We start from the raw sequence: 144,179 nt of genomic DNA on the forward strand, positions 1-144,179 counted from the left end.
TTTGCTCTTTTGGTTTTGTTTTCTGTTTTTTTTGTTTTTGTTTTTGTTTTTTTTTTTAAGTAATCTCTGTGATCAATGTGGGACTGGAACCCATGGCCCAGAGATAAAGAGCGACAGACTCCACCCACTGAGCCAGCCAGGTGCCCCAGATTTTTTTAAAAGAAGGTTTTATTTCTTTATTTGAGAGAGAAAGAGAGAGTGCATGCAAGGGGTAGAGAGGTGGGGGCAGGGGGAGAGAGAAAGAATCCCAGGCAGACTCTATGCTGAGCGGGCAGCCCGATGCAGAGATGGATCCCACTACCCTGAGATCATGACTGAGCTAAAACCAAGAGTCAGACGCAACCAGCAGCCACCCAGGCAACCCTGGATTTTTTTTTTTTTAAAGAATTGTATCTATAATACTTAGCCTCCCATTTTAATATAACCAGGTAAATAATGTGAATCTCTCAGCATAAATTGAATGGGAACCAGAAATCCATGGGTTTTGCTGGCACAAGCCAAGACTGGGTGGGATTCTGAGATTTCCTCCTAGATAAAGTAACCTCAGGGGCTAAGATTTCTGGTGACAGTTTGAAGACACAGATAAGTATTTTGAAATTTTAAGTATAATTGTGAAGGAGATACATTTTTTTTTTTTGGAAGGAGATACATTTTAAAGAAAACCCTGGCTAGAGTGTTTTCACAGAATTCTCAGCCTTTGTTGACTCCCTCTGTGTTAGAGTACCATAGAATTTTTTTAAAGATTTTATTTATTTGACAGAGAGAGACAGGACAAGTAAGCAGAGCGGCAGGCAGAGGGAGAGGGAGAAGCAAGCCTCCTGCTGAGCAGGGAGCCCGACACCCTGCTCAGCCCCAGGACCCTGGGATCATGTCCTGAGCTGAAGGCAGCTGCTTAACAGACTGAGCCACCCAGGTGCCCCTAGAGTATTATAGAATTTTGAGGGGGAAAGAATGCTGGTAGTTGCTCCTATCCTCCAGAAACACTGGACCAACCATGACTTGAACAAGAAGCCATTCCTAACTTTGCCTGTTGATTTTATGAGGAACTATTGCATTTATGATACTTACAGAGAACAGGTATGAGCAATAACTATGCTACCTCCTTTATTGCCAAGTGGTTCCAGAATTATTAGATCATAAGTTTTCTCTGGGAGGTAACCTAGGCCAAACTTTTTTCACAAGTGAGAAAACACAGAGGCCTCTCACTGGGGTAGATCATATAATGTGTACAATGCTTGCTGCCCCTCCCTTATGAAAGAATTGTGTCCCTGTCCCATCGACAAAGCCATTGATCTTGCTCTGCCAACAGACTGAGTGGAAACGATGTGGCTACTTCTGGAGAGAAGCTTTTAGAGCCAGCATGTTATTTTCCATGTCCTCTTTTCCCTCTGTCACAAAACTGGCTGGATCCGAGATAGAAACTGCTCCATCAGCCTCCATCTGAGAGTAAAGATGATGTGGCCCAAAGCCACAACCACCAATGATGGACGTGTGATATAAAGGAAAAACAATCTTAGTTCTAAAGATTGTTTGTTGGGGTGTCTGGGTGCCTCAGTCTTTAAGTGTCTGCCTTTGGCTCAGGTCATGATCCCAGCATCCTGGGATCAAGCCCCATATTGGGCTCCCTGCTCAGTGGGGAGCCTGCTTCTCCCTCCCTAGCTCCCCAGTGCTTGTGTTCCCTCTCTTGCTATCTCTCTCTGTCATAAACAAATAAAATCTAAAAAAAAATAAAAATAAAAATAAAGATTGTTTGTTACCACCCCATAACCTAACTTAGACTGACTGATACCCTTGCCTATGGTGAAGCAGCCAGCGGTTACATGTGATAGGCAGCCCCAGTGTCCTGATGAAATCCTCAGGTTTTTACTAGAGACAAGTTATCCTTCAAGGTCACTTTCCTTACCTATTCTAATTTCTTTCTTTTTTAAGATTGTATTTATTTTATTTTAAAAATATTTTACTTATTTATTTGACAGAGAGACAAACAGCACAAGCAGAGGGAGAGGGAGAAGCAGGCTGTCCAGTGAGCAGGGAGCCCCATGTGGGGCTGGATCCCAGAACTCTGAGATTATGACCAAAGGCAGACACTTAATCAACTAACCCACCCAAGCACTGTCTAATTGCTTTCTTTCTTTTTTCTTTTTTAATAAACAGATTTATTTATTTATTTATTTGAAAGAGAGAGAGAGAATATGAGTGGGGAAGGGGCAAAGGAAGAGAATCTCAAGCAGATTCCCTGCTGTGCAGGGAGCTTGTTGTTGGGCTTGGTCTCAACCTGGGATCATGACCTGAGCTGAAATCAAGAGTCAGATGCTTAACCAGCTGAGCCACCCAGGTGCCCCATTCTCATTTCTGAAATAGCTTGAGACACCTACTTCTTATCTTGAAACTTTTTGAGATCCTGTATTTATGGCAGATACTAAGTACTAAAGCACCAGTGTCTGTAGCTACAGCAAGTATTAAGTATTATAAATATGCTCCCCGTCGGACTGGGAGTGAAAACAAGGTGACTGAGAAATTAGTAATCTAGGAAGTAGAAGAAAGATGAAAAGGAGACAAGAATTACATCATGATGGATGGATTTGTTTGGTATTTTCATTTTCCTTGTTTTGAACCGACAGAGAAGACTTTGGCGAGAAAGGTGCTTTCATCAATCTTTCTCACCTCTTTCCCCAAAATAAGGAGATAGGAAGATTTTGGTTTATGAAAGGGGGGGAACCCCAAAAAACCGACTCCTAAGATGGAATTTTTAAAGTTCAACTTTGGAATTGTATCTTTTTGTTCTTATATGCTCAGATGAATAGGCTGAGTTTGAGGGTTGAAGGGCCCTTTCTCTTATTTCTCTCTCTCCATCTTCCTCTTTCATTTTATTAAAAGAAAACCATCAGAGCCAAGCTATCATGTTAGTACCTGAGTCCATACAAGAGGGTGTGTTTTTTTTGTTTTTGTTTGTGTTTTTAAAGATTTTATTTATGTGACAGAGATCACAAGTAGGCAGAGAGGCAGGTAGAGAGAGAGAGGGGGAGACAGTCTCCCTGCTAAGCAGAGAGCCCGATGTGGGGCTCGATCCCAGGACCGTGGGATCATGACCCGAGCTGAAGGCAGAGGCTTTAACCCACTGAGCCACCCAGGCACCCCAAGAGGGTGTTTTATAAAGGCTCTTGTAGCTCAGGTAGTGAAAAGTCTTGGATAGACTACTGAATTCTGCATCCTTACGGACCCTGTAAGTGTTAAGGCCCCGGCACATTTATTCTAATATCTGTAGATCCTTCAGGAAATGAATTAAGAGTAGGAGATGATATGCTAATAAAGCAGCTGGAAGAAATCACCCCTTCCAGGAATTCTGTTCAGTGATCCCTGTTTTCATAGTCACCCGGGTCAGTGTGGTATGTTCCAGGAATGCCTTGCTTCTATTATCTATTGAAAATAGAAATTGTCTCAGCAAAAAAAATTACCACTTATATATACCAAGTGTCCATAAATGTTTATTGAATACCTACTATGTCCCAGACTTTCTAAGACTCATCCCCAAAATAAGCAATTTGGAATAATTTTAGGATTGGCACAAGATTCCAAATCATCTTGGACCCAACTCATAATTACAGAACAATAGAAGAGATGGGAATAAACCCTTGAAATACACTAATTTGGCTTGGGTCATAACATTTCAATTTAAAATGTGAACTGGGAAGTCAAGAAAGACCCACAGATAAGCATCCACAATGGAAGAGGCTCAAGCCAGGTGGTGGTATGGTGGTGTCTGGACTTTGGGGCAGCTGAGTGGCCAGAATCAGAGGGGCAAATCAGAGCTGGGCTGCTCATGAACTCACTGACTCACCCTGAGAATTTTTATTGCCAGGTAAAACCTGCGCAGCTTTTGAAGGATAATTATAATCCAGTAACTGTGATGAGCCACACTTTAATTAACTTGGAAGTTCCAAATAATACAAATAATTTGGGAACATGGAGCATATATCTTTATACCCACAACCAGCATTCTATTGCACTCTCTAGTTCTGATATAACTGTAGGAATATTCTTGATTCCATCCTGGTGTCAGTATATGTTCAGTTCCTTAAGTCACCTATAATCTGAGGACAGCAAAATATCGTTTTCCTTCCATCAGCTTTTTCTTGCTCACAGATAGATGTTTGAACAGGTATGAGAGAAATGAGTTCTGGCAAGCAATAACTTGCAACCGCAGCTGTTTGGGGGAAAAAAGAAACAAGGTGAGTTCAATCTACCACAAGTAGAAGCCCATTGGCTATTATCAGAGAAGCAGGATCAAGCACCAAAGGCTAGCTCTCCACCAACCATATTTATTGTTTTATTACTTCCCCATAGCAGCAGGGAAGGCATAGGGACCCCTTGTCTTACCTAGACATACTTGTCTGCTGAAACACTAATTGGCCAGAGTCAGTGGGGTTGGCTGGACTGTTTCTGTTTTGCTCACAAGGCAGCAAAAACAGGAAGGCATTTTTATGGTCTAGAGCCAAATCTGTTGCATTTCACATATTGCAATTAAAAAATCATTTGCTAAAGGTGTTAGGAAAAGAAAGATAAAAGAGATCATTAGTTAAACATATCAGAATAAAGCTTTGCCCTAATGCCCACTACCTCTGCCCTATTCTAAGTAAGGAATTTATTCTATAGCTTTTGGGGCAAGGTGGCAGGGCCATCCATTGATGGGATTTAAGTCGATAGTGCAGTCCTCAATAGCATTTACATTGCTGGGATTAGGGGTGAGATTATATCTAAGATAGGTTAAAAACATATGTGATTCAAGAAATGGTAATTTAAGGTTATTGATAAATGATTTAGAATTTCACTAAGAACTGGAGGAAAATGGAGATTTCGTGCTAATGAATCATAAGAAGGAGCTTTGCCACTTTCAGGTAAAGTGCTAGCACGTTTTGATTATCTAAGAATACCAGTCAGCCGTGTGTGTGTTCTCCATGTATTAGTCATCTATTACTGTGAGAAAAATGACCCCACAAGTTCAAAAGAAAACCCAGTTATGTCTTCTCTCTCACAATTTTGGAAGGTCAGGAGTTTAGGAGTGACTTAGTTGATGGTTCTGGCTCAGGATTTCGTATGAGGTTGCTGTCAAGAAGTCAGCCAGAGCTGGGGTCATCTGGAGACTCGACTGGGGCCAAACCACCTGCTTTCAAGATGGTTTGTTCCTATTGCTCTTCTTGGCTGGAAGCCTCAGTTTCTCGCCATGGGGACTGCTCCAGGGGCTGCTCAAGTGTGTTCACAACAGGGCAGCTGGCTTCCTTGAGACAGTGGCCCAAGGGTAAGGAGGAAGCCATAGTGTGTTTTGACCTACTCAGGATTCCTTTGTGGTTGCTTCTGTCACATTCTCTTTGTTAGAACCAAAGTGTAACCCACACTCAAGGGGAAGGCAGTGAGGAACCAGCTTATGAGCATAGGAGTAGCAAAGAATTGTGAGCGTGTTTTAAAACTGTCACAGTAGCAGGGGTGCCTGTCTGACTCAGTCAGTAGGGCGTGCGGCTCTTGATCTTGGGGTCATGAGTTCAAGCCCCATGCTGGGTGTGGAGATTATTTAAAAATAAAATCTTAAAAAACAAAACAAAACAAAACTGCTACAACAACGAATTACTGGAAAAAATTCTGTCATTTTTTGGCAAAGAACTTACTATTTTTAATTATCTAATACAAAAAATTGTTCATTAATTCTCCATAGTTGAGACTTAGGTCTTGCTTACAGGACAGCACTAAAGAATATCCTTTTAGGTGACAGGTGACAAGGAAAGAGTGAATCTGTCTAGAATTTTTAAAGAAAATAAAAACCTGGGCATGGACCAGTAAAAGCCATTCAGGAGCCCCAGTACACATACTGCATCAGAACCACACCAAACCCACCCCACTCTTGTCAAATTTGCTTAAATACTCTTAGCTGTTTTCATGACTGAACTTGATTATGTTTTTTTCTACCCTTGATCAATGATGGTGCCTATTTCATGTTGTGTGTGTTCTTTGTGGGACCAGAAATTGGGGAATGAGAAGACAGGACCACACATGGAGTATAATGTTTAGCTCTAAAAAAAAAAAAGAAAGAAAAAAGAAAAAAGGCAAAGGCAAGAGCATCTAATAGAACAGGATGGGGAGACCCCTAGCTCTTCTGTCTGCAGAAACCTGAAGACCCCTGGGCATTCTGATCTGGAGAATGTGCTGCCCGTATTCCCCTGGATCTTACCATGGGAGCGCAGGCTAGCTGAGTTCCAGCTGCCAGCCTGTGCATCTCTTTGAGGGCTTTCTCTGAAAGCTGGAACTCAGTCTCTCTCAAGGGCAGCTGTCAACTAATAACTGATGGGTGTTGCTATGTAAATCCCCAGCTTCCTCACCCTTTAAGTGGGATAACCCTGAGGCTGGTGTTTTACAGTGGCTTCCAAAGCTAGCGAAGGACAGAGCTCAGGTTGTCCACAGTGGTCGTTGGCTTGATCACACCCTGCTGGCTGTTTCCTTTCCCTCTCAATTCTGTGCTCCCCTAGAACTACCTCCTAGATAAACTACTAGCATTTGAATAAATCCTTATGACAGAGTCGGCCTCCTAGGGAACCCAAGCTAAGACAGAGGATGATGTGACCACAGTCTTCGAATAATGGATGACTGTGAGCGATTAGATTTACTCTTCAAAAGGGGGATGTAGATGGTGCCTGGTTGGCTCAGTCGGAAGAGCATCTGACTCTTGATCTTGGATTCATGAGTTCAAGCCCCATGTTGGACATAGAGATTATTTATAAACAAACAAACAAACTTAAAAAATAGGACAGGAGACTTAGAACCACTGGATAGTTGTTATTAGGAGGTGGGTTTTGGCTTAGCATAAGAAAGAATTCTGAAATAACTTAAGATGCCCATGAGGATTAATTTTATGTGTCAAGTTGAGTTAAAGGATGCCCAGAAAACTGGTAGAACATAATTTCTGGTTGTGTCTCTAAGGGTGTTTCTAGAAGAGATTAGCATTTGAATCAGTAGACTGAGTAAAGATCACCTTCACCAATGGGGTGAGCATCTTCTAATCTGTTGAAAGCCCAAATGGCACCAGAAGGCAGCAGTGGAAGTCACTCTGCTTGAGCTAGGCCACCCATCTTCTCCTGCTGTCAGACATGGGCGCTCCTGGTTCTCAGGCCTCCAGTCTCAGATCGCACTGAACCCCCCCACCCCCCGCCCTGGCTTTCCTGTTCTTCAGCTTGCAGACAGCAAGTCCTGGGGCTTCTCAGCCCTGATTACTGCTGAGCCAATTCCTATAATAAATTTCTTCTAATGTATATTTGTATCTATCTTATTGGTTCTGTTTCTCTGGAGAACCCCAATGAATACGATGCCTAAAAATGGAGTGGGTTGCTTTGGGATGTAACACACTCAGCATCATAGGGGGTATTTTATAGTATGTGATTGCTGTGAAACCTAAACTAAGGGCTTTGGAAGGTCAGAGGTGGGCCCCCCGTAATGATAATGAAGCTGAAACTTGTGTGTCCTGCTCTTCACAGACCCTTTCAAGGCCTAGCAATGCTCACCTGGCCATGTATGTCCATCAATGTGCAGATCTTTGTATCACTATCGATTAAGGCCACCAACTAGTTTTGGTTGTTGTTGTTCTTTCTTTCAGATTTTATTTTTAAGTGATCTCCAAACCCAACGTGGGGCTTGTACTCACAACCCCAAGATCAAGAGTCACACCCTCCATTGACTGAGCCAGTCAGGCAGGTGTCCTGACCACTGACTGTTTTGATTTTAACTTAACATTTTTTTCTAGGAATTTCTTGAAACATCTATCAGAATTCCAGGGTTTGTAGATAACACATGTGTAGCAGTGCTGGAAATGAGTACAGTTCATTGTGAAGTTGCATGTTTTTATGGATTCCAACATATCATATTTTAGAATATCTGACACGTCTTGTCCTGACAAAGCATGATGGTTCCAGATGAAATAGCATGCAAAATTGTCACCAACCCAGCAGGATAACCAAAATAAATAAGTGATTGCATTTGTGTATTCTTTGATTTTTAGATTAATTTTTAATATTTTTTCCAAAATTATTAACCAATTAAAATTTATTTTATTATTTTTTATTAAGTTTTAAAATTCCAATATAGTTAACATAATGTTGTTACATTAGTTTCAAGTGCCTGATAATAGCGATTTAATAATTCTGTTCTTTACTCAGGGCTCATCATGATAAGTGTACTCTTTAGACCCAGTCAAAATTTTAAATGTGACAGAAGGGAAGTATTTTAGTGGAAACCCAAAAGGTAATCTGAAATAAAATGGTTGTCATATCTCTCAGCTTTTTAGAGTTTATCATCTATTGAAATTCATTTTCTCATTTGAAATAAAATTCACTTTTGTATCTAATTTTGCATTCATAATATGCCCCCCTCTGTTCCTTTTATTTAAAAGACCCCACATATAATTGGGATCTAACACTGAGATACATTTTGATTCCTAGAATTCTGAGTCATGAGTCTGTGTTACCATGAGGTGAAGGATAACCATATTGTTTACTATCTGACTAGGAACATTTTGTAGTGTGGAATAATGAGATGTGTGGCCTGTTAGCTCAAAAGTACAGAGAAAATGCCTAGGAATGCTTTTATTTATTTATGTGTTTATGTATTATTATTTTAAACAATCTGTACATCCAGTGTGAGGCTCAAAGTCATAATCCTGAGATCGAGAGTCACATGACCTACTGACGGAGCCAGCTGGGCACCCCTCCCATGGTTTTAATAAAATCTTTAATATATAAAGTCAAGGCTGGCAAGACCCTCTGGTATCTATGCTGTCTTTGACCTTGTCCCTTTAGAGGGCAGTCATTTTGTTTTTGTTTTTGTTCTTTTTTTAAAGATTTTATTTGAGAGAGAGAGAGAGAGCACTAGAGAGAAAAGCACGAGTGGGGGTCCGAGGGAGAGGGAGACGCAGACTCCCCACTGAGGAGGGAGCCCAGCATGGGACTGGATCCCAGGACCCCGGGATCATGACCTGAGCTGAAGGCAGTTACTTAACCGACTGAGCCACCACCCAGGTGCCCAAAGGGCCATCATTTTGGATACCTACTCACACTTTCTACAAAGAATCACATGGACTAAAGGGACTCTATAAAAGTGTTATGGATAACAATGAAAGTGAAATGGTAAAACTATTTTTCTGAATGTTTTCCAATCTGTATAATACTGTCCCAGGGATGAAGAAAGTCTGTGCTTATACAAATATGTGTAAAAATATTAATCTGAATGATCAACATGAGGAGAAAACTGAGTAATAAGACAAAATTGGCAAGTTATAAAGTGGGTCAAACATTCCTTTTTTTTTTTTTTTTAAAGATTTTATTTATTTATTTGACAGAGAAAGACAAAGCAAGAAAGGGAACACACAAGCAGGGGGAGGGGGAGAGGGAGAAGCAGGCTTCCCACCCGCCTGATGCGAGACTAGATCCCAGGACCTGGGGTCGTGACCTGAGCGGAAGGCAGACACTTAACAACTGAGCCCCCCAGGTGTCCTGCATTAAACACTCCTTAACTGTAAAAGAATAAGTTTATGTGGCTATGGGGTGCCTGGGTGGCTCAGTGGGTTAAGCCTCTGCCTTCGGCTTAGGTCATGATCCCAGGGTCCTAGGATCTAGCCCTGCATCTGGCTCTCTGCACAGCAGGGAGTCTGCTCCCCCACTCCCCTCTTCTCCCTGCCTCTCTGCCTACTTGTGATCTCTGTTTGTTAAATAGATAGATAAAATCTTAAAAAAAAAAAAAAGAATAAGTTTATGTGGCTAGAGGAGTTAGCAAACTATTGCAATAGACCAAATCTCCTGCCTCATTTTTTAAATAAAGGTTTATTGAAACACAGCCACATTCACTTATTTACATATCGTCTATGGCTGCTTTCACACTGTAACTGCAGAATTTGTATAACAGAGACAGTAGGCCTGCAAAACTTAAAATACTGACTCATTGGTCCTTCCTAGAAAATGTCTACCAACCTCTAGTCTAGAGATAATCTTTGAGCTGGACAAAATTTGTTTGGCAATTTGTAAACATAGGTATGTATGGGGAATAGTTCTTAATTCTGTAAAAAAAAAAAATCACAGTAAAAGAGCTTAATTTTGTAATAGAAGAATTTTAAAAATTAAAAAAAAATTTGTCACTACAAATTGTGATGCTTCTCTATTCAGGTCAGGCCAGAGGGGAAAGATGAGGTGTAAACATAAGGCGTTAATGTTAATTGTCATCAGATCTTAGCTTAATGGGGAAAATGTGTAGCCTCTTTATTTAAAACTGCAGTTAAGATAAAGAAAGCTTCCTCTTTACCCTCAGTGCTGGCGGCTTCCTCCCAGGCCACCCTTCTAAGCTGCTCTGTTCCAAACAACGCGTTCTGTGTCCTTTTTTGGTCACTGCCTGAGGTCACCTGCACCCATCTACCTTTCCACCATCACCAGCCTACACTGACCCTACAGCCCCCTGCATGTTCATGTCTGTGCTTAGGAACCTGCATTAGATGAACACCCCCCCCCCCCCACACACACACACTGTGCTTTGGCTGCATGAATCTCATAACTGTACAGATTCCATAAACTTTCATGTCCCCTATGTCTTTGCTTTTGCTGTTTTCATGCCTTTCCTGTGCCTTGAAACCATGCATTTGCCCCCCAAATCTAGCTGTGAAGAACATGAAACCAAATTCATTCTCTTTTCCTTGGAGCATGCTTGGGAAATGGGCTCCTCTGTTTGAGTCTCCCATTTCTGAGCTCTCATTCCCTTGCCTTTGGGCAAGTGAGAAGAAATTCAAAGGGTCCAATCAGGGCTCTACTGCTGTGGGTCTTCTGAGCTACATTTTTAATACTTAGAGGAAAATTCTAAATTCCCAAAAGGGTTAGCATCTGCAAACCACAGGGAAGTTTTCTGACTCTCTTTCAGGCAAGAACTAGTTTTTTTCACTTCAACCACAACTTCCCGAGAAGCCCGGTCAGGGCAATGCCAATATCTCAACCTCTCAGTGGTCACTGATGCACTCAAGGGAGCGGCTGGCGCATGAAGGCAGGTAGCCCATGTTTATTGTAGGAAAGAATGAATGAACATGGAGGCACGGGTACAGAGGAATGCTTAGTAGGAAGGTGAACCATTAGAGTCAGTTGGCTATTTGACATTTTAGTGGCCTATCAAACGACTCTAGCATGTCTGGTCATTCCTCTTTGACAACTGTTCGCAGTTATTGCCATTGCATGACCCAAGGCAGGGCCTCTGTGTGACACAACTCTGGTACATTCAGTGTCCAGGCTGGCCCGCCATATGCAGCTGGTTTGAGGTAGTGCTAAGATCACGGGTTTTGAGGTATGCATGCCCAGATTTGATTCCCAACTTCAGCATTTATTAAATTATTGCCTCAACGCAAGTTCCTTACCATTCTCTGGACTTCAATTTGTTCATCTTTAAAATGGGTGAATCATCCATGATTGTGTGATTATGAGGATTAAATAAAGTAAGGTATTGCACTTCAGAAAAAGGCAAATGCTTAATAAGTGCACTTTTTGTGATACGTGTTTGTGGCCAATTGTGAATCTTCATTGGAGATTTATGTCACTGTGAACAATCTTAGTACAGGAAGGGTTTTGATGCTGTAACAAATGTGACCATATTAGTTTTGTAGGGCTGCTGTAATAAGTTATTACAACCTGGGTGGCTTTAACAACAGACATTTATTATCTCACTCTTCTGGAGGCTAGAAATCCAAGATCAAGGTGTTGGTAGGGCCAAGTTCCCTCTGAAGGCTCTGGGGGAGGATCCTTCCTTGCCTCTTCTGGCTTCTCATGGCTTCTCAGAATTCTTGGTGTTCCTTGTCTTGCAGCTACATTACTTCAACCTCTGCCTCTGTCATCACCTTCTTCCCTTCTTTCCTCTGTGCCTGTGTCCAAACTTCCCTCCTCTTATTAGGACATCATTCTTTGGATTAAGACCCACTCAAATCCAGTGGGACCTCATTTTAATGTAAATACATCTGCAAAGACCCTAATCCCAAATAAGATCATACTCGCAGTTACTGGGACTTGGAACTTGGACATATCTTTTGGAGTGGACCTGGTTCAACCCACGGTAGCAACCATGAACATAGCCTGGCAGGGAGGAGAAGGTTTTCTTCAGGAACGGGCTGTATAACCTCAGACAAGTCACTTAACATTCTTTGTGCTCAGTTTCCTTATCTGCACTATCTGTGAAATGAGGATATTGGATAACCCATTCGCTCAGATCCCTCGGTCTTAACATTTTCTGGTTTCATGAAGTCTCTCAGATTCCAAATCCATGAACCCTGAAGTCCTGAGGTTCCTCTGTAATGTTGGTCTGAGATGACTGCAGGAAGGACACTGGCCTCACAGGTGAGTCCTGTGGGGTCAGCCAGGGTGGGTTCCACTTGCGGGGTTCACTGTCTCTGCGCCTGAAAGCAGCTCCTTGGGAGCTCATTCAAAGCATGGGGGCCCATTTCCCACCAAAATTTGTTCTTATTCCTTTTTTTTTCTCCATTCTAAACCACTGATACTAAATTTCATTTTGATTTTTACAAAATGTGCCTCCATTTCAGTAGATTGCTATAGGGTCAAACTGTATTTCAATCACTACTGTTGGCAACTTTGTGAAGATTTATTTATTTATTTTAGAGAGAGAGAGACAGACAACATGTGTGAGCAGGGGGGAGGGGCAGAAGGAGAGGGAGAGAGGCAGATGCCCCGCTGAGCACTGAGCGCAGAACCCTACGTAGGTCTTGACCCCGAGATCATGATCTGATCATGAGTTAGATGGTCAAGAGTTAGATGGTCAACTGACTGAGTCACCCAGGCACTCCTTTTGGAAATTTTTGAACTTTTTTTTTCTGGGAGAGAGTGCATACATGTGCTCACAGGGGTTGAGGTAGGGAGTGGGGGTGGAAAGACAGAGAAAGAGAGAATCCTAAGCAAGGCTCCCTGCCCAGTGTAGAGTCTGACTTGGGGGACTCAATCCCCTGACCCAGAGATTATAACCTGAGCTGAAATCAAGGTCAGATGGTCAACCGACTGAGCCACCCAGGTGTCCCAACTCCTGAACACTATTAAGAGCCAGGCTAGGACACACAGACTTTTTGGGGCGGGGGGTAGCAGATAGAAAAGCCCACCTAGGGGACTTCAAATGTATTTGTGTTCATCCCATGCAGAGGAAGATGTCCCTGTGGTTCATTAGCTTAACAGTAGACCTAGAGATTCACACCTCATGTGAACCTGAGATCAGGGGGAAAAGCCCTTTTGTCCAGCAAACACTCCATAAAGAAAATTACTTGTTTCATAATATGAAGCAATTGACATATTTATAGCTTGGAAGAACACTTAGGATCTCCCTAGAGCTTTATCAGTAAATAACTTTTAAATCCCAATGCTACTGGAGTCTTAGAAGTTGCAGTTTTTATTATGAATGATGTCATTATGTAGGAAATAAGCACCTGGACCACATTCTTTGCAAGGATTCTATAGACTATAACCTCAAAATATACGTTTTTCTGTATACATGCACTAAACAATATAAACTTGCTGAACTGATAATGCAAATCTTGTAAAAAGAAACAAATATTTGTTGCATAAATATTTCTAATATCTATACTCTGTATTACATATCCTAGGAACTATATTTTGCCTTTCCATTAAATTTTGCAAGCATGGATACAAAAAATAATGAAAACAGTCAATATAGCTTTGCAGAATTTTAATTGAGAATAATATAGTGCTCTGGAACCTGATAATGAATCTAATAAATCTCACACAACTGTGCGATTAATTTCGATTTATTAGGAAGGTGTTTGCAAAGGTGAAATTCAGCCTGGTTCCTACTAAAATAGCACTGATTATGAATTAGTGGCATCTGAATTAATGAGGTCTTATTTTGAGTGAAACTTAACTTTTTAAAACAATTTGATTACATGACCCTTTTTGGTGGTTGCATCCATGATGGGGTCAGTAACTAAAAGCGCCCACTCATTGGAACCAGAGCTACCAGCCTTACTCAAGGCCACACTATCAGAGGCATCAGCTGTGAAGACGTGCCTGACTCACAGTATTAGTGATGATTACAGGTTATTTTAATTCTGAGCCGGTGGATCATGGTCTGCTTGCTCACGGTGGCCAGGAGGCAGAGAGGTGCACCTAAAGAACTCAGCCCCTGGAGTTAGACTGACCTGAGCTCAAATGGCCTTTCCACAGCTTGCTAGCAGGGGACCTCGGCCTTCCTTAACTCCTTAACCCTTGGGGTGCTCGTCTGTAAAATGGGTCCTACTGCATAGGATAGTTAACAGGATTGAATGGGATAACGCAGGGACAGCACTCTTCGGTAGTAGCCACTGGTGTGAACGAGCTCCAGGTCTTACTCTCCCTTTTTTTTTTTTTAAGATTTTTAAAAATATTTTATTTATTATGGAACAAAACTGAAATCTCTAATATATGTTGGGAATTCCTGGAGGTGAAAAGGAAATGGGCCTTATTTAACCTTACTGTGGGATAGTTGGTTTGAATTAGAGGATCTCACGCCCCTTTGAGGTTTAATGCTAGATGAGCCTATATGGTATAAGAAATACGTGTTTGACTTCTGTCCCAGGTTCCTGGCACAGAGCTCCTAAAACCCTTGGAATTTCCTGAGTTATAGGGGCGATAGGAGCATCTATTGTTATTTATAATAAACTCTCTTGAACCACTCAACCTGAGTCTCTGCTAAGGAGGTGACTTTGGGCAAAGTCCATAGATAGCTTGGTGGGGGCAGGTGGGGGGGTGGGGAGGTTTGGTGGCAGAAAGACCAAACCATGATTAGAAGGGTGGAACTTTCAGCCCCACTCCCTGATTCTGAGGAGGGAAGGGGGGCTGGAGTTTGAATTCAGTTACCAATGGCCAAGGATTTACTCAGTCATGCCGCCATGATGAAGCCTCCATACAGACTCCCACATGAGGGAGTCTAGGGATATTCCATGTCAGTGAACACCTCCATGTTCAAGGGGGACAATGCACTCCAACTCCAGGGGAACAGAACTTCCTGTGCTCAGAACTTCTCTGGACCTCGCCCTCTGTACCTCTTCATCTGGCTGTTCAGTTGCAGTCTTTATAATAAACTGTAGTAGCAAGTCCAGCATTTTCCTGGGTTCTGTGAGTTCTAGATAACCACCAAAATTGAAAGGGGGGCATGGGAACCCTAGATTTTGTAGCCAAGTCAGAGGGAAGTGTGAGCAGCCTAGGCATTCCATTCGCAGTTGGCATTGGAAGTGAGAGTGGTCTTGAACTAACTACTCCGGGCGGTTAGTGTCAGAATGGAACTCTACAGTTGGATACCCACTTAGTGCTGGTGAACCAGGGAATCTGAGAGCCTATAATGACCACTTTTTTTTTTTTTTTAAGATTTTACTTATTTATTTGACAGAGATCACAAGTAGGCAGAGAGGCAGGCAGAGAGAAGGAAGCAGGCTTCTTGCTGAGCAGAGAGCCCAATGTGGGGCTCGATTCCAGGACCCTGGAATCATGACCCGAGCTGAAGGCAGAGGCTTTAACCCACTGAGCCACCCAGGTGCCCCTATAATGACCACATCTGATAAGTTTTACAACCAAACCCACCTGTGTCTCTTGTTTTCAAACCATTAACTGGGAGGGGTAAGTAGGACAACATTTCTCATGCTTCTGGGGTGCTACAAAGGAGAAGTATATGTGTTTCTTCCAAGAGTCTCCATGGTGTGTGTGCAGTGACACTCTCCTCTGGACAGCTGTCATGAGATGGGGATCTTAGGGCAAGAAATCAATGGCTTAAATGAGCAACTAGGGGCTGGGGTCAAGAAAATAGGGAAGTGCATTACCACAGCCAAGGTCATCTTCGAACTGCTAAAGGGAAAGCTGTGTGTAAGACCCCTCCTAGGTACCATACTTAGTATGACTGCCTTACCAATATGTTCAAAACATCGCCTGACCTAGACTGGAAATTCTCCAGGATTTTCTCATTTACGACAATTCTTTTTGGAGGTGGGTAGGGTAGAACAAACATAAATAAGCACATAAATAAATATATCTCATTTTCATTATCTTGTAACATTACTAGGATGAATCTCATTTTCAGGAACTTCCATGCCCTCGGGAATCATGTGTCTACTCCTGTGGTTCATATTTTCCATTTTGAAATGCTTTTCCACAAACCATTTTCTTCTAGTTCTGGGCCTGTGAAGCAAAATTAATTTACTTGCCTCCCTTCTATGGTGTCAGCTCAGCCCTGTTAAGTTGGATGCTAGAGGACATGTGTTCTAACGCTCCATGAGAACTAAAAAATGTTTTCCAGCTTGTAAATTGCTTTTTGTTTATTTAATTTTGTCTTTCACGGACTATATATTCAGCATATGCCTCTGGGGTCTTTTATACATTAACAATTCAAAAACCACTGACCTATAATCATATTAAAACTCCCATTTTATCTCCAGTTTAACCATAATAGAATCCTCTTACAAGAGTTGGGCAGAAGCCTTGTGAACAGATAATCTCGCCTCTAAAATGCTAGGGCTTTATGGAGTAAGTAGGGATTGTAAATCCAAATTGCAAACCATTTTATTATTGCAGATTCTGTCATTATCATGCAATTACAAAGCATTCCAAATTTTATTGGTTGATTCATTTAGCTATCTCCTGATCAGTTTAGTGTTTGTTTCAGGGGGGTTTTTGTTTTGCTTTTTTTTTTTTTTTTCGATTTTTCTGTTTTTTGTTTTGGTTGGGATGATTGACCCTTCCAACAGGAGGAAAATGAAAGCAGTTCATCATGGAAGAGATTGCTTTCAGGTTCCTCCTTGCAGGTAATAGATGAGAACAGGCCATCTCAGTGATTCAAGATCAAGAGGCCGTTTACACAGTAATCTGGGCAGGCTGTTGTCACTTACGCATCTTGTCCTTCTAGAAGTAGCTTAAGCCTGGGACGCTTGCAGACTAGGCTGAAGTGTGTTTCTCCAGCTAAACTCGGTCCTTACTAATCACTGAGGTTAGTCCCTCGGCCTGTTGCTGAGTGGAAAAATGTTTGCTTAAAACAACAATTACACTGAATGGCTGCCAGGTTCTGATGATCCAGACAGTCATAATGTCATGTTAATGGCAGCTTGGCCTACATTTTATTATTCAGTTTTATTGAGAGTTCTGAGGAAAAAGGGAGAGAAGGCTAAAGCTGCACTGTCCGCGGCCATTCAGTCAGTCTTCCGTGTGGCTGTTTATTTGATTTGATTTTTGCACAATTATTTGGATTACCATGTCGTTAAGCCAACTGGGTCATGACAACTGCTAAGTCAGCTGTGTAACAGCTTATTTCTTTGTCCATGGTAGGACAAATGAGGTGACGTTTTACGGCTGCGTAACTGTGTTTGTTGCATGGAGTGATCTCAGTGGATACAAACAGGACATGGCGCTCTTTGTTTTTCCTTCCATGGCTTTGCCAGATCTCTGCTCCCTGATCCGTGATGGCACAGCGGGCCCGTCTCATTGCTAAGTGGCTTTCAGTTATAAGACTAATCTCACTTAGGTAGCTGTGATTCATTGCCAAGAGTTAAAGTGTCTCTTCTAGTCTAAATCAAAACTTTAACCTCCCGTTCAGTCCAGAGTTTCTCATTTCCCCACTTGTGGCCTCACCCTCTTGGATCAGAGACCCAGCAGGTAAGGACCAGCACCCTCATTCTTCTTTACCCTTTCTTTGCCCCCCAAATTGTCTTCTTGAAGATAGCCCCAGACTCTGTGGGGAGGGGGGCACTATCTTTCAGCCCTTCCATTTCTGGCCTGGAGTGGGAGGAAGCTTTCCCTCTCCCATTTGACAACTTTATCTGATTACTTTTTTATTTCTAGTCCTTTTAAAAAGATTTTATTTATTTGGGAGCGAGAGAGCGCACATGAGCTGTTGGGCGGGGGGAGGGCAGTGGTACAGAGGGAGAGGGAGAAGCAGACTCCCCCCCCTGTGCAAGGAGCCCAAAGATGCAGCTGGATCCCAGGACTTTGAGGTCATGACCTGAGCCCAAGGCAGACGCTTAACTGACTGAGCCACCCAAGTGCCCCTATTTCTACTTTCTTTCTTTCTTTCTTTTTTTTAAAGATTTTGTTTATTTATTTGATAGACAGAGATCACAAGTAGGCAGCGGGGGTGGGGGGTCGGGGCGGGGATCAGCTCCCTGCTGAGCGAGGAGCCTGATGTGGGGCTTGATCCCAGGACCCTGAGATATGACCTGAGCTGAAGACAGAGGCTTAACCCACTGAGCCACCCAGGCACCCTATTTCTAGTCCTTATTAAATTAGCTGCAGATGGACTTAGGACAACAAGAAAAATCCCATTAAGGATCTGTTTACAGACATTTCCACAGCACACATACGTTCCAGTGTAGAAACCTCACTTGACATGATGCGAGAGTTCTTCAAAGATCAACATAGTTCCTAGAAGCTCTTTAGTCTCTTATTAGGAAAGAAGTGACCATAGAAAGTGAGAAAAATAGCCCATATTGAGCTTTCAATGTTGGAATTTTGGCCTGTAGGGCCCGGAGAATCTGAATGTCTTCTTTGGTTATCTCCATTTTGCGCATGATAAGGTGACACTGGTGTCCAGGGTGACGTGTGTGGCTCCCATTTCTCACAGACAGAATCAGGGCCATCTGTCTCCTCTTGGTTCCACCTCTTAGGTAGTGGGTGGTCTGAATAATGTGGAGAAGAGTCCTGATCTTTGTGCTGTCTCTAATTTGTTTACATTTTCATTTAACTACTCCGCTGGGAACATTAAATCAATGTGGATGATTTTTGAAGAATGTAATCTAGAAAATTCAATTATTTAGTGCCTGGAAGGGTTTCAAAGATTAAAATGCTGTGTAAAAATGTGTAAGCATTTATTATTAAAATTAAATAAATGTTTGCTCCGTGCAATTAAATTGCATTGTCAAAATGGTGTGTTCGACTCCTCCAAACACATTTTGTGTTATTTTTGTTTGGGCTTTTTCGAATGCTCGCAGGCAGAATTAGAAACTGCTCTCCTCTGTCGCTCCCGTAGCTTTGTCTTTATACCTCTCTTTTAGCTAAATTCAATTCAATTTGATTCGATTTCATTTCAAATAACATTTATTAAGTGTAAACTAGGTACTAGTTACTGTACTGGGGTCCAAGGAACAGAAAGTTAAGTTGTACCTTCCATCAAACAGGAGTGTGTGCAAGTACACGTGTGTGTGTGTGTGTGTGTGTCTATGTGTGTGTGTGTGCATGCTTTAATTTTAATGCAGTTAGTTCCCTGGTAACAACAAAATTCAAAGAAGGCAGGGGGAAGGGAACCTGTATTAGTGTTCCAGGTGCTGACAGCTTTGAAAATGAATGATTTTGATTGCATGGAATTAAGTAAGAAAGCTTTTAGAAAAACTGGGCCCTTGCCTCTGAGAAGGATTCAAATCTTTGTGGGTTGGTAGAGAAAGGACTCCTCCCACCCATCCCCATGGAAGAGGCACAATGGAGAAGTATGGTGGTGAAATTTTCCTTCACTGGTTTTGCCCTTGAATTTGGGTGAATCCAGTTCTGCAAATTGGAAATATTTCTGAGGTTTCCAGGTTGTTCAGGTTTTCAGCAAATGTGCCAAGCATGATGGCAACCTTCTTTCTAGAGTCAAGCAGTTTTCTTCATTTGCTCGTAACTCTGACTTATTTAAAATGAAAAAAATGGGGCACCTGGGTGGCTCAGTGGTTTAAGCCTCTGCCTTCGGCTCAGGTTATGGTCTCAGGGTCCTGGGATCGAGCCCCGCATCGGGCTCTCTGCTCAGCAGGAGCCTGCTTCCCCCTCTCTCTGTCTGCCTCTCTGCCTAGCTCTGATTTCTCTCTGTCAAATAAATAAAATAAAAAAAAAAAAACACGAAAAAAATTTCCTTTTTTTTTTTTTTAAGATTTTATTTATTTGAGAGAGAGAGCATGAGCAGGGGCAGGGGGCAGAGAGAGAGGGAGAAGCAGGCCCAGGATGAGCAGGGAGCCTGACTGGGGCTGGATCCCAGGACCCTGGGATCATGACCTGAGCTGAAGGCAGACACTTAACCAACTAAGTCACCCAGGTGCCCTGGGGTGATCCTGAATATTAAACAGCTGGTGTTCGGCAGGGGGGGAAATATATATATATATATATATATGAATTGCAACATCAAGATTTTGGCCTACACCTTTGTGTATGAGCAGAGATTTTTAAGAGGGAAGGACATTAAATAAACTAAACTAAGCCAAAAAAAATTTATGTTTAAAAATTAAAATACAAAAGGACAGGATAAAAATCACAAGTGTCAGCTAGTGTTTTGTCTGTGTTAAAAAAAAAAAGCAAAAGAAAAGCAGGATAAGGTCATCCATATTATAGATATTGATTATGGAAGTTTGGATTCTGAAAAGGATGAGAAAGTCATTTTCTGGTTTACTTCTTATCTCCAAGCCTGTGTCACAGCCTATTCAAAACTCCTCAGAAGCAAAAATACTTCAGCACTTTGGTGAGGCTGCAAGTCGGATAGAATACGAGGTTAACCGAGTGTAAAAGACCAATAAAATAAATAAATAGTGAAAGATAGGGGTAAAAGAAAATGAAGGGAAGGAGCACAAAATGAATGGGGTAATTGCCATTTTTGTGTGCTCTGGAACAAATTGTGGAGGGTGTGGATCTTAATCCTTGAGAATTTGAAAGAATCTGTTAGTACATAATCTAGTCCTGGAGGCTTTGTTGGGAGGCAGTTCTTTGATAGTTATTGTTATTACTCTACTAGTGCATTGTAGTATTTCTGGTTTCAATTTTGGAAATTTATATTTTTTAAGAAAATTGCCAGATTTTGAAATTTATTAGCATAGAGTTGAATATGGTGTGAGAATTGCATATGCAAGTCTATGCTAATCTATTCAAATTCCCTTCCATATTTGTTGTTGCATACTTGGCCTGTTCTAATTTTGTATCGTTTTTATTTTTTCATTTAATTTTTCAGAGATAGGCCATTTTGGTTATTTGTTCTCACATATAAGGCTCTTGAATTTGTTGACCAATCCTTAATTTTATTATTTTGGGATTTTTTACCTCTATTATTTTCTGCCTTTTCTTTATTTTAGGTATCTTATAATAATCTTTTTCTAGCTTCCACATTCAAATGATTAAATTTGCTTTTTTCAACCTTTCTTGAATAACAGTGAAAGCTTCTAAAATGTCAGATTTGTGTCTGGGCACAATTTCAGCCAAATGCCCTAAGTTTTAATACGTTTGTTTCTATTTTTGCTTTTTCTAAATAGTTTGTGTTTTTATGATAACATAATAGGATGTGTATTAGTTATCAGATGGTGAAGCTTTTTTTGTTTAAACTTCTATACTTTTAAATTTGAATCGATTGTTAAAAAAAATGTGACCTATGTAATTTTTGCTATCTGGAACTTATTGAAATTATCTTTTTTTCTTCCTATATATTTAATTATTTGTGTATGTGTGTGTTCCATGGATACCTGTGAACTAGTATTCTGTTTTTTAAAATATTTCATTTATTGATTTTAGAAAGAGAGACAGCATGCACATGGGTGGTGGGAAGGGGCAGAGGGAGGAGGGGAGAGAGAGAGAGAGAGAAACCTTGAGTAGGCTCTGCGCTGGGCAGGGAGCCCAATGTGGGGCTCCTTTCCAGGACCTTGAGATCATGACCTGAGTCATTCTTTACAATTTGGTCCTTGGACCAAATGAATGGTGATCTCATTCATATCTAAATTTTAACCAGTTTCTACCTGGTTTGTTATAAAATCTAGCCCAGGGGCATCTGGGTGGCTCAGTCGTTAAACGTCTGTCTTTGGCTCAGGTCATGATCTTAGGGTCCTGGGATTGAGCCCCGCATTGGGCTCCCTGCTGGGCGGGAAGCCTGCTTCTCCCTCTCCCACTCCCCCTGCTTGGCTTGTGTTCTCTCTCTCACTCTGTCAAATAAATAAATAATTTTTTTTTAATTAAATAAATAAAAATCTAGCCCAGACCTAACTTCAAGTGATTCAGTCTCTCAGCTTCAAATGCTTGCTGATTTTTTCCACCTGGATATGCCACCAGCATCTCAAATACTTTGGGTTCCTAAATTCATCGTCCCCTCTAGCCATCCTCCATAACTGACTGACTTAAACTCAAGGATGGCACTGCTACTGGTTTTCCCATGGACCACTAATGGGGATCGTTGTGGGAATCCAAAAGGGGAAGTCTCTTTTGGACTATTTCTAAGGATGCAATTTAATGCATTGAATGGAAGTCTATGGGACAATCCGAAGGAAGCATTGTCCATATCATTGCCTCTAGAGTTAACCACCCTGTCTCCCCAACATTTGTCATGCACTTGCCTATTACCATCTGTGGATGACTATTTGAGATCCCATCCAAAGCAGCCATTTTCCATTTATTCTAACCCTGAATGCAACTGTTGCGGGTATGTGCATGATATTCTGTCCTGGTAAGATGAGTTTCTTAGGAAGGTTAGTCCCTCAGGCTAAAAACCTTGTTGTTACACTGGTATCTTTCGGCAGTCAGTCATTGGGTCTAATCGACTCTGCCTCCCCTTCCGCTCTCTAGAGGTTCTCAGCCTGGCTGCAAGTTAGAATCCCTGGGGAGCTCTCATGAACTCCCTAACCTATGCCTCACTGAAGACCAGTGAAATCAGAATATCTGGGTTGGAGCTTAGACATCTTACTGTCTGGAAGTTTATCTTGTGACTCTAATGTGTAGACAAGTGGTGCTGGTGAATGAGAAACAGGGCTGCCTGGGATCTGACCTGGCCTTTAATTACTTTGACCTGGGGAAAATTCACACTTTCTGAGAATCAATTTGCAATACTGTAGAAGGTGATAAAACTTTCCTAGCAGAATTATTGAAGGGGCAAATGATATAGTTGTGTGAAAAGGCCCATAACAGCTAGGTACTGTTATGATGATCACACTCCTGTTGCTGCCGGTCTGATTTCTAGCCCTACTCACCTTCACAGGCACTAGGGCTCTCTAGCTGTGACCCTTGCCTCCAGGATCTCTGCCTCCAATTCCTTCTATATACCAGGGCCACATCAGCTTTTCTAAATTACGCTTTTGCTCAAATACTATTCTGCTTTCCATTTACCACCAAACTGATGCATCCTCAAATTGAAACCCAAATTACTTTTCTAGCCTCATCTTCTCTTTCCTAAATATGGTTAATCTGCATCCAGCCATCACCTATCTAGCCAGACAGCTAACAAAGATTTTGAGTTCCTAGCATATGACAGCATTGAGCTAGAGCTTTGGGAAAATGCAAAGATGAACCAGAGGTAAGTGAAGCAAGAAGCTGACCATCTAGAAACTTGTAGAAATGATTAGTTTTAGTAAATGTAATCCCTGGAGAATAAAGAATGCCTGAAATTCAACAAAAACAAAAAGCAAACAACCTCATTCAAAATGGGCAAAGGACTTGAACAGACACTTCTCCAACAAAGAAAGTATGCAAATGGCCAATAAGCACATGAGAAATTAGTTCAATATCACTAATCATTAGAGTAATACAAATCAAAATTATAATGAGATATACTTCACACCTACTCAAATGGCTATTGTACAGAAAACAAAACAAAACCCAGAAATAGTGTTGGCAAGGATATGGAGAAATTGGAACCCTTGTGCACTGTTGGTGGGAGTGCAAAATGACATAGTTGCTGTGAAAAATAGTAAGGATATTTCTCAAAAAATTAAAAATAGAATTGACAGGTGATCCAGCAATTCCATTTCTGGGCATATATTAAAATAATGGAAAGCAGGGTCTTGTATAGATACATGAACACCCACATTTACAGTAGCATTATTCACAATAGGAAAACGTGAAAACAACCCAAATGTTTATTTGATGAATGGATAAATTAATGGTAGGTATATCCATAAATTGAATATTATTCAGTCTTGAAAAGGAAGGAAATTCTGAAACAGACTACAGTGTGGATGAACCTTGAAGACATTAGACTAGTGAAATAAGACACAAAAGAACAAATGTATGATTCCACTTATATGAGGGACCAGAGAAGTCAATTTCATAGAGACGGAAAGTGAAATGGTGGTTGTCAGGGGCTAGGAAGAGGGGGATTGGGGAATTATTGTTTCATGGATACAGAGTTTCAGTTTGGGATGACGAAAAGTTTTGGAAATGGACAGTGGTGATGGTCACACAGCAGTGTCAATGTACTTAATGCCACTGAACTGTACACTTAAAAATAGCTACAGTGGTAATTTTTTTTAAAAGAATTTATTTATTTATTTGACAGTGTGTGAGAGAGAGAGAGAGCACAAGCAGGCAGAGTGTCAGGCAGAGGGAGAGAGAGAAACAGGCTCCCCGCTGAGCAGGGAGCCGGATGTGGAACTCGATCCCAGGACACTGGGATCATGACTTGAGTTGAAGGCAGCTGCTTAACCGACTAAGCCACCTAGGTGTTCCTACAGTGGTAAATTTTATGTTATGTGTATGTTATCACAATTAAAAAAATGTTGTTTCTCTCTGTTGGGCCTTTGAAACTCTGGGTGACAGTCAACTTGGTGTTACTAGTTTCTCATAATATGCTGTAAAGACTGTTCTCACAGTAGAAAATCAAAGCATACATGTAGAAGTGGCATATTGGGATGAATTTGGCTATAGGTAGCAGAAGACAATGTGATGTGTCTTGTACAATAAGGGGATTATTTATGTAAGTTGCCCAGAATCATACTTCTCATAAGATTCAGTGTGTGGCTATAACCTGTTAGTCTGTTTTCCTCTTCTTCCATGTAGCATATCCCTTCTTTTGTTGCAACACCCACCCTACCCCACATGACTTCAACTATCCTGCCTCGTCATGTGGTCACTCACGGTACCATTTCTTTTGCCAGGAATTGGTTTAGGGATGAGTATGTGACATAGTTCTGGATTATGAATCACAAGAGGAAGTTGGCTGGAAGGCTTCTAGAAAAGAGTTCGTCACTCTGAGAAGAAGTTGTTCCCTTTTTTGCTGCTGGATGTTACCTGATCTACATATGACATCAGAATGAGGGCAACCATTTTATAACAAGGGCAGTTTCCCCAGAAAACATGCCAAAGGAGGGAGGAGAGTAACAATACTCACCTTGATTGGGTGGAGGGGAGGATTAAGTAAGATGATGTTTGCAAAGCACCTAACAGTGATTAGACCCATTATAGTATTAAACATTATTTCATTACTCACAATAATGCTTCATAAATGGTAGCCATCCTAGCTGTTCTTCTCCCAAACACGTAAATGAGCATTTGCTTGGTTATCTTTTTAGTTTTGCCAGTGTGGGTAAGTCCTTGGGAAAATACACGGCCCCTGGATATTCCACCATAGGTTGTGAGCTGGAGTCCTAAGTTGTGTTCATTTGCTAGCCCTCCCATAACAAGTTGCCACAGACTGGGTGGCTTCCGCATCAGAAATTTGGTTCACAGTTCTGGAGACTAGAAGTCTGAGATTGAGGTCTTGGCAGGGTTGGTTCCTTCTGAGGGCTGTGAAGACAGGACCTGTTCCAGGCCTCTCTCCTTGGCTTGCAGATGGCCGTCTCCTGTCTGTCTTCACATCTTTCTTCTGTACGTGTCTGTGTCCAAATTTCCCCTTCTTACAAGGACACTGGTCATATTGGATAAGGGCCCATTTCAATGTGTTTATTTCAACTTGATTACCTCTACAAAGACCCTCATATAGCCGTGTTCTGAGGTATTGGAGGTTAAGACTTCAACATACAGGTTCTGAAAAGACACATTTCAACCCATAACATAGGGTAAGAATAGCTATTGGAAAGTCCATTTTCCTTTAGAGCCCACAGAGAATTCTCATGTCACAATTCTTTATCCTATCTCTACCCAGCCCCCTCCCCATGGGGATTTGGAAATAACCCTAAATCCCACTTTGGCTGAGCTGGAGTAACTAGGTTGTGTATTCGTGAAGAAACAACTTAAAGAAGATCCCCTGAGAGGGGATGAAGGAAGCATGACTCTGAAACGAAAAGTGGAAATTTCTGACTGGTCATTAAAATGAACACTTATTAAGCACTGACTGTGTGCAGGGCAGGAGCATGCTCATCTGTATGATGCCGGGGCATGTGTTCCTGGACCTGTTAATGTGAATACACCAGAGTTCTAGTCTTTTAGGACCTGTTGAAGGGATGAATACGTGAGCGGCTGTAAGGCAGAGTCCAGTAAGTGCACAATAAAAGAATGACTTATGGGTCATAAGAGTTCACAGATGATAAAAATGAATCTGGTTGGAGAAATCGGAGTGTGCTTTGAAGGGACACGAGGCCATGGTGAGAGACAGAGAGACGGAGAAACTTTGAAAGCAACAAATCTTTGGAGATTGACTATTGTAAATGTAGGCCCCATGGCTGCATAAGGTACAAAGAAAGTGAGACGGTGAGGCTAGGGAAGAGCAGATCCTCTTGAAATCTGGGGGAGATTTGGGGCCCTGCAGTGCCGTGAGCCACAGTGTCAGCCTTGGAAGCCACTCGCTAACCCTGAGCTACAACAGTAGCGGCTGGGAAGAGGTGAGATGCATTTAAGTCAAATCAAGAGGAATTACCTGGAATTATCTGGAGAGTGTGGTCTGTGGCAGGTATTCAGGGGAAGGACTTTGGATTTGGCAGACCTGGGTCAAGGTTGGGCTCACCATTCGCTGGTCCTGTCTTCTTGGGCAAGGTGTGTAAGTGGCGTGGGCATCGGTTTCCTTGTCTGTAAGGGGGGGGCGTGGTGATCGTAGAACTTCTAAGGATCTCGCGAGCATGAATGGAAATACTCTGGTAATGGTCCGCAACACTATCTGGTACACAGGCTTCCAAGCCATTCACTAGCGAAAAAAGAAGTTGCTCTTTACTGGCTTCGGACTTGATTGATATCTCAAGGTTCTCTTACCCTGTAGCAGAATAATTTGTGGTCTTTAAATCAGATACATGAAGGGGGAGATAGGAAGCACTGAAGCAGAAAGGTTGAGGATGCAGTAGGGCATGCTTTACTTCACCCCGCTTCCCGACACCCTCCACCCACCCGGGGGCCGGGGGATGGGGGGGTGGGGGGAGTAACAGCAGAGGAAAGACGTTAAAGCAAAAAGAGGTAGGAAGTCTGTGGAGAACATCCTAGTCCACTTCCCCTGCAAGGGTCTGACCTCTGGGAGACATGGGCCAGGGGTTGCCATCCCTCCTCCTGACCACTAGAGGGTGCCCTGATTTGACCCTCTGGATCCAGAAGGGCCAGAAACAGATGCTTTGCTTCCCTTGTTTTGGGAAGATTGCGGCTCAGAATGATTGCAGCTCGGAGAAGAGACAGTGGGGAGAAGGGGTGGGTGAGGCCCGGTCTGGACCTGGATGCGGTAAAGGGGTGCTGGGCCAACCTGAGTAAGGTGCAGGCTAGGAACTGAGTCCACAAGATGGAGCCCGCTTCTTGGACCAGTAGGGCAAAGCATTAGATTCAGACTTGGGTCCGAAGAGTGGAGACGGAGCTCGCTTGTTCTTGTTTTCCTTTCCTCCTGTCTCTGAGCTGCACCTCCGTACCATCTGGCAGCTGGTTCAGAGGGTTTAGTGGCCAAGAGGAGGGGAGCCAAATGGGTTCCAGCAACCTGACGGCGGATGGAGAGGAAACAGGGAGAACAGTGACTGATGAGCATGGATGAAGGCACAGCTGGAGGGAATGAGAATAGGACAGATGATGAAGGGAGGGACAGTGAGTAAGAAAGGAGCTGCGCACTCCAGACCTTCCCTGGCTGGTCGAATGTAGTCACTCCAGCCGGTTAGGCAGTGAGACCTGTGTCTCATGTTGATTGTACGGGGCAAGGAATTGAGTTCAGTTTATAATGATTTCCCTCTACCCTACTTAGAGGAGACACTAGAAACTGGCTGGTGGATGGGAGGATCTTGCTCAACCCCAAATGGCCCAAATGTCATGAGAACACAGCAGACCCCTGCTGTTGAGGTGGGTGTCCAGAGGACTTTGGCACCATAATGCGAGGCTGACGTTCAGCCCAGACGCACCAAATGGCCATATTGTTTATGGTCATTATCCAAATGGATTGGTGGATGCCTAGGCCTACAACTGGTTAAACATGTTGACTGTTACCCCTGACTACGCTCACATAGTTCTAGACGGCTGATTCACAGTGTCTGCGGTAGGTATCAAAGATGAGCTTTAAAAAAAAAAAAAAAAAAAGTGAGATGTCTTTGTTCAATCCATCACCACTTTTAGAAAAGCAATCTAGATGTAGGTCCGATGAACATCCCCTGGGGGTTCCAGAATACTTCAGTGTTTTGTTCCAGATGAGGCTTCATTGTCCTTAGATGGATAGCACCTAGTTCTAAGTAGGAAAGAGATTAGACAATGTGTCAAATACAGTACCTTTCTCACTTAGAACATCTTATCGGAATGATTAGTCTGACGGAATTGGCTTAAGTAGGGCCCTAAAATAAAAACCAGTTTTGGAAATGTGCACTCTCTTTAGCAGTCATTATTAGTAAACTAGACTATGTCGAGTTTAAGACTTTTCTTCTAGACTTTTAAAAAGATTATATATGCCTTAAGGAGGCAAATACCACGTAAGGGAAAAGTAAGTTTGCAAATTGAGTAAGAGAAACTCACTCTTCCTCCTGGGAGTTTCTCCTTTATGTTCATATAGAACATTCCACTTCTGACCCTTCTGGTCACCAAAGGTGTGGGGTTCCTCCCCCCCACAAAAGCAATTCTCTGTGACACCAGCTGGGTGTCCCACAATTTAACTCAATCCTGACGCTACATAGAGGAGAGGAGTGGAGGATGGTCAGTCCTGCAAGACTGTGGCCCCTGCCCCCCATGTCAGTTGCAAGTCACGGAGATGACTTGTGCATCTGAGCAGCGATGGGCCATAAAGCAGAGGTTCCTATCACCTTCTGCCTAGGTTTCATGAATTTGTTAGAGTGGCTCACAGAACTCAGGAAAAGTTTACTTACTGTTTATCGGTTTATTATAAAAGGTAGGATAAAGGATACTGATGACCATCCAGGTAGAAGAGACATGTAAGACAAGATGGGAAGGAGCTGGGAGTTTCCATGTCCTCTCTGGGTGTACCTCTTCCCCCCAGACCTCCACATATTCAGCTACCCAAAAGCTTTCCAAACTCTGTACTTTGGGGACTTTTATGGAGGCTTCCTCCTATAGATGTAATACATCCTATAAATGTATTAATAACATTTTAAAAAATATTTTATTTATTTATTTGACAGACAGAGATCACATGTAGTCAGAGAGGCAGGCAGAGAGAGAGGGGGGGAGAAGCAGGCCTCCTGCCAAGCAGAGAGCCCTAATGTGGGGCTTGATCCCGGGACTCTGGGATCATGACCTGAGTTGAAGGCAGAAGCTTTAACCCACTGAGCCACCCAGGCACCCCTAGGATCATGTATTAAATCCATTTCCAGCTGCTCTCCCCTCTCTGGAGAAGGGGAGCTGGGGCTGAAAATTCCAAGCTTCTCATCATGGCTTGGTCTTTGTGCTGACCAGCACTCACCCAGGAGCCTACCAAGAGTCACCTCATTAGAACAAAAGACATTCCCATCCCCCAGGAAATTCCCAGGGGTATAGGAACTCCTGTCAGGAACTGGGGTCAAAGGCCAAATAATAGGACAAAAGATACTCCTAGTGCTCTTATCACTTAGGAAATTACAAGGGTTTCAGGAGCTCTGTGCCAGGAACTGGGAGCAGAGACCAATATATATATTTTCTGCTATTTCACACAAATCAATTTGGTTTCAACATCTATTAGGGAGGATGATAATGTGTCTGGTTGAATATGCCTCCTTGGCTTATCGTTGACAGCATGTGAAAGCTGGCTCAGCATGGGGTACTTCTTCAGCGTTTTCAAACAACTTTGCTGAGGTAGGATTTACAAGCCTTAAAATCCCCTTGTTTTTAAGTGTGCAACTATTACCATAATTCGATTTCAAGATGCAGTTTTAACGTATAAAACTCATACATGTTAAACGGAAAACTCACCCTCATTATTGGGTTGGATTAGGATCTTTAGAGGTTGCAAGCTGAGTAGGATTTGTTTTCCGTCCCAATTTCCTCTTCCTCTCCCTTCTCCTCCTCTTGTTTCTCTCCTTCCCTCCCTCCCTCTTCATGTGTTTGGTGCTCAGGGTAGAAGGTAAAAAATAATCCTGCCTTCAAAGATCGGTAAGACGTGACAAAAAGCAATGAAAGAGATCATCATGTTCTTTTTTGGGGGGTTAAGATTTATTTATTTTTTATTTGAGAGAATGAGAGAGAGAGTGTGTACCAGCTTGGGGAGGGGCAGCTGCAGAAGGAGAGGGAAGCCGAAGCAGATTCCGTGTTGAGCCCGGACCCCCCCTACACAAGCCTTGATCCCAGGACCCTGAGATCATGATCGGAGTCAAAACCAAAAGTCAAACACTTAACCAGCTGCATCACCCAGGTGCCCCTACATCACCACATTCTCTTGTGGAAGTGTCATCTCCAGCACAAGGGCTGTCCTTGGTCTTATGGGGCCACATTTATCTCAGCTTCATCCCAGGTTCTCAGAGATTTAAGGGCTCTGGCCAATAAACCATAAAGATTGTTGAGCACAATAAACCTTCTCAATGCTGTGGGTACAAAGATGAGTAAGAACTCATCCCTGTCTGGATTTAAACGACTTTAGTTCCACCTCAGGTGACTAAATGTTGGTCAATGTTGCTGGTCTCACTGACCTTGTGAACCAGTCCTAGTAGCTCCACCTTTGCCCGTGGGAAATACAGACCCATCTCTTGTACCCTGTCTGATAAGGGCGAGTCTTTCCCTGTTTCCCGCCTGCCTCGCTCCCTCTTCCAGCAGCTCGCTCCGCCTTCTCAGGGGGCCCCCTCCGGCCACTGAACTGAAATTTCAGCCTTCTCCTCACACAGAGACTTAATCACCCACTTTCCTGATCGCTTTTCTCCCCTTTTACTTTTCACCCCAACACGTAATTCATTTTACCTGTGATTATGTTGTATGTTCTCTGCTTTTTCTGTTAGAATGTGTGTTCTCTGAGGGCAGGAATTTGGGTCTGTTTTCTTCTCTGTTCTGATCCTAGAGCCGAGTTCCCGGTACACAGTCCATACTCAAGGAGTATTTGTAGAATGCCTTCATGACCATCTGATCTTTATCTTTAAGACCTGAGATGCCACCTGGACTCTGTCTTACTCCCACCATGGGCAGGGGCTTGGTCTGGAGGGGGAGGCCAGAAGCTTTGGCCATGCTGCCTGCCAGCTTGCAGCTGGGGACACTGCCTGGTCGCCGCTGCTTTGCTCCTGGGACCGCCTCGCTGAAGAATCTTGTTCAGACTTGTCATTGCCAAGGGCTGATGCTTGCCCCTGCGCGGCCCCCTACCAGTCTTAGAACTGGTCTATCCCGGTCTGCCCCAGTTAATTAACCTTTTCTACGTGACAGCTTTACAAGACTGGACAGAAGGCAGAACACCCATGATGGGTTATGAATTAAAATACCAGCCAGCGGGAATTGAATGAGTAAGAATGGAAGTTACCCCACACCAGGCTGAAATCTTGAATCCTCCCAAAGAATCGTTTTGAAAGCCGCTGAAAAAAGTGTTTCAATATTTTGGAATAATTACTGGTCCCTGAAATTAGCTTCTTAAAGGTAGTCTTTAAAGCCACTTCTTGTATAATCATAATATTTATAGGCTAAACTTTCCTAGTATAATTTTGAGGTGTGATAACTTACCATCCTATTCTAAGCTCCTGGTCAACATCAGAAGTTTTCAATACTCTCATTAGCTTCTCATTGAAAAAAAATTTTTTTTCTGCCCTGAATTGGAGGCCAAAAATAAAGACTCCTGAAGCCTTCTACCCCAAGCAGGACTGACAGCCATCAAGCTATAAAGCCATAAAGCTGTCTCTTGGTGACTGATTTCTGTATGTGCTTAGTGACAACACATTTGGAAACACTATGAACAGGTTTTAGTTGAGTACAATTTGAATTTTAGTAGGTCATTCAGAGCCCCCCCCCCTATGGTTTGGAGGGTCTCCTTTTCATTTTCTTGGCAGAAGCACTTCGGTGAGCTCTTGGGAAAGGTTAGAAAGGGAGTTCTTTTTTTGTGGACAAGACGCTGGGACGTAAAGACAGGTCCATTCCAGGAGCCAAGGAAAAAGGCTGCGTGTTTTCTGTTGTTTAACTGAGGAACCATCCAGTTAACCTGGTGCCCGCGTTCAGGCAGGTGGGTGGGCTTATCCTTCTCAGAGTCATCGAACAGACTTTTAGATCTTCATTCTGCATAGAAATTCTTGGAAAAGGCACCAAGGAGCATGCACACCATCCTCTACCAGCTACCCCCTCTCTTCCATTCCCCAGTTCTGCAGTCAACCCAAGAGGCAAGAGACCGTCTTCATATTTTCTTGGAGGAACTAGTCATGCTAAGCATGTTCCCTAAGGTAGAAGTTCGGTTTCAAGGTGGAGAATAAGGTGGGCCGCGGTGGTTTGCACCTGTCATGGAACCCTCAGCATACGCCCCCTCGCTCTTCCCAACCCCTACCTCTTCCCCTGCAACCCTCCCAAGGAGCCAGGTGGTGGGGTATCCGTTCGGGCTGCTCTGGAAGCGGCTTCCCTTCCACAAAAGCAGGATCGATCCCTGCTTGGATTACGTGAACTTTTAGCGGCAGCCAGAAGTATCTGCGGCGACGCGGATGCCAGGGCAGTTTCTGGAAACGCGACGGTATCAACTCCCCGCCTCGGTCCCCCAGTGGCGAGCCGCACGTCGGTCCCCTCCGGCCTCGGCCCCCGCCTCAGCCCCTGACCTCCTGCCTGCTGAACGCGGCCTCGTCTCACACCTGATCGCCGCTCAGGTCCCCCCCTCCCCGGCCCCCCACCGCGCGCGGCGCAGAGACAACGTGGAGGTCCCGGCCCAGGTTGGCCACTTGAGGCACGGCCTAGGGAGCGCGCGGGCCAGGGTGGGCAGCTCCTCACTCGCGCAGCGGGGGTGCGACTCCGGACCGACAGACGGACGTCCAGGACCAGCCGCCGCGGGGGGGGCGGGGGTTGGAGGAGGTGGAGCCGCCGGGGAGGGGCGGTGCCGCGGGGAGCGGAGCCCGGCCTCCCGCCCCCACCCCCCCTTCGGTGCCTGAGTCTGGGCGGTGACACAAAAAGCTCCCGCTCGGAGCCGAGCGCCTGGCGGCGGTGTCCGACCGGGAGCGCCGAGGGCAGCGGGCAGGTGGGGCGCCTCCCGAAGGGCCGAGCCGCGAGCCCAGGCTGCAGGCGCGGACGCCGCGCTCCCCTCCCGCGCCGGCCCCGCAGCCCGCCTCGCGCGTCTGGCCGAGCACGGGTGGCGGGCGCGCCGGGACCACCCCGCGATGCTCCCGCCGCCGCCGCCGCCGTAGGGAGCGCCGGAGCCCGCTGCAGAGAGAGGTCGGTGACTTTCGGTTTGTTTCTCGGCTCTGTCCCTCCCGGGTCGGGGGCAGCGAGAGGGGCGCGAAGGGATGGATGCCCTCGCCCCCACCGCGGCCGCGCCCGGAGCCAGGGAAGCGGGGAAGGGGAGCCGCCGCCTGGTGTGTTGGGGGGGCTTCTTTTGGGCAGCGGATGGGAGTGGCGGGCCGCAGGGGTCCCGGGGAGGGGAGCGCGGCGCACAGCGGGGCGGTCCCGGGGCGCCGGGGAGGGGGTCCCTGGAGTTGCGTTTCGCCGGAGCGCTGGCGGAGTTGGGCTGGCGGCTGGGGCGGGGGAGCGGCGCTGTCGGCCGCTCCTCCGAGTCCTCGGATGCCCCCTGGAGCTCCAGTCCGAGGGAGCGCGTCTCGTGCCCGCGCCGCGCGCGCCCCGGAGGGTGCACGTGCGCGCGCGCCCCAGCTGCGCCCCCACCCCGCACGCACCCCGGACGGTCCCCTAGCAAGCCCCTTGTCGAGCGAGGTCCCCACCCCCAGAAGTTGCCCTCGCGCGCCACTCCGCGGCCCCGGGACCCCTCTCGGGAGGAGAGGGAGCCGTGACGGGCCAGATGGTGGGGGTCTTTTGTGCGGACCCACGTGCCTGGGGCGCTTGCTCCTGGAAGGGCAGCGGCAGGACAAAGCAGGCTGGACGCGTGGGACGCTGCACGCGAGGCGGCGGTCCCCGATCCCGCTTAGGGTGGGGGTGGGGCGGGGGGAAGCGCTGCGCGGTTTTGGAAAGAGTAGAGAAATCGGCAAAACAGTGACAGGGACTTGATGAGGTGGCGGACGGGGGCGAGGGAAAGGATGCTCGCGAATGCAGCGCCGGTGTGTCTGTCTGGGCGGGTGACCGGGCGCCCCGCATTCCCCGAGAACCCGGCTGACTAGTATATTTTGCTCGTGTGTCTTTTGCCCCGAGATGTTATTTTACGCCTTCTCGTGTTTCTTTCTCTTTTGAGGGGTCACGGTTGCTGGTGGAAGCTCTGCCACCGGAGGAGAACTTGGGGGCGGGGGAGACTGCAGCGGAGTGGGGGGAGGGGGTATTTATCCTATAGAGACAATTAGGAAGCGTTACGCCCCCTCCGCGGCTGGCCGGCTCCCCACACCTCCGCCGCCTCTCTCCGCCTCCCAGCGCACCCACTCCGCCGCCGCCGGCCGGGGAGGGTGCTTGAATTTCTTTCTCTGCTGCGCGAGTCTAACCCTTCCTGCGCGTATTTCACTGCAGGCTGAACAAAGCTCAGGCTCAATTGTGCTTCCTGCTTGTCAGCCTCTTGCCTCCCAAACGCGTGCCATTTCCACTTGATGTCATCACGCAGAAGGGGGTGAAAGGGACTTGATGACAGATTCAGGTAACCCCCAGCAGTCTGGGTAGCCGCCTGGGTGTCTCTGGGTCATTGGGGCCAACAGTGTTTGCACGGGGCCGATTTGGGGGGTTTCTGCATCACACCATTCCTTTGCTGTCTGTGTGGCGGAGCCGTGGGGGGCTGCTGCTAACTCCTGGTTCCGAGAAAGAAATTGCAAATGACTTGAAACCTTCCTTTGCAAGAAGTCGTTGAGGGCAGGGTGCCTTTGGGGTTGAATCAGTTCCGCTGGGTTTCCATGGATGGGAATTTTGATATATTCAGTACATGGGCAATTGTATCTGAACGTGGGGTTTGGATAGATGCCTGCTTTCTTATCTGTAGTAATATATTTTGGCTTCAGTCTGTTCATGGATATCGCTGGTTGAAAAGGTATCATTGTGAGGCGGATTGTAAATTTGACCAGTGCTCAATTAGGGCATTGGTCAAACGTAGTAACCTTCTTAGGAAATAATGTCTCTCCTGCAAGCCTTCATTGTAATAGTGTTTGCAGTATCAGGAGGGACATGCCAGCAGTAAGTTCCTGGGAGATGGAACGGAGGGCAGCTGGGGGAGCAGAAAGAGAACGGAGAAAGGGCGCTTTAGTTAAGTTTCCATTTACATAGCCATGAACCATTAGGCTCTCAGTCTGCATTTTATCTTTAGGTGCTTGGTTCTTTTCCAAAAACTCAGGCCTGTTCCTTTCTTTCCAAGGATAGCTCTGTTCTGGTGTCAACCTAATGAAATCTGGGGTTATCTTGACGGGGCTCAATGAAAATGTAACCTTCAGACGCGTCAGATCACCTTGGCATTGGCATTGTCTCCTAGAGGGCAGAGTCCTGGCATCCCGCAGGAGGAGCCGAGAACGAGTGGTTATGGAGGTGGCCTCAAGGTTCATCTCGTAGGAAGAAGGCACTGCTGAGGGCCCAAGCTCTCTTGAGCTGCAGCAATACCCACACTGTCTGTGGCAGATTCCCTCATCACCTTTCCCCTCCCCTCCAAATCCCTTGAAAAATAAAATTGAAAAACTTGAAGGATTTGTCATTCACCTCTAGGGTAGTTTTGAAAGGTGACTTTAAGCAAACGTCAGTGACAACTGGCGTGTATCCTTGTACTCCGAGCGTCAGGGAATCACCAGGAGAGGTAAGGGAGGTATCTGGTCCCAGCTGGAACAAAGGCCACCGCTTTGGGAAGATCAGATTCGTAATGGTGCCAGGATAGAGGGATTTTGACAAGTAATTTTTATGTCAGCAATAACGCAGGGTGTGTGCTGTGTTTCTGCAAGAGGAGAAGCCACGTGATGGGATAATAAGGAGTGTAATAATGCAATAGAAACAAAGGGTGTGGGTTTTTTTTTTTTTTAATAGAAAAAATAAATACCTCACACACAGAATTCCACACGGGAGAACAGCTGCCTGCACATGTAAATGCACGTCCAAGAACAAAGATAGCTACAGTGCAGTGTTCGGCGTACTGTGGTTTTAAGCGCTGTGCGGTAATAAATCATAATAAAGTGCTATATTGATGCTTACTTTGCTTTCTTGAGGTGGAGGCTCCCCAGCCCCAGATGTCTGCAGTAGTGTGTTTAGCTGTGGGGTGGGGGACCCTAGAGGGTTATTAGCCCAACCTTTGCCTCCAGTGCCCAAGGCCTTTCTACAGAGTGTTCCCTCTAATTCAATTCAGTAGATGTTGATCGAGCACCTGATAAATAATAGTCTCTGTGAAAAATGCCAAGGGGGGGGTTGGTGGGGAGACTGTCTGGAGACCTAAAGATGAGCCACCTTCAGGAAGCTTATGGAAGACCTGATTTTAATTAAGTTGGATGGAAGCTAAAGAAAGAGGAACAAAGGGTGGCATTGGACTTCTGAGGGAGGAGCTTATGGCCATTGAATGCCTCTTTCATTGGGGAGATCACTACTTCACAAGTGACTGGACCTGTTGTCAGAAGGTGACCTTTTTTTCATAGGCTTTAAACTCTTGAGCTGAATTCCACAGGAATGTTTAGATCTCACCATTGTTGAAAGGTCATTCTGCTTCATTCTTTATTCCCTGCGAGTTGCTTGAACTTGTCTGTCCTGTCTGCACCCTCTACATTTGAAAGGATGACTTGAAGTTTGAAACAAACTCTGCTTTTTTGGTATTACCTGATTTAGAAAACAGATGGGGAGAGGAACTTTTGCAGGTTTCTCTCTGTTTTAAAACAGTGATAATATTGGCAAGTTAGGTTAGGTTATGCTGCAGGAAGAAATCACCTCAAACTCTCAGTGGTTAAACACAGTTTCTTTCTTTCTGGTGCAGTGTGTCCGGCGTGGTCAGCAGGCCCTGCTCGTCGTCACCTGAAGACATAAACTGATGCAGGTGTGATCTTGAGCACGCAGTGCTGGAAAGGAAACTAGAGGATCTCATTGTATTAATGACACGAACGGGCGCAGAAGTGACTCCGATCGCTTTGGCCAGAACTTGTCCTAGAACCCCATTGAAACCATAGTTCAGTATCTCTTGTCTTGAAAAAGGTGAAATTTGAAAAAGGGGTAGCGGTGAGTGATCACCAATGACTTCCACAGGTGCTGTGGCCCAGATGAGTTTGCAAAGTGTCTTTCTGTGGGGCTAGCTCATGCGTTGTAGACATTGGGTGTTACAAGAGTATCATTTGAAAGAATGAATGAAAAATATCTTAAAGAATCTGGTTCTACCCCCACATGGTATTTACTGATGTGTTGGTATTTTACTTACTGATATGATTGTACACTGACCATCAAATTAAAAGAACCATAATGTTCTCTCTTGTTGTCTGTTTTGAGTAGTTGTTCATTCTGATGTGATAGGCCAGGAGATGGTTCTAGGGCTAGTTCTAGGAGGTTCTGCGCTTAGCATTATGTAACAGAGAGCTGTTACTTACAGACGTCTCTCCCTCACCATCTGCTTCTTGTCTAAGACTTCTTGAGTTTGTTTGGAACAGCCTGGGTAGGAAAGGAGTGGCAGTGGGCCTAGAGTCACATAGGGGGTGGCCTCGCACAGCAAAGATTGCAGGGCTCCAGAGAAGACTTCGAGGGGGCAGGAATGTGTGTAGGGTGGCCTTGGGTTACCCCCTTGTTACTCTGAGGTTTAGCAAAAGCACTTTGGAAGAGCAGCGTTTTCTGGTCAGGGGACCAGCAGAACACCTAGAGAGTTCTGGGACATTCATGCTCCCATCAGCAACCATGTTGACGAAGAGGGTGGTAAGTTTTAAAGCCTGCCTTGTTGCATTGTCCCTCAAAACAGTTGGGTGCACAAGGGGCAGCAGGTTAAGTAATTGGTGGCTTGTAGAGAGATTTTGCTGTCAGAAGCGCTGGTTCCTCAAAATTTCTTTGTTCATGTTGTGATTAATGCATGCATGGATTAGAATTTTTAGGATTTGAGAAGTACCTTCGGCATACGTGTGGAATTTAACAAAATATTTTGCATTGCTTCTGGCTCAGTAATCACCTCGCTTGCTGAAGTCATTTTTTTATGAAAAGCTCTCCGTAGACAGGTGATACGGTGAAATGACAACTGGCCCCTGAGTCACAGTGACTAGGGGACATTAGTGTTAGCCTAAGAATGCAGAGGCTGCCCTTTGCTTCCCTTGAGCGACACAGTGTTGCACCCACAGGCAGGGAACGTGGGAAATGAGTGGCTGAGAAGCCTGCAGGGAGAACCAGATATAGCCCGTCCACGACCTCCAGGAACCGACCAGGGTGCGTGGGGTTGGGCTGAGGGTGAGCACAGACCCCGCAAGGGGGAAAATGAAGCCCTGAGGAACTAGTCTCGGGATATATTCGGGAACCTCCGGAAGACGTTTCTGTGTTTTGTTTGGCCTCTGAGTGCCCACCACTTAGTTAATTTCGTAATTAGTCCGCGGACCAGGTAGAGGACACTTGTGGAGTGAATGGGATGCCTGGCCTCAGGCGCCGTGGAAATGTCGAGAAAGCCGGAAGGGAGGAGGGCGTGGGTTTTCCTGCTCCTTCCCTGCCGGCTTTTTGGCTTTGTGAGCTGCCAGGAGGCTAGGAGTCTGCCTTCGTGATTGAAATCACCATTTAGATAAAAGAAGTACTCTTATGTTTAAGGATTTTTGTTTTCTGGTTGACTTACTGTCACTGGAAGACTTGAGGCCAGCAGCAAGCAGTTTGTGTGTGACTGTTTCTCCTTTGGGTGGTCCTTGAAGCCTATGGTTTTCCGGCCTAGACCCTCTATGACTGCTGAGGCCTGGAGTACATTTTTTTGTAGAATTGTGGGGGGAGCTCCTTGTGGCCTACGGGGAGCGGAGGGCGTGACTAGAGCTGGGTGTCTTATTTGCCACTGGATTTGTTCATTCCCGCTCACGGCAAACATCCTGCAGGTTAAAGCTTACTCTGGCATCACACAGGCTCCCTGGGCTACCAGACTTCATTGATCAAATGCCGTGGGGAGGGGCAGAGACCTGTTGAAGTGGGGTCTTGGGGCACCATGTTCTGTGCCCGTGCTTGCTTTCTCGTCTTTCCTGCCTACCTCCCAAGGAAATGTAACTTTCCTGCCTCGCTTTCTGTTTATAAATCCAGATAAGCACACTTAGTACACTCCTCACTGACATTCTCTGGTCACTGATGAGATTTTGGCAAAAGCTTTGACAGATACCGTGGAAATAGGGAGCGTTCTCGTGAATATTGGGATTCTATGATGAACACAGATGGACTGTCCCTCCTTAGGGACAGTTCCCCTGCCTCCCTTCGTTTCTGTCCTCACTACCGTCTCCCAGCAGAGGACTTTATTTCTCTCTGGACTGTAAGAGTGGGTACCCTTACCTCCTGGCTTTCCCACCCCAATCCATATGACAAAATGCTGGTACCCTTAGGACAGTAGGCCATTTTAAGTGTTCATTCCCTTGCTTAATACTTTTCGGTAGCTTCTGTCTTTTGGGGATGAAGTTCATATATTTCACTCTTCCCTTTAAGGCTTTCCCCACCTAGACTCAAGACTTTATGTCCATCCCTAACTTTTGCTCTGCCTGAGTTTAAGATTAGCTGGGATGGTGAACCCACTAGTCCCTGAATGTTTTGCATAGCCTGTTTAAAATTCTGGAATATTCTGTGGCCTACAGTGTCCTCTCCCTATACTCTTGTCACTCAAGGTGTGATTTGGCTCTTAACTCTTCTAAAAAATTTAACTCTGTCACTTTAGCCCATAGCAGTCCTTCCCTCCTCCAAAGTTCCCTGGCAAAATCACCTTCATCCCTCATTTCATTCAACGTTCATTCATTCTACAAAGGACACTTATCATAGATGGTCTTGTATTATCACCTAAGATGGAGGGGTCTTCTTTTCTTTTCTATTCTTTCTTTTTTTTTTTTTTATTTGAGAGGAGAGAGAGCCAGAGAGAGAGAGCACAAGTAGAGGGGAGGTGCAGAAGGAGAAGCAGACTCCTCGCTGAGCAGGGAGCCTGATGCGGGGCTCGATCCTAGGACCCTAGGTTCATGACTGGAGCCAAGGGTAGGTGCTTAACTGACTAAACCACCCAGGCACCCTAGTCTTTTTCTTTCTTTTTAATCCCAAAGAACAGAAACCCACTCGAGCTAGTTAAGATAAAGGGCGATATAGTGAAAAGATATCCCAGGATGTGAATGGGATTTTTCCAGTCATTGCTTAGCTGGGGGAGAGGGTGAGGGGTACAGTTTCCTCCAAGGGGGCCTTGGAGCTGGTGGATGTAGGGACTGAAACCAGCAACATCTCATTTCTCTTGCAAACTCCTTAGAGATGAATACTGGATGAGGTTTGAACCTATTTTATATTCCCTACCATGTTAGTGCAACATAAGGGCTCAGTACATACTCAATCATTGATGAATCTTTGACAGCCCAGAAATGATTTTGACCTACTGTGATAAAGGAATTATAGATGCTTTTGGCCTTAGACTTAAAGGAAGTTAAGAAGACAGAAACTTTTTTTTTCCTGATTGACTTTCTTTATTTGTTAGAGAGCAGAGAGCACGAGTGTGAGTGGAGGTGGGGGAGGAGCAGAGAGAGAGGGAGAAGGAGACCCCCCGCTGATCGCAGACCCCAACAGAGGACCCCAAGACCATGTCCTGAACTGAAGCCAAGAACTGGAAGCCCAGCTGACCCTGAGGGAAACTTATTTTTAAGAGCTTCCCCTACTTGCATTAATAATGATTAAGTATTGAATCAAATTAGAGTTGCCAGGCTTCATGTGCATTTCAGCGGTTGGGAAGTAAATGTTCTCATTGAGGGTTGTCACTCTAACAAAAGGAATTGTTACTGGTAATCTGTTTTTCAGCTTCTGTTTGTCCGCTTCTTCCAACACAACAAGAGTACACACAAAAACATCTTCTCGAGGGACACAGAAAACTTACATCCCATGGATCTCAAGGCTACCCCACAGTCTCAAGAAGCAGACTGTGTTGTTTGGATTTGACCATAGTGGGCAACTGTTGTCCAGTCGGCTGCCATGTCTCCCTTCGTAATTACCTTGTAGCCATAAGTGCCTTTGGGATAGACATCTGGTTTGCTCTACCTCTTTTGATTTTGGAATGAATACTCGTTCACATGATGGAAACTCTAACCCTTGGAATGCTTGATCCTTACGGATAGCATTATTATGAAAGAGGAAATGTGTTTAGCTGCGTGGAGAAAATGGCCACGGATACATTAACATCAAAATAATGTTCTCAGTTTGAGGGCTAATGAATGGAGCTGAGATCAGTGTCTCAAAAAACGAAGTATTTGGTGTGATAGTCTTTTCCAGTTGTATTGCTCTGGGGTAGGTTTGTAAATTGCTTCCTTGCAGGTTAATACGAGGTTAAAAGTGGTTGGAGAGAATGTGGATAGATCTCTGTACCTCGTTTGGAGAATTTGCCCCTTTGTTGCACGTGACATAAGGATCAACGGTCATTGTGAGTGAGTGATAGCTTATTCAACCGTACGGTAGAGAGCCATCTTTACGTGGGGCAAGCACTTGTCCATCCGGTCCTACTCCATCACATTGACGATTGAGCAACCTAACAACTGAGAAACAGAATCCATCTGTCCACCTCTGGTGATGGGTAAAATAGCATTTGAAACACTGAGAATCAATGGCGTAAACCCTGTATTAGGTATAAAATTATATTAAATTATTAAATTTATTCCAATAAGTTCCTGCCATTTGCTAGGCACAATTCTGCACAGTTCTTAGTAAAACCCTTGCCTTAGCTTAATGTACAAACTTAACTTGTAATTAATTTGTGTGTTTTTTTGTTTTTTTTTTTTGCAGTGGCGAAGCTAAAAGGGAACAGAATAAAAGAAATATTTCTGTTACTCACCCCCCTCAGTTCTTGATCCATTACCATACATACCCATCTTACCTGATCCTAAGTCAGTTGAGTGATTAAAAACATGGCATATTTGAAGCAAGATGGGTTTGGGTTCAGGTGTTGGCTCTGCCCTTAATGACCTTGAGTAAATAAGGTCTGACTGAGCTTTGGTTTCTTTGGCTGGAAAATGGAGGACAGTCAACCTCACTGAGCTATTCGAGAGTAAGTTAGTTCATTTGCATAAGGTGCTTAGAGTGTTGGCCTGTGCATGGTAAATGCTACATTAATGGCGGCTGTTAATACTGTCCCTTTTACTCGGCATCTGCCATCCACCAGTTGTGTTGAAATCTGGAAATCTCGGGGTAAACAGTTGTGCTTTACGCTGCAGAAGCTCTTGAACTAGCCACGAAGATAACCACATCCAAATACCTACGGCCTCCGGCATTTTTATGAGGATTTGCTTCGTATGTCATGGCGTTGGAGTCTTGTCATTGGAGAGTCTTTGTAGAGCTTTGCCTAAATGGCGTGGAGTTTAGGATGATCGGCCTTCTCAGGAGGAGGCTGGAGGAAGCAGAGAGGCTCTGGGACAGCCCGCGGGCAGTCGGGCCTTCCTTCCAGAGCACCAGCCTCCTTTCTCCTGTGACCTCAGTCCTCCCAGGCCAGGCAAGGAAGGGTCTGGTTTCCAGGGTCTGGTTTCTTGGGAGGTAGGATGACCCACTGATTCAGCTTGTCCAGGACTAAGAGGATACCCAGGGTGAGGGACTTTCTTCAAAACCAGAAAGGCCCCAGGAAGCCCAGCATTACTTGGTCACCCTACCGAGGGGTCCTGTCCTTGTTTGTTTTTTTGTTCTCCCTGAAGCAGGCTTTGTGGACATTTCCCACGGTTGGAGAGACTGCCATCCTCAGAAGAGAGGCAGCAGAGAGCTGGGCTGGACAAGCCTGCAGAAGGTAGTTGGCTTTGTCAGTCCTTTGCTTTCGGGAATAGGATCTTTATTATTATTGCTGTTATTTTTATTAAAGAAGAGATCTCTTTAGTACAGGCAAGAAAGGCAACTAGCCTATACGATAGAGCTATAAAGTTAACGGGATCTTTTAAAAGTGCTCTTTAAGTTGTAATATTTGTTGTGCCTGGAAGGGTTTTTGCACAGGGCTTGGTACACAGTGGCTATTTAATAAATACTTGTTGAAGGAAGGGTACAGTTTAATCTTGGGAAATGACCTTGAGAGCTGGGTTCCAGTTCAGGGCCGGGTTGCTGATCCTTGCAGGATTTCAGTCTGGGCCCTCGGATGGGTTCCTTGAAAATGCACGACCTTCTGTCTGCTCTGGGTCCCTTGTGCTGCGGCCTGGAGTGTGTCCCTGTATGAGCTATCGCTTCTCTTGACTGTTCTTCTTCTTCTTGGTGGAACCACATGACACCGGCCGATGAGTTGCCTTGTCTTTTGTTTGACGCTCGGATGCTTCTGGAACGTGCGCATGTTGTGCACATAACTGTAGTGTGATGGAGTGCCTGTGCACCCGCTGCCCTGTGCTTTCCTCGAGTTAAGGGAGCGATTTCCTGATGAGTCTGTTCATTCCAAGTGAGGGTTGGGAAGGGAAGGAGGCCTAGCTCCTGCCTCTGGAGTGGGGTATCTGGAAGCCTGGGGGCCAATTTGTCTGCGTTCTCTCTTTCTGAATCTCCATTACTAACACATGGGGTTGATGGCACCTGATAAGGCCCTTGGATTAGCCACAGATTTTTCTGATCTTTAGCCGATGCCTTCAGTGATAACCCTTTGTGTTCTGTTTCTTCTTGGGAAGTGTAACTATTTATCTGGGGATGTTAGGACCTGCAGCAAATGACCAAAACAGTAATTAGTTTGCTAGTTGTAGACCCCGGGCACAGAGCACCTGAGGGCAATTGCTAGACATTTACGTCACCCTTTCAACTCAGATTCCTGGGTAATCACCATGGCTCTGAGAAATACTCACTTTGGTTCCTGATAAGCCAGATTTCTTCAGGGCCTGTTGCTTCACCTGAGAAAAAGGTAAATGGTTTGTCTACGGAAGGGGAAACTTACAGGCAAGCAGAATGCATTTTATAAATTGCCCTTATTTCTACACGCAAATGCTAAATATTAGCTCAAAGAGTTAGTGTTTTTGTTTGCTTTCTTTTTTTTTCTTGTTTTTTGGGTTTTTGTTTTGTTTTGTTTTTTGCAGAATCACTCGTTTACTATTTTCCGACAGCAGAGTCAGAGCTATCCAAAATTAATCGTTCACACACCTTGAGTTTATGTTACAGTAATAAACGCGGTGATTGAGAATCGCATCTTAGAGCCGTCATTCTTCCCAACAAGAAGTTGTTTGATTTGCGAGAAAAAATGTCTTCACTAAGAGGTTAAAAGGAATATGCGAAGTTTTACCCCAGATTTATTAGGTCTTATTTGTGGAACCTGTCTGTGGAGGTGCCAAAGCTTCTTTTTAATGTGCTCCTTAAAATAACATTCTCAGGAATCAAGGCCAGTCTGGAATGGAAATTGAAAAAGAGATGCCATCCAGACAACTTAGAATTCCTTGTAAATTAGGAGGGCAGTGATAATCAATTTTGAAGTGTAAATGGAATTCAGCCTCGGTCAGCTGGTCGCCTTGGCTTTCATTTTGTTCCTTGTCCTTGACTTAGCGCAAAGGGCAGCGCCATTTGACTCTACGGTGCCTATGAGTAAAGGTGACTGGGGCTTCGCCTGTGTTCACCTAGGACCCCCCAGGAGTGGGGTGTTCACCGCGATTCTAGGCAGAGGCGGAGGCCGCTTGGCTCCGGCTGACGCTCCTCTGGGTTCTGGAGTTCACCTCCCTCAGCTTAACTCCTCCTTCGAGATTCTGACTTGTAAAGAAACAAATTTCTTCCTTTTATGAGGCTTTTTAGTGCTAGGTGACTGGTGTTGTTCGATATAATCTATAGTACTTAACAGCCAAATACACTTTGTTTTCCCAGAGCTGATCACAGCGAAAATGAGAAAAGGAGAGAGAGAGACACAACAGTTGGAGGGAAGAAAAGTGAGTTAAGCGAATAAGGGGGTAAATAATTATGTAGGAGTGTGGTAATTTTTAGACTCAATTTTAGCTTCAAAATGAAGAAAAACTGGTGTTTACATGGTGGTATTGACTTCGTAATTAAAAGCATCTTGCTTGAAGCAAATTGACACTGTTATTAATAATGCATGTTTTACAAAATGACATGGAACTTTATCCGTTGTTTTCTTTCCCAAACTGTGTTGGATTCCACAGTGCATTTCTCGGGGGGGGGGTTGGGGGAAATAACTCTAGTACAGAGATAGCAGATAACATGTATTCTAGGCTTCAGGCTCAGTGCTAACTACTTTAAGCGTGTTATCTGAGAGGCGGTGGATCCTGGAAAGTTAGGGGACTTGCCCAAGGTCACACGGCGAGTTTATGCCAGAGCTGGGATAAGGAGCCTGTGGGGTCTGCTCTTAACCCCCAGCATGGGAGCCACATCCACGGCTGGGATTCGGGATTGAAAAAAGCAGTTCAGTCCTTTTTAAAAAATGGGTTCAGTGTGGTATAACTCAGGAAGCGATCTGACTCCTGCACACTTCTGTCCCTGCGAACAAAGATGGATGATTTGGGTGCGCATCTCCCTGAATCAGTCTGATGGTGACTTTGGGGCCGTGTGGTTTGAAAGAGTCGGTGATGAGTTCTGCTGGGAAATTTGCAGTGTGATTTCCGACTATTCTCTGAGCTCTGCCCTGTGCTGACACGTTTCTATGCAGTTAGGTGGTGGCAATTGTTTCTTGAAGGGCTACTTGACTGAAAGCCAGTGTGCATAGCTGGGAGCTTAAGACTTTCATGAATACTCTACTAAAAAATACTGTTCAAACAAAAAAGCATTTCTCACAATGGCTGTTGGTGGGCGAGCCCTCCTCCCCTCATTACTGTTTTGCCCTACACCAAGACGGGAATAAGTCCTATCCTCTCATCTTGCCATTCCTTTGTTCATGGAGTTCCCTCTTCCTGGAATGCCTTCCCCCTTCCCACAAAAATGCCCTGTCTCCATGGAAAGCTGTAAGTATCTGCTTCCTTCAAGACTTCTTTCCCATTCCGTCTGCTTTACGGATTCTCCTCCAACCCTCTGAGGAAGAATCAGTGTTCTTTCCATTTGTTCCTTTTTAATCGTACTCACCTCTGGTTGCCTTCCTGCTCCACAGGAGAATTCTCTGACTGCAGGGACCTTGTCTTGTTTAGGAGTTCAGATGAATGGACAGAGGAACAAACAAGCCAGTGAATGAACAAACTTGAAATGTGGATTCCTTGGGATGGATGAGAGTGTATCTTAGTGACAGATGGCGGTAGACCTAAGCATTGACATGTCCTGTGATGGTGGGCGTGGCTGGATGCTTACCACAATCTCAGCATTGTTGACATTTGGGACTGGATGGTTCTTTGTTGCAGGGAGACTGACCTGTGCCCCGCGGGGTGTTCAGTAGCACCCTTGGACCCTACACACTCAGTGCCAGTTGCGTCGTTAGGACAGAGATGTTTCCAGACATTGCCAGTCTCCTGGGAGTCACAGTTGCCTCCACAGTGTTGACAACCACTGTACTAGACTACTTTCCACATGGGTGGGGGGGCAGAAGCATGTGACTGATTCTCACCCATGGGATGTATGTGGAAATGAGAGGCAGCTAAGGGGGGGGGGCTTTTCCACATTTGCTCTCTTTCTGGTCTGCTGGCCAGCTGCTGGGGGGGGGGGGGACGGGGTGGGGGAGAACTGTGAAGCCCTGGGCTGTGATGGAGCCACAAGGTGGGAGAAGCCACAGGATGGGAGAAGCCACAGGATGGGAGAAGCCTGAATGTGGACTGTGTGGAGCAGAACCTCCCTCCCCAAGCGGAAGTGGAATGCAGCGTGAAGAAGGGGTTAAACCATGTGCAGCGTTAGGTTGCTGAGATTTGGGGGTATTTATTCTGACAGTCAGTCTCCCCTGCCTCACCTTCCCTGACATTTGGATGGAGACCCCTGGGTGAAGCAGCCATGCCAGGATTCCAGGTCATAAGTAAAAACAGACCTTCCAGCCGTGGAGAAAGGAACGGTATTTTTGTTGGTTCTTGTAAGGCATCAGCCTTAGTGCTATAATTCTATTAATTTCTAGATTTTGTCAGAAACTAAGATGAGAAATGTGAGTTTGGGATCCCACTACTCTGGTAATTCTGACAGGTGAAGAACAAGCGAGTTTGAGCTATAAATAATTTTAGTAGAAAGTAATAAAACCTCCAACGTCCTGGCAGGTTTCACTTCACTGTGTGGGACTGCGGGCCTGTGGTCTGGGTTCAGGTTGTTTATTTGTGGCAATTTTTGTATAATGCATTTTCACATTTAGGGGGAGGGGGATGGCAGATGTGGATACCCTGCAGTCACAGCTGTTCCCCACACCATTAATTAATAAGTCGCCGTATGATGTGCTGGGCCTCGAAGCAGACTCATATTTGCATAGTCCAGCTGGATGCTGTGGATTCGTGTCCTTTAAAGATCTGACCCCAAAAGCTTGCTTATCAGGCCAGATTGAGGGCGTAGTTCTGGATTTCTTGTGCAGCAACTAATCGTATCTGTGGTTGTCTCTACACAGAGCCACGGACCAAAATGCATAAGTCTCATGGTTTCATTTGGCCCCCATCTGGGTGACAGCGGCTGGGTTGTTTGTGGGAGACAATGGCTGTTTGTGCGTGAGCCCCTTGACGGCTGCAGGCTTTGTGTCTGGTTCAGTGGCCGGGTGCCTGCTCTGTTTGCACAACATTCACTCTGTGGTACAGAGAGCCCCTGCCCCCCCCCCCCCCGTGAATTTCACCCCACCTGTCAAGTCAGCCAGAGACTCCCTGTCAGGAAGAGAGCCAATGTGGACTGACAATTTTAAAGAAAGAAGTCTTTCTTTCTATTAAAAATCCTGCTAGACATCTTAACTACCAAGTCTGTGATTCTTGTGGGGTTTTCTTCCCCCATATAGAACATTTGTACCATAATAAGACCAGCTAACCTGGATAGAACTAATTATATGCCAGGCTCTAAGCGTTTTTGTATAGTGCGTGCCTTATTCTCACTACAGTCTGAAGGAGAAGGTACTTTTTATCTCCATTTTAATTTGCCTCTTTACAAGAACTCGAGGCTGCATGACTTGCCAAGGTCACAAAGTGAGTGAATGGCAGAACTTGGATTAGAACTCAGCTCCACATGGCTCTGGAGTTGAGGCTGTAAGATATACCCGTGTGCTGCCTCACATTCCTCATTCTGTTCAGGAGACTCCTTTTCTCCGAGATGTTCTGTATTTTCATGAATTCAGCGAACATCTGTATATGATGGTTAAAAAGAGTTACAGATATTATCACTTTATTTTTGCATTGTTGGAGCCTAATTTCCCAGTTTAGCTGTCAACGGATGCTCTTGTGTCTTCTATAACTCTTGGCGCCATGCTTCCTCCTAAGAAAGTACTAACCTAGCGTGTTGTTTTGATTATTTTCCTACAGAGATGCTCCTTGAGGAGGTCCCCTTTGTAGGACTAAGGACACAGGCACACCAGGAACCGCATGCCAGGCGGTAGTGGATGAAATGAGTGGTACTAGAGTGTGGAGGGGAGAGATTACTTCCTGCTAAAGTATTTAAAAAGGCTTCATGCAAGAAGTAGCATTTGGCGATGCTCCTGAAGTGTAGGGAGTATTCTGGCCACTCGGGCAGTGGAGTGGCATACCAGCAGAGCAGCAAGGTGGTAGGGGAGGGGAGATCTTGTCTTCTGAACAACAAATAGTGCTTTATGACTACAGTGCTTTATGACTGTGGAGTATGTGAGCTGGACTCGGGGGGAAGGGATTAGACTAGCTGGTGGGAAGGGGGCCTTTGGGATTTATTTGCAGGAAGTCACGATGGTTTGGGGGGTTGGGAGCAGGTGGGTATGAAGCTGTGCTTTTGGGAGCTTAATCTGGCAGCAGTCGATGTGGATGGGGAAGGACAAAGGTGGGGAGACCAGTTGGGGTCCAGAGAAGATGTAACGAAGACCTGCACCGCAGGAGGCGGGCCACAGGAAGGGAAAAGATGCACGAATGCACGAGACATTTCAGGGACAAAATTAGTGGAATTTTGGAGATCAGTTGAATGAGAGGTGGGAGATAAACAGGTTTTCAAGTCTGGGTTACAGGGTGAATAACAGTAACAAATACAAAATGATGTGGAAAAGACCAAATTCAGAGAAATCACGAGTTCTCTTTGGAAATGGCATTTGGAAGAGAGGACAGAGCTGTACCTTTGAGACTCATCTACATCCAGGTGGCTGTTGTGAGTCTGAGGTTGAACCATGTTGCCAAGTGGGGGAGAGAGAGCCTCTGAGAGCTGTCCGCTAAAGGACAGAGATGGAAAGGGAGGAAGGAACAAGGGAAACACGGTTGTTTCCTGGAGCAGAGGATTATTGAAAACTAAAAGGTAATATGTGACTTCATGTTCTAGTGGAGCTAAACTGTCGTTATTCTTCCCAGATTGATTCTGATTTCTCCTTGATTTAAGACATTTGAGACATTTTGCAGACTGTGCATGGAGAGGGTTCTGTAAGGGGCCCTGCCTGGCATATTGGGAATCCGGTGGGATGATGCTCAGCTCACCCAAACTGGCCGTGTGTTTCTAACTCACCAGCCCCTGGGCGTGCTCTGGCTGGCCTGCCTTCCACCCTCCTCCCCCCCCCCCCCCCCCCCGCCCCGTGGCCTCGTTGAGGATGCTTGCCTTTTTTTTTTCTCCCTCCACCCCTCAGTTCAGATCCTAACTCTTTCTTGGGTACCCTGCCCAAGGCCCGTCTCCAAATCCCTGATGATTGCAGGAGAAAGGGACCTTAGCTGTCTCCTCCATCTTGCAGACCTAGCGCAGGACCTCTGGAGGTGGCCGGCTGCGGAGTGATGACAGATGGGCCTTGCGTGAGGGCTGTCCCTACCCTCCTAGGGACCTGGCTTATTTATTTATTTGTTTTCACCAGTAAATGTTGTCATGACCGGTCATCTTCTATCTCTAACTGGCTCTTAATCTCCTTAAAGACTGTAGTGATCTCACACTTTTTTATATCCCGCATACTCTCTTGGATGTGGTATCTTTGTGCTACTGGTGGGTTAAGGGCTGTATCATCAGGAAGTTTTCTTCAGATGGAGGGTGGGGCACTGCATCTTGGTGGCTGAGTCTTGTATTGGCAGGGAGGTATGGTGGTTCCTGCCACTGGTGTCCTTTTTATTTGGCTATTCCAAAGACATATTGACGGTCTTGATTGATTCTTCTCTCTGGTCAGTTAATGCACTGTGCAGCTAGCAGAGAGGGAATAGTATTGGGGCAAATCGCCCTGTAGTTTGGCCTTTGGGTTTCATGTAAGAAGTTGGGGGTAGGTTTTCAGGAACCAAAACATACTTGGAGCCCCAAATGGGTAAAACAGTAGTAGAGGCCTGAAATTAGTTTTTATAGGTCTAAAATTAAATTAATCAGACAGAATTCACTTAGTATGGTGTGAGGAAAGGTCACAAATAATGCAGAATAAAACTGCTCGTTTAGATAGATTAGGAAAATACTTTGAAGATGGAAAGTGGGTTTCATTTCCCTTTCGTGAAGTTTGTTTACTAATGCACTCTCTGCCCCAAGGGCCTCAAAAACTCTAGTATAATCAGCGCCGATTAATTCGAATCTGCTGATTAATTCGAATCTGCTGCCCTGCACTTTGCTCCAGCCGATTCCATTGTCTCAGAAAATGAGTCTGCTTTCTTTGGGTTGTAGGAGGGAACTTTAGTCCTTCAGAGAACGTGTCAGGTGGGCTGATGTTCATGACTGACTATTGGATAATCACTTTAGTACACTGGCAGAAAAAGAAGAAAATGGAGGTGACAACATTTTGAGTAAAATCTTATTTTATTATTATTATTTTTTAAGTAGGCTCTATGCCCAACGTGGGCTCAAGCTCATGACCCTGAGATCGAGAGTCACACACTCCACCTACTGAGCCCACCAGGCGCCCCTTGAGTAAAATTTTAAATACTGAATATCTTTGAACTGAATTTACAAGTTAAAGAATTGTTCACTATATCTGGCAGTAGCTAAATCCAGAGCATTTTGTGAAGCTCTGTAAAAGTTACCCCACCTACTTATCACAATAATTTAGGAGTAGGTGCTGTTTTAAGCCCCATATTTACGGTTGAACAAACTGAGACCCAGAGAAGTTTAGTGGCTTGGGCCAGATTATGCTCCTGAGGGTTAGAAGGAACATATGAACCCTAAATCTGGGGGCACGTGGGTGGCTCAGTAAGTTAAGCATCTGCCTTCAGCCCAGGTCATGATCCCAGGGTCCTGGGATTTAGTCCCGCTTTGGGCTCCCTGCTCAGCGGAGAGCCTGCTTCTCCCTCTGCTTGTGCTCTCTTGCTCTGCGCACGCTCTCTCTCTCTCTCCCCCCACCAACCAACCAAATAAATAAATAAATAAAATCTTTAAAAAAAAAAAAAAACCCAAACCAAAAAACAGACCCTGAATCTGGTTAGTAGTAACATTGGTACTCAGACCATCATGGTATAGCGGTCTTTCAAAACTTTGCAGTAGTAGTTATGGAAAAGTACCAATACCAAGAAAGCAGTGCTATTAGAACAAAATGTACTAACAATGAGTACCTTTATAGTAATTATTTGCTGGCTACAAAGATGAACATGATATTAAAAACGAAATACTAAAACTTTCAGAGTTTTAATTTCGGTCATTCTGTGCTGTTGTCATAATGGAGTTGTAATTAATTATTTTATTGTGGCTATTTTATTTCTACACCAGAAATTCATCTGGAAATTATGGCGCAACAAATAGCCCTGGAATCATGATGGTGGTAATTATATCCGTGACATAATTGTGCAAGTCTAGAATAATGAGGTTATTTTGAGGGAAGTCCGCTTCAGTGGAATAGTCAATGCTTTTCAAATGTAGAACAAGCCAGAAAGGAAAGAGGCCTAATAGTGGATTTGTAACCTATAATGGAAATAGGTGAGTTTTCAGGAATATTTTGGAGATTAAAAAATTAGACCGCCCAGGCTTAATTAAGAATTTTTAACCAGATATTATCAAAGTCATTAGTAATATTTTTGGCTCCAGCAGGGTTTTTTTTTGTTTTTCTGTTTTTTGTTTGTTTGTTTGTTTGTTTTAAATAAGCATTGTTCGTCTCTAGCCTGTTGTTCAGTGAAGCCTCGATTTCTCACGTTGGAAGTAACTTACATTCCCAGGTTTGCTGTCCTCCTTACTGTAGGACTTACTCCCTTTCTGGAATTTCCCTCACAGGAGGTTTTCTCTTCTGCCATGAACACCTCCAGGGGTCAGGAGCTTGCAATGCCCAAGTAAATTTTATTTTATTTTAAAGATTTTAATTTATGTATTTGACAGAGACAGACACAGCGAGAGAGGGAACACAAGCAGGGAGAGTGGGAGAAGGAGAAGTAGGCTTCCCGCGGAGCAGGGAGCCCAATGGGGGGTTCGATCCCAGGACCCTGGGATCATGACCAAGCTGAAGGCAGACACTTAACGACTGAGCCACCCAGGTGCTCCCCAAGTAAATTTTATGCCCCATTTTATCGTCAGGACAAGCTGAGCCTAAAGGAGGCAAATGGGTAGGCCAAGGTCTGTGGTTCAGAGGTGGGTCTTGAGTTAACTTTGACAGTGTACACCATGCGTTCAACTCTGGTCAAATCATCCCATGCTCACCTCAGCTGCCCAGTCTTTCCTTCTGATAGTCCACCATCAGCATACCACAGGACCCCTTCAATGGGATCTCACTGCACAGGCCCGCAGTGAGATCTAACGGTTAGAGCTTAGATCTAACGATCTTACCGTTAGAGCTTCATTCCTTGTGGCGTGTTGAAAACAGCAGGGATTGTGGTCACTTGGCAGACTGAGGGCTATATCCCTACTCTGCTAATTCATCAGCCTTGTGGTCCTGAGCAAGTCATTCTGTGTCCTCATTTAAGATGAAACCGGTAGTACTTATTTCAGAAAATCATAGTGAAGGTTAATAAAATGGATGCTTGTGGAGCCCTTGCAAGGTGTCAGGTGCTGTTTTAAGTATTATCTATATGTTAGCTTACTGAAGTGTCAGAACAGCTGTCTGAGGCAGGAGCCAGAGGCAGGCCCAGAGAAATTAAATGATGTGTCTGGGGTCTGAAGCTGGTACGTAGACGATTCATTATAAATTAGTTCCTTTCCTTTTTGGGTTTTATGTCCCTGAATCCTTTGCTAAAATGAGAGCGCCTTACGAAGGGAAACACAGTCACCTCTGTAAGGGTGTTGTGGCTAATCGCTTGGCTCAAGTGTCTGCCGGCCGTGCTGGGAAGCAGGTGCAGATGGGGTGTGAGCCGGTCGGATGGAGGGAATGTGAAGACAACGACCACAGGCTGTAACATTATCTAGACATTGGCTCCACTAAGACTTGGGGACGGGGTGGCGGGAGGACTGACTTGAGCACGAAAACCAGGGCAGGAGGCATGAAGGCACGAAGACTGGGAGGCACTCAGTTCAGACTGGATCGTTCTGCCTTGGATGGAGCTGGCCCTTACTTTGGCTTCACTTTTCTTTTTCTTGGATCTGAAGCAGTGAGGCCTACAAACATGCTGGCGGGAGAATAGGACTCTGGTCCTTTTCCCTTCTTGGTTAACCTTAAAGGAACTCTTCTTTCCACATCCTGAAAAAAAGGAAAAGGGAGAGAAGGAACAGTGACATCCCAAAGCAAAACTTCAAGGGAGTGGGGTTGGGGTTGGGGTTGCTGTTGGCCGAGACACGGACCCTGGCTGGATTCTGGAGCTGGGCAGATGGCGGGGCTGGGGAGTCTTTTCTGGAGGGGAAGTAGGTGGGCTGCGAAGAGCCAAGGGGTGAGGGGACTGACCCCGGGAACGCAAAAGGGAGCGTTGCACACTTACCGCCTTGGGTGGAAGAAAGCCCGAGCAGATGAGGTCACTTAGTAGAAAAAAGTGGTGTTGGACACGAGCGGATGGAATGTATGACATGAAGATCTTTAAAAATGCCATCCACGAGTGTATTTGCAATAATAAATCCCATCCTCAGACACTGATCCGTAAAGCCTGTTTCTCTCATAGGCCGTGTCCTGGCTGCAGGGACATTTGGCCCCGGAAGGCATCCCTTTGAGCTCTGAGCCCCACCCTGACTCCAGCCTCTTTATAATCCTAAAAGCAGGGGATTAGAATCAGACGTGGGTCCAGTAAAACTATATTTCCGCGTTTCCAAACGATTTCTTTCCCAGAAAGGGCAAGGTTTAGGAGCAGCGGAAAGATAACAACCTGACAAGGTATGTGGTGAGGCTTGCCTTAGGTTGATAGACTTGCCCACCTTTTTTTTTTTTTTTTTAAACCATGGATTAAATTCAGAGTGAGCAAGCTTCATGCAGAAGTCTCTACCAGAAAATACAAACGCTTATAGTGCATTCTGATGACACCGCGTCAACTGTCGTGGTTTCCTGTTCAAAGCACAGATGCTTACACACCTTCTCATTTCGTCTTTATGTCATCGTTGTGTCGTTAGCAGTCAAGACGTGAAGATGGAGATTTCCCACTTCTGTGGATTTCACTAATTAGAATTTTGTGGTAATTGAAATGGTGGGGGGAGATGGTGGAGACCAGGGTTTCCTTTAGCTAGTCCTACTTACAATGAAACGGAGAACTGAAGATATTCGTGGAACAAACAAGATCACCTGCAAGGTGTTAGAATGTTCTAAAAAAAATCTTTTCTAAGAATTTCAAATGCTTATGAAAGACCTATATTTTTATAAACTGTGACTACTTTTAGTTCTTCTGTTTAATCACTAAAGTGGAAACCCTGGGCGCCTGGGTGGCTCAGTGGGTTAAAGCCTCTGCCTCAGGTCATGGTCTCAGGGTCCTGGGATCGAGTCCCGCATCGGGCTCTCTGCTCAGCAGGGAACCTGCTTCCCCCTCTCTCTCTCTGCCTGCCTCTCTGCCTACTTGTGATCTCTCTCTCTCTGTGTCAAATAAATAAATAAAATCTTTAAAAAAAAAATAAAGTGGGAACCTTGAGAACTCAAGGCTGGGCAGTCCCTTTATCAACCGGCTTTAAGTCACGCGGGAAGCCTCTTATATCATTGATCTCCACCCCCCACCCCAGCTGCTTTCCTAAGGCCTACTCCCAACTTCCCTACACACTTTCCTGCTCTTCCTCTTCCCCCCACGTCACTACAGGGCATGATACCGATATATGCTTTTCATTCATTTCACGGACAACTTTGAAGTTACTTGTAAAGCCGGTGCCTGGCCTTGGGACTTGAAATGGCTTTTCTGGAGAGCCCCGCAGGCTCAGCAAACAGTGATCATCGGGGCAGTGCCCTGATCCCCCCCCATCCCGTGCTCCCTGAGCTGACACTGGGCAGGTGTGGCTGCTTTGGAGAGCTTGTATAAGCTGGGAGGAAAAGAAAATATTTTTAAAATGCCTTTCCTTGGGAGAACCCCCCGCCCCCAACACGGGGTCCGAAGCCTACAGCAACACTGGGAGCCCACCTCTGTAGTCAGCAGCTTGTTCCGAACGCCTATGCTGCCTATAAGGGAACTGGGGAGAGATCGGAAAAACCCAGCTCCACCCATTACCATGAATCTCCTTGGAAGATTTTGTGAAAGAGGCTCCGGCACTGGATCACACCCCTCACCCCCTGGGGCTCATTAAGTCCTAAGAAGGTGAGCGAAACAGATTTAATATATAGTTCGCTTTAGCGAGCATCTTAGTTTGAGGTTAATTTTACATAATGGTAGGGTTGTATTTTTATGTGCGTTTTGTGTATTTCCACAGTGCTGCGGGGTTCCTCAGAGAATTTGCGTGCACTGGACAGTTGCAACCGTTGTATGGGACTTAGGAGCATTATTTTATATTTTCGACTCTGACTGTGTGTTGCTGATCTGTGATCTTTGCTTCTCGGGCTGCATTGCTGATGGTATTGGGGTTTATCTGACGCCGAGTTCATGGTCAGGAATGGATGCCGGCCTGCTTTCCATCCGCCCCTTCACCCCGTGTGGGGACAACAGAAGAGCTGCGGGGAGCGGGTACACTCCCTCCTTAAAATCGGAAAAGAACGGCCTCCACACGCCTCTTCGCTTCCCCTCCTGCTGCTCGGAAGCAACAAGAAAACCCCGGCTGAGCTGTGGCTTCAGTTTGCCATCCCTGTTTGGTGGCGCATGGCTAACTCTTGAGTTCCCGTTCTGAAGGTGATCTCTTGCTGAGTGTAAATCCCAAATAGGCTTGCTTCCTAAAGCCACTCGCTAGCGAGCAGATCGCCGGTGTTCTTGCCTTCCCGTGGTGGCCACGTCTGCGTGCTGGATGGAAAAAATGCTCCCTGACAGAGCTTGTGCGGAGTTCACGCAAATCCCACCATCTCCTCGTCTTCACTCTTCAGGGACCAAACTGGGTCATTTGGGGACAAGCCCCTGAGTCTCTGGTTTGGTTTTCATTTTACTTCTTTCAGTGTCGTTGATGATCTGCTGTAGCGCGTTCGTTCCTTAGTTCCAGAGGTCACAGAACGTCTCCGCGGTGGGGACACAGGGCAGGTCATAGAGAAGTCGGTGCAGTGGCTGGGAGAAGGCCACACACTCGGGGGGAGACAAAGGGGCACCCCCAGTGTCCTAGGCAGTAGTGGATGGTCAACTGGAGGAATGAACTTGGGACTCCAGGAGCTTAAAGTTCCGAGGGGAAGAGACCCTAAAGGGGGACTTGGAGTCCCAGGAGGAGGGGTGGGGGGAAGAGCAGATGCACATAGGTTAGAAAAGCCAGAATGGGGGGTGGACGGAGAAGAGTATGTTTGTCAGATGAGGCTGCGAATATAACTGAATCACCAAAGGACCCATAGAGCCTGGTGGCCGTGGGGCCCTGTTCCCTTGGTAGTAAGGAGTGAGTAGAATATTCCGAGTGGTGGTGGGGCTCGATCTGCTGGTTCCACGTGTGGGCAACTGGGCAGAAAGTGTGGGTGTGAATCCTGGCTCTGCCAGTTACTTGCTCTGTTACTGGGCAACCTTTTTGAACCTCTTTGCCACCATCTCTTGCTCTGCCATGCGGGGACAAGGAGGACACCTTCCCCAAGTTGTCCCAAGGATAAAGAAGTCACCATATGTAAATCCCTGGCATGGAGTAGCGCCCCCGAGGGCTGGTGGGGATATGACCTGCCATTTAGGAGCAGCGCACGGGATGGTTGTAGTGGGACACCGCCTGGAGACGTGGGACCTGGTTTGGGGCAGTCCGCTCGCAGTTCCCAGAGAGGTGCCCTGGGGGACCCTGGTCCTCTGAGTTCCTTTGGAGGTGGGGGGTGTGCGGTCAGGAATATCCTTGCCTGCTTTTCTCTAGCCTCGCCTATGAACCCAGGAACCGACCTGGAGAAATGTCTGGAGGCAGAATAACCTGGGCCTGATGAAACTTCAAAAGCGTGATATTCTCTCATCTTTTGGATAACACGGTTACTCGGGCGCCCAGTTGTTCTAACGGGGAAACAGGTAATTGGATCTCAGCTGGCTCGGCTTCCTTTCAAAGGAAAGGAAAACTGCCATTTTTAGAGTTTTATGCAGGTTTCTTTGGGGAGATGCCGACTGATATCATGGGGATATTTGCCTTTAATTTAAAATGAGTTTCCTTGGAAATCCATTGGATTATATGTCTAAACTGTAATATCGAGAAAACTCTTTCCGAGGCGCTGAAGTGTTAGTCCATCAGGAGTCTCTGCGAGGCAGTAGGGACTTCGAGCACTGCATCCCACCACGGGGCTGGATGCTGCTAGCAGGGGATTATCTAGGACTTGGGTTTAGGCGGTTTGGAAAACAATTCAGCAAAGTATATAAAGGCAATGGGGGGAAATGGTATTGCTTTTTTTGTGTGCTGCCAACCAGGTTTGTCACACGGATTAGTAATTTAGATAGGAACAGTCATGAATCACTGCTTAGAGTTTCGCATTTAATTTTATCCTGGAAGCAATTTCCTTTCAAATTCTCGGGCTGTAGTTATCATTAATGAATTAAACATTATGAAACCCAGAGAACCGCTAATTCATTTTGAAATAAGTAGACATTTACGTCCGAAGAAGAAACCTTAAATTTTGTTCAGTGGTGTTTAATATTTTCAAGCTGACAAAATGTGGAATGGTATTTTGCAGCCGCGCGTTCCCGGAGTGGTTTAGTGGCTGGTCCCGGCGCATGTGTGTGTCCGCCTGGCATCTTGGCCACAGGTTTTAAGGGGCATGAAAGAAGAAATCCAAGTTTTCTTGGTGGCCAGCCAACTGGGTGTTTTTCAGAGGGGAAAGATTAAAATATTTGGAAAAGGCAGCTGACCAGAGTCCGAGCTCTCCACCCAAGGGCCTTATCTCCAGGGCTTTCCAGCTTAACCCTTTCCCTCCTGTCCTTTCCTGGGGCCCTGGCAGCCCATTGGGTCCATGCCTTCTCCTGCCTTCTCAAGGGCTGCTTCCGGAGAGGGCTCACTCAGGCACAGAGGTTGCTGGACGCCGTGTGTGGGAGCTCGAGCCTCTGGAACCCCGGAGTCCAGCTCAGGAGAACATGACTCGGTGCGGGTGACGGCTGGGTGGGGACACGGCGGTGCCTAGAGACTTGGGGGCACACGGGGAGCACATACGCAGACGCCTTATATTTCAAGCTAGAAAACACATGCAGTTTGTTTTGTTTTTTTTCCCCTGAGAGATACTTGAATATAAAAAGCTGGCCAGAAAATGGGCAGATCGTGTCGATAGCCACGTTTTGTGACTGTTGTTACCTTCAGAAAAAGGGAAAGGGGCTACGTGTCAAGGCCAGCAGATTTGATTTGGTTGGACATGGAAGGTGTCTAGAACTTTTGTTTAGCTTGACCCCTCTCCCCCCAAACCCCAGGCAGGATTCACCCCCATCTCACCTCTTTTGAAAGCCTTTTGCTTTGTCAACTCAAGTTCTTTTTGGAATGGTCATCTCGTCTGTGGGCAGCCTGCGACTTAGTCTGAGCCTCAGTTTCCTTGTGTGTAAAATAGGAATGATAACACCTGCCCTCTTTCTCTGTCACCCAGATGGTCGTGATGATGCGAGGAGATCACGGATATGGAAACACCTGTCTAGTACCTTTTAGAAGTATGTGAGGCAGAGAGGCGCTAGGAGGCTCAGGATGGAGAAGGCAGGACTTCCGCCTCCATTTCCCTCCCCTGCTCAGGACCTGGATTAGTCTCACTTCTCAGGGGAAGGAAGGTTCCTCTGAGGGATGCAGAGCCTTGTCTTGCTTCCCCCAGTTCATCCTGGTGTGTAGCCGTGCTGAGATGTCCCTGAGCATAGCCATATTTTTTCTTATTTGGTGCAGTTTCCAAATCAAGAGATTTTTGTGATTCCTCGGTTTTCCTTTCCACCCTATGTTAATAAAGTACAAGGAACTGGGTGGCTTGAAACAACAGAAATGTATCTTCTGACAGCTCTGGAGGCTGGAGGTCTGAATTCAAGGTGTCCGCAGGACAATGCTCCCCTGAAACCCACGGGGAGGGGAGACCCTTCCTTGCCTCTTCCAGCCCCCAGGGCTGCTGGCAACCCCTGGCTTGTGGATGCATCTGATGGCCGCCCGCGTGTCATAGGACCCTCTTTCCTCAGGTGTCTCTTCCCCTCTTGACAAGGTCACCCGGTGGTGTTGGGTTGAAGGTCCTCCTCATCTTACAGAACCACATGTGCAGTGACCCTACTGCCCAGCAAGGCCACGTTGTGAGGGACAGCGGGCTAGGACTTGAACATGAGTTTTTTGGAGACTCTGTTCCGAACCTCTTGCATGTGCGCGTGCATGCGTGCGCGAGCGCACACACACACACGTGGATTGCTGGTCATCTGCTCACACCACAGCCTCAAGCTCCTTTGCAGAGGGCAGCCCGTGCCAGCCTGGACAGGGAGGCAGCTCCTCTCTGGCCTCTCCCAGAATGGATAGCTTGTGTCTCTGCTGACAGTGCCGCGAGGCCCCTGAGAACGTGGTCTGCAAGAGTTATGCCGCCCCTCGGAAGCAACTCAGGGCTGGAATTAGCCCTGGACAGCTGTCTCCTGCTCTGCTGCGGATTTCACTGACGTCAACTAAGCCTGAAACCAAGAAGCTTTGATGGGACCGGTGGGAAGTACAGAAATCCTTCCAGTTTCTTTTGAAACAATTGTTTTTATCAGAAGTACTGAGTTGGGAATTTGAGCAAATGCGTCCTGTGGCCCCTTCCGTGAGGTGGAACATGTATGCGGTGGCTTTGGAGTCACGTGGGCAGGTGACTGGGACACCAGGGAGCCCCGGAGCTTGTCCATGGGAGGGGGTCGGCCCGCGTGGGCTGGAAAGGACCTGTTCCACCCCCTCCCGCAGGGGGTAATTGACAGAACTCAGTGCGCAAGACACATGGTTTCCCCGAAGACGGTTCGTTCTGTAAGCACGAAGCCAGGAGACTCTGAGTTACTCACGGTTTTGCCCCAGTCTTGCCAGCAGAACTGAGGCACGGTTCTTAGTAGAATGGGATCCTCGGCTTCTCCTCTCTGTGTGAAATAGTGAAAATAGTGAAATTTGCTGCATCATGATGTCTGCAGGGCAATTAATAGGTTGCTCTATGTGAGCCGCTGGCCGACCTCAAGTAAATAGTGAGGGTTGATAGTGAGGACAGCCATTCACTAGCTCTGTCTCCGCTAGTAAATGGAGTTTAGGCTCAGACAAAGGCATTTAAATAAGAAACTGGCCTGAAAGGCAGAGGGTCACTTGAAGAGCTGCTAGTCTTATTCTCAGGGCCCTCCCAGGCCCGGAAGGAGTGGGGTGCACTTGCCCTGTGGGAGTCCTGGGTGGAAGTACACCTGCACGGTAAGATAGAGGAGCTGCGGGAAGGTTGTGGGCTTGGCGCATCCCCTTGGGGTGATGAGTTGTTGATAGGAAGTTGAAGGAGGCAGGATTGGGAATATTTTCCTGGTCCTAGGGTTGAAGGGACAGCAGGTTCAAGTTCAGGTGCTTGGGGGAGGGAGAAGCAGCCAGGGGTCCAGTGGTCTCGAGACCTGAAGGTTAAGGACTCAAGAAGGAACACAGTGTAGGTCGAGGAGTTCTGGCAGGAAGTTAATGCTGAACTGGTGTTCTGGGGGACTTGGGTGGGGTGCCAGGGGGTTGCACCCAAACTCCCCAGATGTCTCCACTAAGGTTAGTGTTGGTCCTAGAAACTGGGTAGGTGGGAGGGATTCCTTCATGAGAAAAGAGGGCTGGGGCAGCCCGACTCCAGGTTGGGACAGAGCCGTCATCTTACCCTGCTTCATTTATTTGAATAGACTTGGGGACTTGGTAGCAGAGACCCCCAAATAAAGCTAAAGTCCTGTCCACCATCTGAGCATAGACGAGAGTTGTTTTAGTTGTCCTGTTCCTTAAAAGCACAGGGCAGGTGCATTATTTGGGAAAACACAGTTGAGGGTAGATGTTTATATACTTCCATGACAGATTGACCTCAGATGACTACTGATTAACAGAGCTGGGACTGAGAGGTGATGCCATCCCCAAGTAGAAGGAACAAAGGTCCACAGTCCTATTTCTGATTGCTGGCCAGGGCCTGGAAGACATGGAAATAGTGAGGAACCATTTGCTGCTTTTGTGTCCTGTACAGGCGGATCATGGCCAGGAACCATGAGGCTTGGGATTTCAAAGAAATGATTTGTACACACAATGGAATATTACTTAGTCATTAAAAAAGAATGAAATCTTGCCACTGGGGACAACTTGGATGGATCTAGAAGGATTAGGCTGAATGAAGTAAGTCAGACAGAGAAGGACAAATGCCCTGTTTCACTTACACCTGAAATCTAAAAAACATAACAATCAAAAACAGAACTAGATTTATAAAAACAACAAACGTGGTTGCCGGAAGGAGTAGGGAGAAGGAGCAAGATAGGTAAAGGGGATGAAGAGGTACAAACTTTGGTTGTAAAACAAGTAAGTCCTGGGGATGAAAAGTACAGCACCACCAGGAATGATCACGTTGTTTGGGACCACACTTAGCATGATGAGCACCGAGTGACGTCTGGAACTGTCAACTGTGTCGTACACCCGCAGCTCCTCTAACACTGCATGTCAATTACACTTCAATTAAAAAATGTAAAAAAAGGAATAGTAGGTTATGAGCAGAACTGCAGTTAATACAGCAGACCACGAGAAGCATTCTCTTGCCTGTCTCTGCTTGCAGAGAAAACCCTATCTGCGTGGCTGTTCAGAATGGGCTTCATTTTGCCAGGAGCCAAACTAGAATGTTCTGAGGCCTGAAAGGTTCAGAAGCAAGGCCCAGACAAAATAGATGACAGCTTTTGATGTGAGAATTATTTTAGTTTCATCATGAAAACAAAATCACCTAGACTGAGTTTGATGTCCTAGGGCATCAAAATAAGGAGTTTTGGTGATCAGGGTTTTTGTTGTGACTCAACTTTGGATGAATCATTTAATTTCCTTAAAGTCTCAGTTTTTCTCATCTGCAAAATAGGAAAAATTTTCTCACACTTTCTCCCTTTTCCAGTGTCGGGGGTAATCCACTGAGTAATGTACACGACCCTGGAAACTGACAAGTTATAAAACTGGTAAGTAGGGATTATCAGCACGAAGGTGAAAGTCACATTCTCCCTCATTTATGCCTGTTCCCTGGCATCTTATTTTAATTATATTCACTCCAGAGTTTTGATGGAAAAATGCTTGTTTTTCTGTGTTTTACTACTTAATTAATCTAAAATGTTACCCTGAGTAATGGCACTGTATCTAGACAAGGGCTGTTCCAAGAGGAGAAATTGTGCAGAAGGATGTTTGTAAATAATGCTTAGGTGACACGATTGTGATAATTATGGCTTTTTGAAGATGAGTTTTATAGCAAGTCTTCAATTTTCCTGTCACTTTTTTTCTGGGCTCTCCCACTTAAGCAAGCACATTTGTTTCATGGAACTAGTTGTTCCGGGATCTGAATCCTGAGTGAGCTCAACAGCTCTCTTAATCCACTTTTCATTTGCTGTGGCTAATTTTGCAGACCCTCAAGAGGACAGAGGTTGCTCTACTGTCCCCCTTCCCCACCCCAGGAAGGGACAGGAGGAAGAAGGTGTAGCAAGTCCCTAACCGCTCAGTCTCTAGCTCAAAGGAATCGCCATCTCTGCATCAGACTGTCCTTGAACGCTATGCTGGATGCTGTGTGGCGAGAAGGGCCCTAGTGATGATGCTTTGATGATGCTTCATGTGGAATTTCCATCCCAAGGATGTCCACCACCCCCCATTTCAGCCCATCCCTTCTGTGCCTGTACTTGGGAGGCTCTGAGTGCTGGAGGCAGCATGAAAACACAGGACCCTCCGGCACTTAAGTATAAGCAACCTCAGGGGTCTTTGAAATAAACTCTTGGGCCCCCCAGGTTTTGTAGCTTTCCCTAAGGGAGGACACGTCTTCTATTGCACCATGTTGTTCTCCAGCTTATGTGTCTTCTCCAGCTTTTAGTTGTTCAGTCTTGACCATCAGCTTCATTGTCTTCACTTTATTCACCAACTCAGTTGGAATCTAATTCTAGGTAGAAGTCAGCCTGTAAACTTTGTTAATGGATCTTTTGAAAGCTTCTAGAGTCAGAATTGGAGGAGCCCTTGGAGGTCATCTTGTCCAGCCCTCTCACCTTCCCAGAGAGAGCTCTGTATTTCAGAGAAGTTGAGTGATTGGTCCAGGTGAATTAATGGCAGAGGCAGGACCAGAACCCAGGGCTCTTTAACTACCTGGATGTCGGGAAACATGGAGTAAGGAATATTTAGCAGGTGTTCTGTCTTTCAGTTTAGCTGGGTTATATCTAAATGACATGGATTAGAACATCCTAATTTTAATTTTATTTTTTTATTATTTTTTAAATTTTATTTTTTTTCAGTGTTCCAAAATTCATTGTTTATGTACCACACCCAGTGCTCCATGCAATCCGTGCCTTCCTTAATACCCACCATCAGGCTCACTTCCCCCACCCCCCTCCAAATCCCTCAGTTTGTTTCTCAGAGTCCACATCTCTCATGGTTTGTCTCCCCCTTCGATTTCCCCCATCTCACTTCTCCTCTCCATCTCCCAATATCCTCCATGTTATTCCTTATGCTCCACAAGTAAGTGAAACCATATGATACTTGACTCTCTCTGTTTGACTTATTTCACTCAGCATAATCTCTTCTAGTCCTGTCCATGTTGATAAAAAAGTTGGGCATTTGTCCTTTTTGATGGAGGAATAATAATCCATTGTATATATGAACCATATCGTCTTTATTCATTCGTCCATTGAAGGGCATCTTGGTTCTTTCCACAGTTTGGTGACTGTGGCCATTGCAGCTATGAGCATTGGGGTACAGGTGGCCCTTCTTTTCACTACATCTGTATCTTTGGGGTAAATACCCAATAATGCAATTACAGGGTCATAGGGTAGCTCTATTTTTAATTCCTTAAGGAATCTCCACACTGTTTTCCAAAGTGGCTGCACCAACTTGCATTCCCACCAGCAGTGTAAGAGAGTTCCCCTTTCTCCCCATCTTCTCCAACACTTGTTTCCTGTCCTCTTACTTTTGGCCATTAACTGGTGTAAGGTGGTATCTCAATGTGGTTTTGATTTGAATCTCCCTGATGACTAATGATGATGAACATTTTTTCATGTATCTGTTAGCCATTTGTGATCACCAAGACAGCATGGTACTGGCACAAAAACAGACACATAGACCAGTGGAACAAAGTAGAGAGGCCAGATATGGACCCTCAACTCTATGGTCAAATAATCTTCGACAAAGCAGGAAAAAATATACAGTAGAAAAAAATCTCTTCAATAAATGGTGCTGGGAAAATTAGACAGCTATGTGTAGAAGGATGAAACCCGACCATTTTCTTACACCTTACACAAAGATAAACTCGAAATGGATAAAAGACCTCAATGTGAGGCAGGAATCCATCAGAATCCTAGAGGAGAACATAGGCAGTAATCTCTTTGACATCGGCCACAGCAACTTCTTTCAAGACATGTCTCCAGAGGTAAAGGAAACAAAAGTGAATATGAACTTTTGGGACTTCATCAAGATCAAAAGCTTCTGCACAGCAAAGGAAACAGTCAACAAAACAAAAGAGGCAACTCACGGAATGGGAGAAGGTATCAGCAAATGACACTACAGGCAAAGGACTGATATCCAAGATCTGTAAAGAACTCCTCAAACTCCACACACACAAAACAGAAAATCACATCAAAAAATGGGCAGAAGACATGAACAGACACTTCTCCAAAGAACATCCTAATTTTATTATGAGTTTATGGTTGACTCCCAGTAAACCGGAATTCCCATGTAATGCTACCTTGTTGAAAAGCTTTAAAAATGCATTGGTTTACTTTTCTGAATGAGTGGCCCAGACTGACTCTCAGATGTCAGGGGATCTTGCTGCCCCTAAGAGTCATTCCCTATTGGTTATAATCATATGAAATGATAGCTTCAGAGCATGGATTTGGCACGAATATCCCAGCCTTCCCCTGCTCTCCACCGCATTCGCTTATTTAAAATAAAATATTCTGGTTGTTTGAATTATTCCACATGACCTTTAAAACCCTGTTTGCCGTTACTTTATAGTTCTGGGGATGGAGTTGATGTGTTCTCTCAGTCCTGGAAAATCATGTAACTTGCTGGTGTTACACCAGTTGCATTCTGATGCGGCATTGATTTTTTTTTTTTCCTTCCCTACCATTTTCACATCAGATTGAACAGACTCAGGCCAGATATAAGCGTAGCAGTGAGATTTGCTTGTTAAATTCTCCCATTGTTAAAGTGGCTGTGATTCAGCACCAGGTTCTCCTCTCCTTGGTGTGCTTAGGAGGGAGGAGTATGTGAAATCCCAAGGTGTCAGTGGAGGCGTGACCGTCACATTAGAATGTTCTCTCTCTCTCTCTCTCTCTTTTTTTTAAGATTTTATTTATTTAGTTGACAGAGACCACGCACAGGCAGAGAGGCAGGCAGAGAGAAAGGGGGAAGCAGGCTCCCCATTGAGCAGAGAGCCCGATGCGGGGCTCAATCCCAGGACCCTGGTATCATGACCTGAACTGAAGGCAGAAGCTTTAACCCCCTGAGCCACCCAGGCGCCCCTAGAATGTTCTTTGTGTAGAAAGCCTTACCCACTACTTCCTGACGACCCCAGCTAAAATGATACCACGTTCTAGAAGACCACTATCTGGGCTTCTAAATACATACTACCTCCTCAGTTGAGAAGAAGAGAAAGTAGTTCTGAATAGGCTGTTTCAAGCAGGCAGGGTATGGACATCATGGATTACAGATTTTTCTCAAGATGGTTATGTTTATGTCTTAGTAAGTTCAGATTGCTTTGCTCTCTTAAAACCAAGAGCTCGCCTTTTCTCTCCATATACTGCCTTGTGCCTCTAACTCTGAGATAGTGTGACATTGTAGTTTGTATAATGAATTACTGCCTCAGGGGGCTTGCTGGACAGTAGGGAAGGGGTCTGGCTTAAGGCATGTTTACCAGGAGTAGTAGTGCATGGACGTTTCCACTTGGCATATATTGGCTGAGGAATAGAAATAATGATTGAGGCGGAGTGAAAACACTTCTTGTTAACAGTGTGGTGGAAACTTGGAAAAGAAAGTAATATTGTAAACATTACCTTATCGTGGGGAAGCAACACTTGGGGCAGAGAGAAAGTGGGACTGAGAGTTAGGAGGTCAGATTGAAATTCAGCCTTGTCCCAGACATGGGACCTGGTTAAGTCATGCAACCCTGACCCTCAGTTGTAATGGCAAAAAAGTATGGTGGGCAGGGGGGATGGGCATAATGGTAATAGTGGTGACAGTTGCCTTATTCTGGGGCAGGCTGAATAATGTCCCCTAGAGATGTCCTTGTCCTAATCCCTGGAATCTGTGAATGTTATCTTACAGGGCAAAAGGGACTTTGTGGAACTGATTAGGGATCTGGAAATGGAGAAATTATCCTGGATTAGCTGTGTGTGTCCAAAGTAAGCCCAAGGGTCCTTCCTTGAAAGAGAGAGGCCGCAGAGGAATATAGGGAAGGAGCTATGCGTTAAGGAATCCAGGCTGCCCCAGAGGCTGAAAAAGGCAAGGAAACAGATTTTTCCCCTCAGGGCCTCTTGAAGGAACCAGCCATGCCCACACCTTGACTTTAGCCTAGGGAGACTAATTTCAGACATCTGATCTCCACAACTGTAAGAATCAATTCATGTTGAATTTATGAATGAATATAAATAAATACATAGATGTTAGTACCTTCAAAATGCATTTTTATATTCATTTGCATTTCCAGGTGAAGGTTGTCTAGGTATATCAGGAAGACCAGAAACACAATTTCAATTATGCAGTGAGCAGATTGTGTCTGAACATTTAAACCCATATATCAAATAATCCTAAATTGTGAAATCATTCCTGGTCAGCAGATCAAAAGTCAATCACTTCTTACTTGAGCGGTCAGCTGACCAGTGTTTGGGGTGCCTGGGTGGCTCAGTCGGTTAAGTGTCTGCCTTTGGCTCAGGTCATGATCCCAGGGTCCTAGGATCGAGTCCTGCATCGGGCTCCTTGCTCAGCGGGGAGCCTGCTTCTCCCTCTGCCTGCTGCTCCCCCTGCTTGTGCTCGTGCGCTCGCTCTCTCTCTGACAAATAAATACAACCTTTTTTCTTAAGGATTTTATTTATTTGACAGGCAGAGATCACAAGTAGGTAGAGAGGCAGGCAGAGAGAGAGAAGAGGAAGCAGGTCCCCGCGGAGCAGAGAGCCTGATGCGGGACTTGATCCCAGGACCCTGGGATCATCACCTGAGCTAAGGCAGAGACTTTATCCACTGAGCCACCCATGCGCCCCGACAAATAAATACAATATTAAAAAAAAGAAAGTCCAGTGTGCAGGCCCCACCCCAGGACAATTATATCAGTACTTCTACATATGGAACCTGAACAATGGTATCTTTTTAAAGCGCTCCAAGTGACTGTAGTGTTTAGCCAAGAATGAGACCCACTGCAGAGTGGTTGTGTCTACTAAGTAAGATTTCAAATCAGTCTTCTTTAGTCTGATGATCTAGATGTTCCTTTGAGGTTTGGGGAAGATGTTCTGCTGGGAACTCTAGGTTGTATCTTTCAGTGATATTAACTTAACCAGTTTATGAGCTCTGGTTTGATTCTGGCAAGAAAGACAAAAGTAATAGTTAGCCAACAACTCTAGAGATGTTCAGCAAAAAAGATTGGTGTGCCCCGATGGCAAACACAGTTTCAATAAGCAAATACTTTTCTCCTCTATTGCCCAAAGGTTTTGAAAAGCAATAGTGAGGGAGAAAGAAGACAGACATGGGGACCTTCTCAAATGGTTGATCCCCTTGAGGATTGAGGAATATTGCTTTTACTTAAATTCTGTGTCCTTACGTCTCCAGTCTGGAGGAGAAAGTAATCATTTTGAAATTTCTTCCTTGGGAACCACCATTGGCAGTAGCCGTAGTCTTTGAAAGTTCCCTCCTTGTGTCCCTGGGTGCTTTGAGCTGAGATGTATCTCTGAGCTGCCTGTCACTAGGATTGCCCTGGTCTTTGACAGCTGATGATGTTATCTGCATTGTGTATGTCACAGGGAGTGTATTGGAGATAAAATTGTTTTTATAAATCACAAGGTGCTATGCAAATGTTGCTGTTGTATTTTCAGTGGGAATTCTGGGTTGAAGTTAGAAAGATGATAGAAAGCTTGTAGCATAAACTTATTATATTCATGTATAGGAACGATTCAGCGTCCTTATTTTCTAGGTTCTAACGTAGTGACCAAGTAGAAGCACTGGGTCTGGTTTACCTCTAGATGGCATTTGATTTTTTATTGGTCAGTTAACCAGTTGGGTTTAATTTTCTTATCTGTAAATGAAAACCTTAATGATTGGCTTTCTTCAGGCCACCTTGGGTGAATTTGGGTGTCCAGATAGTAGGGCAGTATTAGAAGATGGCTCTGGATTATATTCTTGCAGTTTAAATCTTGGCTCTGAAACACTGCCTGGGGTGCACTCAGAAAACTGTATAATCTCTCTGTACCTCAGTTTCTGCATCCCTAAAATGGGTGAATGCGATGCCTTCTCATAAGACTGTTACAAGGATGAGGGGCGCCTGGGTGGCTCAGTGGATTTAAGCCTCTGCCTTCAGCTCAGGTCATGATCTCAGGGTCCTGGGATCAAGCCCCGCATCAGGCTCTCTGCTCAGCAGGGAGCCTGCTTCCTCCTCTCTCTCTGCCTGCCTCTCTGTGTCTACTTGTGATTTCTCTCTCTGCCAAATAAATAAATAAAATCTTTAAAAAAAAAAGACTGTTACAAGGATGAGGTGAGGCCCATCGAGAACACAGGTCAGCTCTTCTCCCTCCTCACCCTTTAATCTGGGGCAGCTCAGGACCGTGGCTCAGTGTTTTGTTGTTGTTGTTGTTGTTGTTTTCCATGTTTCTTTCTTCCCTCCATCTCTCCCTTAAATACATGTTTATTGGATACATGTATTCCTAAGAACTACACTGTGGCTACAATGTTAATGTGAAGTAGACACGGTGGTCCAGACTCAAACGATTTAAAAGTTTGATTTAAAATATTGATACAAAGTGCTGATGGGGAAGGACTGGGTGAGTACAGCCTGTCTGTTTCTGTTTCTGTTAGAGCGGAAAATGTAAGACTTCATGAGGTTTATCTGTGCCAACCAGAGTCAGAGTGGAAGATGTTTTTTATAATCGTGGGTATCAGTAGGTGGTCTTAGGGACCAAGCAGGAAGGTCATTGGCATGGCTGATCCACTGAGTGGTTCCCTGGCAAGCTGACATGGTTCTCTGGTCTGATTTGCCGCAGAATCAGTCATTTATCAAAGCAAGCATGGTGGCTGGGCATTTCCGTGTGCTTGGCACTGTGCCAGCTGTCCCAGGGCCGTGGTCCCTGCTGGGTGGTCCGGTCCCTGCTAGGCAGAGCTTCCGGAGTATCAGAAGACCTTACTGTGGAGGCTGCGATACTTACATACAGAGAGTGCTGGCTGGGAGCTTCAGGACGCTGGACGTTTTCACCAGATCCCTGACCTCAAAGATGCATTTGGGGTATTTTAAGGCTCATAAAATTGTTTATTTTTTTAACCTATATTTTAGGTACCATTCATTCACAAGCAGGTTTACTTTGTTGTCCTGAATTTAAACCTTTTTCATAGAAAATAGCCCAAAGTGAAATCCTCTTTCCTCAAGATTTCCCTGGGGACACATTTCTTGTCTCTAATCAAGTCTATGTAGTTTGGCCCTGCTTTTTAGTCACTTGGGTTTTACTATCGATGAGAGCTGTCAGTCAAGTTTGGTGGTGAACATAATACCCATTAGTGTTCTGTTCTTTCTTTCTTCCTTTTAAGATTTACTTATTAGAGAGAGAGAGAGAGAGCATGCACATATGCACGCACAAGTAGGGAGAGGAGCAGAGGGAGAGAATCTTCAAGCAGACTCCCTGCTGAGCATGGGGCCTGTCTCGGGACTCCGTCTCACACCTCCTGAGATCATGACCTGAGGGGAAACCAGGAGTCTGACTCTTAACCGACTGAGCCACCCAGCAGCGCCCCCCTCCCAACCCATTTGTGTTATTTTCAGTTCTTTTTGTAAAGACTAAAAAAGAGATTTTAAGGTCATAGAATAATTCTGGAGAATGCTCGAAGAAATTTTGTACTTTTCTAGTTCTACTTAGAAGCACATATGAAAAATGATAATGAGGATTATAATGATGGTAATGATTACATTCTGCTTTCAAGTGGTTATTCTATCCCTGATACTATCCTGAGGGCTTTGCACGCATGTTCTCATTTGATCACCCAGCAACTGTGTGAGCGCACATGCTTCCTTAGTGTTCACATTTTACAGATGAAGAACACTAGGGCACAACTAAGTTGGATAAATTGTCTAAGTTCAAATGGTTCACCAGCGAAAGGTCTACCACTTGACTCCAGATGGGTCTGACGGATGTGGTTGCGAAACTACCAGATTATCGCTTTGGGCAAAGTCCACATTGAGGGTTGGGGAAGAAGAGCTTTTGGAAAAGACTTGGAAGGATATAATGAGTAATTCACGTCCATATGTCCCAGACGGGTTTGGATGAAGGGTCATTGTATTTAAAGAGCTGGGGGCACTGAGTGGCTGAGAGAGAAATCAGTAGAGCCTCTGGGCACAAAGTAAATCATTGATAGAACTTAATCCAGAAGCCAGGTGCTCTCCAAACTCATGCGGTGAAGGTTCGGCTTACACATTTGCACCGTCCACATCTATTCAAATGCATTGGTGAAGCAGAGATCCTTTTGTTATGGGTCCTCTGAAATCAGAGGTTTAATATGTGTGCTGCCAAAGCGAGCACTGAAATCAGAGGTTTAAGAAGTTTTCATTTGGATTAAATTCTAAAGCTTCTTTTTTCCATATTTTGAAAAAGTGCACAGGCTTTGGCATCTGCTCAGTGGTCAGCTCGGGCAGCTTACTTCAAGGCAGCAGTGAATGCTCCCTTTGTGTGGCTCTTGGGAGGAGTGGGTACTAATGGCACCTAGAACTTTGTAGGTATTCTGTAATTGCTCAGGGATCGGTCACTCATTGTGAAGACAGAGCAGGATCCTGAACTGTCATCATGGGCCTAGGGAGATCCTTCAGGGCTGACTTCAAGGTAGCAGAAATGGAGTTCGTCTATAAAAGAAGTTCTCTGGCCATATCACATAGCAGTTGCATCTCAGCGTTTGTGCGTGGGGTGCTAGAGACCATTTGCTTTGGACAGGGCACTTAGGACTTAGATTATGAGATGTAAACCCACCCCACAACCCCCAGCATTTCCCTGACACAGATTTGGCTCCCAGATCCTAGTGGATCCACAGTTAACAGTGAGGGGAAGTGAGGAAAGCTCCCAGCCCTTACCCAGGCTTCCCTGTTCTTCCCTGCACTGGGCAAGACTCTAGGGTCTCCGCTGGCTATCAGGGTGTGCGGGACATTCTCCATTCATCCCTCCTGTCTTCCCAGACTTCCGTGGGCTACGTCCTCCTGCCTGCCCTGCCTCCCTTGCCCTCTGGCTTCAGGTTGGGTTTGGCTGCTGGCGGGAGATGCTGTCTCCTTTCCCACATCCTTGCTCCCTCCCTGCCTGAGCCCCATTTCCCTTCCGCCTCTCTTAGCTTCTGCTAGGTAAGCCCGCTTTCCAGGTTCCAGAACTTCAACCTTCTATGAACTGTGGTGACAGCTCCCTTCCCTTGCCTTTCAGTATTGGGGTTGGTAGGGGTCTTCTACTGTTGTTAATCCCTGGCAGCCTTGAGAGGACCCTCACCCCCTCCCCGGCTGACCTGTATACAGGCCCTTCCTCATCTCTCTTCAGATACTCCTCAGGAAGATGTAGCCGTGTCCAGCTTAGGCCAAGCACAGGCCGGATCACTGCGTATGAAAATAGTAAGCATGTGAGTGTTGCTTGCTATATTCTCTTCCTGACTTCCAGCTTAATTAGAGGAAGGTGAGAGCAGAGGAGGGATAGTAATTTATTTTTATTTTTAATTTTTACGGTATCTGACGTATACCTTTCTCTTTTAGGAAATCGTTCAAATGTGGTATAATTATTAATGGTCAGAAGAATTATGGAAGCCTGATACCTCTTGTAAAAATACTGGGAAACCTAGAAAGCTTTGGTGTGGTGGGACAGAGAGAGGGAGGACAGTCAGCAAGGCCTGTTCTTCCTGCCCCGCCCCCCACAAAGCTTTAGCTGGCTGATGTGCTAGAAGCCCAGAAGCAGGTGTTTTGTTTGTTTGGTTGGTTGGTTGGTTTTTTAAAGATTTTATATATTTGACAGAGAGAGGGAACACAAGCAGGAAGAGTGGGAGAGGGAGAAGCAGGCTTCCCGCTGAGCAGGGACCCTGATGTGGGGCTCCACCCCAGGACCCTGGGATCATGACCTGAGCCAAAGGCAGACGCTTAACGACTGAGCCACCCAGGCGCCCCCCCGAGAAGCAGCTTTTCAGTGGAGCGCCTGGTGCATGCCGGGCGCAGTCCTAGATGCTGGGGATGCAGCACCGAATAAGACATGCGTGGAGCTTGTGTTCTGGGTACTTAGGGGGAGAGGCCAAGCAAAAATAAAAAGGTAAGTGACATACCTCGTTAAAAGATGACGTGTCTAGAGAAAGAGAAGGAAAGAAAGAGGAGAGGGGATGCTGGGAGGCGTTGCTATTTGTAAAAAGGCCAAAGGCCATCAAGAAAGGCCTTCTTCAGAAGGTGGTGCTTGAGCACAGACTAGAAGGAGGTGAGGAGGGAAGACGGCGTATCGCATAGAAGAAATCGCAGGCCAGGGTAAGAGTGAGCCTGGAGCAGAGGGAGCAAGGGGTGAGCCATGTGTGATGCCACACGTGGGTCATTGTGAGAGCTTTGCCTTTACTTCTCAGGGTATATGTAGCTATTGTAGACTTTGAGGGTGGGGTTCCTTGCTCTGACTTGTTGTCCTAACATCACTCTGGGTGCAGTACCCAGAGTAGACTGTAGAGGGCAGAGGAGAGGGCAGGGAGCTGGGCCACCATATTGCCAGTGCTCCTGGTGAGAGGGATGGTGGCCAGGGCCCGGTGGGAAGGGAGGAGGGAACCAAGCGAAGCTGGTAGTGTAGGTGGGATATGAGGTATGTGAGAGAGAGGAGACACGATGATGCTGAGGGCTGTCGCTTGTGCTGCTGGAAGCATAAGGTTTCCTGTAACTGAGATGAGGAGGACTGTGGGAAGAGCAGGTTTTGGGGGGAGACCAAGAATTCTATTCTGGACATGTTAACTTTGAGAAGTTTATGGGAGCCCCAGGTGGTGATCTCAGATGTGTGACTCTTGTCCATGTTTGAGTGGTAATTTTAATTTTCAAATTACCCTCCATGGCTGGCTTTCTCTGAGGTGGGTTTTAAGAAAAAGCAATGTTTATACCGTGGCTGTAGTGACTTTGAAAGTGAGCCTCAGGCCGCCTCTATCTTCCATTGATGCAAAGCCGCCTTTGCACGCTTAACAGATTCAAGGACACTTGTGGGAATTTATTCTGAGCCAAGAGACTTTTGGCACTGTTTTACCGGCTCCTGCTATAACTGCACCAAACCTTTTTTAGGGCACAGCTGCGTGCGATGGCATGACGCAGCGAGGGTCTCAAGTCAGCCCCCGAAGCAGACCTCAAGCAAATGGAAATAGCGCATTTCACAAAGCCCCTGTTTGCTCGTGTGGAAACTTCACTACCTTTTCAGAGATATTTTTTCTTTTAAATATTATTCTGCTACCTTTTCCTTGTGCTCTTCTCTCCACCTTTCATTTTATTTATTCCCGAAAGGTCTGTTTTCTTGTTGGAAATGTCACCTTTGCTCTCAAAGTGAAGTCGGACAAGTAGGGGAAAGAAGACCAGTGTTTGGGCGCCTGGGTGGCTCAGTGGGTTAAAGCCTCTGCCTTCGGCTCAGGTCATGGTCCCAGGGTCCTGGGATCGAGCCCCGCATCGGGCTCTCTGCTCGGCAGGGAGCCTGCTTCCCCCTCTTTCTCTGCCTGCCTCTCTGCCTACTTGTGATCTTTGTCTGTCAAATAAATAAATAATCTTAAAAAAAAAAAAAAACAGAGCTTACTGAACACCTATTATGTGCTGATTACTGGACTGGATACCTTACCAGTTACCCGTTGAGTCCTAAAAATAAAACTTTGAGATCGGTGTGATTGTGCTTGTCTAAGAGGTGAGGAAACTGAAACTTAGGTTAAATGATTGGCCTAAGGCCTCACCCCTAATTAGCGACGAGTTGAGATGCCGGTGGGTGACTTTCCAGGGTTCGGGGCCTCGGCTCTGCCCAAGGAAAGTTCTGTCTTCTCGCAGTCTAGTGCTTCTGGTGTTAGTGCCTTGCTTTGTCTGGCCTCCTTATGGATGAAGAAGTACTCATACTTCATGCCTGCTGCCCCTTTGGTAAGTGTTTTCTCGGGTTTTCCGAGGTGAGCTCAGTGTTGGTAGGGGGCAGCAGGTCCACGGGGCTTAGAGTTGAGCAAACCTGAAGGAAGGGGTTACACGGGAGAGGAACGGGAAGGAGGGGAGGCGGGGGAAGAGGGCTCTTGGCCACAGGCACAACAAGAACCAAGGCTGAGGCAGGGCTGAAACCGGTGGAGGAGATTGCAGAGGGGCGGTGGGGAGGGACGAGAGGAGGGTCTAGGGGAGATAGAAGCGGTGTACTCCGTGGTGCTAAGTGGTGGTTGTACCTTTGACTTTCTGTTTCATGGTATCACAGCCGCTCTTCAAGACAGTTTTTTGGGGGCCGCCTGGGTGGCTCAGTCGGCGACGCATCGGACTCTTGTTCTCAGCCCAGGTCTTGATCTCACGGTTGTGAGTTGGGCTTCATGCTTGCAGTGAGCCTACTTAAAAAAAAAATAAAAATAAAAATAAAAAGATTTTTGGGATTTTTTGAAAGGGTAGGAACAGGACAGGAGCAAGCACAAGCGTGGTTGGAGGAGTGTGCCTGGCCGCACCTCGAGCCGGCTTCTCCTCGGGTTCCCGCATGCTAGTGCGATCGATGCCGGGGAGGCCGGGTCTGAGTGGGAGGAACGTCGGCTGGGCCCCCTCTGCTTCAGGCAGCTGGTGTCTCAGAGGGGGGCGTGTGGGTGCTTTAGAGGACGCTCACAGAAACGCTGTCGTAGGGCGCCTGGGTGGCTCAGTCGGTTAAGCGTCTGCCTTCGGCTCAGCTCAGGATCCCAAGGGGCCTGGGATTGAGTCCCACATCGGGCTCTCTGCTCAGCGGGGAGTCTGCTTCTCCCTCTACCCCTCCCCGCTGCTTGTGCCCTCTCCCCATTGTTGTCTCAGATGCGTAAATACAATCTTAAAAAAAAGAAAAAGGAAAAACTCTGTTTTCAAATAGGAAACCTTTTTGACCATAAGGAAAACTCTGTTTTCAAAAAGGAAAACTCTGTTTCCAAAAAGGAAACCTTTTTGACCATAAACCTCACACTTCAGCACCTGCCTAAGCGGAAGACTGATGTTTTCTAGCACAGAGCCCTGGGATGGCTTGGTGGGCTGCGCTATAAGCCCAGCAGCCACGGGCGGCCTGCAGACTTGGCGGAGGTCTGGCGCTCCAAGCCACCTTCGTGGCTGAGGTTTTGTCTGAGATCCCCAGCATTTCCCTTCCTTTGCAGCACACTCAAACCCGTCACCTCCACAACTGAATAGGAGAGTCATTTTCACCCAGCCCTGATAAACCTAATAAAAATCTTCCCGGTGTCACCAACATTTTTCTGCCCTTGGATCCACTTATGGCCCCCAGGAGAAACAGAAGGAGTGAAGCGAATGAAGTAGCTTCTTTGTTACTTGCCCTCCATAAATTGTTCATCACCAGGGCGAGCAGGTGAATAAATGCTTTTTTGCAAGGCCACCGTGAATAACCGAGGACCATCCCAGCCTTTAAAAACGAAGGTAAAATGTATTTTGCTTTTTCCCTTGAGGAGTCAGGTCGCACTGCATCCGACTGCCCTCCTTGGAGGCCCGAGTTTTAAGCACATCTGACCTGCAGACTCACGTTATTATTACTTTTATTCTCTCATCATCTCTAGAGTTACCGTGGAGACGCGCGATGAATAACTTGGACAGTCTGTGCTAGTGATTTAGAAAGAGAATCGGACCTCCCAGGTGAAAAAAAAAAATGGAGCTGGGAGGGCCCCGCAGTCCCAGACACGTTTCTCGAACACAAATAACAACAACAACAAACCCCCCGAGAGAGAGCAGAGCCCCCGTGGCTTTATTCCACCAGATGCAGGTGATGAACGTCCTTGGCCACAGCAAGAGGCAGCGGGATAGTGTGCTGGCGGCGTCGGGTGTTGTTACCCACAGCTCTTTCCGGATGAGTCGTGTGAGACTTTATAAAAGGTGTTTGCTGGTGAATTTGAGTTGGACTTTTCATACAAAAGGATAACCTCCTTTGTGCTCTGTAGAGTTTTTATGCTTTGTGCTGTTTACACGCCTACATGCGCTAGGGTTTAAACTAGTTGGCAGTTCTGAAGAAGTTAATATCGAACTCCGTGAGGCTTAACTTGGGAAACCAGTGGAAATGGCTAGAAACACGCCATGAACCTAAGTCCTTTCTAGCGAGGAGAGCTGGCTTTTCTGTCAGGGTGCGAAAACCATCTCCTCAGTCCCCCAGAAATGGCTCCATGCCCACACAGCTCGTGCTGGGCCACTTCCTCAGAGCAAGGTTGGCAGGCCCCGGGCCAGGTGTGAACGTCAGAATGCAGGACTCTTGAAATAAGCCGAACCGAGAAAGTCAACGATCATATGGTTTAACTTACCTGTGAAGCATAAGGAAGAACATGGAGGACATTAGCAGAAGGAAAGGAAAAGTGAATTGGGGGAAATTGGAGGGGGAGACGAAGCGTGAGAGACTGTGGACTCCGAGAACCAAACTGAGGGTTTTGGAGGGGATGGGGGTGGGGGGGATGGGTGAGCCTGGTGGTGGGTATTAAGGAGGGCACGGATTGCATGGAGCACTGGGTATTATATGTAAACAAGGAATCTTGGAACACTGAAAAAATAAAATAAAATAAAAATTAAAAAAAAATGAATGCAGGACTCTTGAGAGGAAAACCCATCCAAACCCCCTCCATTCTGCGGGGCTAACAGGCTGTGGTTGAAGGGGCTTGACAGAAAGTCAGGAGATGGGAAGCGACTCAGAGCAGCGCACCCGGGAAGGCACTCAGTAGTCAAGCGTCTGCCCTTTGGCCATGAAGGCCAGGCCGGGCCAGAGAAAAGCCTTGTGTGGGTCCTGATTTTTGTGAAAACAAGTCTCTGTGCAGACAAAGCCCTTGTGACTGTTGGCCTGAGTCTGACAGCTGCCAGGCCTGTTAAAATGACAGCGGGATTCAGAAGAGAAACGGGCAGCTTGGAACACGAAGGAACGTGTTCTGCTTTTATGTCTGGCGCGTGGTCAGCTGTCAGTTAATAGAACTGGGCTGTGAGTTAGAAAAGCAGGCCACAAAGGGTCTTTCAGGAGATGTTTATGATGTGGAGTTAGTCCGACCCTCACTGTGCAGGCCGCACGATGGAACAGTGGCTTCTTCGTAACATTGTGCAGTAGGAAAAAATGTGGTGATGGGACTTGCTGGTTAAGTTTGTAACAAAGTGAATATGTGATAAACCTTTAAAAAATCAGTTTAGTTTTATAATTTGCTACTGTAGTCCTTGTGCTGGATTTAAAGTAATACGTTCCAGCATATTCCTCAGGTCAAAGCCAGCCTGCCCCCTGTTTCGGTAAATTAAGTTTTTTTTAGAACACAGGTGCATCCATTGGTTGTTGGGGTATTGTCTGTGGCCGCTTTCTGGGACAGCAGCAGAGCTGAGTTGTTGGAGCATATACCGTGTGGCCCACCAAGCCCAAAATATTTACCATCTGTTCCCGGACAGAAAACGGGTGCTGACCTCTGTTCTAGAAGGTTGCGGCTCAAAGCAGCATCGGTGATTCATTGGCACATTAACATTTGAGAAGCGCTGGCGGAGGGCAGGGGCTCTTCACCTGGGGCCCCCCTGTGATCAAGCTCCGTGAAGTTAGAGGCACACTCTGCTTGTGTACATGTGTGCTTTTCTGCACCTCTGCCCTCTCAGACACAGAGGAGTCTGTACCCTTTATCCCTTATCTCAGAATGTTCATAGCTCCTGAGAGTGAAGAATCGTTAGTCTGGAAGAGGGGGACCTTGACTCAGAACTCATGGATTCACCTGTGACATGATGATTACAAAGATCTTGCTTCTCTACGCCCAGAAAAGTCAGACCAACTCATGGTTATTTATTTATCTGTTCTTAAGTAAAGAATATAAGATTTGCAGCCCAGCCCAGCTGTGGGATTTGACATTTTGTAACTATTATTAATGGATAAGGGACTGTTTCATGGATATTGGTTCCTTGAGCCTTAATAGCTAGTGTCATATCACATTGTGGTGCTGGAGATATTTATTACATGCCTTTCCCGTTTGGAAAAATGCAAGCTCTGAGGTCCAAAATTATAGGCCTTTGTAGTAACTTTTTATGGGTACCCACTAGAAATCATTGCTAGTTAGCCTGACAATGTTATTAAACATCCATCATGTATGCAATCCTGTAGAAACTTCCAAAAAGCAGAAGATGGACTGTGCAATGGGCTGGGACTGACTTCTGATCGCCTTTCCCATGAATGGCTGTTTCAAGGACTCTGTGACAGTCTTTCTCACCCCGGATTAGGCTCCTAGAGCAGGTGGCAGGAACCAGAAGATTTATATGTCATCTCTAGGTTACCTGGATGAACACATTTCTGGGGATGGAAGCTGAGCAGAGCAGTAGGGAAGGAATAACAATGGTGCTTTTAGAAAAAAGAAATGGTGATGTCAGAGGCAGAGAAAGGGAAGAAGCTCAGAAATGTAGAACTAGCTGAGGAGCCCCGACTTTGGGGCCAAAATACCACCCCCACAGACCTAAAAAGGTACCCATCACTTGCTATACCACCTAAAAAAAATTTTTTTTTAATCTATTAGAAATTAACATAGGGAAAGACGAACTGTCACCATGAAGAATGTAATTTTTCTTTTTGGTGCTGTTTTTTAGTGGGAAAATTCTCCTCTGGGACGAACAGATTCCTGGGGTTCTGGGAGCTGGGATGGATTGTGCACAGGGCAGGGCTTTTGGGCTCCTTGGAACCTATGTTCTCTGAAAGTCCTCCTAGGAGGCCAAGAAGTTAGACGCGAACACACGGGGTAGTATGACAAGGAGAAAGACCAAGGATGACACAATCAGGTAGAACTAGAAGCTCCCAGACCAGAGTGTGAGGCTTTGAAAGAGAAGAGGGAGCTGTGAGTGACAGGATAGGACCCCAACTTTGTAAGCATAGCTCTTGGGTTGTGGGCTGTAAAGAAAAGACAGACCAGCCCAAGTTGCCGGAGCCAGTTTAACTGATACTGAGGCTTATCTGCTACATGGGAGCAAGATGCTGGCCATCTCCAGGGGAGCTCAGCTCCCAGGACCACTGACAGGTCCTGGGAGCAGTGATAAGTGACAGCCATGAGTATATCTCTGGTTTCTAAGATCCTGGTTTCTTTCTGTCTTTCTTTGTTTTTGTTTTCCTTCAAGTAATCTCTACACCCAACGTGGGGCTCAAACTCAAAACCCCAAGACCAAGAATTGCATGCTCTACTGACCAAGCCAGCCAGCCAGACGCCCCACTATGATCTTGATTTCTAGTTGCCATTCTGCAAGTGAAGGGAATGGGCTCCTGGGAGAAGTGGCTGTTTCTGGGCCTGGGACAGGGGAAGTATGAGATGAACCTAAAACATCTTTCTGTGTTACAAAGTAAGGAAGTGCTCAAAGAATGTTGGGGACATAGGAACCGTGCCTGAAGGAGCCCCCAATAGCCAAACCCAGGGTACTCATAGCATCAAAATGAATATGGCGGTAATGGGTCTTAACTCGTTGAATCGTATAAACTCAATGAGCCCATACTAGTATGAATAAAATAAATAAGGAAAAGAGGACATTCACCTAGAATATCAGCTAATTCTATCTACTTTCTATCTAGAATATCAGCTAATAAGTGTAGAAGGAAGGGTAGAATTAACAATCACCGTCTGGCAACCATCATGTTATCGTTAATTCAGGCAAGAAATTTGAAAGCTTGCTAAAGTGGGTGGCTGCAAGTTTCCGAAGGAATAAGATTTATAAAGCCTCAACGTACCTCTCTACAAAATACTTGTTAAATATAAAAGGAAGGGGATTAAAGAGTAACTTTACAGTGGAGAAATGTGGGAGATACAAGTATCAAGTTAATATCACATAACCACCTGCTAGAATTACTTCTGTAAGCTCTCTCGTCTCCCCACCAAATACAATGTGTAAACCAAGACTGTTCATGAGAAAACAACAGACAAATTCAAACTGAAGGGTATTCTACAAAGTAACCCCTGATAATCTTCAAACTGTCAAGGTTATAATAAAGTCAAGAGAAGACTGAGGAACTGTTCCAGATTGAAGAAGAGTAAAGAATCAGGACAGGTAAATACAACATGTGACCCTGGATTCTGTCCCTTTGCATTGTCAGGATATTTGGTGAAATTTTCTGATTTTAATCGTCGTACAGCTCTTACGTAGTAAATAACCTTGAGTGCACAACAGTAATGGGACCTCTGGTCTGCAACTTAAATGTTTTGGGGAAGGGGAAGTTATTTGGGTTTTTTTTGCAACAAGATGGGGTCCTGTGAGTAATCATTACATTTGGTGAAGCTGCAGAATACCATGGCAAAGGTCAGCCGGGACTGCTGATGGGTGAGGAAGGTTGAGAATAAATCTGCCGCCTGTGTTGGTGTTAGCAGAGAAGCAGGTACCAGTAGGGACAGGAAGGACGAAGGAACAGATGGGAAGTATAGGCGTTTTAGGATGAAGGAGCATTGACCTACGGAGGGCAGGTGTCCCCCAGGAGGAAGGAAGTGGGAGGCAAGGAGGTGAGTCATGGGAAAAGGATAGGTAGGACTTGGATCTGGATGGAGAGGGGGAAGCAAGGACCTTGAGTGTAGCTTTGGACAGCAGACGTGCATCTATCTATGGGCTGTCCTTTACCGGACCCTCCGCTGCCGTCCTAGGAAATGGAGGCTCTTCACCTCTCCCCAGCCATGGGAATGTTGGTGCTGTCTAGGAAGCTTGTGACCTATTTGTAGGTGCTTTGGGGCCAAGTTGGGTGGGAGGGGTGGCAGGAGAGGTGGTTGGCCAGGGACTAAAGAAGGATTTCAACAGTTTACTCTAGAAAGAGAGGTTGGTTTAAGCTCACACTGAGGTACGTTTAATTTGATCTTGGTTCTCTAAGATTCATTTCTGCTAATACTAATGAAAATGAATCTTCATTTTGGCTTCATTTGGCTTCAAGTACTGCGATGTAAGGATCATTCCTCCACCTTTGGTGATAGGGCTGAACTTTTGAATCCTTTTTGTGATTGCTTCTCTGGTCCCTCGAACATGCCAAGTGAATGAAAAGTTAGGAGTCTGAAACTGAACGTGTAAGGATGGTTCATGTTTCATGTTAATTTAATTCACCAGAAATATGAGTGCCCAGCATGTGCTTAAATGCTGTGGTTCGCAAAGAGAAAGAACACGTTATTTCCTGCTCTAGAGCAACCAGATCTGGGGGGTGGGTGGGAATTGTGAGTGAACAGGTAGTCATCTTGCGGTATGGGGTAGGGTCTCATAGGGGCAGACAAAGAGCTGAGGAACCGGGTGGAGGGAGCCGCCCACTTTGTAAGGGCTGTGGCGGGAAGCCTTGGAGTCGGGAGGGACAGTGTGTGTGTTTCTTCAAAGGCCCAGAGGCAAGGAACCAGAAGTTGGAGGGTGTCCTTGAGCATAGGGAAGGGGGTGAGGGTGGGGGATGGAGCCCCTGTGATTAACCGGGATGGGATCTAAGGACCGTGTGTGCCATTCTTGTGAAGTCTGAAGGAAAGCATTTGGGTGCTGTGAGCCAGGAACTCTGCTAGATACTTGGCCTGGCGAAGTAGCAAATGAATCAAGAAAAGCACAAGGGGCGCCTGGCTGGCTCCGTTGTGGAGCAGACAACTCTTGATCTCGGGGTTGTGTGTTCGAGTCCCACGCTGGCTGTAGAGATTACTTAACAACAAACTCTTAAAAAAAAAAAAAAAAGGGATGCCTGAGTAGCTCAGTGGGTTAAGCCACTGCCTTTGGCTTAGGTCATGGTCCTGGGGTCCTGGGATCGAGACCCGCATTGGACTCCTTGCTCAGCGGGGAGCCTGCTTCTCTCTCTGCCTCTGCCTGCCTCTCTGCCTACTTGTGATCTCTCTGACAAATAGATAAATAAAATCTTAAAAAAAAAAAAAGGAAAAGAAAAGCAGAAAATGAGTGTATTCGTTTGTTTGGGGTGCTCTAACAGAGTAGCACAGACTGGGTGGCTTAAGCAACCGAAGTTTATTTTCTCACCGTTCTGGAGTCTAGAGGCCTTAGATCTTGGTGTCAGCAGGGTTGGTTTCTTCGGAGGTCTGTGTCCTTGGCTTGTGGATGGCCACGTGCTCCCTGTGTCTTCATGTGCTCTCCGGGATACCTGTCTGTGCCCTAATTTCCCCTCCTCATAAGGACATAGTCATATTGAATTAGGGCCACGCTAGTGACCTCGTTTAACCTTAATCACCTCTTTAAAGGCCCTGTCTTCAAATATAGTCACATTCTGAGGGCCTGGGGATAGGACCTCAGTGTATGAATTACAGGGTTGTGGGGGAGCACAGTTCAGCCCCTAATAGTCAGGAAGTTTTGTTTTTGTAGACCCTCACACGTTTTTGAGGGGTGATTGGCAGCTCTTCAGGAAGTGTAAGAGGCTTGCTTTGGCTGCGTTTAGCTTTCTCTCACCTGAAGTCTCAGAAACAGAAGGAATAACTCAACAGGTGAATGGAGATGAATTTTACACTTCCCCTCGTTTGCGGGCATCATGACGCTTTACCCCCAGAATACTTCCCGCATGTATCTCCCGAGAACAGGGACATTCTCCCTCAGAATCCCATCATCACACCCAAGAAATTCACCATTAATTCAGTAATAGTATCTAATACACAGTCCATATTTTAAAATGTCTTTTATCACTGTAGAGAGCCCCTCCCACACACCCAGTCATGGATCCCAACGTGGTTGACGCATCTTCTTAGTCTTATAATCTAGGACAGTCTCCTTGCTTTTGATTTCCTCTCCATGACATTGCCAGCTTTGAGGAGCTCATAAGAGTCCTCCACATCTTGTTCCTTGTGATTAAATTCAAAATGAACCCGTTGGCAGGGTACCTCACAGGCAACATCATGTTCTTCCGTGCACCATTGCGGGAAGCACATGACATCAGCCTGTGCCATTATTGGGAGGTGCTGAGTTGGAGGTTTGGTTAAGGTGACGCCTTCCAGATCTTGCCATCGTAGAGATGATTTTTGTCTTCACCATTTAATAAGCAACCTGTGAGCTGATCTCCAAGGGGAGTAAATATGCTACGCTGCCTTCCAACCTTTCACCCAGTGATTTTGGCATTTATGGATGATCTTCAGCTAAGTCAGACACTACACTGGAGGTGGCAAAATGATGGTTTAAAAAATGTAATATCTTGTGTTTCATATATATGCTGGGAGTCATCATTAAAAAAGAACTCTGTCCCCCTCCCCCTTCCCCTCATTCTTCTTGTCTTTCTGCATCCCCACCCCCCCAGCCCCGGTTATGTTGATATGTTATGGTGGTTATGTTGTCCATCTGAGCTCAGTTCAGTTGCTTCTGTGTATATATTTAATTTTAGGATTTGATTTTGTTCATCCTTTTTGATTTAATTCAGTTTTTAAATAAATGCAATGTATGCATGACTCAAAGTCACAGCCGTCTAAAAGATGCAGTGAGAGAGCCCTCAGCCTCATCATGCCCTTCCTCTCCATTCCTACCCACTCCCTCCCTTGTGGCCATTGTGACGTGAATTGGTTTGTTCTCTCTTTTCGTAAAAATAAGCAAATTTATCTTCTTACTCCCCTTCTTTCTTCCACCTTGCACCCCCCCCCACCCCAGTACCACCAGGCTGTCATTGCAAAGCAGTTCATAGCATCTTCCTCATTCTTCTGTTTGCCACATTCCATACTACTCCGCTGGTGGCTAGAAACCAATAAGCTTCTGTGAATGGAAATTTAAATTTCTTTTTTTCCCAGCATCTGGCTGTTGCAAATAATGGTGAAATGAATTACCTTGTGAATATTTTGTTCAGTGTGCATGGGGGTATATTTTCAGAGTGAATAGTTGGAAGTGGAATTACCAGGTGGACAGGTAAATCACATGTAGGTTTATTAAATACCGACTCCTCTCCCTCCGTCTGTCGTGTTCTCCCAAGAGCAGTGTGTGAGGGAGCCTGCTGTGGGGTCGATGTTAGAGCTCATTCTGGTTAGAGTGAGGAGTTGGCAGCGGCTGGCAGACCTCACTGGACATGACAGTCATCCAGGGAGGTTTTTGCAGGTGTTTACATCGGGACCCCACTCCCAGGCACTGGCTTCAGTGGGCATGATGAGGCATGGATTCAAAGTATTTTGTAGAAATACTAGTTTAGGGGCGCCTGGGTGGCTCAGTCTGCCTTCTGCTTGGGTCGTGATCCCAGAGTCCTGGGATCAAGCCCCACATTGGGCTCCCTGCTCGGCAGGAAGCCTGCTTCTCTGTCTCCCACTCTGCTTGTGTTCTCTTTCTCGTTGTGTCTCTCTGTCAAGTAATAAATAAAATCTTAAAAAAAAAAAAAAGAAGTACTAGTTTAACATCCGAGTTTATTTTCCTACCCAGTAACTCCTTCCTTTAACGTACCATTCCAGGAAGAGGTAAATACAAGCATACGGTTAATACGTGAGTCTTACCCTGTTCATGATTTCTGAATTGCCTGCAATCCTGGTGACCTATGTCCTTAATTTTTCAGAAATGGCTCAATTTCAGTTAGTTTTCAGTCTACAGGCATTTGTGGAGCCCTTCCTGGATGGCAGTCATTAAGGAAAGAACAGAAGGCGGGCCAGATTACTGTCCTCAGTGCAGAGGCCATTCTGCGCTGTATTCATGCTTGGGGGTAGGGGGAGATGCCGGTAAACAGGAATCCATCCAACCCCTTGGTTGGTCAAACACAGGGGGTGTGTAGGTTCCTGCCCTGAGGGAACCCTTTCCAGTGGGGGAGATGCAAGTAAACAGAATATGAGAGTGTAAATGTCACCCCTTACCCAGCTAGAAGGGTAAGAGATGGTTTCTTAGAGTTGCTGCTGGACATCACGTTTCCAGACCCAAAAGGGGAACTGCATGCTAAGCCAAGAAGGATGTGTGTGTAGAAGTTTAGAGGCCTTAAGAGAGGCACGTTGCTGTTATAGAAGTGTGAGTGACCCCAAGTGGCTGGAGGGTGGAGATCAAGCCGGGGCATGACAAGTACTTGACCAAGTAACCAAGGGGTCCCATCATTTGCTCCAGTGTTTGGCGAGTGATTCACTGGAGGGCTGATGGCAGGAATGATGACTTTATTTGTGGAATAAAGAAGGTTTGCATTGGCGTCTTGGAGTTGTAATGCCTGTGTATTTGATACTTTATCTTGTGGATGAAGGTTTTTTTTTAAATGCAAATGGCAGTCCGGGTTATGAAAGTAGCCATCATGGGGAACCCTGGGTGATGTATTTGTTGCCCCATCCTGGCTTGATGGGCAGAAAGAAAAATCTCTTCGAATTGTTGTCGGGATGTTTCTGTCTCTTTATCTGCTTATTATAATCCAGCTTCAGGGATAGATGGCATTTAAAAAATGCAGAGTCCCTTCGGCCTTGAAAGCCATAGAATGCTTCCCATCAGCTAAAGAAAAACACACCAATGAAACTAACAGAGAGCCCTCGTGTTCACTGATGTTAGCTCTAGAATCACTTCCTCAGGAAATTGTGTTTGTGTGTGAGTCTGTGGTTCTGTGGTCTCATTGATATTCCATTGACGGGAACACGGAGGAATTGCCACGGTCGGAGGGAAGGACGGCAGTGAACTCAATTGTGGCTGCGGAGGGGGGTGGGGCGGGATGTGCCCTGTCCATCACCTCAGGTTGGAATTTATGTTAGGCTTTGCCACCTCTTCCCTCCTTTCAGTGTAGGTTAAGTTCGACCCTGTTTTATTTTAATTTTCTCAGTAACTAGATAGCATTAGAGAGTCATTTTCCGAAATAGACTGGTTGTCTCAATAAACCAATATAATCTGATTCCCATGATCTACATCAGCTAACAGTTTGTGTGACATTTATTTTCATTTAAATCTGTATTTGTTGTTTTACTCCTATTATTGCTGCATCTCTGCATTTTAAATTCAAAAGTAGAATTGGGTTAATACAAGAAAATATTAACTTACTGCTTTTAGATATATTTTGTGACTCTTCTGAGAAAGGGAAGTTACAAGAAATTTTTTCACAAAGGATAGGAAAGCTGAAACTCAATAAGTTAATTGAAAGATGAAATAGGCTTACTTTACAGTTTTGTTTTTTTTTTTCCCTCTAAGGGTACTTGGTGAAAGTAGGGGGAGAGCGTGATGTCCAAAACTGCTTAATTTTTTTTATTCTTGAAGCTTAAATACTTTGTGTGTGGTCTTGGATATAAAAATCAGGATAATCCATAACCTCACATTTCAGTTTGGGCCTCCGTGTGAAGTTGAATATTCTTATTATGAAAAAAATCGACAGTGAGAGGAAGACAGGCTCTCTCATCTGGGTGTTATTATAGACGAGCGTCTACTGTATACCATCTACTGGACTTGGCAGGCTTTATCAATCTGTAAAGATGTGTCTGTTTGAAGGGGGGGGGAGTTGAATGAGCCACAAAGGGAGAGGTGGTGAATCTGAGCATTTCCTCCCATTTAGTTGGTAATCAGAGCCAGGATTTGGAGAGAGGAATTTACATGGCAAAAGATAGCTTTGAGCCTTATTAGACAATGGGATGTCCTAATAAACAGCTCTAGCCTGACACCACAGAACCTCTTACAAATATTTTACACTGTGCTTTTTTAGAGATGAGAAGAATTTGAACACTGCTAAGGTTTAATCTCTGTGAACTTAGACATGTGTGGTTCATTGTCTCTTCTCTTCCTTTTTTTTTTTTCTTCCTGGAGGACCCAGTAATGAAAATATCCATTTCTTTGTTGTCTAATAATTGACTTGGTGAAATACAATGTCATATAAATAAAATTATTTGGTAATGCTAGTTCCGCAGTGGTTATCTAAGTTTCGCGTGGAAGTCAGAACTTGAGCAGTTAGAAAACTTAAAGATTCAGAGCATATTGGCCATCTCCATAACCTTCAGACACCGTTCTGCTTTTGATAAGCAGCCTTCCTCAGAAATCCGACCTCCATCCGGTTGTCTGGACCAGAACCATGGGGGTCTTTTCCTCCCCCGTCACATTACCAAACAATCTGTTACAGTCCCTAACCCGGGAGCCGCACGCAAGAGCCTGGGCACTATAGTGGCCAACTGCTCCATCCTGGGGAACCCAAGTGGGCCGGACCAATCAAAAGCATAGCTTCTGGCTGGGTTGGCCAACACTGTTGCCAAACAAACTTGGATAACCTTGTAAGAGAAGCTGGTAACTCAAGAGACGAGAGTTGGAAAAGAGAAAGGGAGAAATTTATTTTGGGTGCCGGAAGCTGGGGAAGTTGACAGGCTTGAGCCTTAACACCTGATCTCTGTGCACTCAAGATGGACACTAGAGTTTTATTTATTTTTTTAAAAGATTTTTATTTATCTGAGAGAGAGAACATGCACATATGCAAGCAAGTGTGAGTTGGGGGGGGTGGGGAGCAGATTCCCCGCTGAGCAGGGAGCCCCGTGGGGACACAAAAGGACAAATATGTGGTTCCACTTATATGAGGCACCTAGAATAGGCAAATTCCTTGAGAAACAAAAGCAGAAGAGAGGTTACTAGGGACTGTGGGGAGTTACGTATTTGAGGAGAACCTAGTGTAAGGGAGGAAGCAATTCCTCTGCCCTTCAAGGTCCTTCTGGCTGGCCTGAGTTTCATACATACAGGGAATCCACACAGACATGAAACCCCAAAGACAGTGAGGCACCATGGGGCTTCTGCGAGCTAAGGGGAGGGGTAGGGTCTGCTGACCCAAAGGGGAGAAAGCCCATTAGTGGGGAGGTGAGAGGAGATGTCTATAAAACAAAGGTGGCCCTGTTACGCAGATACATTTCGTAGGTAAAGAGAAATCCCCGTGAATACCTCTTTTCCTGGTACAGGCAGGCAGTGGAAGGGGAGGTGAAGAGCTTTTCCTTTATCTGCTGGGTTTGGATTGCTTTTAACCCAAAACAATCTTCATGTCAGAGTGGCCGACCTTGGGGCAGCCCACCCTTGGCCCTACGAGAGTTCCTGTTTGGTATGACGTTGTTTCTGGAAGTAGTGATAATGTTTACCCGACATTATGAGTGTGCTTCATGCCACTGAATTGTGGACTTGAAAATGGTTAAAAGGGAAAAAAAAGATCATGCAGTTATGATTGTGATACTGCTCCCCAGTGAAGTCTTCACCAGCCCTGCCATGCACAGGATACAATCCAAACCCTGAGAACTGGGGCAGGGGCCTGCCCGTCCGTTCCTGAGCTTCCCACAAAATCAAAACTGCCGCTTCTGCCTGCTGCTGGGGGCTGGGCCTTCCTCAGTGCCCCTCGCTGAGGAGTTGCAAGGAGGAGGGGGCGGGCTCTGCTCTGTCTCGCTTTCTTTCCTCCCCCTCCCCTCTTCCCTCCTCCCTCTTTCCTTCCTCATTCTCTTCTCCTTCCTTCCTCACTCGCTGACTTATTTGCCCTCCGTGGGGGGGTGGGGGGAGGCATGGTTTTTTGGCCCCTGCTCCTACTGCCACCTAGTGACCTGACCTTTCCCAGCTGGCGGGGACAGCTGTTGGGTTCCTTGGAACCTCAGTGCGAGGACCAGGGAAGTGCCATTTTGGCTTTGGGGACTTCCTCCTGTCTTGCTTTAGAGCCCTGGAGCCAAGGCTACGTTGGAACCCCCACCTGTTTTTTTGTCTGCCTTTCGCCTGAGCTCAGAGCAGGGAGGGAAGTTCCTGTGCTTAATGGATGCATTCGTTAATGCTCAGACCCCACTGCCTTCCGCCATCTGTCAGGCTCCGGCAGCCCTTCGCTTTCCTTCCTCATCAGGTAGTGATAATACCAGGAAGAGCCGGCCGGGGCTCAGGCACCGTTCTGAGAGTTTGACGTGTGTTCTAATCCATTTAAGTCTGCGCAGCCTTTGAGGTAGGTGCTGACAGACATACGTGAGTACTGCTGGAGGCCATGGGTTCAGAGCCCTGCCCGTAACCACTGGTACTGCACAATCTGGGGCTCTGTGCCTTTACTGATGCTGTGGCCTCATCCTTGAGGTTATAGTGCCACGTTTTCCTGAAAAGTCTTGCCGGGCTTCCCTAGGCAGACCAGGTGCCTCTTCTTCTGTTGCTGTCTGATAGCCTGCATTAAGCCCAGACCACATCACGTGGTTATCTTTGCAAGGAGGGGCCCATCTTTTTCTCTTTGGACCCCCCAAACCCAGGATAGTGCCTTGTACTCTGTCCGTATATGAATGAATGCATTCAGAGTACTCGTTGTTACTCCGTGGTCTTCTCTGGGAATATGAATGTGAAAGTTCCCTTATTCCCCAGAAGATGGTCCTAGGTCATCTGAAAGTACACTCAGAATATTGCCACTTGCCCTAAACCTATACCTACAGACAAGCTACAGATTCAAAGCTAGATTGGACCTGGGGACAGAGAGGGAAGATAGACTGGATGTGGCAGAAAGGGACCTTGTAGGGTGATGGAAATAGCTTGATTGGCATAGTGGTTACACAGCTGTGTGTATTTGTCAAAACTCATTGAACTCTATGTTTAAAGTATGTGTACTTTATTGTCAAATATTACTTCTGAGTTGACTTAAAAACAAACATAAGAAAGCAAAGGAGAAGTCTTTCGGATTTCTTGTGAGGTCAGGAAAGATGGATTCGTGGTTGATGGCTTTTGGTTGTACCACCGTTCCATCTCCAGGTTGGGGGGGGGGCTGCTTTTTTTCTTCTTGCCCTGCCTAAATGGAAAGTCAGGTCTCGTTGAGTTACTGCAGCTGGATGTCAGAAAAAGCAGAAGTGTAACAAGCAGACTGACAGCTGACTCCCTGCACACCCCCCGCCCCACGGCGCTTCCTGGGTTTAGTTTAGTACTGGTGCCTTTAGGGAGCTCAGCAACTTCAGTTTGAGACTTAACTTATGCCATGAATCATCGAAATTGATGCTAGGTAGAGAGATTGCAGCAATAAATACTCCCTGCTCAAAGAAAATAATCTTATGACTGGCTTCCGAAGAGATTTATTTAAAGAGATAGCCATAAAACCCACCAGGTTTTTAATGTGCTGTTCTTTTCAGATGTTTAATTTAGAATGTTTTCCGGGTAATCTGAGGAAATCTTAAGAAATATATGTGTTTTTTGAATGTGTAAAAGTAGGTGAGTCTTAATATTTAGATTTTTTTTTTTTCAACTGAGCCAAGGGGAGCCAGGGTGGCTCAGTCGGTTAAGCATTGCCGCTCAGATCGTGATCTCAGGGTCATGAGATCGAGCCCCGTGTTGGGCTTGTGCTCAGTGCAGAGGTTGAGGTTCTCTTTCTCCCTCTACCCACCCCCTAACCCCCTGCTCTCTCGCTCGCTCTCTCTCTCTCAAATAAATAAATGAATCTTAAAAAAATAAATAAAGTTGAGCTAAGACTTTCCTATCCTGCCCCTCCTTCTAGCCTCAGGGTGTCTCAGATTAATGGCGTTCTCATCTTCATCCGTGTCCTGTGGCACTTTGAAGGACTTCTCCACGTTTTGGGAAATGTACCCAGTGTCCCTTCTTGATAAAGGTGAAGCACCATGAGATAGCAACATATAGCGCCTGGGTGGCTCAGTGGGTTAAAGCCTCTGCCTTCGGCTCAGGTCATGGTCCCAGGGTCCTGGGATCAAGTCCCGCATCAGGCTCTCTGCTCGGCAGGGAGTCTGCTTCCTCCTCTCTCTCTCTGCCTGCCTCTCTGCCTGTTTGTGATCTCTGTCTGTCAAATAAATAAATAAGGTCTTTAAAACTGAGATGAACCTGGCCAGATCTAAATTGCTTCAGCTACTTCTCAGCTTGTCATAATTGTGGAGATGAACACAGGATTGTAATCCAAAGTTCGGGCAGTCAGGTGGCATTACCACTGTGTCCCTGTGACGTCCCATCAAATTAGGGGTTGTCTTTAATCTGGAGTGGTCATGATAAATTCTAGAGTTATTGCCATTGGGTCCAAGTAATAGATCCATATTTCTAAGTGGAAAGAAGTTTGGAACCCTACCTCTGCGTTCTCGCGAATGGTCTTGCAGTTAGTGGGTCAGTTAGTGGGTATGATGGTCATTGTCAACGTCTTTGCTCACCTCTCTTCCTGTTTTCTGAAAACAGTCATTTAAAAAGGTGTTGCATCTATAAAGCTGATACTCTTGTATCTCCCCAAGTAACTGTGAAAGTATTTTGCCTTCTGGAGCTTGACAGAAAGATACCAGGTGAGATAACTGATGTCAGAGCAAGAAGCGGATGTGGGGATGGGTGTCTCCAGCGTAATGCATTGAATTTAGGGGATTAAGGGCAGGGCTGAGGGGAAGTGGTGGCCATCTGGGGTCAGCACATGATAGCCTGTTGGGCAACTCCAGCCTAGGCCTGTTTTTGTGAAGACACTGTTCTTTGTCTGTTGTCTGTGACTCCTTTCACACTTTGCAGAGTTTGTGAACGAGCCTGTTTGACCCGCAGAGCCTAAAATCCGTATCTGCCTCTTTATGGAAGAAAGTCGAGGGTCTCTGATACAGACAAAACACAATGGGAAAAAATTAAAAAACAAATTGCTTGAAGGTTTCTGTTTGTGCTGGGGTTGGTGGAGAAGGCACCCGTGTGGTTCATATTCTGGAAATGTATACAGAGCAAGTCTGTCTGGGGCCTTCAGCGTCCCCCTGTACCCCACACGTGAAGAGCAGGGGCAGTGGGGACCCATGGCAGGGGTGGGGCCTTTGCCCTCCCGGGGACTCGCTTACTTAGAGCCTCGGGGTCCTTAATGCACGACTCCAGGCCCTCAGACCCTTCTCCCCAGTGATGACCTAAGGTGCTTCGCTGGCACTGGGCTGTGTTTAGACGACCTTGAGATCCCCCCTCAAACTCAAACTCCTGCTTCTCTTGAACAGGCTTATAGCCCTTAGAGCTCAGAGCCCACCTTGCTGTCTGGGGTGACGCCCACATGGGTCTAACGCGCTGCTTAATCATAAAAGGAAACGTCAGTGTCCTTCCCTCTGACTTTTCCTGTTCCCCAGTGTCGTCGGAGCAGAAAGAACGGTGAGCTAGCTGGCCACTGGCTCTAACCTTTCTGGTTCTAACAGGCAGTGATAGTTCTTTGCTTGGTAGTTCTGTTTGAGGCCTCTGCATGATCGATTGAAGAAGTACCTCCTCTCAGTGCTCTGACTGGCCGCCCCCCCCACCCCGCCCCTTGGTTCTCTTCCCATAGCTCCTCCCTCAAGTGCATGTCTAGGCTCCTTGTGGGCAAAGGCGCCAGTTGGCGGAAGTGTCTCAGTGTCTTGGATAATGCTTGGCACATGATGGGTTCCCAATAAATACTTGTTTACCTACCGAATGTTTTGCCTTAGTAGATGTCCAGCCATTGGGAAGGCTTAGGGTTTTTGTTTGTTTTTCGTTTCTTTGGCTCTACTTACATGTCTGACTTGTCATTTCCTTCGGCTGTACTCAGAATTCTAGGATTTGGGGTAATCGATCATTTTCCCTTTGTTCTACCTCTCTGTCTGTCTGATGGCGTCTCTTATTATCCCTCCTCTCCAGGGAGCCTGGGGATCCCCTGACAGTCCTTTATATCTCTTCCCTACTTTTACCAGCATCTGCAACTTTTTCTTCACCATTACTGGTGATCAGAACAAGTGAAGGTGAAACAAAGTATCTGATTTATGCCAGTACTAACCTCTGTGTGAGGTGGGCGGCTGTGCAGGTGACTTTTCAAGGGAAAGTTGGGACCACCTTCACATGGTCACGAGTTTGAGTAATAGCAGTATCTTCCTGGATCTAAGAAGGTTATTGATTAGACATAAGATAGTTATTCTTTGGATTGTTGCTGCAAATCAGAGTTGTGGCTGTTTCTGTTAGCCCTTTAGCTCTACCTAAATTCATTTGTTGAACCAGAGGCACAAAGGAAGAAATTTCTAATGTAAGTTGCCTCCCATTTATTTAACTGCCCGCTCTCTCACGTAGATGTACATTCTTGTGAGATCATTAACATGATACTTATGGATTATCTGGCAGATATCATAAGCACAGAACAAATAGCCTTGCGGCTCTGTCACTGAAAGCCAGTACTTTGTTCACGTAGTAGAACTATGTTTGCTAGAAGGTACTTTAGGGGATCATCTAGTCCAGTGTCCTCATAGGTGAGGACCCCACAGCTCGCAGGGAGGTGACTTGCTAAAGGTCACTCATTTGATTAGGGGATTAGGGCAGAATTAGAGCTAAGATCCTCCTTTCCTGACCCCTAAGAGTAGTGACGGTTTGATAGCTATTAGAAGAAGCAAACCCACAAAAACCGGTGGTTGTTGTCAGTCATGGCTATTCTGAAATTCGGCTTTAATTCCTAAAAATGTCTTGATTCCAATATACTTGGATTTTCAATATGCATTGCCAATCTATGGGGGCATCAAATTTGTTTATCTTTTTTGTAACTCGACTTAAATGCTTCTGAGTAAATGAAATGCTCCTGAATAAATAACATCTCTGAAGGCCGTGGTTCAGCTTCCCCTGCTCGGTTAGTTGAATTTTCAGAGTAACAGAGTTGGCCCCCGTCCTGTGGCCCAGTCCTTCGGGACTGTGGTTGTCCCAATGGGCAGTGCTGGCATGGCCAGTCCTCTGGTCGTGTGCAGGTCCTTGGGGCTGATCATGGCCTTCCGGCTGGTCTGCTGCCCTCTGCCTGTTTAGCCACGATCTCTCTGTCTCCCTGGGTCTGCCCCTGCCACCAAGGCCACTCTGCCTCTAGACCGGGTCACCATTCCCTGCTGCATCCTCAGGTCATCCAAGACAATGGATGAGAGCTTTCACTTTCTAGAGTCTTGACATCGTTAAATACAGCAAACCACAGATGCTCATAGGAGGAAACAATGTAAATATTAGAGTTTGGGCCGATGGAATTCTCATTTAACATTTGTCAGAGTCCTAGAATCCACGGCCTTCTCCATTAAATCAGAGCGAGTGTAGTTAGACCAGTCGGACTCTGCGTGTATCAGGCAATTGGTCCTGAAAGAATTGCTCTCTGCTACCAGAGGACCGGAAGTCAGCGACACGTCAGTCACTGCCAAGCCATTCCCATTCTTGCCACTTATCAGAGTGTTTGCTGAGATCCAGTATAACCAAGTGGTCTTGCCAGCTGAAATACCACATTACTTGGAATTGTAATTATTTCATTTAATCCCGTTTCAAATATTTACTTTTTCTTGAAGAATGAAGTAATAAATGGCCGGCATCAGAAGGAGGAGCTATTTCCAGAGAGGAAGAAAAGCAGTACAGTGTCCAGTTTAATCTCTGACTTGAGATTATTCTCACCAGGACCATTGAATTGAAGGTCCTGATGGAGACCATCGGGTGGAATAATAGTTCAAGGTCAGCCGGATGCAGTCACTCTCGGTCCACGCCAGTTCTGAGGGGAGGCTTCCCAATGAAGGTCACAGCCACAGATCCAAATCAGGATGTATGGAGGGTCGCGAGAGTCTAAGCAGAGTACAACGTTCTGGATTATTTATTTCCTCCGCTTTTTTATCCTCAGATGCCTCGACTTCTAAAAGCAACTGGGACTGTGCAGACTCAGTATTGGAGGCCTGTGCTATTTTACCACTACTAAATTCATGCTTTCCTGTAGTTACACAAATCTCAATCCATTTTTTAAAAAATATTTTATTTATTTATTTGAGAGACAGTGAGAGAGAGAGAGAGAGGGCACGTAAGCAAGGGGCCAAAGGAAAAGGGGTGGGGGGAGAAAATCTCAAGCAGACTCACAGCCTGAGCCGAAACCAAGAAAAGCATTTTAGGGGTGCCTGGGTGCCACCGTCGGTTGAGTGCCTGATGCCTGGTCTCCACTCGGGGGTTTTTTGTTTGTTCGTTTTTGTTTGGTTGGTTTTTTGTTTGTTTGTTTGTTTTTTAAAGATTTTATTTATTTATTTGACAGACAGAAATTACAAGTAGGCAGAGAGGCAGGCAGAGAGAGAGAGGAGGAAGCAGGCTCCCTGCCGAGCAGAGAGCACAATGCCAGGACCCCAGGATCATGACCTGAGCCGAAGGCAGAGGCTTTAACCCACTGAGCCACCTAGGCGCCCCGTACACTCAGGTTATGATCTCAGGGTTGTGAGGTCGAGCCCTGCATTGGGCTCCACGCTCAGTGGGGAGTCTGCTTCTATCCCTCTCTCTCTTTGCTCTACCCCCCACTACCCCCCGCCCCACTTGCTCACTTGCTGTCAAATAAATATTTTTTTTAAGAAAAGCATTTTAAACCAGAGCATGCGTTAGTACTGTGTTCAGTGATTATTCAAGGCCTTTTATCTGTATGCTGTACTGTTGACATCATTTATGAAACTAAGTACTGTCTTAGGAAAATATGTTTGAAAATTAGTTCTCTTATTATAAGCCATAATTATTTTGAGAATGTCCTCCTTTAGGGGCTCTTCCTCTTCTTGTGATCTGGTTTTTGATCTTCAGATTCTTTCAAAAATAAATTGTCCCGTTATGTTTTAGAATACACTTATTTGTATGGGTTCCAAGTGCCCTTTCCTCCTAAATGTAATGAGTGTCTGACTTGACTGCCTCATCTTGCTCTGGTAAGGAAAGAACCTCAGACTGGTTCCTGAGGCTCTCACCTGTGTGTGCTTCATGTATGATGCATTAGACCAGGCACTCGAGTTTATTTCCCAGCTTACATGGGCTTTGTTTGCATTCCCTTTCTTCTGTGGTTGACACACACCTTTCCAGGTTCCGAAGGAAGGGAAAAGGGATGATTCATCATTAGCTTTGGTCCATAGGCTCATAAATTTTCTTCTCTTTACCTAACTGATCATCATCATTACTAATTATGCTGCAGAAAATAAGCTGGAATGCAGTACAGGCTGGCGTCACACAGAGCACGTCCACAGATAGATGAGACATGCTGCCACCAGGATGCCTTGAGTGGCTGAGCACGGAGGATAGGAACTGTTTCCCCATTCTGTTTTGGTGGTCAGCCTCTACCCTAGGGCCTAGGCTTACTTGGATAGAGTTGGAAATTGAGTAGTATAATCCATTTAAGGGAGCGCAACGCCAATTAAATGAGCATTACTTGGAACATAAATTCATGAATAAAATTGCATGTTGGTTTTGTTGAAAAATGATGGTCGTGGCAGGTCTTGGGGCAGGGCCAAGGAGAACCCTTGCATTCTTCCTTCCAAGCTGTTCAAAATGGCAGTTCTTTGAGAGCCAGGAAGAGCCTTCTGGGCAGATGGCACACAGCACTGGAAGGCGTCTGGAGTCAGGAGGGAGGAGAGGGATGCGCCAGTGCTCCTTGAGCCTTTTACCTGATTCAGCTACAGCTCTATCCGGTGAAGAATCAGGCTTCCAGAGGTTCAATGACTCGCTCTAGTGTCACAGCTGGTGGTGCTAGAGCAAGGACTGGACCCAAGGTTCATTGAGGCCAAAGCCCTTGTTCTTCCTCCTCCACTAAACTGATCCCACATTTTTTATATGAAAGTAAGGTAAAGGATATGGCAGGCAGGAAGGGTTTTTTTTCTGTTTTGTTTTGTTAGGAAGGAAGATTGATAATTTGGTGGTCACTGTTTCCGTATTGGTGTCAAGAAACAGGTTTTTTTGGTCCCAGCTCCATGTATCTTGAAGGTGGTGGTCCCGAGTGCCGCTGTTAAGGAAAGCTGTCTCCAAATTCGTAAAATTGCAGGAATCTGTGCTTTTTCTTGTACCCCTCCCCAATTTTGTCATTTCTGCCACCGTAGCTCCAAGCAGTCAATCCTTCCCACCCAAGCACATTCACATCTCCCTGTGGTGTGTCACCCTGGCCTTATCTCTGTCCCTGGGCTTTAATGCTAAGGACGGAGAGGAGCATTTGCCAAGATTCGCCAGCAAACCCTGTGTTTTCTTTGGTATTTTAGGAAAGAATAAATTCCGTACCTGGGGTCTGAAATGAGCAGGTTCTGCCCTAACTGCTGGCTCACGGGGGATTTCCGTTCGGCTTTGCCCACTGCAGACGTCCGGCAGCTTTCCCCTGTCTGAGCTCACGTATCCCTTCGCCTGCACCTGTCGCGGGCGGTCACGGCGTTGGGCAGCACCGCACAGACCCTGTGGCTTGGAGCACGCCTGCCTCCTCTGCTTCTCTTCGCTCAGATTTCTCTGTTCTCAAAACAAAGGGATTCTTCGCCCTCTCAGCTACTGGCCTGCCCCTTTGCCTCACGCTACCTCAAAAGGGACTCCGGTGCTCCCGTTCCAGCATCCCCGCCGACTACGTCATCCCCCTGATACTCCGCTGAAGACACTCTTAAAAATACCGAGGACCTCCTGGTCACCAGAGCCCAAGGTTCTCTCTCCATACCCTCATGCTGCTCAGGCCTTTTTTTTGGGGGCCAGGGATGCGCGCTGGGAGATGAGGGCTTTCCTTCCACCTCTGTCCCGCTCTTCCTTTCCATCTGCGGAGCTGTGTGTTCCCCGAGGGCGTCTCTCTGTTCTTCTGTCTCTGGCTGATAGCACTTCTCTGTGGCCGTCACCTGAGTCTCCAGGTCCATGCCTGACTCTTCTCTACACTATCATCCCCACATTTTTAGCTTTTTCCCGACTCTTTCCTGTCTCCCTGAATAACTTGTTTCGTATCTCTTCCCAGCACCTCAACTGGAAGGTGGCCCAAGCGGAACTCCCTGTCGTTCTCTCGGGATCCCTATTTCTCTTAATGATGCCACCCTCCTCTCCAGACTTCACCTGTGCCTTCTCCGTGCCATACGGCCACATTGTAATTCACTGCCCGATCCCTCTCGACTTCTCTACTACCGACTTCTCTACTACCGCTTGGCACCTCTCATCTCTTCAGCCTAATTGCCCATCGTTCCTTTAACGACTCGTTACCTCTTGTCTAATATTATAATAGCTTCCCAGCAGGTCTTTCCAATCTATCCCGAGTATGACTACCTAATGAATCATTCTTATACTCTTTTTTTTAAAGATTTTATTTATTTATTAGAGAGAACGAGTGGGGGATGAAGATGGGAAGGAGCAGTAGGAGAGGGAGAAACGGACTCCACACTGAGCAGAGAGCCCCACATGGGGCTCAATCCCAGGTCCCCCGGATCATGACCTGAGCTGAGGGCAGATGCTTGACCCACTGAGCCACCCAGGTGCCCCCTCATTCTCATACTCTTAACCTCTCTGGTGTTTTTCCATCGCCCACTAGAAAGCAACACATCCTTGGCACTCAAGTCTGTCCACAGTGTGTGGTCTGTGCCTGGCCACACTTCCCTCTCCCCTCCCTGCAGGAATGCGCGCTCCCGGGCTGGGCCAGCGGGAGGCTGCTTGCAAGTTCTCCAAGAATCTCATTTCTGTAAAAGGCATCTGGGGGCACCTTGGCTGCCTCAGTTGGTAGAGCCTGAGACTCTTGATCTCGGGGTTGTTAAGTTTGAGCCCCACGTTGGTTGCAGACATTACTGAGAAATAAAATTAGAAAAAATTAAAAGGCATCTGTTTCAAAGACCTAAACATCAAAGCTAAAACTATAAAATTCTTAGAGGGGGTATTTTTAAGTTACTCTCGTATTAGGAAAAAAAAAAAAAAATCCTCCAACTAGTGCCACAGGTAAGAGCCTAGAAATAATTCTGCAGCTGCTCACGCTCTTTCCTTGGCTCCCACAGATTTCTGAACCTGAAAATGATCTGCCCCCTGCTTTTATATGTCCAAATTCTCTCCATAATCCAGATGTTCTGTTGAGCCTTCCCTGATTCCTCCTGCCCCTGTCCGGCATGTTTCCCTCTGTGTTTGTATTACAGCTGTTTACATGCATAACTGGTTACTGCTAGGCTGGGAGTTTCTTACGGGCAGTGACAAGGTCTTGGTTACAAGGGACAAAAACAAATACCATAATGCTTAACACGTGGCAGATGGTCAGTAAGAATCTGAATGAATAAATGAATGGGAAGAGAAAATCTATTTATGTTTTCTTTCTTACCTAACCAAATTGCTTAAGAGTCGGATTTGGATCGGTTTCATCTATATGCCCAGTAGTAGCTAGCATTGTGCTTTGTGCCTGATAGATGCTCCACAGATAGCTTTAATTTTTACTTTTTTCAGTTTTATTGAGGTATAACTGACGAAACTGTAAGACATTGAAGGTATGCATGGTGGTGATTCGCTATATGGACATTGTGAAAGGACCCCCTGCCCCCCCCCAGCTAATTAACACTTCTATCACCTGATAATCTATTTTTTCATTTAGAATATTTGAGTTTTACCCTTAGCAGATTTCAGTTATTCAATAAACATCTCTTGAATTAGTGGATAGATAAGCAGTTGATTATGATATGAACTTTCTGAATGCTCTATTATTCTGTTTTAATTTTAGTAATTTAATCGAGGCGCTCTTACTACATCTAAAATGTTTCACAGTATGTTGCTGGTTTTGGTTATTGTTGTTATTTTCACCAGTGATTATTTTTTGCTTTAAACTTTTTCTTCCATTTCTAATTCTGATTTCTAACAAATCATATCATTGGCAAGGAATACATTCTTAATTTCACAAGGGAAGTTAGAAAAAGGAGGTTTGCTTTTTAAGAAACGTTTGCTGGAACTTTTCCCTGTTATTAGCTCCTGGCCCTGGGAGTGGTGGGGTTCAAGGACTGGTGATTTTTTCTACAATAGTGGTTGGGTAGTTCTTTCCAGAGCCATTGTGACTCCATCCAGAGACGGGTAATTTGGACACTTTCAATAGGAAACAGAATTAGCAGCCTTCACTGCAACACTGGAGCCCTAGGGGTTTCCTCAGACCCCAGTTAAGTTGAACTAAGTCACTCTGCTTCCTCTCAGTACCAGGAGGCTTACACTGTTTTCATTTTATGGTGGGGGCTGCGGGCCAATCTTCTTTGGCAACCTCTTGCTAGACAATACTTGGTGATGACTGGCGAGTTAATAGTACTTGCTTGCGGTCTGGTTCCTGGGTGCGAGCCTAAATAGTATTGCAATTAAAAGAACGGATGAAAAATACTGGGGGTCCTTGTGTGCTGTTGTGACCCCTGCTGCCTGAAGGTTCATTGCTGCGGCTGGCCATTGTTGCTGTTGTTCTGAGTTTTTGTCTCTTTCGAAACCAAATGACAAGCATTACTTTATTTCAATGATTTGGTGGGGGAGGAACCCCAGATATTTGGCAGCACCGTTTTAATTTCCTTTGAGAGAGGAATTGAGCAAGTAAGTTACATGGACTCCCTAGATTTGGGAAGTTGCCTGAATCTGGCAATGAACGCTTGCAGGAGGGTAAGTCAAGTCAGGAGAAGACGACCAGTGGGTTGAAGGAAAGAAATTGACTTAGGAGATGATACAAAGTTATTGGAAGCAAGAGAACTTCTCTGGTGTATTTTAGAAGAACAAGCCAGGGTCCACCGAGATATACAAAACATAATCAAGACTCCCTCTTTATGAAATATGGGGCATGTGTACCCCCTTGAAGGCGTTCCCTTTAGAAATGAGCAAGGGGTTTACCAGAAGAAGCCGCCTGAGACGACTCCTTTACCTTCCACTGGGCATTACAAGTGGGACTCCTGTAATTTCTCCCGAGTGGGAAATTTTTATGTTTTTGACCCAGTGTCAAGCCTTTCTGAACCCCGGCTGATGTGCTGACATCTCAGCTTGTTTGAAATAATTAACTTTTCTGCATTTTTTTTGTCTTCCTCAGAAATGAACACACTCGAGTATGCTCGGTGCCTCTGAGCTCCCTGATCCCCTCACGACTTTGGAAAGCCAAGAAGGAAGGCGTGGGAGTGCCTGTCCCTGAGAACGAGCTCCTTCCCCTGGGCCTTGGCCTTCCTGCTTCCCAGAGGCGCGATGGAGACGCTCTCCCAGGATTCCTTGCTGGAATGTCAGATCTGTTTCAATTACTACAGCCCCCGGCGAAGGCCCAAGTTGCTGGATTGCAAACACACCTGCTGCTCGGTGTGCCTCCAGCAGATGAGGACGAGCCAGAAGGACGTGAGGTGCCCCTGGTGCCGGGGCGTCACCAAGCTGCCCCCGGGCTTCTCCGTGTCGCAGCTCCCCGACGACCCCGAGGTCCTGGCGGTCATCGCCATCCCGCACGCGTCCGAGCACACCCCGGTGTTCATCAAACTTCCCAGCAATGGGTGCTACATGCTGCCCCTGCCCATCTCCAAGGAGCGAGCGCTGCTGCCGGGAGACATGGGCTGCCGCCTGCTGCCCGGGAGCCAGCAGAAGCCCGTCACCGTGGTGACCATCCCCGCCGAACAGCAGCCTCTGCAGGGCGGGGCGCCCCAGGAGGCGGTGGAGGAGGAGCCCGACCGGCGGGGCGTGGCCAAAAGCTCCACCTGGTCCGGGGTGTGCACTGTGATCCTGGTGGCCTGCGTCCTCGTCTTCCTGCTGGGCATCGTGCTGCACAACATGTCTTGCATTTCGAAGCGCTTCACTGTGATCTCCTGTGGCTGAACAGCGCGGCTGGGGAGTCTCTCGTGGGTGCCAACTCGGGGTTGAGCAGGTGTTGGTGATGGGATCGCAGCGAGAAGATGGGGGGCGACGCTGATCATTTGGTGCCAGCGCTGGCCTCGGGGCTGCCACTTGATTAACCGGAGACAGACGCGAAGGGCAGACGCGAGGTCTCAGCGAGATACCGGGCAAATCATTGAGCGTTGGTGGCAACAGCTTCGAAGATGATTGCATGCATCCTCATAATCATTTATTAAATGGACTGTGATTTATGATTTGTCAAAATCCTGTTACGAGATAGACGTATTCTACTTAGACGTTAAACTGTGCAAGTGCGTACAATGTGATCTTCTCTAAATGTGGTAGATTAAAACAAAGATGCTTATGTATACAAATAGAATTAAACCTGAGAATCCCCGTAAAAATTCAGCCACGACATGCAGTGCTGGTTCCTTTCCCCTTTTTAATGGAAATCCAGTCTTCGTTTAGTTGCTAAGGCTTTTTATACTTTTTGAATGGCACCCGAATTAAAATAAGTGAAGTGGATGGTCATTTTTTTTTTTTTTTGAAGAAAGTGTCGGAACAAGTGTTTCCAGTGTGTTGTGTTTTGTTCTGTACCTCCATTTTTCTTCCCTTGTAATTAGAGCTCGCTCCGTGTTTATTAAACTGAAAGCCCAACAGGAGAGCAATAAACTGAGTAATAATGAGAAATGCCTAATCCCACAGGAACCCTATATGCCAATTTTTCTCAAGCCATCTCACAGAAGTAAGAATTTTAAATGTAAATATTGTGTTACTTGTGTGTGCGTGTGTGTGTGTCATTTGATTTACCTCAGGTTTTGAATCTTTTCAGAAGAATCCCAGGAGTAAGACTTTGTGGGCCTGAATGAGTCCAGGGTCTGACTCGGTGGCCACCTCTCGAGCGCCGGGACCCAGGACCCTCCCCGGGAAGTGTCACGCACACTTCACTTCCAACATTTGCTCCTCCTCTGTATATCCAAGTCCTGTATTCTGTGAGGCACAGATGGAAAATGACAGAAGACACTGTCTTGGCTTGGGGTTTGGAGGTATCATGATAGATACGAGTGTTGTTCATCGATGACAAACCCGGACTGACATTTTAATAGACAGTCCATGATTGCTTTTTGAAAGATGTCGTTCTGTGAGAGTTTAAACCATTTAGGATTCCAATTTCCTCTTGTTGGTACAAGTGAGAAAATCTCTTGTATTTCAAAATGTGTTTTTATTGAGAAAAGTGACAAGGTAAACTAATGACTCACATTCCCAATCTAAAGTGGATCAGTTCATCATAAATTCTCGAATATTCTTAAAACTATAGTGATCTGCGAACGCTGGTGAAGAAAGATCTGCTGGTGTTGAAGTGGTAATTTCCTGTGTCTGGATGTGTGTGCATTCAGAAATAGCCATCAGCTTTATGGTTCTCTTCTAATTTCTTTTATGGATTTCATGGAGCAAGTGTTTTTGAAAGCTCAAAGTAGAAATTAGGTTAAAATGCCATTTTATTGTCTAAGCTATTGGGTATTATACGACAAATAATCTAGGATTTATTTGGTATTAATAATTTAGATATCCTGTTAACTGAATACTATCCTCTATTACGTAACATAATATACTGTTGGGTTAGTGTCCATTTCTCAAACTCTGCCAGGCTGCCATGATGCATGTCTGACCTAATTTCTATACCTCTTGGAGGAAAGGAAAAAAAAAAAAAAAAAACCACGGAAAATGTTGCATTAAGAATGCTACATTTCAAACGGACTTGACCCTTGCAGTTTTCAGCCAGGCCATATTTGAGTTGCTTTTGTGAATGATATCTACGTCTGTCTATGTTCAGTATGAAATGACTGGCCCTGTAGTGTAGTATGAACTAGAGTCCTGCGTGTTAAGTAGGTTTTATATAGACACTAATGTGTGTGGTGGTAGAGCGCCCTGTGTTTCTTAGTGCAAAGCCGTAGAGTAAAAATGTCCACGTAACTTAAAAACAGTCCCACGCTAGAGCTGCAGTGAAGCAGTGCCAAATTAATCAGCCCTGTGATAGATTATTGACTTTACAATTTAAGGTAACAATAACACCCAAATCAGAATTCTGTGTGTGCGTCTTCCTGACCTAAGAAATACTGTTTCAACGGATTCTGCCTGCAGTTACTTGTGTATTGCCTGTCAAAGTGTGCAGTTGTGCACACGTGTGTGCGCGTGTTTCCGTGCGTCATAGCTCAGCCTGCAGATAGAATTTTTGTACACTTGATGTTTTCATGTTAGTTGGCATCCCTTCGCGCCGGCCTCTTCTGGCATTTCCCCACGACACTAACAACTCATCTACCCCGTGTGACAAAAGTCCAGGGACACAATCAACCGGAATTCACAGTTGCACATCAGTGAAAAAAAATCACAACTGAAAGCACAGAAAGTCAGAGCTGAGAGCAGCCTCTGGTGGCTTCCTTTTGTGCATGAGTCCATGGAGGCCCACAGAGGTGTGTGGCCCCTTGTAATTCTGCAGCAAAAGGGAGACAAGAACTGCATTATTCTCTTTCCGAGGCCTGTTGATGTCTCTGTCGGGCTCTGATCTTTTGGAGGGTGAATAAATACCCTTTACTCACTCAACAGTGCTTTAGTTTGTTGTTGTTGTTGTTGTTTTAAATATATATATATATATCCGTTTTAGTTAGCATCTACCTCTCTGGGAAACGAAAGGACGATTGAGTTAAGGATGAGTATAGACATTTAATAAAAAATGATGTGATTTGAATTTTTAAAATTGCCAACCATTGGTTCCCCCCACCCTTATGTAAAGGACAATGAGTGTTGTGTAAATAGTAAACTTTAAGAAGCATGAATTTTCATCTTTATTAATGATCTTGACATAAGCAAGAGAATACTTCATATGTTAAGTAGAACCAACCAAGAATGCTATCAAAAAGCATTGTCTTTGGGAAATTTTTGTACAATGACCTGGGGCACAAGTTGTGATTGAAAAGGCCAATTGGTTCTCAGTTTCAGTCATACTTTATGATTAGAAAGCTTAAAAGGTATTTTCTTTAAGAATACAATTAAGTTCAGTCTTGAGCATGACCTAAAAGTAGGTCCCATGAAGGTTAACCCATGTGCTGGTGCAGCTTAGAGTTATTCTGTTCAATAGATCTCTCTCCAACGACGGAAGTGTTCTATGGCCTATGCGGTCCAATATAGTGGCCACTGGCCGCATCGGCTAGTGGGCAGTTGAAGTGGGGTTAGTATGACTGAGGAATGTATTTTGTACTTGATTTAAGTTATCTAAACATAGTCACTCACCTATGGCTGGTTGCTACCATATTGGACCGTGTAATTCTGGAGGGTTGCATAGTGGGATCTAGCATGAGAGTGTTGACAGAGTACAGAGTAGGGCTAAGAGAACAGTTTGTGGTTTAGTAACATGCAGTTGCTAAAAAAAAAATCCTTTCTGGGCTTAAAGGATATATGATCTCAAGTATGATGATTCAAATTCATTGATTGCCCTTTGGGGTTATTACTTACATACTTTGGGCCATAGAATGGTCAGTGAGGCATAAAGAGTGCTTTATGAAGCCCCTCGTCTGGGATCATTAGCTGCATGTGAATCTGTTGTCCAAAAATAATAGTTAGACAGTAGCTGTAAAAACGTTTGACTTGCAAGCTATGCATGACCTATACTGTAAACTGTGTTTAGGATCTTAGGGCCAAAAAGTAAATGTTACAGAAAAACAGAAAAAAAAAGAAGTCTAATGAAATTCCTCTTCACTTCAAGCATCTTACCCAGACTTCATCACTGCATGAGTAAGGTGTGAAATGTAAGAGCAATCATGTTTCGCGGTGTTTGTAGAGGGGTTTTGTTTGCCCTTGAAGTCTGCTGGCTTGTCATTGTGTTTGGTATGAGGATCCATTTTCAGATGCCGGACTACAGCATAGGTACTGTTCTTAGAGTGAGATTTGACATGTGCAGTCTTGTTTGGTTTTTCCTTTTATCTCTTATCACTGAGCAAACTGCAAATTTGCAGCCTTGCACAAAGGCTTTTTTTTTTTTTTTACGTTAAAAAACATTGTCCAGGAATTTAAAGGGTTATTAAAGTGTCATTAAAGTTACGAAAATTGCTTTTTAAGTGAGTAAAGGAAAGCAGAAAATTGAGCTTGAGATACATTTTCATAGAAAGATGAGACTCTTCCTGATAGTATGATATTTATTCTAGTCTAGATTTTGATTTGAAGAGTTCGCATTGCTTTATTTGAAATCCTGTGCGGTGTCAGAATTGGCTAGTCTACTTGTCATTGTTTCTGAGTGTAATGTGAACATTGCATTTGTCTCAATTTAGCAAAATTTTTAAAAAATTTAGCAAAATAGAATTTTTTTTGAGAACTCGTCAGTGGGCATGACCTTTTTAGCTTATCTTTTAAAATTATTTAATTTTTTTCTTTTGCCAAAATGATAGTTTGTCTTCAGACTTAAGAGGAATTTAGAAGTCCAGAGGTTATTGGTATGAGAGGAGTGATACCGAAAAGGTCTGAATTTCTGTCTTCTCCTAAAAGAATGATACTGTCAGTCAGTCTGCGTTTTGTTCCCACACAAAACGTGTCACCAGTCAGTTGATCGGTCATCCTTGACCGTTTCCGTCATTCCCAGGAAAACATCACATACAAAGTAACCCTTAACCAAAACAGAAGCTCCAGGAAAGAATGAAGTCATCAAGAAAATCCAGTAAGTGTGTTGAAAGTATTAGTCTATCTCAAAAGCAGTGAATTTTAGTTAAATTTTAGTTAAATTCAGTTAAATTTTATTAAGCATGAAATATTTCTAAAAAATAAGTGGAAATTGAAGCCATTGATTTTTTTTTCCTGACACAATTCACCATATATATATATATATATACACACACACACATATATATATATATTTATATCTGCACATACAGGTATAGACATACATGTAGATACACACACACATGACTTAGCTGTAACAGGAGTTTAAAAAATCAAGTTAAAAAATGTTGTTAGTCATGTTTTCCAATTTGTGGGTTGTATAATGTTGAACTTAGATGTTAATTTCTTAACAAATGCTTTGGGCTGCATACATTATATCAAACCAACCACCTTTGGGAATGTCTAGATGAGTAAACCCTTGAGACTTGAAACCTATGAAGAGGTGGGTTCTCCTCTATACATTTATTGGAAAGCCATTGAAGATTGAAGAATGCAAGCAGGAGGGGTATTTAATTTCTGTCTTTCAAATGGCTTTTTTTTTTTGGCTCAGGGGTGGAGTACCATTATTCCTGAACTCATGCAACGTGGCTCCAATTTTTCTGCACAAGTTTCCTTGCACAGTTGGGCCAATGGATTTTTTTTTTTTTTCAGGACTCACTGCCTGGGGTACCCCACTATGTATATCTCCCTTACGATGTAGTGGTGCTTGAAAACACTCATCTTGTTAGCTGGACTTTATTATTCTAGTCTAAGATTTTTGATACTCTTCATATTATGATCTTTTATAGGGACAATCAGTAATATATGGGGCAAAGTACAGAGAAGTCTCTTAAAGTCTGCATCAGCATGCATTGTCTTTTGTTTTTTTCTGGGGGTGCTCTCTTATAGTTGTCCCTGTTCTTCTAGAACACTGCTCTAAATTCATCAACGCAGGGTGCAGGGCTAGTAGCCTGTGTGAAGGTTTTCTGTATTCTCCCTGTGAGTTACTGGTTTATTCTAATTAGTTTTCCAAAGGGATGTTCCATTTTTAATTTGACATTTGCTTTTTGAGAATCTGGAAGTAGATGATTGACTGTGAGGATGGTAAAGGAACATGGGGTGTAAGAAAGAGGAAAAAGAGGAGGAAGATGTCCCCTTGACCTCAGTCTGTGTCATCTCTGTTTAGATGGGAGGACAGAGTAGGTGCTGTTGTACACTGTGCTTTAGGAAGCTCCTGGCCTGATTTTTCTGGCTGAGAGACAGATCCCGTGTGGGAGCAGTGGAGACGTGGCCTTGGGTCTATAGCAATAGGTAGATGTGCTTAAGACAGAAAATACTTGCATAAACGGAGAGAAATCTGTAGTGGGATCATGGGTGGAGAACAAAATATGTGGGAGCTGAAGGTCAGTCGTGGTAGAAACCAGCTGAAGAAAGAAACACAAGGACTACTAGGAATAACTTAGACAAGCACAATTTGTCATTCTAGGATGGCCTACCAAATTCAGTTCCAGATGTCTAAGTTGAAGATAGAGAGAGTGGGCTCGGCCAATGAGAGGATCCAAGCTGCCCCATCCCCACCCCTGGGTTGTCCACACACTAGACAGTCTCCGAGGCTGTTCTAGAATTGGCTGCTAGGTCATTACCCACGAACTCTAATAATACCCTCTTAGCAGTGGAATGCATTGTCCGGGTCTGTGGTTGACTTGAGTAGGTTGATCTATTGGGAAGACTCATCCAAGAGTATTTTGATTTTCAATCCTGGTGGTTGTCATTATACTTTCTTTATTCCACCACCTGGTCCTGTTTGCCTCAATGGACGATTGCAAGTGGGGAGGCTGCTTTCAGCTTGGGGCGGGTCCCGACTCACCCATCATAAGCCACGCAGCCGCTCTGCACTGTTCCCGCCGGTCTTCCAGCCCCACTGGTGGGCTCCCTGGCCCTCTCGAGAGCTAATACTCCAGTATTAGGTGGCTAGATTAATGCTGCTGAGAGGCTAACTCAAGTCCTTGACATGTTTCGTTCACAATTATGCAGATTATTTATTTTAGAAGCTTTTGTTTTAAAGGGCCAAATTGCCCTACGGATAAATGAGCTGCTGGGCTGTGTAGAAAATATTGTTCAAATGTTGCCAAATAATTGACTTTGGAAGTGGGATATCAAGCTGCTGTTTATAAATCTGAATGTCTTAAAAGCATTCTTGCTTGCTTTCTCTGGTGTAGATGGTGTCTTAGCAAGTCTTGAGTTCTTCCAATGAACCCAATTTTAATATATGGTATTTTTGTATGCCAAACTGGTGTCTTGTCCTTTGTATATGTGGTAATGTTGATTTTATGACTACTGTTAAAACACATTTGCTATGATTAAAATTCATAAAACGATTTCAAATAGACTCACGCGCTGGTTTGTGTGTGTGTGTGTGTGTGTGTGTTTTCTTCCCACTCTATGAAGAAAAAAAAATGCGCTGGAATTTTCATCATCAGCTACTCTAAGAATTTTAATAGACTAGAGTAATAAAGCAACAAGGAGCTCCTGAGCCAAGAATTTTAAGTGGAGGTGACCTTCAAGCGGCTTCTCCGAGAAGCCGAAGAATGCATTTGTAATGAGTAAGACCGAGGATGGTATTGCAACTTGGGTTTTCATGACTTCCCCGTGGCCCAGACTTTCTCCTTCTACTGTCTAGAAATGGCATTGCGTGTGTCGGGCCCCAGGTGGACCATCTTATTTTACTGTGTGTAGAACAGCTTCACCCAGGCCCCCCATGTAGTAAGAAGAAGGCCCCCGTGTCATCTTCCTCTTGGCTCTGAATCTGGAAAGGCATCCTTCAATGCACGTTCTCATCAGTGGGACAGAGTTTTCAGGAGAGCCTTTTTTCATAAAAGCATTCTGTCATTCAATAACTCTGGATCACATCAAAGAATTCCATCCTTTTTAAGGGGTTATCAATGATCTGATCATGCATGCATGCTAGTATAAGCACGACCTGGCTCTCTCTGGGCAATTAAAAAATAATCCCCATAGGATTTGGAGGGGTTTTTTTGTTTGTTTGCTTTTAAGGTTTTATTTATTTGAGAGTGGCAGAGCATGAGCAGGGGAAGTGGGAGAAGGAGAGGCAGATTCCCCGCTGAGCAGGGAGCCGGATGTGGGGCCTGATCCTGGGATGACCTGAGCGGAAGGCAGCTGCTTAACAGACTGAGCCACCCAAGTGTCCCTCCCCCTAGTTTTAAAAGTGTGAGATACCCTTTTGTTGTACCAAAAAGCAAGCTTTGTGCTAGGGAGTCCAAACTTTTGGAAATGTGAAATTTATTTAGCATATTTTAGAATTTCTTTTGTGCCTTTCCTTGGTCTCAGAGTGAGTGGGCATGTGTGTGTTTTGGAGCGAGTAAGGATTCCCTTACTGTAACTGCTTCCTCATACTTGTGCGTTTCTTTCAGCTAGAGAAGGAGTTAACTCAAAAGGGGCAAAAAGGCATTTAAGACCCTCATTAAATACCTTAGCTTTTCCAGGTCTTAGCTCCTCCAAGCCCAGGACTGGATTGTACCTAGAGCCTTATCTAGAGACTTCTCTGTAGACTTGGTGGGACCTGGAGTGAATGAAAGGGGAGCACAGGCGCAATTTGCCTGGGGAGCCCCACGTTGGCAACCTCTGCAGATGAGGCTCTATTCAGATAGCTAGTGCAAGGTTTCTGCCTCTGGGTGTAGGGTTGGAAGAAGTGAGGGAACCTGTGTCCACTCCAAGGTCTTTGCCATTCTGGCCCCTCCTGCAAAGGGGTACTGCGTTTGAGTACCCCCAAAGGTCTGGAGGGGATGGGGGCGGGGCACAGGGAGTGACTGGAGCCAGGACTGGCATCCACTGTGTGTCACCCCCACCCTCAGTCCTGACAGATGTGTCCCCTCCAAATATTCGGCCAAGTTCCCTGAAATGAGAGCCTATTTCCCTGCCAATGCGTTATTTTTCTCAATGCTTTTGTTTCCAGCAATGACTCTTGAAGAAAAATGCACGTTCGGTGTACGTAGTGTAGCACTGGGCTGGGGAAATGGCAGCTGGGGAGTGGGGTGGGGGGGGAGGAACGGATCCTCGACCCAGACTGAGCCTCTCCTTTTCTTTTTTTAGGTTTGAAAACTTGTGCACAATTCTATTTGACCCAGAAAAGGACAAAGCTGTAATTGGATTCAGTCTCCTTCCTCCTCCTGTTCCTTGCTTTACCATCTCTTCACACTATTTTGCTGGTAAATGAACGTATAGATTATTATTTGCAAGAGTCAGCGATGTAGAAATGTGCATGCGTGTGCGCACATGCATGTGTGTTGTGCACGTGTGCATACACATACGTGTGAACATCTTGTGGACTCTTGGCACACATTTTCTCCCAAAGTTGAAAGAGTGAAGATCTTTAGAGACAGGTGAAAGGAGAGAAGACTACACCAGTTGGGCGACCAAGGAAGGATAACTGATATGGCGAACCCCCTTGGGAGCGAAGAGGAGTAGGATCTCCTCGGGTCGCTTGTTCCTTCCTGTGCCATTCCCGCTGCTCGACAGACACGAGATGGACGTGGCCACTGGCCTCTTGGCCCTCACAGTCCTGGAGGGAAGACCGACATTAATAAACAAACACTGTTTATGTCCAGGGCAGGGGTACATGGTGTTTGAACGTACCTGACAGGGGGGAGGGCAGGCTGATCTGGTGGGTTCTGGGGAAGGGAGGAGTCAGAAAAGGCAATGGCTTCTAGAATAAGCTTTGAAGGATAAATTGGGGTCAGTGAGAACCGTTTGTGAGGACACATTTAAGAAGGGACAATAAGAGAGGAGGCAGAGCTGGCTTTTCCTGTCAGGCCCCCTGCCATTCTCGCCTTGTCTTGTGCCACGATGCACTATCATGGGTGATATTTCAGGACGACTCACCAGTCCCCAGAAATAGCCACAAAAGAGCCTTTGACAAAAGCCCAGCTATGGGGTCCATTCCTCCGGTAGTGATTTTCATCAGAACCGACTCCACAGTGAGTATTTTCACCTCGCTGTGCCCACAGAACATGCAGCCGTTTCCCTCTGCCAGCACCATGTGCAGAAGAAAAGGGCAGGTCGAGCCTTTTGTTCCAATAGTTGTGCTGTTGGTTCCTGAGTTGGATGGGTTTAGAGTCTGCTGTTACTAACAGAGGCTGCATACAGATCAGCTCTGTCTAGAGTCAAGCCTTGAGAAGAAACTGGCCCAAGCCGTATTTGAGATAGTTGTAGGTATTATATTAAAAAGTTTTCGTGGTTAAATAAACTGGGAAAACACTGGGTTAAATAGGGATTTTTTTTTAAATTGTAGAACTTTCTAGAACCTTTAACATGTGTGATATGTCCTCTAGAGAAACATATACACACATATGTATATACGTGTGTATATTTATATACATATATCTATATAAATTTATCATATTGTATATATATCTATAAAGAGATTTATTTTAAGGAACTGGTTCATGTACCTGTAGAAGCTGGCAATCTTCAGAGCAGGCCAGTGGGCTGCAGACCCAGAGAAGGGGTTGACGCTGCAGCTTGAGTCCCAAACAAAATGCTGGCAGGATTCCCTCTTCCTTAGCAGATACTGTTTTTTCTTTAAAAGTCTTCAACTTATTGAATAGATGTACCCACTTTAGGGAGGACAGTGAGCTTTACCTGAAGTCCACTGATTTACCTGTTAATCTCATCTACAAAATAATTTCACAGCAATACCTTCCAGACCGGTGTTCGACCAAATACATAGGCATCATGGCCTATCTCAGTTGACACGTAAAATTAACCACCACGGTATGCTAAAGGGCCTTGCAAATCTGGAAAAAGGAAACATAATACATACCACTTTCTCCCAATTTATGTGAGTAAAGAATCCATCATTTGCAGAAAACCTATTAAGATCTGATAAAACACAGTTTGGAGACTATTGACTTTGAATAATGATTCACAATTTTGTCTTGTTCCAGTTAATCAAAATAGGGTAAAACAAAACAAACAAAAAAACCCAAAAACTACACACACACACACACACACACACACACACGTATATATATCTTGCTTATTTTTTATGTAGTAAGATTAAACTACTACTCATATGTTCACTTTTTAAAGGCAATAACATGTAAATGTAAAATAACCCAGTATTTTATTAGATTTACTTTCATGTTCTATTGTAATTTGCATGCCAAAATTCCACGCAGTGCACACATTACAGATGAAATGTTCTCATATTAGCAAATGATGGGGGAAATATGTATACATCTGCTTCAGTAATAAGAGAATGGATGATTCATACTTGCACACAGTGCATACATACCAGAGCAATTTTGGAAAATTATAGCCTAAAAATTCATAAATATTCATTACTACATACTATGGGGTTAAAAACAACTCACAACAAACTAAATTGATAATGATGAACAAAACTAACAATAATTTGCTGTGAAGAAGCAAAAGAGCAGCAATTAAAAAACATGATTATTCCAGGCAGCACTGATAATTAATATGTATCCTTCCCCCACATTGTCGGAATCCAGCCACTCACACAGGCACCCATGCGACTGGAGCCTTGCAGCGTCAGTAAAATACTGAACTAGAGCCACGTCTAAATTCTCTGAAGTCTAAAAAGCACTAATTTTAGTTTAAAAATACCACATGTAGCAAAACATATGTAGACAGTTATTAATGAGTTGATCTCATTCAGGCACTTAAGAAAAAGTTTTAGGATTGTCAAGGGGAACCCATTAGGAAGATTTGTTGGCCCCGCAGTGGGCAGAGGGTCATACTTTGAGAACCACTACACAGAGAATTACGCAAACAAATAAAGGAGTTTACAAATACATGCAAAACACATAAATTAAAAATATTTTAGCATTTCATAGAAAATCATTTTGCTAGAAATATAAAATTCATGGAATGAAATCAATAGTTGTAATAATTAGTTTTTTAGAAAGATTTTTTTTAGAGAGAGTAAAAGCATGCGTGCATGCATGTGTATGCTCGAGCACGGGTGGGGGCGGGGGGTGTACAGGGTGCAGAGGGACAGGGAGAAAGTCTCAAGCAGAATCCGTGCTGAGACCGGAGCCTAATGCAGGGCTCCGTCTCACGACCCTGAGATCATGACCTGAGCCAAAATGAAGAGTCAGCCGCTTAACCGACTGAGCCACCCAGGAGCCCATGTAATCATACTTTCAATATACTCATAAGCAATACATAAGCAATGTAGGGACTATCTATGCTTCTATAAATTTTATATTTATGTTCTATAAATTATAAATTTCTATCAGTTTATAAACACTTGAAACACAAGCAGCCCCACTGCACAGTTAAGTTCCCTGTTTAATTACATCTCCCGCCCCCACCATTTAGGACAAATCACACCTCCTTCCTATCCTTATGTCCGACAACCAAGAAATGGTCCTGATTTCACCCCACTCTAGTGTGCGTCACCCCCCAGCCATCGGGAGGGTAACATTCATTCCGAAGTAGAAGCTTTGCACTCCCTCAAATTTCAGCCCAACTCCTCTAGCCGTTTCCAAAGCCGGTACTTGGTGGCTTTTATTTCTATGGAAACCATTATTAATTTCAGAATGACTTCAGTTTATATAGTTCTGGAAAATGGTGTTCTGCTTAAAAGAAAAAGAGAGGCCAGGGGCACCTGGCTGGCTCAGTCGGTAGAGCATTTGACTCTTGATCTCGGGGTTGGTGGGTTCAAGCACCATATTGGGTGTAGAAATTACTTAAAAATGAAATCTTTATTTTAAAAAAGGATTGAATATGTAAATTTTGGAGAAGCGGAATTAGTGGATGGGAAAAGACTTTCTACAAGAGAATTTGAACACAGTACCACTGAGAGAGGGGATCAGGTTAATCCTGCCCTGGGGACCCATCTGTGCCTGGCATTCAGCACTGCAAACCCCCACCCCCCACCAGCACTCAGAGGACTGATGGAGGCTCGGTGAGTGTTTGCTGAATGAATGAGGACGTGAGTCCGCTCGTCAGCTGGTATAGCTCAGCACGGTCCGGTTCGGATGCACAGCGGGTTTTGGAATACCCGGGGGCGGGGGGCGGTGTGGCTGGGATTCTCTTCTTTGCAGATCTCATCAGTTTCCACGCTTAGATTCTTGCTACTGCTGTGGGCAACAGTGGCTTTCTCTTCCCTGCCCATCAAGCCCATTTTAATGAGCTGCTCCTGTTCAGTTCTCTTCCTACAATACAGTCATTTCCTCTTCTTTAAAATGTTCGTGCTCGAGGCCGACTGCCTAGGTGGCTTCACTTGTTAGTCAGAATTAACTGATGTCACGACTGTACCAGCCCTGTCACTTGACCATCTACAGATGCTGTGCGTTCCCCACAGCCCACTGGCACACTGGACTAGGTTTGATTTTGTTGTATTTAGTTGTGCTGTGCGGCGTGTGTGTGTGAGGAGGGAGAGGGCAGGACCGGGAGGATGGGGAGACAGGTGATGCTGCCGGGATGGGACATGTAAGGAGGTGCTCACTTCCAGAGGCTTTTGCACCTCGGCCTTGTCCCCTGCTCTGGGAGGAGAAAGGGAGGATATGTGTGGGTGTGACTGTGTGGGTGTGAGTGTGAACAGGTGAGCATGAGCATGAGTGTATGAGTGTGAGTGTGGGTCAGTATGTGAGCATGAGCATGGGTTTGTGTGAGCGTGAGTGTGAGCATGAGTGTGCACTGGTGTGTGAGAGCATGGATGTGAGTATGAGTGTGAGGGTCAGTATGTGAGTGTGAGCATGGATGTGAGTGTGAGTGCACCAGTGTGTGAAAGCATGGATGTGAATATGACTGTATGAATATGGTGAGTGTGAGCATGAACATGGATGTGTGACTGCAAGTCTGTGAGCATAAGTGTGCATCGGTGTGTGAGAGTGTGGATGTGAGTGTGAGTGTATGAATATGGAGTGTGAGCATGAACATGGATGTGTGATTGCAAGTGTGTGAGCATGAGTGTGCATCGGTGTGTGAGAGTGTGGGTGTATGAGTGGGTGAGTGTGGGTCAGTATGAGCGTGAGCATGGTGTGTGAGTGTGCGTGTGAGTGTGCACTGGTGTGTGAGAGCGTGGATGTATGAGTGTGGGTGAGTATGTATTAGCATGAGTGTGCATCAGTGAGTGTGTGTGAGGGTGAGGAGTGCTGACTGTACTTGGATGTAAGGTAGCGCGGGATACACGTCGCTTTCCCCGAGAGTGGCAGACAGTGCCCGGCACACAGCAGGTGCCCGGGAAACACTGTGTGTGCTCAAGTACAAAATAATCCAAGTTGCAAGGTGGTCCCTTATCCTTCCAGTGAGAAGTTCTAAAAAAAAAAAATGCAGTTTAGGTCAACTTGAATATATGAACTTTTATAGGCATAGATGTCAAATGTCTGCTTTAAACATAATTTACCTTAATTGTACAATATATTTTAATATATTTTATAATATATTTTAATATATTTTAAATCTTAGGTGCTTTTTAAAAAAATGCTATCAGGTGACCTCTATAAAAATTTAAAGTCTTTCCTCATTTTACAATGGAGATGATCATAATAGTACACGATTTATAGGGTTGTTGTGAGGGTTAAAATATTTAATCCAAATAAAGGACTTAGAGTAGCGCCTGGTATGCTGTGAGGTCTCAACCGAGGCCTGGGCGTGCCTGCATATGTGTGTGTGTGTGTGTGTGTGTGTGTGGCCATGTGTGTTTCTAGCCCATATGAGCTTTGTTATTCAAAGTGTATAAACCTCAGAATAGAAAGACAATAAGGATGTGAGAACTTGGTCTACTTTCTCCTTTCGAGGAGTCATTTTTTTGAGGTAAACAATCTTACCCTTTCTTTGGTTATATCCAATAACTGTCAGGACCTGCATTCAAATTTCAATGGAAGGTTCTAGAAATGTAAGGTGAAATTGAGGCTGTGGAAAAAGGCAGTTGGGAAACAAAGCCTCTAGAAAATAACAATGACTAACTCTCTGTGCAAATAGGACTCCCTTTGTTTCTTAAATTTTTCCATGCCTCCGAGCGAAGTTCTTCCCCTCTTCTCCCTTTTTCCCAGACAAAAAGCCTGTTTCATTACAGTCTTCACTCTGCTCGTCAAGACCGAGTGACTTTAGGTGCGTTTAATTCAACTGGATTTATTCGAGGAGCTTGAGAACTAATTTATTTATTCTATTTATTTTTACAGCATGCCCATTACCCAGGGATTCTGGGCACATATAAATGATGTGCTTGGGATTGGCAAACAAGAACTGGTGATAAATGGACAGGGAGCAAACCGTCTGAAAACATTAGTCAAAAGGATTCCTCCCTTCCAAAAATGCTTGGTTAAGCAGGTTGGTCTTACAATTTTCTTGGATCTTGACATTTTATGTTCACACTGCTTGCTTTTCTTTTCTTTTTCTTTCTCTCTCTCTTTCTTTCTTTCTTCTTCTTCTTCTTCTTCTTCTTCTTCTTCTTCTTCTTCTTCTTCTTCTTCTTCTTCTTTTTCTTGACAAACACAAGAAGAGAGAGGTCCCTGGGTGATGTTGGGGCAGAAAGGGCCCCCTGTGGGGAAGTGGGGGGCACACAGAGGCAGGGGAGGTGCCCTCCAGCCATTAGCCAAGGGCCTGGGCGCTGTCCCCAGGAGGTCTATTTTGTGATTCACAAAAGGGAAGGTTCTGGGCCGGATGATTCTGCATGTCCTCAAAAGGTCATATAGTTTGAACTCAGGTCAAGGCGAAAAAAGGAACGATGCTGGTCCCCACTAAGGGGAGGTCAGGAAGGAGCACATGCAGGAGGAACTGAAGCTCTCCTAAGTCGCCCACTTAGTAGACAAGCACGAACAGTGACGTGATCAAAGGGGAACCAGAATGCTGTTTGGTCACTCCCTTGGTTCCCTCCTCAGCTGGGGAGGCCCTTGGGAGACCACACTGCCCCTGCTGCTGGCTGTCAGCCTTTGAGCAGGTCCCCTCATCTCTCCAGACCTCCTCTCCTTATCCAAAAAATGAGGAAGTTGGCCTGTAGTAGAAGTTTTCAGAGAATGTTCCATGGGAGCCGTGGGGGCCGCCAGGGGAGGGCAAGGGGAGGACTGTGGTAGTGCCGACCAGTCCGTCACGGATTTCTGTCTGGTAAAAGGAGTTCTGCTGGAAGAAATAAACTTGATGACCATTTTTCTTGGTGATTTCTAAGGTGATTTCTGCTTTTTGTCCAGCCAATCTTTTCCCCACCAAGTGGGTTGACTCTAATTTGGGTCTAAACTTGAGGTGTGGGCAACCTCTCTTGGGGGGGTTCAGGGAAAGATCGCCAACATGGCCTTCTTTAAGACCCCTCCCAGGTGACTGTGGGGGCTGTGCCCAGAGCGCATCTGCCATTTGTACAGAGTTTGATGAGAGAAAGTGACTGATTTTGAAGGAGCAGCGTCAAAACATTGTGGCTTCGCATGGGCCTCTCAGCCCAAGTGCCCTCTAAATGGAAAAAAAAATCGTTACAGCGGGACTAATCACTTCTTACAGCGATAAAACACAGGCCCAGGCAAATAAATGCGGTGGTGGAATCAGCCAGATTTAACTCTGAATGGAAAGTGGTTTTCGGCAAACAGGCCTGGGAGCCACGAGCCCACGACCAACTCAGCAAGAGGTAGAAGCAGTGACTTTGGCTTTCCGAGGGCGCACCTGTTTGGGACCCAGGCGAGTGGAGACACCGCACGGAACCCACGTGTGTTAATGGGCCACACAAGCCTCACCTCCCGGCATCCGCAGATGGTGGAGAAGCCTGAAAGCAAATTAAAGCCTAAATGGGTCACCAGATGCTTTTTGGTTTTCCTTCGTGAGCAGGACAGATCTTCACGGCCCCCACCAGAGATTTTATAGATTTTCCCCAGCAGCAAGAAGGAGGCACAGTCATCTTGTCAAACCCCAGAAGCCCTGGTTCTTAACTGAGCCTGAGCCGTGTGTGTAGATAAGTGGACTGCCCGCCTGTTTGGAAAACAAACCAGAAACAGCCCTGCATTCCTTCCCACTGGCTCGGCCGCTTGTTTCTCGATCAATGACTCCAAGAATTCTACGGTTCACTCATAGTTTTGGCTTTCTTTGAAATTTTCCATTCCCCCAACCAATAACCCATTGCCAAGCAGCCTTTCATGTTCTGGGGCTGCATAAACAGGGAAATAGTTTTGAGCTGTTGACGTCATGGGGTGGGGGAGGCGAGAACGCTGGTTCTGGGTAAGGTTTGGGACCCAGCTCAGGCTTTGCAGCTAGTTCTCAGTGTAACCTTGGGAAAAATCAGTTCACCTCTCTGGACCTCAGTTTCTGCATCTGTAAAATGGCAATGATGGAACTTACTATCTTGCACAGTTACTCTGGGGCTCAAACACGACAATGACGCTTGTGAAAATGCTTCAAAGAGCTTAAAAATATAACGTGCATTAATGAAATGCTTCAGTGAACAGTGAATGGTCATGAAATACCTCTTAAATGAGTGGCTGTAAAGACTAAAATATTAAGGGCACCTGACTGGCTCAGTCAGTAGAGCCCCCCCATGGGACTCAGGGGTCGTCAGTTGGAGCCCCGTGTTGGGTGTAGAAATAACTTTAAAAAAAAAATCTTAAAAAAAAAAGACTAAAAAAATAATAAAAGAAGCTTCAAGTTTGTTTATTTTTCTTCTACATTCTTTTGGCTACTGCCCTGGTTTCGATGCTCATCAGGAAACTCCCATCAACTTTTGGTTGATGTCCCCCCCTTCTGCTTTATCTCTACTACCCACATTTTGTCCTCTTCACCAATGCTAGCGTGTTCTTTCAGAAACCACGGATCTCTGAGCATGCACCTCCTCCTGATTTTTTTTTTAAGATTTTTTTTTTATTTATTTGACAGAGATCACAAGTAGGCAGAGAGGCAGGCAGAGAGAGAGGAGGAAGCAGGCTCCCTGCCGAGCAGAGAGCCCGATGCGGGGCTCGATCCCAGGACCCTGAGATCATGACCTGAGTCGAAGGCAGAGGCTTAACCCACTGAGCCACCCAGGCACCCCCCTCTCCTGTTTAAACCCTTTCCTGGCTCTGTCTCTCCAATAAGACCAGGCTCCCTGTATCTTAGCATCACACACAGGGCTCCTGGTTCCTCCCCCTCCCTACCTCTCCAGCTTATTTTTAAGCTCCAGCAATGTTAAAGGATTTTGTATGTTCCCTGAGTGCTATCGTCCACACACTGTCTCTTCCTTCCTTTCTGGTCTGACCAGGACACTACTCTACTCAATGTTCTAGCCTTCATGTCCTAGAAGCCAGGAAGCTTTTCTGACCCTCCAAGAGAGGGTTCATCAGTCCCTCCTCTGTGGTAGTTAGTATCTGATTACCTTTCTCCTGCTTGGCATTCTCCTAGAGCTCGTTGGCTTACCTACCTCTCTCCCACCTGATTGTGATCTGCCTATAGGGAAGGATCCTGCTTAGTTCCTTTGTGTAAAGGATCCATACCGAACATTCTCACTTGTATGTTTTCTCTCACCTGTCCTTCTTGAACAGTGCTTGGCCACTGAAAAAGTGGATGATCTTGGGGCTAAGAAAAGGTATGTCAGGATTTCTGCCCCTACTCTGAATGGCTTTGTTCAATGGATTAGATCTCTCCTCTCCACCCACCCCTGCCCTGTTCCTTCTTCTCTCTTTTCCTTCTTTCAAAGAACTTCCAAATACTTCGGTCAGCTTCCCCACTGAGAGTGGTCACTGTGATCCTGTTGTGTGGGGTGTGCTCTGCTCCCAAACTTCAGCATGATGGCTGGGGATGGGAACCCTGGACAGGGAGCCGTGCAGAGGCCCTGTGGCAGCTTCTTCTCTGAATGCTAATAGTCCTGGATCTCAGGGCAGTGCCTGCTTAGCAAACAGGCCTCATTTACTAACAAGGACTTATTTAAATAAATTATTTAGAATATACACAGAGATATATAAATCAGTCCCTGGTTGTGTTTCCAAAAAATTGAATTACTAAAACTCCTCTGTATAAATGCTCCTCCTGTGTTATATATAGCATTGGATATTACTGTAGATATAAATTATTATTTTCCTGGCTTTTTATGTGAGAATTCCGGGACACAGAAAGGCTAAATAACATTCCTAGAACCATAAAATAGTTAATGGTAGTGTCAGGATTCAAATCCAGACAGTCTGAAAGTGAGAGATTTGGACAAATCAAGATCCTTTCTCTTTTAAGAGAACCAAAGCTCTGAATGACGTGTACTTTGGTGGATTTTATGCTCAAAGTATTATCCTTTTTGTATAGATTTACCACTAAAATAGGGAAAGAGGTGAGGAAATGTGGAGGAAGGGAACAAAATAACAGGATATTTGCTATCACACGAATGGACCTTGAAAAGATCATGCTTTGTGAAATAGGCCAGACCCAGAAGAACAAATCTTACGTGATTTCACTCATATGAAGTATGCAGAGTAGGCAAATTCGCAGAGACGGAAAGTGGAATAGAGGTTACCAGGGCCTGGTGGGGAGGGAGACATGGGGAGTGATTGTTTAATGAATAACAGTTTCTGTTTGGGATGATGAAAAAGTTCTGGAAATGGATGGTGATGGCAGTTGCACAACATTGTAAGTGTACTTAATGCCACTGAGCTGCGCACTTAAAAATGGTAAAAATGGTAAATAGCATGTATATATCACCACAATAAAAAAAGAAAATAAAAAGTAAAGTAGCAGTTTTATAATCCCGGACAGTGGCTTTCTCTGGAGGCTGCCAAAGAGGCGGGAGGCATGATGGAGGGCTCTGCCATTTGCTCGTGGCAAAGAGAATTTAATTAATCACGACCGAGCCCTCCCCGGCAGTCCTCCCCAGTGGGGCAGTGGCTCAGGACAATTACTGTTGGCAGAACAAAATTATGTATGTTGGGGGGAGATATAAATTTCCTCTTCGAATTTAAGGAATTATGCAAAGTCAGTGTGCTATCTCTAATATCAGTTTAATCAGAGCTCACTCTGTTCTGTACACAGTCGACGTGGAGTCATCGGAAATGCGAGGGTCCCCTGAGAGCAGAACAAAAGTCTTTCTCAAGCCTCCCGCCTGGGTGACCTGGGGAAGGAGTTGCAAGGCCGTAGCCCAATCCTGCCAGAAACTTTTTATTTGACCTGCGATCGTGTTTATCTGAGTTGCCAGTATTTTAAGATGTGGCCATTTCTTACAAATATGGATTTCTGACTTTTCTGGAAAAATCTGAAGGGCCAGTTACAGGGCCCCAGGCTCGCGTGCAGCAGAGGAGTGGCCACGGTCCCGTCCAGACTGGGCGTGTGCCTCTGCCACTTCCAGCCTGTCCTGCTCTCACTCACTCCTGTTTTCTGCTCGGACCCCCGGGCATTTGCGCTCCCATCTCAGATGCAAGTCTTCCCTGCCCTTTATTTCATGCCCTCAATAAAAAAACTGCCTCGTCCTCCAATTCCCTCCCTTGGCAGCTCTTCATGCCTATAGCCCTTACTGTGCCTACACTATTCATGGCCCTCATCATGGATTATCTTTTATAATGTAATATGGACATAACAGAAAATTCTAGACTTCCTGAAACAGCAAATGCAATTTTTTGCACTACTCTCTCTTTCTGCTTTAGAAGACATAGTCGCTCATGACCAACTTAGATTGTAAGACCCTCTAGTACATAGACTACACCTTAAAATACCTGATTTTCCTAGCACCGGCATGGGTTGGGTTGGTGTCAATAATGAATCAATGGGTTTGGGAACCTCTTTAAGAATACAGATGACTCATGAGTTCAGCTGTTTAGAGAATTGTGCTAATGCAGCCAACAACACGGACTTCATCCCTTGGAAAGTCAATCCATTTGTCCCATCCTGTGGACATGGACCAAATCTCATCCTCTGGCCAACAACTGTTCTTGCTCAAAGGGCAGAAAGAGCGATGGACTCCTGCAAATTCATCCCTTAGTCCTGGGGAAGAATTCATGGCTCCTGGGTTGGTCTTATTATTCTTGTACAAGGAGGCTGTCCCTCAGATTACAGGTACTTTTGCAAAAGCTGGCAGCTATTTGTTTTTAAGTTCATTCTGCCATATCTTGAGTGAATTGATGATGAATTAATTCTTATAACTCAGTAAACAGTATTACTTATGTGCTAGGAGGAACAGTGGTTTGGATATGAAGAATGAAGACTGTGACAATCAGCAATGTTAAGATAGAGTGTGTGAAGTTCATTGTTCTTGAGAAGTCACAGCAATTTATAGGAAAAACATTCTTGATCTTTAAAGAAAAAAAGAAACCCAAAGGAAACTGTCAGGAAATTGAGTTTCAAAGTCTTGTCCCTCTATAGTTCAGTACTTTCTAGTAAAGTCAAATTTGGGTAGCCCTTGTTTTGCACAGTCCAGCATTAGCTGGAACATGGGCATGTTCGAATCGTGACCATATGGTTCTGAGATGCGCAGGGTTCGGTAAATATGGTAGCAGGCAAAGCAAGGACTCCGCTGACATCCAGTAAAGGTTGGTACATTCCTCTTATCTACAAAGAGTGAGGGATAATCAAGGAAGATGAGAGGACATTTCCCTGATCGCTGAAATAAACTAAAGAGCATACGTTGTGAGCTACTTAATATTTCAGATGAAAGACTATGTTGCATTGATAGATTTGTTGGAAAATACCAAGACTCTCCTTCTGGCTCTTCATACAATCCACCCTAATACAGTCTGTATTGGTCGGGGTAGCTAGGTTGTGCACAGTAACAAACAACCCCTACGTCTCATGGCTGAGTACCTTCCAGCTGATTTCTCATTCTTACGAAGTTATTTGTGCATTTGGTGATTCTGTCTAACACAGCTGTCCTCTCTGTACAACATTGCAGGATCCAGGCTGAACAGAGGGCCCGCCATCCCGGAGCTGTGCCTCCAGGAACACGTGACCTCCTCAGGTGACGGGACAGAGGAAGAAGGTCTCACGCTGATAATTAAAGGTTTTGGCCTGGAAGTGACGTGCTTCACTTCTGCTCCAGTACATAGTCCTGCCTGACTGGAAAGGGAGCAGAGAGATGTGCTCTCCTCACATGCCCCAAAGGAGAGGCAGAGAAGAAATGGGTCAGCACTAGACATCGCTACCACACATTTCCAATCATATTTTGAGTTTCTTCCCCTGATACTTATATACCAAAATCATCTGGCCGATATTCCAGCTGTTCTCTGTAAACTTAGATTTGAGGAATTGGCAAGAAATGTCATCACTCTATTTAGAAATACAACTCAGGAAAAAACAGAGAGAGATAGAGAAAGGAGATCCTCATTCATTCATGTGTTCAGCAAATTCAGCAAATATTTGTTGAATGACCCAGCTGCTGGGATTCAGCAATAATCAAAACACACAAAAGTCCTTGTATTTTTGAAAGTGTATTTTTGTGGGGACGATAGACAATAAAATATACGTATGATGAAAACAATAGGCATATACTGTAACTCAGATGAGAATTAACGTCATGTCAAAATAAGGCCCAGGGAAGAGATACCATGTGACTGGGGTGGGGAGGGGGGGCATTTTAGGTAGGGTACCCAGGGAAGGCCACCAGGAGCAATTTTTTTCAAATAATAATACATGGCAGGCTTGGCGGGGAGAGGAACCGAGTGGGTTTATGATCTAGATTCTACCCTCAGAGGATTTTACAATGGGGGCACGAGATGGGGACTTTATAGACTACAATAAAGGTTAAATGTGATTTTTTAAAAATAAGAGTTAATATTTACTGACTGTCAGCTACATGCCAAGCACATTCCATGATTTAATTTCTTTACCTTTCACAACCAGTGGCTATCTCATTTTTCAAAAAGGCAAACATAAGCTGTGATTCCCAGAAGGTAAGCAATTTGTCCAAGTTAACATAGGTAAGAGGCAGCAGAGCTGGGCCTCAAACCCAGCTATCCACCTTCAAAGTTGTGCATCTAACTCCTGCACACTACTGACTTCTCTAAATGTGATAAATGTCACAAGAGAGGTGCTAGTTGGGAGGAGGGAGATCAAGGAAGGCTTCTTGGAGGAAATGGCATGCTTGGGCCTAGGTGAATTACTGGGATTCAAGGAGAGGGCATTTGAGGAGGTGCTAGTATAAACAGAGGTGTGGGGTCAAAAAGGTTCAGGGCAGGTTTAGGGAGGACCAGAAATTTGTGTTTGGCTAGAACTGGTGCAAAGAAATAGGGAAATAATCTTGGAAAGAAAGTTTGTGGTCATATCACAGAAGGTCTAAAATGCCAAGCAAAGGAGTTTGAACTTTGTTGAAAAGAAAGCAATAGTAGCTATTGAAATTTTTGAGCAGAGAATAGAATGAGGAAAGGCTGTGTCTTAAAGGAAATAAATTGGTCAATGGTGTCAAGAATAGATTAGACAGTTTGGTCAGGGAGATCAATCAAGGGTACTGTAAAGGGCAATGTCAGCGGAGTGGAAAAGCATGAAATGAGCAGTCATTTCAGAAGTAGAATGGAGAGCATTTGTAACAAACATGGGAAGGGAGGGCCAGGGAGCAGGGAGGGAAGAATAAAAGATAACTCAACCTGGTGAAAAGTCTAGATAATTCTTTATTTTCATACAACTTACACTTTGTTTCTGCTTCTAACACTTATCTTTGATCCCCAGACAGGAGTCAAAAAAGGAATTTTACTGCTGTCTTGTTGTGAAATTCAATGAATGCCAATGGAACAAAGCTACTTAAATTACGAGCTGTAAAGCTTCAAATCTCTTCTCCCAATGAAAATCTCATTAGCCTGCCATTTGGAAACCAGCACATTCAAATTTGACTCTGTTTGGCTTGTACAGTTTGATCCCTTTAAAGTGATAGTTTTTCAGGAGTGTGGCAGGAAGCCTGAAATTTCAATTAGATAAGCCGGAGGTTTACCTGTTAGAGGAGAGAAGGTATTATCTTCCTGTTGCTAGGTGATGGGTCTCTAAAGCAAGAGTTCAGTCTTAAAGGATCAGAACCCTTTTTAAATTCCTTTTCTTTAGAAAACAAACATCAATTTAAAACTGACTCCAGATGCCCCATTCTGGTTCTTTAAGGAATAAAACCACGTACTGCCATAAATTCCCCAAACCTTCTGCTCACCCCTTCCCCAAATTAGATAGCCCTAATTCATGTGGATGACCAGCCTTTGCTATTTCTATAGGGTATGGATAAGAATAATGACAACCAAGATTAATGCTAGGAGCCATTCTCCCTGCTTTGTTGCTTTATTTCATTACAATTTTAGGACGTATATACTATTTGTGTCCCTTTAATGGGATAGTGTGGTGGTTAATTTTATATGTCAACCTGGCTTAGGCTATGGTGCCTGTTGTTTGGTCAAACACACATCTAGATACTGCCGTGAAGGTATTTGTTGAGAGATGATTAACACTTAAATTAGTACACTTTTTTAAAAATATATTTTATTTATTTATTAGAGATAGAGTGTGAGAGCATGAGCAGTGGGAAGGGCAGAGGGAGAAGCAGACTCCCCACTGAGCAGGGAGCCCGATGTGGAGCTTAAACCCAGGACCCCAGGATCATGACCTGAACTGAAGGCAGATGCTTCACTGACTGAGCCACCCAGATGCCCCAAGTTAGTACACTTTGAGTAAAACAGATTATGCTCCATAATTTGGCTTCTAATCATTTGAAGGCGTTAAAGCAAGCTCTGAGCCCCGACCCTGAAGTAGGAATTATCCTCAGGAATGCAACACAGAAACCCTGCCTGAGTTTCCAGTCCACTGCTCTGTGCAGCTCTGATTCCACACCGCAACACTGACCATCAGAATTTCTTGCCCGCCAGCCTGTCCTATAGTTTCAGACTGTCTAGGTCCTGCAATTCTGTGAGCCAGTTCCTTAAAATCGATCTCCATCTCAGTCTCTGTCCATTGGTTCTGTTTCTCTGGACAACCCTGGCCATGACAGAGGGAGAAAGTGAGGCTTACCTAGGCTAGCTCGTTCAAGGTCACACAGGTGGTCAGTGGTGGAAGCCTGCATGTCTAACCAGTGGACTATTCTACCTCCTGTACCAGGACAGGGAGTTACTCATGGCAATTATATTCAAACTTGAAATACATTTTTTTTCAAACAAACAAAACAATTTTTTAAAAAAGATTTTATTTATTTATTTGACAGAGACAGCAAGAGAGGGAACACAAGCAAGGGGAGTGGGAGAGGGAGAAGCAGGCTTCCCATGGAGCAGGGAGCCCGATGCGGGGCTCAATCCCAGGACCCTGGGATCGTGACCTGAGCTGAAGGCAGAAGCTTAACAACTGAGCCACCCAGGTACCCCAACAAAATAATTTTTAATGGGAAATTTGCAATATGTACAAAAGTAGAGGGGATAATACAATGAACCTCGTGTAAATATCATCTGCTTGAACAATCATCAACACATGGAGAATCTTTTTTTTCTGAGGTAAAATTGACACATTGTATTAGTTTTAGGTGTACAACATAATGACTTGATACATGTATATACTGTAAATTGATTACCACATTAAGTTTAGCGAACATCCATCACCACACATAGTTACAAATTTTTCTTTCTTGTGATGAGAACTTTTAAGATCTCTTAGCAACTTTCAAATATGCAACTGAGTGTTGAACTCGTGGCTGATCTTGTTGAAGCAAAGTTTTTAATGAATTTTATCAGACTGTAAATAAGGAGGAGCTGATGCTGGAAGACAGTCTCTCTTCATTGCACTTCCTCTCATCTCTGAGGGGGAATCCGCTTTGAGTCCCCTCAGGAGGTACATCCTCTCTTTCCTGAGCCTCTTTCTTGACCCAGTCCCTGTGAATTCCAGGTCTCCAATCCCCTCCATGCGGTTCTAACAATGATTCCCGTATACTTTTGGTTTAAGGAAGAGGCAGATCTCTTGGGTTTGAGTCCGGGGAGAGAGAGATTCACAGCGCTATCACAAACATCTTTCTCTTCTCCTAAAGATGCAGGGGTGTGGTCTGTGTGGAAATTAGGGGTGTATATGAAATTTACAAAGCCGCTTTAAGAGAGGAAAGCGTGGTCCCCAGAGGGGGAACCTGGTACGGCCCAGGGATGAAGTGTGCATCTCCAGATCCCAGACTGTGTGAAGTGACACAGCAAGGTACTGTGTTCCCCGGGCTGTATTCACGGGAACAGTTAGACCTGAGTGTACATGGGGGCCCGTGATCAAAGCCGGGAACTTCTCAGAAAATAGTACTTTCTAGGCAGGTCTCACCTAAAAACCCACACCTAGCAATGGGATAGTAGAATGAATCGTTTGCACAAATGTCACTATAATTTCCGTCTCTGCCCTTGAGTAGTGCCCCCCCATACCAGCTCTGGACTTGGCCGTATGAGTTGCTTTTGTCAAGGGGACAATAACAAATGTGACACAATCACAGACTTGAAAACTGGTTGAGCATTGGGCCTTGCTCTCAAGGGAGTGAGACCAGGAAACTGGAGGCTACAAGGCCATATGGAGAAGAGGTGAGCCATCCCAGCTGAGGGGGCTAGACCACCCGTGAGTGAGTGAGGCCGTCTCCTCAGCTGGCCGGAGCACCTGAGAGGCCCCAACAGAGCTCAGCTGAGCCAGTCCAGAAAAAGCTCCCAGCTGACCCACAGAATCATGAGCTAAATACAAGATAAATTGTGCTGTACAAAGGTGGTTCATATCGGAGAAGCTTATTATGCACCCTAAGCTAAGGGATAAGATACCCATGCCCTTCAATAAAGATAGCATTTCCTCCTAAAGCTCTCAAACATGTTTAGCAACTGCACTAGACCCAACATACCCGTAAGCTGTTAACTTTATGAAAGCACTTGAGTTCTTTTCTTTTTTAAAAAAGATTTTATTTATTTATTTACGTATGTATTCATGAGAGAGTGAGAGAGAGAAAGAGAGAGAGCATGCCCAAGTAGGGAGGGGAATAGAGGAGAGGGACAAGCAGAGTCTGCACTGAGCATGGAGCCCAATGTGGGGCTTGATCCCATGACCCTGAGATCACTACCTGAGTGGAAACCAACCGACCGAGCCACCCAGATGCCCCGAATTTATTTTTTTCCATATTTTAAATATGATTTATGATTTATACCTCAACAATCCAATTGTTACCCATATCAAAGTGCATGAACTTTCTCTCAAGTCGAAATTTAGTAATTAAGTATATTTCGTAGTGAATTTTAGAGTTTCCTTTTATCTTGATGTCAGTCTAATGAAAAGCCATGGTGATGTCAATAACGTTTACAACTTATATAATATATTTCATGTTTCCAGAGGTGTCCAGCTGTTGTTAGTTAGACAATTGCAACAGCATTCGGGTAAGTGGGAGGGTACATGTTCCAATACGCCTCTAGAGTGTAAATTCTATGAGAGCAGCACTACTGCCTGTTTGGTTCATTGTTTATCCACAGCACCTAGAACCTAAAACACAGTAAATGCTCGATAAATAATTTGTTCAATGAATGAATGGTTATGGACTCAAAATACTTGCATTCCTGTCTAGTTCTCTTTTGCGTACTGTGAAAAAACGCATTTACGCCCCGTATTTTCTATTCTCTATTAAACGGATTACTTCCTTTGTTCTACTTAGTCATCTTTATAGCAAGACTACTAATGTCAAAAATACTCAAATAACTCCTTTTTAGAAGTACTATGTTAATTTCCTTAAGTACTGCAGCTCATCAACCATTTCAAAGAATTGGAGATTGCCACAACTTGTATTATTTCTACTTATATTCTTTTTAATCTAGCAAGGAAGAGAACTCTCCAAGACCTCTAATAATTGATAAGGCCATTCATTATGCATAAGGCATAAACCACAGTGGTGAACAGAGTCATCTTCATGTGAATGAATGTCAATCCACTCTCAAGCTTGGGCTGCTGCATTAGGGACAAGTGTTGGGAAAACCTGGAACAGGTTGGGCTGTGGTTCAATCAGAAATTATTTCTACCAGAAACTGTTGAATTCTAGTTGTATAGCTAATGATTGCCCTAAAACTGAATTCTTAGCTCTGCCTGAACTTTTGAGTCACTCAGGTCATTAAATATATATAGATCTATTTCCTATATGGTATACCAATAATGGGTATATGGGGACTCTCCAGACCAGCATCAATTTTTCTGTAAGCCTAAAACTGCTCCAAAAAGATAAAGCCTATTAGTTAAAAGAAAGAGGAGAAAAAGAAAGATACCCCCCCCCCCAACATATACACACTAATGCCTAGACCCCCAGACCACGTGAATCAGAATTTCTAAGGCTGGGGTCTGGGTATCCAGATTCACTTAAATCTCCCCAGAGGCCTCTAATGGGCAACCAGCTTCCCGAACATTCGCCTTAAGGGTACTGCCACTTTCCTGGATAACAGAAGTAGCCCTTTGGTGGCAAATGGGTAAGGAAGCTTAATTTTGCTTCCAAATGTCTCTTAGCGGCTCAGTGGAAATGACGAATAGAGGTGTCACAGGACCAGAGTTGAGCTCATGTCTGGAAACAGGGAAGCACTACTGAGCAATGCATTAATCACGTGCTTACCAGAGACTCATCTAAGAGCGAGCCCTGTTGAAATCAGCAACACTTTGTTTTATTGGAACCTCAGGTTCCTGTCTGTGCAAGATAATGGGCTAGAATTTAGCAGCTCCGCGCACAGGGGGTTCAAGGAGACAGTCCCCCTCCCCCATATGTTTACAGTGAGATAGTCCGGGGTTGGCTCAGGGTCCTAATTACGGTAATAAGTGAGCATCCTTCACAATAAACGGCACACAGGATCCTAATTAATGAGCTCGATTCATCTGAAGTAAAGAGTCCGCCGACTGTGCAAGAGGGATGCGTATCAATCAAGCCGGAGCCAGACGTGGGATCTGCGGAATGTGTTCCATTAATGCCATTTAACGTCTTTTATCAGAAGCCTTCAGAGCACTTTATAAACACTAGCTCTCGTTGCACTGTTGGGAAATTTACTGATAACGCGCTGGCTGTGAGCCCGCCAGCGTTCGCCTTGGGTCACCCCCCGGACTTCCGGCTCGTCAGCCTCTGGTGGCGCCCGGGGACCCTCTGGGCTCCACTCCCAGCCCGGACTGGAGGAGGGCCCAGGAGGGAACAGCGGCAGTTGGTGGGGGGAGACAGAGTGCAGAAAGGGCGGTTTGCGGTCCAGTTCTGACTCACGTGGTTGCTTGTGGCCAATCTCAGATTTCAGGGTCTCCTCTGAGAAGTCATGATGATTCCTCCCCCCGGTTTCACGGGGCTGCCTCTCTCCACCAGCCCTCAAGTGGGGCTTGCCAGCCCCTTCCCCAGGCGATACACTCGCACGAACTCTTGTCAAGATTTAGTAAAGGAGGATGAGGATCCTTGTTAGGACTCTGCCTGCACGTTTACACAGCATGCCAGCTCCTACCATAGGATTGAGAACTCAGTTGTCCATCCGTGTGACTATGACTGGTGTTAGGTTTCCTCTATCCCTTGGTGTAAGACTGGCCCGGAGAGACCAGGTGGGGACCATGGTGGAATCCAGGCAAGAGGGCCTGGGGGCCTAGCTCAGAGAGGAGGGCGGATCTGAGAGCTAAGATACAGTGTACTGGTTGGCTGCCATTTAAGCCTGGGGTGGACTTTTGGGGGGCCTCTCTTTTGGCTCCTGTTTCTGTCCCATCCAAGACTCCCCATTGTTTTCTTTTCCCAGGCCTGCGGTGGCAAACCCACACACTGAGGGCTTCGAAGAACACAAATCTATTCTTTCAGAGTTCTGGAGGCTCAAAGTTCAAAACCAAGACTCTTTCCAAGGTTTTAGGGAAGAATCTAGGCCACGTGGCCCTCCTGCCTTCCTGTAGCTGACAGCTATCCTTGGTATTCCGTGACTTATAGACACATCTGTCCAGCTGCTGCCTCTGTCTTTACATGGTGTTCTTTCCTGTCTCTTCGTGTCCAAATTACTTTCTTCTTTTAGGAAACCAGTTATTGGAGTAGGACCTAATACAATGACCTCTTCCTAAACTGATGACCTCTGCAAAGACCATCTCTAGATAAGGTCACATTCACAGGTATCGGGGATTGGGACTTGAACATAGTTTGGGGGGAAACACAATCAATCCACAGCACCCTTCAGGAGGTTTCAAGCACGGCAAAGACAATACAGTGGCCAACAGTGTTGATTCTCTTTCATGAGTGCTAATTGCCATCACCCCCCAGATGCCTTCTTCCCTCCCAGTGGTGTGGGAAGGAGGGTCCTGGCAGGTAGGATGAGGCAGCTTCCCACTTGAAGTGAGTGAGCCAATGTTTGAGCCTCGAAGGGGCTCTGGAAATCTAGATCGACCCCCAACAGGCTTTGGAGGAGGAGACAGGGATTCCCTCATCCAACCCTCCCAGGCAAATTCCAGCTGACTGCCTTCTCGCTACTTAACAGGGCATTAAAACTAATGCCTTATCATCTAACAACAGATGTCGTTCCTGGTTCTTCTGGAAGTAACATCACATTTGCTGATATTAAATACTTTAACAACAAATGCAGTTCAAATGCCTCAAAAGCAGACTTTAAAGAGTACACTCAACACCTGGGTTACAGAATCTTCCCAAAACATTTACTACTAATGGAAGTCAACTCATTTGAATATTCAAATCCCTTTTCCTAACACACAGATCAAACTACCATTAAAATATTTCTTTTTGGCACTATTAAGCTTTCCGATGGCCCCTTAGATGGGCAGAACACTGTAAGACTCTTCTCAGGGCACTGGCCTACCTGGGGATTTTCCAGTTTCCCAGAGTCAATACCATTGGCAGGATTAGAAATGATGGGAAATGGGCATGAGAGAGAGAGAGAAATAGAGGATGATGTGAACTTTCTGGTTTGGGTAGTTAATGGTAAGTCTGCCATTTCAGCAAATGGCATATTAAAGGAGAAGTTGATATGTATATCGTGGGGAGGGGTCAAAATGAGCTCAAGTTGGGACATGTTGAGCTTGAAATGGATGTGGGACATCCAAGTGGTGATGTCCAGAAGGCCAGTGACTATGGGTGGGAAGTATTGGATAGTATAGTATAGAGACAGTATAGTATCTCTACTATAGATGTTGACTTAGGCATCATCAACATTTGATGGTACCTGAGGCCAAAGAGTGAATATGATCACTCAAAAAGTGTGAGGATGAAAGAGATAAAAGAGAATCCAAGGTGGAACTGGGGGTTCCCAACACTATGTACACAGGAAGAGCGACCATGAAGAAGCCTGAATGGAAGTCAGGGAGTGACTCCACAGATAGTAGATACATGAGCAGTTTGGTGGGACAGAAGAGGGACAGAAACAATTTGAAGGAGGAGGAGGTCAACAAGATAAACTCCTGTGTGATGGTCTAGGCAGGTAAGATCTAAAAAGCATGAGTTGAATTTTAGGAGAAGGAGGTTGTTGATCGATTGTCCAAAGGTAGTGGCTGAAGACTGGAAAAATAGATTCTACAAAATATAGAAAATTATTTGAAGACTGTTGGCTAGAAAGAGTTGACAGAGAAAGGAAAGGCTTGAAGGTCCAGGAGAGAGAGAAAGAGACAGGATGATAAATGGAAGAAAGCCTCCGAGATGGTTGGGGATGATGGGATTCAGAGCATTGGACTAAGGAAGATCTCCTCTTTCTTTTTTTAAAAAATTGTGGTAAAACACACTTAACATAAAAGTTACCATCTTTTAAGAACCATTTTTAAGTATACAGCTCAGTGGCAGTAAGTACACATTGTTTTGCAAGGATTCCCATCATCCATTTCCAGAACTTTCTTCATCTTGCAAGATTGAAACTATACCCATTAAACAATAATTCCCCCACCCTGTTACCCTGTTTCTCCAGCCCCGGGAAACCACCACTGTACTTTCTGTCTCTATGAGTTAGTCTACTGCATGTACCCCAAATAAATGTCATTGTACACTATTTATCCTTCTGAGACTGGCTTGTTTCACTTAAAATACTGTTCTCTAGGTCCATCCATACTGTAGCGTGGCTGAATTTTTTTTTTTTTTTGAGGCTGATTATGTTTTTTTGAGGCTTTTTTTTTTTTTTAGGCTGAATATTGTTCTATTGTATGTGTGGACCACATTTTCTTTATCCATTCACCCTTCTACGGATACTTCTTTATTCGTTCACCCCTCCTTGGACACTTGCTTCCAACTTTCGGCTATTTGGAATAATGCTGTTGTGAACATGGGTGTACGAATATGTCTTCTATACCCTTTCAATTAATTTGGGGATATACAGAAAGTCACTTTTTTTCATGAGGTGTCTCCAATATCCAGACATCAGCCAGACAACTCTCCTGCCCTCTAGCCTCACTTCCTGAACCACCCAGGTATTTGCAAAGAGGCCTCTTCTCCCCTCTTCTCCTCTCCCCACTCCTCCTCTCTTCTGCTTCTGCTTCTATTTTATCTTATTTTCCCCATCTCCGTCTATAAGTAACTCAGCTTACAAAGGCACATCTGTCTAACCTTCCCTGAGCAGAACTTCACCATTCTGCTATAGACTGAATGCTGGTGTTCCCCCCAAATTCATAAGTTGAAACCTAGTTCCCAGGATGATGCTATTTGGAGGTGTAGTCTTTAGGAGGTGACTAGGTCATGAGGGTGGACCCCTCATGAATGAGATTAGTGCCCTTATACAAGAGACACTGGAGAACTCCCTCATCCTTGTCCACCCTGTGAGCACACAGCAAGAAGACAGGCATCTGTGAACCAGGAAGCAGGTCTCACCAGACACCGAATCTGCTGATGCCTTGATCTAGGGCTTCTAGCCTCCAGAACTGTGAGAAATAAATCTCTGTTGTGTAAGCCCCCCAGTCTGTGGGATTCTTTTACAGCAGCCCAAATGGACCAAAACACCCACTTACTCAAGAATTCCCAATCCCCTCCTGGTTCCCATGTCACATTTGAACTCTTGGAGTTACTTTTCAATGTCCTCATAATTGGGTTCATTATTCCCTTTCCAGTCAGTCTTACATCCCATGCTCACCTTTCTCTCATTCAAGCAAATCCCTGTTTCCCCCACATGCCATGCTTGTTCTTACCTCCCTGACTCTGTTCATCCTGTTCACCCACTTTCAAAAAAACTTCCTTGTGCCCTTGGCCTGAGCAAACTCTGTCCATCCAAGAGTGTCCATCCCAGGTGTCATCTAAGCCCCGTTCCTTCTGTGCTTTGGCAAAGTCATCACCAACCATCGCACCACATTCTCCTCTCTGGGCAGTGATTATACCTAACATTGTGCAGGTTAACTGTTCCTTCTCTGTGGGTGAGAACCAGCTGACTTATGGGTTAGATTATAAAGTCCTTGAAGACAAGTCCCATGTCTCTTAATACCTTCCCTTCTCTGACTGAAACAGCTGAGAGAGGTGGTGAGCCTTTGGCTGGACAACTGTCTCCTCGAGACATGGAAATAAGTTGGTTTAGTCTCAACAGGAAAGTAATAGGCAAAAGGTTGAGGCTGGAAAGGATTAGTGAGTCCTACATTAGCCCAGAAAGGCGAAGAAACTTCCTTAAGTGCTTTCAAGCATTTTTTTTTTAAATTTATTTTTTATTTATTTATTTTTATTTGAGGGAGGGAGAGAGAATGAGAAAGAGAGTGTTGCGTGGAGCAGAGAGGAAGAGAATCCCAAGCAGACTCCCCACTGAGCGTGGAGCCCAACCTGAGGCCTGATCCGACAGCCCTGAGACCATCACCCAAGCCAAAACCAAGAGTCGGCTGCCCACCTGACTGAGCCTCCAAGGCGCCCCAAGAACATACAATTATTTAGTGGCAGAGCTGAACTTGCATTTGGAAAGCCTGACTTTTAGAGAATCCCTTTTCTTTTCATACCACATGGGTGAATGTTTCGCCGGTGATTCCAGCAATTTCAGGTTAAATTTGCTTCAGCTTGAAGTGGTGATCACAACTCTGATTGCTCTTTGTGTCCCATACTCTCCAGTCATCTGAGCATCTCCCAGCATCTCATTGTCATGTACACGTTCCTTCAGAGAATGGGAGGCGCAGTCTTGAAAGTGGCCCCAAAGACCTCCAGGCTCCTTTTCGAATACCTCTGTCCCTGGACAGCTCATGATCTCAAAGAAGCAGACAAAGCGGGGTGCCTGGGTGGCTCAGTTGGTTGGGTGACTGCCTTCGGCTTGGGTCCTGATCCTGGAGTCCCGGGGTCGAGTCCCACATCGGGCTCCCGGCTCCACAGGGAGTCTGCTTCTCCCTCAGACCTTCTCTCCTCTCATTCTCTGTTTCACTGTCTCCTTCTCAAATAAATAAATAAAATCTTAAAAAAAAAAAAAGAAGCAGACAAACCTACTTGGCCACCTTATTGATAGTGTCAAGTTAGCTATCAACTAGGTTTAAATGATAAAGTCTCACAGGACACTTTTAGGAATGTGATGAGTGGCAATAATCAGATTAAGGAATAATCAGGTGGTCAGAATGGGTTTTAATCATTCATGTTGCAATGATGACCAGCTGCCAATGTTACCAGATAAAGCTTATCACTGTTTGACGCCAAGTTTCTTACTAAGGAACAAAGTTTATCCATAACCACCGACTCTTGGACCTGATGCCTGTTAAGGACTTTGCAGCTGAATAAGCAAACATGGATTACCATAACAAGTCACTATGTTTGATAAGTGATTGGTTAACATTAAGTGGTAACAAAGTCTTTGCTAGGATTGTGGGTACAACAAAAGATGCAAAATCAAATGCAGACCTCTGGAGGTATTTAATGCTAAGTCCGCCATTGACTGAATTCCTTTATTTTTATTATTATTTTTATTTTTTAAAGTTTTTATTTATTTATTTGAGAGAGAAAGAGCTAGTGAGAAAGCACAGGCAGGGGTAGCAGCAAGCAGAGGAAGAAGCAGGCTCCCCACTGTGCGAGGAGCCTGATGCAGGACTCAATCCCAGGACCCTGGGATCATGACCTGATCATGACCAGACAGGCACCCCAAATTCCTTTAAACAAATTATGATTCTTCTTATTTTCATATTGCCTCCTTTTCTGTGATAACATGTTTTACATTTTCCACCATCCTGAACCTCTAATGTAACTTCTCTTCTTTAGAACAAATCCACGTCTGAGTTGCTATTGTTCCTTTTCTAAAGTAGCCTTGTAAATCATGTAAGTAAGCAAAATGTTCTAGTCGCCCCATGAAAAAAATATCACCAATATTGTTATTCTCTAGGAGACAGACAGTGTGCTGTAAAACAATAAATTCAACATTTTTTTATTAGTGGGATGGGAACATTTTATGTCACATTAGTTAATAATGTATAAATCTTTCTTTAAATGCTTTATTTTTCATCCTCTCTCCTCTACAGGTTATCATAAAATCATAATGTTGGAGTCATGTTAGTTTTCCATGGAAAATTCTCAAGATTTTGCTGCTATTGACAGTTCCCCTCAAATGAAAGCACACAGATCACATGTTCTAATTCCATTATTCATACATTTGATACTACAGATGATATGTAGACCATAATTCATTTCTAGAAATTGTCATAAAGTGACTGTCATAAAGCGAGCTATAGTCTCGCCTGGGAACCATGTTACAATTAGGGGTTACATTTCTGATCTTCAATGCAATATCAAATATGCAATGGATATGCAAAATATGTGCTATAAAATCAAATATACAAAACTATTAACCTCCTCAATTAATTAAAATAGTAATGCAACAAATTGGGCATAAATGTACTGTGGACATTGTACAACAGGTTTCCAATGGGCTATAAAGTGCACAAATAGCACATAAAAATTATGAGTGGTCCAGTCAAAGATGGGACCTATTAGAAGCTGAAATCCGTGTTAAGTCTTAAATTAACAATACTTCTGCATGTCTTATTAGGCTATGGAAAGATGTTTCTGGTTGGGGGGGGAGGGTGAGTTGGATGTTTGCACTACAAAACCCCCAAGATTGTTTGAAAGAACAAGTCTTGATTTTTGTGAATAGTGTTATTAGCAGTGGGGCTTGGAGGAGAGAGATGAGGACTGGGGTTCAGGCCCCTTGAATCAAAATCAGCTGCTTCCTATGAGCTTGGCAATGTACAAGGTACAGGCTTAACCCCAGCTGAGGTCTTGGGACTCAACTTCCTTAACTATTGAATAAGATGTTGGAGGAATGACCTTGGGCTCTAAACCTCCGTGATTCCACAGCCTAAAAGGGCCAATGAGGATGATTTGGATAGCTAGGTTTCTTAAAAAGCTGTCTAAAGATGTTTAGAATAATATCTTCTATATCTTCCTACATAAATTCACTTTCAGTGAAACAAAGTGATTCAAAGTAATTCTATCCATGTTGGGATGTCTGAAAATATTTTAATAGCCCTTCTGTGTGGGGAGGGACTCCAGACGAAGTTGAGGAGTAGTACTGGTATCTTGCTGAAAAATTTACTTAAGATGACAAGAAAACCCAAGTGACCTCCTTTTGACCTTTCATGTCTTGACTTAAAGCTACACAGGCAGCTGTTTGAGATCAGACTCTGAAGTCTTGGAAAACAATAAACCTGCTATGGACAGAATGTTGTTTTCTCCCTAAATTCGTAGTGAAGCCTCATCTCCAGTGTCATGGTGTTAGGAGTTGGGGCCCTGGGGAGGTGATTAACTCTTGAGGGTAGAGCCTCATGGGTGTGATTAGTTGCCTTTATGAGAAAAGACTTGAGAGAAATGATTGTTGTCTGCTTTCCGCCACGTGAGGACACAGCGAGAAGATGGCCGACTGCAAACCAGGAAGTGGGTTTTCACCAGTCACTGCATCTGCCCGCACATGGATCCTGGACTTCCAAGCCTCCTGAACTGAGAAATAAATTATGTTGTTTAAGCCGCCGAGTCTATGGTATTCTGTTACAGCAGCCTGAAATGACTAAGGCAAAGTGCTTGGAATTATTTTCCTAGATGCATGGTTGAACATTGTTAAATTAATTCACACTTCATTAGAAACCTGCAAAAATTAAAAGGAACTTTCCCTTTCTGACAGCATGCTGGGCTTGATAACTCTGCCTCCGAAACTACTTAAAAATTATTTCCAGATGCATCAGTGGATTAGCAAGAAGGTAGAGATACTCTCATACCACAAGCTAAGGTGAAGCTTTAACCTATAGAAGTAGGTAGAGCGCTAAATCAACCTTTGCCTTTAGTGTCCGTATTGAAATCCAGTGAACCTGAGCTTGGCTTTCATAGCCTTGCGGGGACAGTGATATTTGACAAAAGCCACGTCTGCCCATGGAGTGTCTAATTATAGGTCTCTTACATAAAGCTGAGACTCAAAACACTGTTTCCTGAGGGTAATGATGAATTGGAAATAAATTGGAACTAAATCTGCACCCAGGTTAAGGAGGGGGAAGGGCTGCAAGGAAACTGCCTCTCTTGCATCTTGGACCAGCAGAAAACAAATCTTTCTTGATAATTCAAGATGATAAGCCTTCCTTCATGCAAATTTGTTGCCAAAACTTATGATACCTGGTGATTCCTAAACCTTAAGGCAAGAACAGGTTAAAATAGTTTAGGATCGATCGGTGCTGCAGGCATCTGACGAAAGACATAGGAATCCTCTCTGGAGGGAATCATTTTCGACGCAAGCCCCAAGAATTCCCAAAGATAATGTTCTAAGGAATAGCAGGACGCAGTGAAAAATTACAAAATAATAAGGAAACAAAGTACAGCAAAGGCAAACAGACGCAGAAGCAGATATAAAATTCCTTCAGACACAGAAAACGAGCTTGTTGAATATTCAAAGAAATAAAAGAATGGATTAAAGGCATGAACAAAAAGTAAGAAATGGATAATAGGGGCACCTGGGTGGCTCAGTGGGTTAAACCTCTGCCTTTGGCTCAGCGCATGATCTCTGTCCTGGGATAGAGCCCCGCATCAGAGTCTCTGGTCGGCGGGGAGCTTGCTTCCCCCTCTCTCTCTGCCTGCCTCTCTGCCTGCTTGTGATCTCTGTCTGTGTCAAATAAACAAATAAAAAATCTTAAAAAAAAAAAATGAAAGAACAAAAAAAAAAAAAAAAAAGGAGCCAGGAGCCAGTAGAACCTTAAAAATGAAAGTCCTCCCGAAGAAAAACACTCTAAGTCTCACAGCAGAGTACTTGTAACAGAAGACGCAACCATGAACTGGGAGACAGATTCAAGGAATGATTTAGAATGCAGCACTAGAAATAAAGAGATTGAAAATATCTAAAGAACTTAAGATGGCACAGAAGCTAGAGGAGGAAGTTCTAATTACATCTCGTTTGAGTTCCAGAAGGGAAGTGGAAAAAAAAGGACAGAGGAAATGTATGAAAAGATAATGCCTGAGAACTTTCCCGGAGAGAGAAGAAGGGAGAAGCAGTGCAAGATGGAAGTCAGTTTTTTGGTAACCTCATTGCTCAAGTGATAACCTACCAGTGTTGCAGTATTCTCGTGGTTAGAAGCAAATCACTGGGTTCGGTCCATTGCACAATTACACAAGTGTGTGAATGCCAGGAGGTAAGGACTGTTAAAGGCCATCTCAGAGACTGCCTATGTGAGTCATCGATGAAATGCACATCAAAACCAAATGAAATACTGCTACACATCTACTAGAACGGCTAAAATTTTTAAAAATGCAATATCAATGTTAACAAAAATAGGGGGCAATGGGAATGTTGGTGGGATCTAAAATGGTACACACAGGTTGGAAAACAGTTTGGCAGTTCTCAAATTGTTAAACATACACCTACCATATGTCATTCCTCTCTTAAGTATTTACCCCGGAGAAGTGAAACAGGTGTTTGCACAAAGACTAGTACATGAATGTCCATAGCACATTTATAACAGTCCAAACACTAGGTACAACCCAATGTGCATTGCAAAGGAAGGGATGACAAATTGTGGCATATTTAAACAATTGAACACCACCCAATAATAAAATGGAACTGTCCATATATGCAATAATGTGAATCAATCTCAAAATAATTATGCTGAGCGAAAGAGGGCAGATCCAACTATTTACTGAATTATTTCACTTTTATAAGATTCTAGAAAAAAGGAAACTAATTTATAAATTACAGTGAACAAAATGGTTGCCCAGAGCTGGGGGGTAGGGACAGGAAGGATGGAGTGCCAAGGGCATGAAGAAGCCTTGGGGTGCTGGAAATGTTCTGTATCTTGATTGTGGCTCTGGTTTCACAGGTTTTTACATCTGTTGGGCTCATCAAATGGTATATTCTAAGTACATGTGATTTACTGTACTGAAACCATACCCTGAGAAAGTAGTCAACAGAAAAAAAGAACAAGGCGAAACAAAACATTTTAAGACCAAAAACAAACCAAAAAAAAAAAAAAAAGAAAGAAAAAAAAAGCTGAGTTTGCCACAACAATCCTTGACTAAAGAAAGTCGAAAGAGATTTACTTTGGCTAAAGGGAAAGTAATCTTATACAAAAGATCTGAGGTACAGTAAGGAATAACAAGCAAATGGCAGATATTTGGGGAGATTAAACAATCATTACTTATATAAAGAAAAAATCCTAGTGTTTAATTTGAGGTGTTGAATTATAGAATCAAAATACTACTTAGGAGTAACACCTGCTTTGGGTGGGAGGTGATGATACATGTTGTTTTAAGTTCCTTATATTTATTATTTATTTATTTTATTTATTATTACTATTTTTAGATTTTATTTATTTATTTGCCAGAGAGAGAGAGAGTGCGCGCACAAGCAGGGGGAGCAGCAGGCAGAGGGAGAAGCAGGCTCCCCGCCGAGCAAGGAGCCTGATGCGGGGCTCAAACCCAGGACCCTGGGATCATGATCTGAGCTGAAGGCAGAGGCTTAACCAACTGAGCCAGCCAGACGCCCCACCCCCTTATATTATTTATGGTGAGTGTAAAGATAATGGATAATCTGGTCTTTAGATAAATGTAGATTTCTTTAGGAACCACAAAAGAATACAAAGCAGAGGACTTCCAAACTAATGGAGAAAAAAATGTAATGATTGAAACGTAATCACAAGGAAGGCTAGAAAGTAAAGAAAAAGAAACAGTAAAAATGTGGGCAAGGAAGAGGCAACAGATAAGGGGGTGGATAGAGTATCCTGGCTGCTATGACTCAGTGCCACTGACTTAGTGGCTTCAAACCACACACTCAGTTCTGGAGTCAGAAGTCCAACATGGGCTAAAATCAAGACATTGGCAGGGCCGTGCTCCTTCTGGAGACTCCAGGGGAAAATTTGCTTTGGAGCCTCTTATAGGTACTAGAGGCTGCTCATGCTCCTTAAGTCACAGGCACATCCCCCCATCTTCAGAGCATTTATGGTATATGGCAGCTGAGTGAGGGCAATTGCCCCAGTACGGGCCACTGTTACACCTGCTCTTCTTCTTCAGCCTTATAATTGCAAGGGTGAGAAAAGCATTAGGTAAGCAGGAAACTGAGGGCTTGGGGACCCACAGTCCGCATGGGGGAAGAGTCTGAGATCAACAGGGGTTAGCCTGGGTGCCCTCATGAGAAGGTGGACTGGGGCCGACGACAAGGGTCCCCTGGGTCCTCTGGGACGTTGAGGTTGAGCACACCGATCTCCACGGAGGAGGTAGGAGCTCTTTCTTGGGGACCTCCATTGCCAGGCACCCCTAGCACCTAGGGGCGTCACTAGCCCTTCCGAATGTCTCTCATCATGTCGATGGAGGACAAAAAAGAGAAAAGGCACAAGTAGAACAGGAGAAATATGAAAGGGACATACCCATAGGTGTTTCAAAGATTTAAAATATAAGAAAATATGGTGAACAGTCTTATTCAACTGTATTCAAAAACTTGAACAAAAGAGACACGTGCTTGGGAAAATATAATTTATGCAGAACTAGAAATAGCAAATAGACCCGAGAGACGCTTACGTGAACACATGTATTTTCTTCCTAAGTCACGAGCCAGCCTTCTTGCGTGTAGGGCACTAGACAGTGGAATCACCGACAAGAAGCGCCACAATGTGAAAAACGTGACACTAAACAGACCGCAAAAAGGACACATGTTTCCAGCATGAGAGCTGAAGCCAGAAGCAGAGCCTTGCTCGCCCTCAGCTGGGAGCCTGCAGGGAGAGTGACTCAAATTTTTCGCCACTCTACACCTGCAAATGGCCACCCATGGCCGCAAAAGCCCTCTATTGATTCCTTTGTTACAGAGAAGTCTTAGCAAGCAGGTGCATTTGCAGCTGCGGAATCCAGGAATAATGAGGTTTGGCTGTAATTCCTTTAAGAGCGGAAGGAAGACAAAGGTGAAAGTCCTGGTCAGACCAGTGAGATTTGGAAAAGAAAAGGCACATTTTTCTTTTCATGCAGATGATACGATTATTACATAGAAAACCTCCAAAAGGATCTCTAATAATTATTATAGTCAATCAGACTTTAGAAAGATTGCCTAATGCAAAATTAATACATGAACATTAATCCGTTTGTATATTCCAGGCATAAACATTAAGAAAATGTAATTTAATAAAAGATACCAATTATGATAGAATTGAAAATAGATAAAGCAACCAAGAAGAAAACAGTTGAAAAAAGGAGCAAGATCTTAATGTTCAATATTATTAAATTTCACTGAAACACGTTTATGAAGATGCCAGTAAGTGAAGAATGTACTGTGTAAATGGGTGGGGGGAAAAACGATTTAGCAAAGAAGGCAAGTCTTCCCAAATTTAACTAGGGACAATGCAATTCTCCACAAAACACCCACAGGTTTTGGGTTGTTTTATTTTGTTCGAACTTGATGAACTGATGTGAAAATTTATATCAAAGAGGAAAGGATCAAAAACAGCACAGACACTCCTGAGGAACAAGCCGGGTGCCTTGCTTTACCAGAAACACAGCAAGAATTATTATTTGAAATACTTTGGAAAGACGGATTGACCAATGGGATGGAATCAAATACCCAGAGACAGACCCAGATACATATACAGAAACTTTAGACACTGCGGTTAGTCGGTATAGAATTATTTAAAATGGTGCTGGTCAGTGGGTAAAGGATTGATTACTTAAAATGATCATTTTATTTCATTTTTTAGTATTTTTAGAGAGAGAGAGAGATAGCGCATGAGCAGGGAAATGGGGGAGGAGCAGAAGGGGAAAGAGAGAATCGGAAGCAGGCTCCATGCTCAGCACAGAGCCCTACCTGGGGCTCGATCTCACGACTCTGCTGTCATGACCTGAGCTGAAATCAAGAGTTGGTCGCTTAACCAACTGAGCTACCTAGGTGCCCCTACAATGATTATTTTAAATTGGTAATTTAAAAATCAGTTGGTGGGGCACTTGGGTGGCTCAGTTGGTTAAGTGTATGCCTTTGGCTCAGGTCTTGATC

The 144,179-nt window shown here is 45.0% G+C and overlaps 1 protein-coding gene across 2 annotated transcripts; it reads left to right on the top strand.

Annotated features, from left to right (window-relative positions):
* Positions 1-33,131: 33,131 nt before the first annotated feature.
* On the top strand, positions 33,132-109,355 carry RNF152 (ring finger protein 152). Of its 2 annotated transcripts, none has more exons than XM_080821856.1 (2): positions 33,132-33,413; positions 101,513-109,355. In XM_080821856.1, the coding sequence occupies exon 2, from the start codon at positions 101,662-101,664 to the stop codon at positions 102,271-102,273; it is 612 nt and encodes a 203-aa protein (XP_080677982.1). In that variant the 5' UTR covers positions 33,132-33,413; positions 101,513-101,661; the 3' UTR covers positions 102,274-109,355. The 2 variants fall into 2 exon arrangements, with proteins under 2 accessions (XP_080677982.1, XP_080677983.1); XM_080821857.1 differs by lacking the exon at positions 33,132-33,413 and adding an exon at positions 37,091-37,116.
* The last annotated feature ends 34,824 nt before the right edge of the window (positions 109,356-144,179 follow it).

This window comes from Martes martes, assembly GCF_963455335.1.
Source record: "Martes martes genome assembly, chromosome: 13".
Taxonomy (NCBI): domain Eukaryota; kingdom Metazoa; phylum Chordata; class Mammalia; order Carnivora; family Mustelidae; genus Martes; species Martes martes.

What these genes read in the sequence shown, in the direction of transcription:
- RNF152 (XM_080821856.1), top strand. Translation starts at nt 101,662, where the DNA reads ATGGAGACGCTCTCCCAGGATTCCTTGCTGGAATGTCAGATCTGTTTC.